The 128,916-nt window shown below is 38.0% G+C and overlaps 9 protein-coding genes, 1 non-coding gene and 1 pseudogene across 27 annotated transcripts; 7 read left to right on the plus strand and 4 right to left on the minus strand.

Moving 5' to 3' along the window:
- The first annotated feature begins 13,758 nt into the window (after window positions 1–13,758).
- Window positions 13,759–16,821, plus strand: LOC143849043 (pollen receptor-like kinase 2; annotated as a pseudogene). Its single transcript, XR_013235524.1, has 2 exons — window positions 13,759–15,157; window positions 16,074–16,821. The product of XR_013235524.1 is annotated as a pollen receptor-like kinase 2 (transcript).
- A 1,574-nt stretch (window positions 16,822–18,395) lies between these two features.
- On the plus strand, window positions 18,396–20,358 carry LOC143848215 (annexin D2-like). The gene is made up of 4 exons (XM_077357099.1): window positions 18,396–18,521; window positions 18,950–19,101; window positions 19,190–19,408; window positions 19,634–20,358. Exons 1-4 carry the CDS (start codon window positions 18,452–18,454, stop codon window positions 20,177–20,179), a joined length of 987 nt encoding a protein of 328 aa, XP_077213214.1. The 5' UTR covers window positions 18,396–18,451; the 3' UTR covers window positions 20,180–20,358.
- A 117-nt stretch (window positions 20,359–20,475) lies between these two features.
- LOC143848214 (Glycosyl hydrolase family protein) lies at window positions 20,476–25,837 on the minus strand. Its single transcript, XM_077357098.1, has 6 exons — window positions 25,335–25,837; window positions 24,700–24,996; window positions 23,821–23,990; window positions 23,432–23,529; window positions 21,948–22,712; window positions 20,476–21,210 (listed from the first exon to the last, which is right to left on the minus strand). Exons 1-6 carry the CDS (start codon window positions 25,737–25,739, stop codon window positions 20,624–20,626), a joined length of 2,322 nt encoding a protein of 773 aa, XP_077213213.1. The 5' UTR covers window positions 25,740–25,837; the 3' UTR covers window positions 20,476–20,623.
- A 3,617-nt stretch (window positions 25,838–29,454) lies between these two features.
- LOC143848323 (phosphopantetheine adenylyltransferase 1-like) lies at window positions 29,455–37,873 on the minus strand. 4 transcript variants are annotated; one of them, XR_013235367.1, is made up of 8 exons: window positions 37,724–37,868; window positions 37,522–37,603; window positions 37,013–37,084; window positions 36,845–36,904; window positions 34,047–34,141; window positions 31,715–31,784; window positions 30,407–31,170; window positions 29,455–29,711 (listed from the first exon to the last, which is right to left on the minus strand). XR_013235367.1 is itself a non-coding variant. In XM_077357236.1 (6 exons), exons 1-6 carry the CDS (start codon window positions 37,600–37,602, stop codon window positions 30,973–30,975), a joined length of 576 nt encoding a protein of 191 aa, XP_077213351.1. In that variant the 5' UTR covers window positions 37,603–37,870; the 3' UTR covers window positions 30,196–30,972. The 4 variants fall into 4 exon arrangements, 1 of the variants encoding a protein (XP_077213351.1); XR_013235366.1 differs by having other exon boundaries at window positions 37,522–37,870; XR_013235368.1 differs by lacking the exon at window positions 37,013–37,084 and having other exon boundaries at window positions 37,522–37,873.
- A 1,752-nt stretch (window positions 37,874–39,625) lies between these two features.
- Window positions 39,626–50,523, plus strand: LOC143848542 (protein ROLLING AND ERECT LEAF 2-like). Its single transcript, XM_077357495.1, has 5 exons — window positions 39,626–41,728; window positions 41,945–42,022; window positions 42,216–42,430; window positions 47,871–48,094; window positions 49,648–50,523. The coding sequence occupies exons 1-5, from the start codon at window positions 40,747–40,749 to the stop codon at window positions 50,300–50,302; spliced, it is 2,154 nt and encodes a 717-aa protein (XP_077213610.1). The 5' UTR covers window positions 39,626–40,746; the 3' UTR covers window positions 50,303–50,523.
- A 2,136-nt stretch (window positions 50,524–52,659) lies between these two features.
- LOC143847823 (elongation factor 1-alpha-like) lies at window positions 52,660–57,891 on the plus strand. The gene is made up of 3 exons (XM_077356601.1): window positions 52,660–52,796; window positions 55,675–56,163; window positions 56,737–57,891. The coding sequence occupies exons 2-3, from the start codon at window positions 55,702–55,704 to the stop codon at window positions 57,616–57,618; spliced, it is 1,344 nt and encodes a 447-aa protein (XP_077212716.1). The 5' UTR covers window positions 52,660–52,796; window positions 55,675–55,701; the 3' UTR covers window positions 57,619–57,891.
- A 5,622-nt stretch (window positions 57,892–63,513) lies between these two features.
- LOC143849030 (Polymerase/histidinol phosphatase-like protein) lies at window positions 63,514–73,123 on the plus strand. The gene is made up of 5 exons (XM_077358083.1): window positions 63,514–63,977; window positions 70,197–70,321; window positions 70,988–71,299; window positions 71,412–71,581; window positions 72,257–73,123. Exons 1-5 carry the CDS (start codon window positions 63,639–63,641, stop codon window positions 72,670–72,672), a joined length of 1,362 nt encoding a protein of 453 aa, XP_077214198.1. The 5' UTR covers window positions 63,514–63,638; the 3' UTR covers window positions 72,673–73,123.
- A 5,726-nt stretch (window positions 73,124–78,849) lies between these two features.
- LOC143848088 (Transducin/WD40 repeat-like superfamily protein) lies at window positions 78,850–90,676 on the plus strand. 3 transcript variants are annotated; one of them, XM_077356889.1, is made up of 10 exons: window positions 78,850–79,039; window positions 80,255–80,405; window positions 80,492–80,659; window positions 82,104–82,190; window positions 88,857–89,024; window positions 89,129–89,239; window positions 89,345–89,436; window positions 89,513–89,618; window positions 89,712–89,798; window positions 89,885–90,676. In XM_077356889.1, exons 2-10 carry the CDS (start codon window positions 80,259–80,261, stop codon window positions 90,296–90,298), a joined length of 1,380 nt encoding a protein of 459 aa, XP_077213004.1. In that variant the 5' UTR covers window positions 78,850–79,039; window positions 80,255–80,258; the 3' UTR covers window positions 90,299–90,676. The 3 variants fall into 3 exon arrangements, with proteins under 3 accessions (XP_077213004.1, XP_077213006.1, XP_077213005.1); XM_077356891.1 differs by having other exon boundaries at window positions 88,857–88,991; XM_077356890.1 differs by having other exon boundaries at window positions 80,258–80,405.
- Window positions 90,677–98,623: 7,947 nt separating this feature from the next.
- On the plus strand, window positions 98,624–100,666 carry LOC143848406 (ethylene-responsive transcription factor ERF060-like). Its single transcript, XM_077357349.1, has one exon. The coding sequence runs from the start codon at window positions 99,223–99,225 to the stop codon at window positions 100,324–100,326; it is 1,104 nt and encodes a 367-aa protein (XP_077213464.1). The 5' UTR covers window positions 98,624–99,222; the 3' UTR covers window positions 100,327–100,666.
- An 8,700-nt stretch (window positions 100,667–109,366) lies between these two features.
- On the minus strand, window positions 109,367–126,793 carry LOC143848111 (uncharacterized). Of its 12 annotated transcripts, XM_077356934.1 has the most exons (11): window positions 126,527–126,782; window positions 124,803–124,876; window positions 124,231–124,314; window positions 123,962–124,042; window positions 118,612–118,692; window positions 115,690–115,782; window positions 112,670–112,849; window positions 112,437–112,504; window positions 112,258–112,302; window positions 111,958–112,012; window positions 111,856–111,872 (listed from the first exon to the last, which is right to left on the minus strand). In XM_077356934.1, the coding sequence occupies exons 1-6, from the start codon at window positions 126,552–126,554 to the stop codon at window positions 115,732–115,734; spliced, it is 399 nt and encodes a 132-aa protein (XP_077213049.1). In that variant the 5' UTR covers window positions 126,555–126,782; the 3' UTR covers window positions 111,856–111,872; window positions 111,958–112,012; window positions 112,258–112,302; window positions 112,437–112,504; window positions 112,670–112,849; window positions 115,690–115,731. The 12 variants fall into 12 exon arrangements, with proteins under 12 accessions (XP_077213043.1, XP_077213039.1, XP_077213048.1 ...); XM_077356935.1 differs by lacking the exon at window positions 111,856–111,872 and having other exon boundaries at window positions 111,988–112,120; window positions 112,258–112,309; window positions 112,437–112,531; window positions 115,725–115,782; window positions 126,527–126,791; XM_077356926.1 differs by lacking the exons at window positions 118,612–118,692; window positions 123,962–124,042; window positions 124,231–124,314; window positions 124,803–124,876; window positions 126,527–126,782 and adding exons at window positions 109,678–109,743; window positions 110,250–110,316; window positions 116,136–118,097 and having other exon boundaries at window positions 111,783–111,872; window positions 112,258–112,309; window positions 115,725–115,782.
- On the minus strand, window positions 116,490–116,576 carry LOC143849227 (small nucleolar RNA snoR114). The gene has a single exon (XR_013235600.1). It is a non-coding gene; the product is annotated as a small nucleolar RNA snoR114 (small nucleolar RNA).
- Window positions 126,794–128,916: the final 2,123 nt, after the last annotated feature.

Here is a 128,916-nt window from a genome sequence, read left to right on the forward strand (position 1 = left end):
GCCCCCCTTATGCAAAATTTCTGGCATCGCCCCTATATGGACTTACGCCCCCAATATAAAATCTCATTAAAAATAATAGATAAATTTGTCCTCTTACAATAGACTTTGTATTCTCCAATAGATTTACCATCATCCATCCCCTTGAATTTTTTTAAGTAGAGAAAAGACTCTTGGAAAGGTGAGGGTTAATAATTTAATGCTTATTTTTTAAGTCGTTTATGGATAAAAATGTTCTACTTTGATATGACTAAATGATTATTAATTATTTAAGGGAAATGATATATCCGCCCCTTTTGATCACCAGGAACACCCCCTGTCAGTGTATCAATGACTAAAGAGGGGTTGTTGTACTTATGTCAGAAGAATTCAATGCCCCCTGATTGCCACAAACACTGACAGTGGGTGTTCCTGGTAATCAAAAGGAGTGGATATATCACTTTCCTTATTTAAAGTTCCCTACGTGTCTAAAGGACTAAATTATCCTTATAAATAAAGGTAAATGTTATCAACACTACTATATTTTGATGATGTCACTCCTTACTTTATAAAAGTACGGTATGGCCCGCACCATAGGATGATCCAAACCGTCCATTAGATGGGCCACAGCCTAAATAGGTTTTGCCCCAAAAATCATTTCTACAGGTTGATCCTAACCCTCTATAGATCGGAGGGTTAGGATCAACCTATGGAAATAATTTTTGGGGCACAACCTATTTATGATGTGGCCCATCTAAAGGACGGTTTGGATCATCCTATGGTGCGGGCCATACTGTACTTTTAATAAAGTGAGGAGTGCCCTCATCAAAATACAGTAGTGCTAATAAGATTTCCCTAAATGAACTATTTTTTCGCTAAAGAACTTTCAATTTTATATTTACCAGGATTTTGCTCTATTTCTTCTTGAAAAACATGTCATGCGTGACGATTGGAGACGTTGATATGGTGGTACAACTTGTGTACACGCAAAAGTGAGATAATCGCCCCCTTTTTTACATGCGACAGCCTCCTCTAGTGTATTTATGACCACTCTCTTACACTAGAGGGGACTGTCCCAAGTAAAAAGAAGGGACGATTATATCATTTCCCATATCTTAATGGACAATTATAGTAATTTGATCATGACTTGTAGATGGATGGCCATCGACATCAAATTAGGAAGAATCCCAAAAGCCCCTTCTGATTTACCCATTAAGGTCACGGGATCACCTCCATTTTAGCGGGCCCACCACACAAAGATGGCCACCTGCCAAATCACTGAACACAATTGTGACACGTATTGATGCCCCAAATAGCCTAGTACCATTTTCCAAATATTAAAACAAAATTGTCTAGTTTAAAGTTCAATTTCTTAAATACAAATCTCTATTATCGTAGAGAACCATTTAATCATTGAAGGTAGGTATGGACCACCAAACTATGTAAAACTCCCGAGAGGAAAACTAGAGTTTAAATTCGCCTGGGCCTACCAGATGCTCGTGGTTTACAGGTGATTGTGCACATTCATAGGGAATAGCCCCACCGTAAAATTTGGGGTCGAGATATGCCATAACACGGAGGCAATCAAGGCTACTTAATATATTTCTACACCCCAGTGGCTTTAGTGAAATTAATAATAATATGGATTTGCTACAGTCCATCGCAAAAGGCATTTCGACTGTTGTCTCCATTCACGAGGTGGCTGGTCTGACATGCAACAGACCAGCCGCGAAATGCCTATGAGATGGATGCTAGCAATTCCCATAATAATAATAAGGGATTTGCTAGCGTCCATAACAGAAGGCATTTCGCAGATGGTCTGTTGCATCTGACAGCAGCCACAGAGGCTCACTTTTCAACAGATTTTGTCGTCATTCATGAGACGCCTACTGTCAGATGCAACAGACCATCCGTGAAATGCCTTCTGCGATGGACGCTAGCAAATCCCTAATAATAATAATAATAATAGGATGATCATAAATTTTAGCAAAATCAAAAATAATATTTACAAATATACATTAGGGTATTATGGCCATTTATAGGGGCAACTTGGTTAACCTATGCCGATAAACTAGATGTAGATATAGCCCGCCCTAGAATTTCATGGGGGACACCATTTGGTGTGGATAACGGCCTGCCGAGGGTCAGATTAGAGAGTGATTGTTCCCCACGTGCGCTTTTTGGAAGTATGTACATATATGGGAAGGTAGTGGAAAGAGAAGGATACGGTTTGGTATATGTGAAATTTGTTAGGTTAGGATCATGGTTAGGTTGGGGTCGGTGGTAACTCATGGCGATCCTTTGAAAGGGAAATCGGGTCGAGTGTGTGTGACTAAACTACCATGTTGGTAGGCACTTCGGGTTGGTAAGCATGTAAACCAAACCCTATGGTTTAAAAATTGGGTGGGAATCACTTCCCCTATATATAATATAGTAGCATTTATTGGCCCGTGCCATTCATGGGTGTAAAATAGTGGGCCCCACTCCATAAAAATACGAGGTGAAATGATATTCTCCCGCTTCCCCTTTTCTTCCCTGGGTCACCCCCTTTCGTGTAAAAAGAGTAGCCATAAATACACTAGAAGGGTGGCCCAGGGAAGAAGAGGGGGTGAATGTGTCAAAACCTAAATATGAGGTGCAAAACAGTGGACCCACCCCAATGCTTGGGTTTGGCTAGAGATTGTTGGACCCATGCATCAACACATGACGTGTGAAAATGGTTGGTCCATACCATAAAAAATGAGGTGCAACATGCCTGAGGCCAACTGGATTTGTCCGGACTCGTTGTTGTCAACCTCATCACCTTCCACCGAGTGGCTTGGACCATGTTCGTCCAAATTATTTTCGATGTTAAGTCTTCCAAACAAACAAAAAAGTTGATATATGTGAAGTGTTTGAATGGAAATATCATAATTTATACCATATTATAGGGAAATGATATATTCACCCCCTTTTCTTCAGAGGCTACGAATCCTTATACTATATATAAAGCGTGAATAAGGGGTATTCTCGGCATGCATGTTGGGCAATAAATGCCCTTAACTTTTTCTTTTACCATTAACCCCTTGCTTTGCTGATATCTAACATCTATCTATATGAGAAATTATTTGAGGATAAAAACGTAATCTACATACAAAAAGTACCAACACATGGTGCATGTCTATGACAATTACGGCAAAAACTACCAAGAAGAAGTAAAGTCATATGACATTGACTAAAGAACTACTTTTTATTACTCATGGAGGTCACCTACAAAATATTGACGGATTCCTGGCACCTGAAGAAGAACAACAATGATGGAAACCTCTATCGATTGGAGGGCTAGGATAAGCCTATATCAATTGGAGGGCTACGATCAACCTATGGAAATGATTTTACGGGCACAACCGATTGATGTTGTGTTCCATCCATGGTTTAAAATTTTAGTTTCGGTAACCGTTTTGGACCCCACCGAAAACCAAAATTTCAGCAAAATCCGAAATTTGGTAATTTGGTTTGAAATTCCGGACCGAATCTTCGAAATTTCGAACCAAACCGAAATTCCGAATTCCGAAATTTTGTAAATCTTTTTTTTAATAAATAATGGCATTTAATCGAAATTTCGGACCGAAATTTAAAACCATGGTTCCATCACATGGACGGTTTGGATAAACCTGTAACCCTCTATAGATCGGAGGGTTCGGATCAACCTATGAAAATTATTTTTGGGGCACAGCCTATGTAAGTAGTGGCCCATCTAATGGACGGTTTGTATCATCCTATGGTACGGGCCATACCGTACATTTGTCTCCGCCTTGCTCAATTTTGCAGGGGTATATTTGTCATCCTGGTCAATTACTTTGCCTCTAGAAAACATCCAAAAGTTATCGCTTTCGTTCCGAACTTTTGCTTAAATTCTTTCTACATCCTATTGTATTTTAGGAAAAGTTCCCTGTGTATCCAATTTCTGATGGCTATTTTTGTCAATTCCAATGCCAATGACCCTTACATGTTCGTCCAAAGACTCCAAACGAAATCCTATTATCTGCCCGTTAGCATTCGCTGGATTCCCCTTCCTGAAAACTCCACTGCTCTCAACCGCCTCCTTCTCACCGCCTCTTCTCTCAAAGTCTCGTTACATGCTTTTGTTTTGCTTCTCTTCTATGCCCTGCTCTGGGTATCGTTTTATCTTTGAACATAAATATATTTTATTTTTATTTTTCATTCATTAATGAAGGAGACTGGTAAGAAATATATATGGATTCTGAACCGGGCTATTCTCCTTCCGGCAAACGAACCAAAGATGAGTTTTCTTGCTTTTTTTTGTTTTCCATTTTTTCCCTTTAAATGGATGGATTTTAATTAGGGATCCTGGTTTTGTTTTGGTTTTTAGGATAACCAAATTTTAGGGGATATCTTCAAAGAGGGATTATTAATTCTTTTTTTATAGGAGGATTTTGATTGTGCGTTTTTCTCTTCTAAAAGAGGATTTCGATTTTTCGGTTCTTTTTGGCTTTTTCCTATCACAAATTTTGGTTCTAGATGTTCTTTTCTTCAGTTTCCCCAAACAAGGTCTTTTATTTAAATAGATCTCTAGAGTCTTTCATCAATTTCTTCATTATGCCCTGCCAGTTACCACCAAGCAAAACCTAAAAAAACATACTACAACCCTTCATCTCCTTCCCAAACCCATTTCAAGGTAATGCGAGTTAGTGTTTTATGAAATCCCTCATCGGATGCCTGTCAGTGTTTTATGAAATCCCTCATTGGAATGTAAACACTTGGACAACGATGATTTCAGGTTATACACAGAATCCACAAGTTGATTTTCACGAAAGCTCATTGTTGGGGCTTTTGGATTATTGGAAATTTTTTGAAAATGAAAAATATTTATAAAAGTTATGACTTCTTTGTATGCACAGAAAATATAACTCGAACTGATCCTAATTTTTAATTAGAAAGAGTTTCAATGTATGATGATTTCCTCTAGATCAACTATAATCATATCATTTTCCTAAAAATTGTGGGAAGAAAAAAGTTCTCAAAAAAAAAAATCCCGTCGACAATGTCTTTCTTGTAATCCAAACAGGGCCAAAATTCTCTAAGATTGACCAACCGCTGAACATTATGCATGCGTGCTGATATGCTTGGCCGAACCGATCATATCCGTGAGACAATGGATTTAATGCTATGTTTTCTTCTCTTATGAAATTCAATATTAATGCGTCTCACATCAAAATTAGTTGAAAGTTTCGATATGAAAATTAAGTGTTTGAACAAAATTTATCATTTTATAGAGTGCTTAAATGATATGTTTATCCTTTTCTTTTATTATACCTTATGCTTTCGTAGTAGCATTTATAAATTAACTTACTGAAAATAATTTTCAATAAGTAAAGGGCGTGTTCGCAACCATAATTTAAATAGCTTAAGCCCATTTTGTAGGTGCTCGAAGGCAACTCAATAAAATCCAAAAAAGGTAATTCTGCAATCTGCAAACTAGACCCGCCAAGCCCATTTCTCCAAACTCTACGTTTAACATGTATAAAGGATGACATTCAAGCTATTTTTTTCCAAAAAAAGATGAGAATCTGAGGCACGACTAGGAGTCACTTCTTCGATTATCATAGATCCATTTCTACCCGATTCTACACACCCAAAATCTTTTTAGCAAAGGTGATTCTTCAAAAAATGGGTGGGAAAAAGACCCCAATACCCTTCTGACATGATGACAGTAACGTCAATCATTATCTTAAAGTTAGATTTATTGCATTTGATCTTAGCTGTCATCGTTTTCGTTCGTTTGAACATATGTTTGAACCCAAACAAGCGTTGGGTTCGTTTTAATCATTGTTGTCTACAATAAGCAGAGACTGTTAGATCCTTGACAAGTGAAAGTATTTTTATGTACTTAAGATTCTGGTGGCGTACTCCAGAATCCGGCGGCATACTCGATATGTTTGGAACACATATTTGAACATAAAAAATCCGACGGTGTACTTGATATTCCGGCGTCGTTCTTGATATTCTGTCGGCTTACTGGATACGTTTGGAACACATGTTTGAACCCAGAACATCCGACAGCGTATTCGATTCTCCGACGGCGTACTCGATACATTTGGAACACATATTTGAACTCAGAAAATTCGACAGCGTACTTGATATTCTGACGGCGTTCTCAGCCAAAAGAGATGTGAGAAATAATAAAATATTCAATAACGTAGCTGTTCACAGCCAAAAGAGATGTGAGAAATAATAAAATATTCAATAACGTCATCGTTGCATAAACTTGTCTTTTTTGTTACTAATTACTCTGTCTATTTCTTTTACAGGATGACTTATTTTTGTTCTTAAAATATTTCATCACCTAAACTTAGCTTACATTTTACTCTCTCTTATTTTTTAAATGCACATATTTTACATGTAGGCTTTAATAGCACTGCCTTATGTTTGTTTTGTTTGTTATCACAGTAATCTTTATTTCACTTATCCGGAAAAGATCAGAGAGGAACGCTAGCGTCAAGCGGAAGCTTCTCTCAAAGGCGTTGTAAGTGCAGTTTTCTCGATGGGCTTATTTCATCAATGACATTGCAAAAATCAGAAGCTTTGACGACAGATAATGATGCTTCATAAGTAGGAAAAACTTGCAATAATGGAAATGGGTGATTCTTAGACCAATTTCAAATCAATATAAAGATTTTGTAATAAATCTTCAATTCTCCTTGAAAAAATTAAATCCTATTAGGGCCCGTTTGGATGCCGAGAAGATTTTGATTTGGATTCTCACATTTGCAGCCCTTTTTGCATTGTAATTTGGCTTTCTCACATTTCTAATTCAGCATCTGATAGTGAAAAAAATCAGATTTGTTTGCAGTGGAAATAAGAAATTGGAAATATATTGTTTTTTAAAAAACACATTGTCCAATAAAATTCAGTGGGTTGCCTTAATAAACTCTTTTTTCACTGAACACCTGAAGCAGTGAGTATATTATTTTTTTAAAAAGCACATTGTCCAATAAAATTCTGACTGTTTTGAAGCGGCTCACAACCAATTGACTTACCATTCCTCAAACTTGATATATTTATACGGAAATGAAATCACTGCTGCAATCTTTTGATATTCCGCAAAAGCTTCTTGTCTTTTAGTATTTACTATTTAAATGGCTGTCAAAAGGTTATTACAGTTCCCAAAAAGCTCTAACAAGCCCTTTAAATACTAAAGGACAATCTAAATGGCTCGCACGTGCGACGCACGTGCATTTTTACTAGTTTATTAAAAATGCGAGTCCACGAGACGCCTCATTTGAGTCCTTGATTCCAAAATGCACAAAAAAGGCCCATTTGGTCGAACTTGTTTCATCTCTTAGAAGGCCTCCAATGTCCGTCGATCCCGGATTACCCAAGTTAGAGCCGATGAAGTTTAACTTTAGCCATTAAGATCCATCTGGTAGCTAAGATCTCCTCACAATCCTTACTCAAGCAAATCTCTTTCCAACAATGTCTAATATCTGACGTTGAATACAACTTGAAGCTAGAAACGATTCTACCCCATGTATGACTCGAGAAATAATCATGGATAATGAAGTAGCATTTCTAACTACATTCTTAAAAGTACAAGTCTCCCTTTCATTCCAGAGGACCCAAACAAAAAGGCCAACAAAACCAGCTTCCATAAAATCATACATTTCCTTGGCTAAGGCATGAAGAACCAACTACGTAAGAGATCGGAGAGATCCGCAAGATTTACCAATTATGTAAGAAATCTCAAATCTATCTAAACTTTTACTAAACGGCTCTATATCTGAATGACTAAACAAATACCAGCTAACGACCTAACCCTCACCAATTACTAAGATTGCTCGGGGTTGGATGATTTGTCAAATGCTTGTTAAGTGTGGAGGATATAGGTTGTTTAAGAAGAGAGAATCGTTGGTTCCTTATAGTGATTTCTCTTTCCTATCGTGACAACTCATGTTCCCCGTGAATATCATTGACGGTAGAGCGAGCTACGCTCCTTTCTGACTCGACGACCGGGGTGCCCAAGCCTATTTAACTATGCCTGTTGGCCCCCTTTTCTCGTGAAATGGACAGATAGTATGGGCCCTTAAAACATCTTTTTCATCGGCTGGACATGTCTATCAATACAAATCTTTTGTTTCAGAGGCAGGTTTCAAATGTGTTCTATCCCGGAGTGAGTCGGTCAATTCGTTACGTTTTGATAAAAAAAAAAAAGGGTTTGGACGGTATCAACACAACACCTTTTGCATCTTTTAAAGGAAAGAAAGTGGCTTGTGTTAAAAAACCGGGATACTCCCCTCGCCTTGGAACCACCTTAGTCTTTTCGGGGATCAAGATCTTTGTGACTCTGCAGAACTTCACTTTTCTTAGAGGATCAGCACAATGAAGGAACATATGGTCTACTGATTTTCCCTCTCCTACACAAAGCGTGCAGTGGTCAATGATAAGCATATGGCAGCAGTGGAGGTGATCAATCGTCCGGATCTTTTTCTGGAAGGAAGTCTATTCGAATGCAGAGACTCTATGTGGGGCCGGAACATTCCAAACACTAGATATTAGTGACGAAGAGGAGCAAGATAGAGGTAGAATGATGTCACAGAGAAGACTCCACAGGAGTTCAATATCCAAACCCTTTTATCTCTACTAGATTTCCTAATGTAGCAGGACTCCAAGAGGTGTCATATTAGCAACCTTGTCCACTTCCAAATCAAAGAAATTCCGCCTGAATTCGATTTTCCAAGACAACTTGTCTCCTTCCCTCACAAAACATTCCTGCGCAAAAGCTTCAATATTCAAAGACGCTCTAAAGAGATCCATGAGGGGCACATCGAAGCACCCCTTGTCCCTCCAAAACTCAACATTGTCACCATTGTATGCTTCGAATCAGATACCTTCTTGAAACTTGTATCTTTGCCTCAAGAGATCCCTCCAAATCCTTAAAGCTCTAAGTCTATATTTATCATCGGAGATCCAATTACCAGAGCATGTGTCATATTTCATTTCAAATAACTTTGTCCATCGATGAGAGCTCTCCTCTCTAGCTCTCCTCTCTAAATCTCCACAACCATTTTGCAAGCAATGCTTTATTAACTTCTCTCAATCCCTCCAGCGTTAATAGGCCTGCATACTTCCATCTAGCTAACTAAATGCATCTTTTTCTTGTCATCCGTGCCTCCTCACAAAAAATACCTTTGGATAGCATGGCTTTAATTAACTTGATTCTTTCCCTAAGCGATACAAGATCTCGCTTCCAAGTTGAGAGTTTTCTGTCTATCCTTCCCATGCCCCCGTTCTTTGGTCATCCAATTCCAAGAGGGAGGCCTAGATACGTGGAAGGGAACTCTTCTACAGAGCAATCCAAAAAGGCCTACCAACCTAACTGACTTTCTCTGCTTCGTCCAAGTGGATACCAAACAATTAATTTTATTTTCTGCAATTAGACCTTTGACATATCACTACTTCCTAACAACACTAGATAGATTTGAGGCTAAGGATTTTATCATCGTCTGACATATTGATTATCAAAGTGTCATTGGTGAGTTGAAGGTGAAAAGCTTCCCAATTCTGATTTTGTATATTGAAGCCTTCAATCAAATCTCTTCTTCCTTTATTTGACATTCTACTCAGTGATTCTACAACAACCATTAGAAAGAAAAATAAAAGAGAAAAGGGGATCGCCCTTCCTCAAGCCCCGAGACGACTTAATAAAGCCTTCAGAAGAGTCATTAACCAAACTAGAGAACCAAGCTAAGGAAACACATCTCATCATCGATCCCCACCTTGTTCCACAACTCATTCTACAAAGCAAATAATCCAAACATTCCCATTTCTGATTTCACTATGTCAAGCCTTTTTCATTTCCAACTTGCAAACCACTCCTTTCCTTCCCAATTTAGCATAGAGGTCAGCACTTCATTAGTTAGCTATGAGAGCGTTATCTAAGATTTGGCAGCCGAAGATAAATTTTAACGGTTTTTCCTTATAATCACTATACAAGGCTCTATGTTTTTCATAAAATGCTAGCTCCTCATGAGTGTTAGAGAGAGAGAGAGAGAGAGAGAGAGAGAGAGAGAGAGGTTCAGGGGGGGTGACTTTGTCCATACGAGAGAACAGCTTTGGCCGGACCAGGGTTATGGTTTTAGGAAGCATAGCCGCTGGATGCAGAATAAGATTCAAGGGGAATTTAACTTTCTTGTAGACAAGTTATCATTTTGCACCATATTATAGAGCCAAAAGACAACGAATATAATTAAGGGAGACATTTGAAAAAGACTAGTGATATTCCCACTACCATGTTTTGATAACAAGATGAACTCACCTTGTTGTTCATTTTTAATGGGCTGCTGAAATCTTTTTTGAAAATGTAATACCCATTGACAGCTGGTTAAATTATGAAAGAAGAGCTCAAATAAGGTTGTCATCCAAACATGGTAGTGCTAATAATAGTTGTTATACAATAATCATGAAAATTTCATAAAGCCAAAAAATTGATCACAAGAAATTTTAATCGCTTTCAATTGAAAAAATCATTCACATTTATTTTTTCATGCCTACGGAAAGTTTATTCAATTGTTCTAGGCGAGTAGAAGAGTGACCTTCTTAATCACTGATCTTTGAAGAGCAGAACTTGAAGAATTTTTGGAGATTTTCACTAATCTTGTATTTCTTGGATGCTTTACAATAGTCTCAAGGTGTGCTTATATAGAGCACTTACACGATAAATATAGAATGGAATTAAGATAATTATAGAAGGAAATAATCCTAATCAAATCTACCTAATCAAATCTACTTTCCTAATCTCTCTTGGTTGCCTCTTCTAATCCACTTGGCTAATTTATCTAGTTGCTTCATTTAGCCAACTTACCCAATCTACCTCTAAGATGATCCAACGGTGAGATCTTAACCCAATCCAACCGTTGGATCTCACACACATATTCTAACATGCCCCCTCAAACGTATATGGATTGAAAATCGATATACGTTTGACAATAATAAAAAAAAACCCAATACAATAGAATTCCTCAAATTACAAATGTAATCAAAATCAACCGATTTGATGCACACTTCCAGAAGTCGATGACGAAGATCCTCTGATAAAGATTGATGTTGCTGCCAATGATGATTGATGATGGTTGCCAAAGAAGATGCCGCTTGACATTTTGTCACGAAGAGGGCTTAAAAGCCATTAGATCATAGCCTCGATGGGGCTAGAGGATACTCAAGCCTTGGTGGGCGAGTAGATATGGGTCACTATGGACCGATGCCAGAATGAGCAAGAAATGGCCACAATGGGCAAGACAACATGGGTCGGTTTTAGAATACCGATCCTCATGGGAATTCGAAACTACTCTGGGGCACGCACCTCAAACCGACGCACCTCAACCGAGTACAGCACTATTTTAGGCACGCACCCCAAGGATCCGAGGCATATACCTTAATGAACTGAAGCACCTCAACTGAAATAGTTAGGAAAAAAAAATGTAAGAAAAAGAACGGCTTTTTTTTATTTTTAGTAAACTATCAGCGCTACTGTCTACTGAGACCACCCTCAAAACAAACAATTTTCGGGTGGTGTAAATATCAAATTTGGGGTGTTATATTTTGCATAAGAGAGGGATTAAAATAGTAGGGGTGTCAATAACAAGTTTTGAGGTAGAATAGTGAGATGCACATAACAAAGAGGAGGAGTGAAAATGAAAAGGGATCACGTTCCATTGACTATCGCAAGTTCGCAACCCACTGAGAAACAACCCCGTTTATAAATTACAATAAGACGAGGAAAGAGGGGTTGTGTGAAGTCAAATTAGTGGGTGTACTAATAAGAACATATGGGTTTTATTTTCACCTTCTTCCTTTTTCACGCACGTTGTTGGGGCGGGTAAGAAACAGACGTTGAATCTACGGCTTCCGGAAGTGACAAAGATGGCGTGATGGAAAATCTGACAGAGAACTTTGCTGGTAGATGCAGAGCAACACCGAAAGAAGAAGAATAGGAAGATGCAGAGACTGTGCGCATCGAAAAATCTGAGAGTTGAGACATGGTGTAGATCGATTGGGCAACAAAACTAAGAAAAGGAAAATTGAAAAAAAAAAAAAAAAACGACAAAGCATTCTTGAGAAAGATGATTGCCGGGCGAACGGCTGCGGAATCGCTGTCCGCCGGATGACGAGCTCCCTAAGGTTGTGCTCAAAGGCTAGGTCCGATCGACCTGCTCTGATACCATGAAGAATTTTTGGAGATTTTCACTAATCTTGTATTTCTTGGATGCTTTACAATAATCTCAAGGTGTGCTTATATAGAGCACTTACATGATAAACATAGAATGAAATTAAGATAATTATAGAAGGAAATAATCCTAATCAAATCTACCTAATCAAATCTACTTTTCTAATCTCTCTTGCTTGCCTCTTCTAATCCACTTGGCTAATTTATCTAGTTGCTTCATTTAGCCAACTTACCCAATCTACCTCTAAGATGATCCAACGGTGAGATCTTAATCCAATCCAACCGTTGGATCTCACACACATATTCTAACAGAACTAAGGGCTTTTTCTCCTTCTTGGGAATTTGAACAGGAAACAAAAGGTATTTGAGAGGCAAGGCCTATCTTAGGATCGATGATCGTATGGATCAGATTAGATCATATATGGCTTCCAACCTGGATCAAAGGTTGTACAGGGCCTGGTCTATCAAATCAGGATTATCACCAGAAAGTGATCAACGAGAGGAGTGCATCCGCGCATTGAATTTTAGAATTTCACTAGTGTTACTTTGGTCTTTTTTATTTTTCTTTGATGTGCTTGATCGGAAAGCCTCGTTCTCTTTATATTCACTCTGATGGCTCTTCTAGTAGTCTAATTATAGTCACAGATCTTCTTTTGGCTCTCTATTGAATTATATTGCAGCAATGCCTATATTTCCTATGAGGAAAATGATTGTGCGCTCGAGCGCATGTAAGCTTATATGCGCTCGAGGGCCCAAACACATGGGTGCCGCATTTTTTGTGGTGATCCAAACCATTCATTTGCAACGCCATTACATAGATAAGGTGTGTACAAAAAATCAGCTCCATGGGATCATCCTAACCCATCCAAAAGTGGAGGGCAAAATGGGCAGATCCTATGGGTTAGGATGATCCCATAGAGCTGATTTTTTGTACACACCCTATCTATGTGAAGGCCTTTCTAATGAATGCTTTGGATCATCCTAACAATGTGGGCCCACATGAGTTTTGTGCCCTCGAGCGCATATAAGCTATATGCGCTTGACCGCACAATCATTTTCCTCATTTCTTGTATCCTTCAATCTGTTTTGATTTCTCCTAATTTACTTTATTGGTACCATATGGGGCCCATCTTGTCCAATGGTTCTGTTTCAATGATATCTTAGACACTTATTTTTAGTTTAAGAACTCTAATCTTCTTTGATTGTCTGATTTGAACTTGGTCGGGCATCTTTGCTGTAGTGCCACAGCCCACCCAAGTGGATATTAACGAATGCATAAACAAAAGACAACCTTTCTTGTCTTCTTTCATTCCATGTCTCCACCCTCCAAGCCCACAAAACCAATGCCAAAATTATTGCCAAAGAAAGAAAGGGACAAAAAAACAACCTATTAGCACAGCTCAAGCCTCTAAATAAATGTACATCTACAGCTTTCTCATTGTATTCTCAATAAGACAAGAAAAACAGTTCAAAAGCTCCTTGTGTCTTTCGTTTTCCCCTATGAAAATGGCAGCTGGAACGAGAACCTTTTTTCTTTAATTTCTTAGAGACGTCTTCCTCTCTAAAGAAACCCATGTAACTTTCATTGCCCTAGAGACATGGAGAGGCCCAAAACCCTAACCTTAGATATCTATCTCCTGATCTTTCTCCTTATATTTTTCCCACAAATAGTGCTCGGTGACTACACGGGACAGGAAAGGGATGCCCTCTATGCTCTAAAATATGCCTTCAATAACCCTTTCCTTAATCGTAAATGGAATGGTCTACAATGCTACATGAACGATTCACGTACTTGGTGGTATGGAATCTCATGCATTAATGGTAGAGTCACCGGAATTTCACTGCCGGATCTGGGTTTGACCGGTCAGGTCAAAGCAAATGCCTTGGTCAACCTTAGTCAACTTACTCTCCTCAACTTCAGGAACAATTACATCTCAGGAAATCTCATGGACTTCTCAGCCAATGGGAGATTGACACATGTTGATCTATCGAATAACATGTTCAGTGGGCCCATCTCGCCTTCGTTACTTGGTCTTGATTCCTTGGAATCATTAGAACTCCATGACAATTCCTTGACGGGTTCGATTCCCTCGTTCAATCAATCGAGCTTGAGAGAGTTTAGTGTTGCCAATAATAATTTATCCGGTGACATTCCGGCAACTCATGTTCTTCAATCCTTTAGCATGTCTTCGTACATCGGCAATCCGGGCTTGTGTGGCCCACCTTCTCGAGCCGTATGTCCGGGCCACCACACAGAATTACAGGTCAATCAACACGAGGAGGAGAAGAAGAAGAAGAAGAAGTTTAAGATGTTTACTGGGTCTTCTTTGGTGGCCATTGTGGTTGTGTTGGATGTTATTGTCCTTGTTTTAGTCTTCTTGCTCGCCTTTGTTTACTATAAGAAGAAGAACTCCATAAAGGGAGAGGAGTTAGTACATGAAGTAGAGAAGAACAAGAATGAGGAGGAGGAGGAATTAGCATATGAAATAGAGAAGAAGAAGAACAAGAATCAGAAGAAGGCGGAGAGAGGGGAGAAGAAAATTGTTAGAGAGGAATTAGTATATGAAATAGAGAAGAACAAGAACAAGAATGAGAAGAAGGCGGAGAGAAGGGAGAAGAAAATTGTTAGAGAGGAAGAGAGAGAGGAGCTTACATTTTTGGGTGACGCGGGGGGTTTCGAGCTTGGTGATCTTTTAAAAGCTTCGGCGGAGGGGTTGGGGGAAGGGAATTTTGGAGCTTGTTATAAGGCAATATTGAATAATGGATTGGCATTAGTTGTTAAGCGGCTAAGTGATCTTATTCCCCTTAGCAGCGGCGAATTCGAAAATCATATGAGGGTGCTCGCGGAACTGAAGCACCCCAATTTGTTGCCATTGCTTGCTTATTATGAGTCCAAAGATGAGAAGTTGTTGGTTTGCGAATATGCAAGGAATGGAAGTCTGTTCAATCGTATCCATGGTTAGTTTACTGTTGCATACTCCTCAACTTTAACCCTAGAATATTGTAAAAGTATGTAATATGCAATGATTTTATGCCTGTCTGCCCATGGTCTAGTATTTTTCAAAAAGTACAGGGGAGGGGGGGGGGGGCACTTCATAGGATGATCCAAACCATTCATTTGTATGGCCACAACATAAATAGGCTGTACCCCGTAATTCATCTTCATGGGATGATCATAATCCTCCGATCTAAATGGTTTTCTATAATGTACTGTCCCCCTGCAGATCAGGGCGATAGGAACATTGCATTGAGATGATTTACATAGAACAGCCTATTTACATTGTGGTCTAAAGTATAAACAAAGCTCAGGATAATCCTATGAAATGGGCCCATTGTACTCTTTGAAAAATTCTAAACTTCACGTGCACATGGGTTTTTAATATCAAGGACTTGCTGAGTTTTGAACCCAGGACCTGCCGTGAGACAATCGCCCCGATACAATGTTAACCATGGCATACCACATGGTAGGTCTGGTTTCAAAACCCACCAACTCCTTAATATATAAAAAAAATCCACATGTACAGTCAACCCAAAAAAGAGGACCCACGTGTGAGGGGAAGTATTGACGTATAAAAATGATTAAATAACACCAACTCTAACATCTTGAGCTTTTAGAGTAATTGGTTGTTCCACAAATACTTGTTCAATGGATTAGTAATGCCCATCCTTGCCATTCATCATGTTTTTACCACTCCCAATCTGTCAATCATTTTTAGATCTTCACAGTATTTTCAAAAATAGCTAATTGCACTAATCCTCAGTTGGAACTATACTAATAAATTAGTATTTTCAACAAAGATGAATATTCTGTTGTTCTCTCTCATCTCAAATCTTCTTTAACCAATCGTCAATTTTTCAATAAACATTGATACAGGGCATAGAGGCTACAATCGAGTTCCTTTCAAATGGAATTCAAGGCTATCAGTGGCCTTAGGTATCGCACGAGCAATGACATTTCTGCATATCCAAAGCAAGACCTCCATTATCCATGGGAACTTAAAGTCCTCAAATGTACTTCTTGGGGAGAATGACAATCCTTTGGTTTCGGATTACGGCTTTTGTTCATTGATCTCTATCTCCGCGGCCCAACTAATAGTCTCATACAAATCACCTGAGTGTCAAAACCGGCGTAGAATTTCAAGGAAATCAGATGTGTGGAGTTATGGTATCCTTATCCTAGAGATCATAACAGGTAGAATGAGTACTCACTCTGCTCCTCAAGGAGTCGACGGCTTGGATCTATGCAATTGGGTTCAAAGAGCTGTTAGAGAAGAATGGACGGACGAGATTTTCGATTTGGAGATCTCTGTGCAGAGTAATGCCTCAGAAGGAATGCTAAAATTGCTACAAATTGCACTCCGTTGTTGCGAGAAGTCGCCGGAGAAGCGGCCGAAGATGATTGAGGTGCTGAGGGATGTAGAAGACATAACAATCAGTGATGCCGAGGACAATTCCTATGACACGTTTGATCGATCCCTCACTGAAGGTTGATGTCAACCAGTGGTTATGGAATAGTAGAAGATGAGAGAAAATCCTAAGCCTTGATTAGTACTAGATCACTTGCATTTAATGATGTTACAGTCCCTAAAATCTGTCATGGGATTGTTCTTAGTCCCAAACGATGTTACCTACTTATATTTACGATTAATGTTTCTAAGACAATTTATGCCATTTTTTTGTCGAGAGACATTGAGCTCAATAAAAAAAATGGAAAATACTTTGAAAACCGAATCCCGCCTATAAAATAAAGACAACAGTGGAAATGACATCTGATTAGATCATTTTCACTGTATTAATTGTGTTTTATGGAGATTCGAGCGCTCTTCAATGCCTTTTTGGTGTAAGTGGCACCAATAATTGATCCCCGTCCTTTTAATCAAAACGGATTCCCATTTTGCTAGCACTTTCCTTTTTGTCTTTTTTTGAATGACAGAGAATATTAAGGAGAAAAGGGGGAGAAACCTGGGCCAACATATCCGCATTACTATTGGTTGATCTCCTAACATGCTGGAAGAGAACCAAAAGGCTCTACACTCGATCCAATTTCTCCTCATTGTTTTTTTTCTCTTTTATCTCTTGATTGTTTGTTAATCACATGCTACATGTAGTTTATTGTTTCTTGAACCTAAAGTGCCATTAAATGCAATAAAATGATTAAAACTCAATAAAAACACGATAATGGTTTAAAAAGGACAAACGCTTTTCATATTTAGCATGGGATGGGGTTCAAAAAGGCCCCACTAATTCAATCAATTTGAACCAGGAATAGGCATTGTCAACCTTATAATTAAACATTTTACCTAAATATTTGATTGAGAACAAGTTGTGTGCCATAACCTTTAGGCCCTGTTCGTTTTAGATTATGTCAACTGATTGCCAGTCCAAAACCAATTATTGGGCTCAAAATTATATGCAATTTTGAGCTCAATAATTGGTTTTAGACTCGCAATCGGTTGCAATAATCTTAAACTTACAGGGCCTAATTATTATGATGAATCTCTGATGATCTTCGTTTGCTACTGTACAGCGACACTTGGTGTCTTGCTGACTTATTAGAATCGTTTGATAGTTGGACTTGACTTATTACTCTAAATCATGTACCTTGTCCAAAAAAAAAAAAAGAGAGCAAACCTCTAAATCATACATGGGAATTGGCATTTTTCAGGATAGTATTCAGAACACCCACTTAATTTTTGTGACCACAACCATAAAGATGGGACCCACTGTTCCAGCCATGTTAAGGGGTGCAAAAAGGACCCTGGATTTGTAGTTGTCACCTTCAGACATAACAAAGCACTGACTTGAGTTAGTGCTCTCCTGCTAGGGAATCACATGTATTAATTGATGCCATATGCTTCTATGCTGTTTCTATCATTCTCAACAGCACTCACATCAAGCTGGTCTCATTTGATGAATTAAGGGTTTATGATTTAGAGTTTTTTTCACCTTACGATTCCATGGGAATGTTGAAGTACTGATGTTGAAATGTGTTGTTTAAGTGCGTAAGTTCGCTTATATTAAATTGAAAAGTTTATTAAGAAAGCGAAATGCATTGAGAAGATTGCTGCTGAAACTGGACTTTGGGATAAGTTCTCATGTAAGACTTTGATGTGATTCTCTCCTTTCTATGATGCTTTTCGAAAAAGTTATATTCCCTGTATTAACGACAGACAGAGCTTTGTATTCTAGTATAAATGTGGGTTTTGAGCCTCTCAAGTGGTACATAAAATTTTCCATTTGCGTGCCTTAGAAATGGATGCTACTGTGCAACTCAATAAGAAATACGCTTTGGATTGCCAGTACCTTCACTTATATTTTTCTGGTAAACCCACATTCTATCTCAATCTTTAAACATTCTTTTTGTATATACAAGTAGTTGGTTAACAAACCCATTAAGGGTGGTTTTTGCTTTAACACAAGCACAACTAATTAAAGAGGAATGATCTTGGTGTGACTACATCAATCTGATATTCAATGTGAGATGAAATCATGACCATCTGATCTTGATTTGGTTATTAATGTCGCTCAGCCAATGTGCCCACGCCTGATCGGATGGTTGTGATCTCTACTCTCACAGTATAATTTCAGTTTGCTTGACTCACACTAGGTAATCGCCTTGTCGATTATAGATATACAAATGTGTACTTTTGTTGGAACTACATGGGTCTACCCCTTTTCTTTTCCATAGCCTTCTAAGTTAATTGGATGATTATAAGAAAAAAATTTAAGTACTGTTTTCCATAAAACCAGGGAATGGTTCAATTAACAACCAAAAGCTTGTGGAGATTCTTGCAAGTAAAAATTTGGAAGAGCTGAAACTTATTCGACACATTTACTCTGCTCTTTACAACCATGACCTTCTTCACCTCCTATTCACTGCTCAAAGGACGAACAAATTCACTGTAAGCCTTTAAATAGATGTTTAAAATTCAAATTCTACTATCTTGGTTTGAATAATATATTTAGCTAGGCTTGATTGAGGACATACAGAGGGTGGCGTATCTTCACATGAGAGAACCACATGAGCGTGATGCGGAGATGCTGCGAGGAGCCCTTTTCGGTTCAAGTGTGGACCCCGACATCCTAACTACAATCGTGTGCACTCGCCTTCCATCGGATCTTCGATCTGTCAAGCAAGCCTACCGTGCTCGATATAATTCCAACATTGAGCAGGATCTCGCCACCAAAACAAAGGGTAATTTGAAAGAGGTAAGCTCTTAAATAATATCATCAAACAATAACCAGGTCATTTGCTACTAGGGTGTTAGATGCAGTGATTAGGTAGTAATGTTAGATTAGGATTTTCATTATCCTTATGTTTATCCTTATAATCGCATGTGCTCTATATAAGAACCATTTAGGATTAATTGTAATCACATTCAAGATTAGTGAAAATCTTAACTTTACACACTTACCCTTTCGTTCTGTACTTAGATATTGCTGGCGATTTTAAACTCAAGTGGTATCAGTGGTGCTAGAGTAGACATGAGTATGGCAATGTGTGACGCAAAGGTGATCTATGAAGCAATGGAGAGCGGAAAATCCATCGATCGGAAGACCATTGTTTCCCTCCTTAGCCTAAGAAGCACTGGACAACTTAAAGCCATTCTTGACTCCTACAAACAACTCTATGGCCATGAATTATTCAAGTCACTTAAACAAGAGAAGTGCGGAGAATTTGGAAAGATACTTCGCATCATAATTCAATCCATTCAGTACCCCGCGAAGCACTTCACCAAGAAACTTCGAGGAGCTTTGAGAAACAACAATGCCCAAGAGGTTCTTATCCAAACCATTGTTACCCGATCGAGTATCGACATAAAAGAGATTAACAATTTATTTAGTGCCAAAACTGGTTGGTCCCTAGAAAGCCTAGTAAGAAATGAATTCAACACTGGCAGCAGTAGCAGCAGTGGCGCGAACACTGATAAAGCTAATGGCTTGGCAGCAGATTTTCTTATAGCACTTCTTAAGCATTGATTGGGGAAGTTTTTTAGTTTAGTATAGCCACTTTCGTCAAGCATGTTTGTGTAAATAGCTAGAACTGGTGATAAATAAAGACTGCCTGTTTGTATAGATGGTAGGGTGGCTCTATCAGAATGTAACCCAAATGGTTTGACCTTTGTTATGAATAAAATATACAAAATAATTACTTTGCACCTGTATTTTGCTTTGGCTCCCTACTTTGAGGTGGGTTTATTCTGTAGAATCCACTCTCTTCAAACAACTCACCAAAAACAAAAGTCAACGAAGTAACAATAAAGATGAAAAAGAAGTACACCCAAATGTTGCTTTTTATTTCAGCTGGTATAAGAGTGTGGATTTTTCACTAAGAAGTCTGACTTTGATAGAGTAAAAAAGGCAATACTATAGGCCATAGATTGCCCAACGTGGCTTTAAATTTGATTTTTCTTCTCTCCTATTTCAAACTACAACAGTAATCTGGTACTCTAAATCTCCCACAACCAAGAAATGAGACCCTCCCTCCATCACCTTGGAACCATTCTCATCAGTTCTACTAAAGTGCTCACAAGGGCTCAAAAAAAATTCAATTTCAGCTCTTTCACCTGCATCCAAATGCACGCTCTGAAATCCAACCAACTGTTTTGTTGGGCTCCCCTGTTGAATCTCAGACCACCGTAAGAAAAGCAGCACTGGGTGCTTTCCGGGCATCTCCCCGTGATTTTTTACTCCAATGACAGCAGAAAAATTCACCCTTTTGCAAAATTCATCACCCATCTTGATTGTGTCATAATTGGGGACAGTAGACTTTTCAGTTGCCTCAAGGTTTATTGATTGGTTTAAAAATATGTGGCTTTTAGTTACTGAGACGAATTCATATGAGTAGGTAGAATAGCTGAGGCCATAACCAAATTTGAATACTTCCCTGCCACGATAAAATCGATAAGTTCGCCCCGGATAGCCAGACGCATGATCAGCTCGCATCCTCATGTCTGTCATGGGTACTTTGGTGAAATCTTGGGGATACCAAGTGATGGGTAATCTCCCCCCTGCATAAGAACATGAAATTGGTGATTAAGTTCATGAATTTCTGTAGTAATAGAAGGGTATTTTTTGTTCTTTTCTCACAAAATGATATACTTGACCAATTAATCTTAAAAAAATGTGTGTCAATCAAGAAGATTTTCTTCTGAATGAAGGGATTTGAGAGAAGAAAGGAAGTATTCTCTAGAAAAGAAATATAACAGTACCAAGACTAATAGAAGGGAGTTTTTTTGTTTTTTTTTCTTCAATTGATATGTTTGGCCAATTAAGCTTAACAAAACATGGGTGTTAATCAAGAGAAGGCTACACAATCAAGATTTTTTGTTTTCCTGAATGAGAGGTTTGAATGAAGTGTGAAACAACCAATTACTCCAAAATCTCAAGATGTTATGATTGGTGTTATCGGATCATTTATACTTCAACACTCCCCCTCACATGTGGCACTTCTTTTTGGGTTGGCCGTACACATGAATTTTTAATATCAAGGACTTATTGGGTTTTGAACCCAGGACCTACTGTGAGGCAATAGCTCTAATACCATGCGAAAGAACCAATTACTCCAAAAGCTTAAGCTGTTAGAGTTGGTGCTATTTGATCATTTATACTTCAACATGAAGAAAAGAATTATTTTCTAGAAAAGCAAATATAAGATAATATCAAGACACCGAGAAAAAAAAAAGATAATATCAAGACTATCTGTATTTCCTTGAAAAGATAGAACCATGTGTAGATGATAATTCACCTGGATTATGGTTTCCAAATATAGTATCTGCAAGTGCAATTCCTCCAGCTTCACCAGGATAACCAGCCCACAAGATGCTTCCAATCTTCGGATTGTATTTCGCAAATGTAATATCGACTGGACCACCACAGAGTAGCACCAACACCACAGGCCTCTTTGCAGCTCTTGAGATGCTAGTGATGAGCCTCTGTTGGTTCCCCGGGAGAACCAAATTAACTCTATCTTGTGATTCTCTTTCTTGTGTTTGATCCAAACCCATGAACAAAATCACATAATCTACTGATCTTGCCACATCCACAGCTTTCTCAATCGAAACTGAACTGCACGCAACAGAATCACACCCAGAGTAATATTGAATGTCCTTTGCATAACTCTTCAATGCTTGAAGAGGTGATATGGATTTACATGGAGGGCCAAAGTAATTTCCTTGGAGTGTTTTTGGGTTGTCTGCATTTGGGCCAATTACAGCTATGGACATGGTTTTTGTTCTTGATAATGGAAGAAGCTTAGCAGAATTCTTTAACAGGACTATGCCTTCGCGAGCGGCTTCTAGAGCTAAATTCTGATGTTCATGTGAGCAGACATGGTTTGCACCAATGTCACCAAAAGGCTGTTGTTTGGGGTCTCCATTGAACAATCCCAACCTCATTCTGATGGAGAAGAGGTTATAAAGGGCTCTGTTTATATCAGACTCTGAGACTTTTCTATTTTGAATTGCTGCTTTTGTGTGATTCAGCAAGTAGGAACCACAGTTGACATCCATACCTGAGAAATTTATTTTAGAAAAGAAAGACCAATTAGACTTTCAGAGTTTCTACCACTTCAAATTCAAATATATTGACATTCTGACGATTTGGTGTAAGGGAGAAGTGTGAAGCTACTTTTGTATTTTTAGCCATCTAAGAAGGGTAAATTTTTTTTAGAAAATTACTTGAGCATGGGGGATGGCATTTTTGTCATTGTGAGGTGCCAGGGAGGAAAAGGACCTTCCTGATTCACCACCTATACAATATTATATTAACCTTTTTATGACAAAAATGCCCCCATTACTTTTATAAAATGACAAATCTACTATTTTGCCTCAAATGGCAACACTAGAGGACTGTGTGGGGGCAAGCCTGACACAAGTGTATATTTATAACATTGACCCAAAAACAGCCAAATAGGGAGGAAAAGGAAAACAACATACAGAGTTACAGACACCCTTATCTCACCAAGAGCCCTTCTAAGTTCTATCATTCCAAACCCTAATAAAGTGGGGATATGTTTGTCATTTTGTCAAAGATGAGGAGACTCTTGTCCTAAAAAAATACACCCTTAAAAAGACGACAGCGGGCAGTCAGGGGCATCCCTAAATCTGAGCCATTCATTCATGATTACACGAGGTAACCCTAACTCCAAGAAATGAATGGCTCGGATCATTGAAAAAAGTAAAACAGAACCAAGTTTCATTTAGTGGGTCCCACTCCTACCGACGTACGTACCAGCTTTTAGGACATCACCGACTGCATCTTCAGGGGTTTTGGCGTAGCCTTGAGCGTCATGAATGATGGAAACTGCATCGCAGTCCGAAGTTATGTATCTGATCATGAAAACCACCAATAGAAATTTAACATAGCTACATGTCCACTTTCAACTTTACCAAAATACCCTCAACTTTCAGATTTTAAAATTAGTATTCCTCTTCTCAAAAAGAAACAATGTCCTAACTTCAAGGGTAAAAGTGATGTAAAAGGCACAGACTGACCAAAAATAAACCCCACTTGAATGATATGATTTTTATAAACGTTCCTCTTACCCAAAAATACCCCCCACTTTAATGATATGAAATGACAGAGCATAGACAAAAGAGGTCACTCATTCAAGTCCTTACCCATAGAAACCCCACTCAGCTCTAGCTGTTTTTGATAAGAGATTGAAATCTGCACAGCTAGGGACTCCATTTACACGATTGTATGAACACATTATTCCACTAGCATGACCTTGTTCAACACAACTCCGGAAAGGAGGCTGATATGTATCTGCCAAGTCCTGCAGAGAGACCTGAAACAAAAACAAAAACAAAATAAAAGAACATCTTAACACAGTGACATAGAAACACTTTGCTCAAAAGAAAAACCCAGTAGAGATTTCTTAGACTGGAAAAAGAAGACCAAACTTCCCACCATTAAAACATCATAGGAAAAAGCACAATGGAGAAAAGGCCAGAATGCATTTCCATGATTGGAAAACAATCCACTTTCCCACCAGTAATACATCTCAACCACAGCTCACTCTTTTTTTTAAATGGGAATTTTTTTTTTGAAATGGAACCACAGCTCACTCTATATTCATAAAAAGGCAGAAAAACCCAGAAAAGCATTCAAAGATTGGAAACAAAAAAACCCACTTTCCAGCTTTAAAACATCTTTGCAAAAGCTCACCCAGGCCAATGTACCAAGATTGAAAACAGAAAACACAGGTTCCAATCATTAAAACTTCTTAGCCACTGCTCATCCATTATTAAAAGAACACAAAGATTGGAAAAGAAAAGCAACTCTATTTCCCACAATCACCAGGACAATAAAACCTAAAACTATTAGACCTCTAAGAATAAGAAATGAAATAGCAACTAATTGTTTCAGGGTCTAATCTCCTTCTTCGAGAATTATAAATTTTAGCCTCGTCCAAACAATCCAATAAACCAAGCTATACTTTGGGGATTGTAAACTTTAGCCTCGGCCAAACAGTCAATAAATCAAACTATACTTACACGAGCATTGAAGACATAACGAGTGGTTCCCTTCCAATTATCCAAATCATAAGCAGTGAAATGCTTGCAACAAGCCGAAGCCCTCAAATGATCTGATCTCCCTCCTTCAAAAGAATCTCCTTGCACTCCTCTCACATAATAAACTGCATACTTGCTAGTCAACATGGGGTCTTCCCCTGGAGTTTCCTGCCCTCTTCCCCATCTGGGGTCTCTAAAAATATTAATATTAGGAGCCCAAAACGTCATTCCATTAGCTTGCCCGTTATTATAAACAGCTCTAGCTTCAATTCCAATAGCCTGCAAATCATAGTTAAAAAAAATCAGATAGTTCTTTTAGGGTACTGATATTGGCACTACCATTTTTTGCTAATCATAATAAACAGATAGTTATAATAAACAGCTCTAGCTTCAACTCCAATAGCCTGAAAATCATAGTAAAAAAAAGCAGATAGTTATCACAATACCGGATACCCACCAAAAAAAATTAACACAATTCCCAAAAAGCTCAGAAGCTAATTAAAAAGGAAAAGACAAGGTGAATTGGTGCAATTATCAAAGCATTGTAGTGCAAATATCAGCATCCTTCTTTTATTATCTGTTTGTTTTGTACTTGTGTTAGATAAACTTATTCTTACCTGTCCAATGCGATACCAAAGACGGGGATTAAATGAAGCTCCGGTGAGAATGACTTGAGGGAAGCTAGTGGCGGATTGAATCGTTCCGGTGAATCGGATCCCGGGGCCTGAGTTGGAGACTCCGTGTAGTGACTCGGACCACCATTGGTAACTCGGTATACCGAGTCTGGGAATGGATGGAGCTGTGTTTACAAGCTGGGGGATTTTCTCGTCTAAGGTGAGACGAGAGATGAGATCTTTGACTCTTTGACTGATGGGTAGAGATGTTTTGCAGAAGGTGTAGGAACGAGTTGATGGGTCTGATGAGTCACAGGCAAATGGAGGCTGAGTCGAAGAACACGAGTTGAGAAATATTATAGGAATGAAGAAGAGAGGGAGAAGAGAATGGGCGAAAAAAAATCTCATTTTTCTTTCCCCTGACTGAGAGATTGAAGAGTGTCATGAAGATATATCATATCTATATATAGATACTCTTTCAAGAAGATAATTGCATGTCTGTCCTTGTTGGATTTGCTTGACAGGAATACCCCCTGTACTGGGATTCAAATTTTAATGGATGGGACTTAGGCACAACATCTAGGTCCGAACCGTGTCCAATGGATTCATATCCTATGGTCTAAAATTATTTTGGATCATGAACTAACTAGGACCAAAAAATCTGATGGAGTGTTAGATTTAATGGGAGATGCCAATGTACAAAATACCCTCCATGTGTTTGTTCATTTAGCCAGAAACAAAATTTTATTTTTTAGCCTTTTGTTTAATTGAGGATTCTCTCTGAATTGGAACTATTAACTAATGAGACATAAGCATTCTTCAAGGTGTTGGCTAGCTGGGATGCATGTTCCGAGATGCTTGTGTACGGAGATTGCCATGCATTGCCTCGGACCACAACTCTCTTGTCTTGAAATCAGACGAATCTTTGAGGCGGCTCCGTTCATATTTGAAAAAGACACTTGGTTTCGTGATCTAAACTCAAAATTTAGGATTCAAGATGAACTCTGAAAGAGACCCAACCTATCAATATAAATGGGTCGAAATTGATTGTGACCAGACATAGTTGGATCGGATCCAAAGTGGATCCATTAATACCCATATCGATGTCGGCGGATTTCATTATTTCTGTGCACTATATTTTGATAATGGCAGTCCTCATTTTTTTTTAAGAAGTTTTAACTATTGATGACTAGAGGTTTGAAAGAATGGGAGGGTTGGAAAAAAGTGTGTAGCAATTAGCAAAGTCACATTTTCCCTTTATTTAATTTGCCTTTTTTCCATGATTTGGTAAGGGTATTTTAGGACATTAGAAGAGAAGCACGGGAGAACTTTGGGGTGCTAAAATTAGTACTTTGAATTATGGGATAATGTACGTGATGGAGAAACACATACGACAGGATGAGTGGGCCACGTTGGTCCCCACCAGTTCACAAATTTGACCTGTCCTTCTATAATTTAGAGAGAGAAAATACTAAAAAGCATTCTCCATGTCGAGGCCATGTGAAGACCCTTAAATGCCGAGGACTATACGAGCAGCCCTTTGTTTTGATATTCACACCCTCTCTTCATTTTACGACCTCTCTAACATTCATTCAAACTAGGGGTGCAAGTTTGGCCCTGTCAGCCCTGACCCGCCCTGAGCCCGAACAGGGTCAGGGCTGGATTTTCCAACCCTGAGGGCGGGTCAGGGTTTATTTTTTTAGACCCTAACTCAAGTCGGGTCGGGTTCTGGGTCAATGCCTCGAGTACCCTGATCCGGCCCGACCCTAAGTTTTTTAGTATAGAATTGAACCATCTGTGCATGTTTCTTTTGCTAATGTTTTCTGTTATCTTGGATTGATGTTTCTTTAGATTATTATTATTATTAATTGTCTCTGTTGCCCGTCATGTTGTTGAATTCATTTTGTCTTATTTTGTTCCCCTTCTCTATTTATTGATCATTTTGTTCTATATGATAAGTGGTTGCTTTAGTTTTGGCACTCTTAACAGGTATTTGCACTAGGGTAAATTAGGGCCGGGCCTGCCCCGCCCTGCCCAATCAGGGCGGGCCCTGAGCCTTGTAGGGCAGGCAATGGGTTGAGGTTTTTCGGCCCTGACTCCCGAGATAATGGGTTTCAGGGTTGGGCTAGGGTTTTGAAAAACCTGACCCAACCCGACCCTGTTGCAGCCGTAATCCAAACCATTTGCTCGTTAGTGTGGGCCATATCTAAAAATCTATTCTGGCCGTTCGATTTGTCGATTTGTAGAGATTTCCTTAATGAATGTGGATCACTGTCTCATTTATTTTCTAATCAACTATTTAGTTGGTGTAAATCAAAGGCTTACAGATCGTTTTATGAGAAGAATTTTGGGTCATAGTTGCCCACAATGAGACCTAGTGGTTTGGATAGTTGCCCACCAGGATACTTCTAGGACCTTTTTTTTCCCACCTATCTCCCAGGGTATTTTTTTCTCCCACATAACTCTTAGGAACAAAAAAAACCTGGCAACCAAACAGAGCTAGGGGTTTGAATATCAAAAAGTGAGTGCAAATATCAATTTCCAGTAGAAGAAAAAGTGATGAACGTGGGAAGGCATAATAGAAAGAAGACTCTTGGTGGCGAAATTAAAGGTGGTAGCTGGTAAGGATTGACTAGAGGTACGAATTAAGGAATAAGGAACTTCATGCAGTTAAAGACAAAATTAAATATTCACTAAAGAAGGAAGTGAAATAATTAGAGCAAGATCTTTACGTGTAGTATGTGACTTTGTAATCCGTACATTCATGATTTCATGTTAGGAGAAAATTAGAACCAAGGTTTAAAATTTCGGTTTCGGTACCCGTTTCGGACCGTGAAATTTCAAATTTTTGGTCGAAATCTGGCACTTGACCCGAAACTAATATTTTATTCAATATTAAATTTTGGTCGAAATCTGGTACTTGACCCGAAACTAATATTTTATTCAATATTAAATTTTGGTCAAAATTTTGGTGAAATATTAAATTAATATTAAAAAAAAATATTTTTTGGGTCAAATTTCGGAAAAACCGAAATTTCGGCCGAAATAAATGACCATTTCGGTTTTGATGCATTTCGGTGTCGGTCTCCACCGAAATTTCGGATTTCGGTCGAAATTTAAAACCTTGCCTAGAACTATGAATCTATATGCACTGATATTGTATATGTAACTGATGAGGGTATAAACGATGTCTTAGGTATAAACTTGGTTCTTTTCAAAATAAATGCTAAATTACCACAACGTCTACACTGTTCAAATTTATTTTTGACTCAACGTTTTACATTCGGAAAAATTGCCAATGGGGGACACCAAAATACAAGAATTGTGAATGGGGGACACAATTTTGAAAATTTGTTAAAGAACCCCCTTTTGAGAGTTTGATAACCCCATTTAGAGGCTTGATAACCCCCTTTAAGAGAGTTGATAACCCCCATTTGGTCCCTCTCTAACAATTTTACAAAAGTGTGGCCCCCGTTCACAATTTCTTGTATTTTGGTGTGCCCCATTGGCAATTTTTCCTCTACATTCTCCCTATATATTTTAGGCAAAAAATCCCTGACTAAACCCTTGCTCCATCTCCTATACAAATCAGAAAACACACCCCTTTTGTTGACTTGGTATATTTTTTTTCCGGCCTGTAATGTGATTGTCTAGGTGCAAGACATGGGTCCAATTGTTTCTAACTTTTCTGCATTGATGTGTAAAAACAAACTTCTTCTAACCCATTTATACAAGCCAGTTCAAACTGACATGAAAGCTTAAGCGGTTCAGCACCAACCAGTTTCAAACTTTTCAATGTAAGCTCTCATATATAGTTTTCACCTCCTTTTTTTGAGCCTCAACCTTTTGCCCCTACGTATTCAGGGATTGAAGTGATAATACGGATTTAAGTAGGATAAGAGGAGATTTTCCATGTGCAACCAGAGGAAATGCAGAGCAAACGAGTAGCAAACCATGAGTCCATGAGAACCTCCTCCTAATTAATCGGGTTTGTATGAAAGTTGTGAACTGGTTATGTGAAAGCTGAGATGAACAAAGCCGAACTCAAACTAAGAAAAAAACCAGTAAATGAAGATGGCAGCATTTTGACAAATTCAAAATAGTAATGTCAGTGGAAACCACGGAATAAAGTTGTTAACTGGTAATGTTAACGTTGCCTCCCATTCCCATTCCAAAATTGAGACTATTTGGAGAATAATTCACATGTCCTGGACTTTCATACCACACATACATAATAGCAAACGATTAAAAGAGAGAGAGAAAGCTGTATTGATCATGTTAGGTAGCACGTTAAAGTTTAAACCCTCTGTAACCTTTCTCCTTCAACCTGAGGACTTTGTTGGAAGTGAGCTTCAAAACCATTATTCCTTTCCTCGCTACCTATCATGTCAACAAGTTACTCATGAACAAAGAGGAGTACGAGCGAGGAGAACACAATAAATTTCCTAAATGAGACTAGAAAATTATTTTAATTTGAAAAAAATAATTCAGCAGAAAACAAATAATACTTATCCAGCCAGAAAAAGTTTTTCATAGATGTTTCTTTTTTCCATGCACTACCGAATTCCGAAAAACGTAAAGATTCTGGAAATCAGGGGTGCAACTTGGGTCGGGTTGGGTTGAGCTTTTGCTAAAAAATGAATAGGAATCAACCCAAACCCGACCCGATTTTAAGGTAAAAGCTCAACCCGAATTCCTAAAAATCGACCCGAGTTGCACCCCTACTGGAAATGCTTTTCTTTCCTGTTTTCCACTATTCTCCGGACAATCAAACAGGCCATGATTTCCAAATCTGGAATACTGAAATAAAAAGAAACTAAAAAAATACACAATCATCACTGACCCACATTATTTGCAAATCGAATACTTGAATAATCCTATGAAAATGCCAACATTTTATTTAGAATGATCCAATTCAATGCTTCAAGTTTGATGATGGCTTACCATCCATGCCTAAATCTAGCTGTTTACAAGCTTAGGAATATGCAGGCATCTGAACAAACTCAAATGTTGAAGATGATAACAACAAGTACAGACTACAGACAAGCACCTTCGTTAAAGGAAAGACCACTTACAACATCATAGACATGGGCCGTGTAGAGCAGCATGCCTTGAGACGCTGCAAGCCAGATCCTGTTCAGCAGGTCAGTAGCAATGACATCTCCAGCCTCGCACCATCAACGTAGAGAGTGGACCCAAGAAATCAGCTCTGAGGAAGCAAGAATGAATTTTGGCTCAATTCGAAGCTCTGCCTCTTTTGTGGCAGAAATGCCTAGTGCAGCAAGAAACTTCAGATTTTTTCACTATTTTCTCAACTCTAAGACAAGCCATAAGCCTTGTGCTATCATGTTGGGAGTACTAGTCGGATCTTTATATCTTCCCCTTTTGTGATCTCACAGCCACCCTACGTCGTGAATTCGACCTTTATTCTCTCAAGTGTGCAGAACTAGGTATCTATTATTCAGGAGCAATGCAAAATAGAATCTACTGATGAAAATAGTGCTGCCCTTTTTCCAATAAATGCCAGCTATGGTGTATGATAAGAAGGAATATGCATCTGGTTTTTAGGCTGAACTTTGTGGTGCCTTGTAAACAGAGTAGTTGCCTGTGGCTGCGGCGGCTGCTTCTCCTCTGTCTCACATTATTTTTCCTCATATGCTTCACTCTGCTGAATTCCATAGGACTCACATGAATGGATACCCATTTGTTTTGTCGCATTTTCTTTGGATTGAACTGTGTTGCATTGCTGCTTGGATTTTTCGGCCTCCAGTCTTCTTAATGCAGTTGAACTCAGCTTTTCCCTATTCATGTCTCCGGGTAAAAGATCAACCACCTCAACCTGCAATAATATCCAGAACAGAAAAAATCAACACCGCAAGCCTCCAAGCCATGATTAAAATAGCACAGAAAAGAAAATCCATATATTTGCAATGGTTTTTTTGTATGCGATTGAAAATATATAGCAACTGATGGAAATGGTCTTCCAAAAAGATATGTTCTTTCTGATTGGGATAAAGCATTAAAGGCCAACAATAGTAAAATATAGAGCAAACTTAATTTTTTTTTTTTTTAAATAGTGGTATTTTATTAATAAGAAGAGCAGCGACCTGCGATAGAGATGGCCAGGGAGACAAGAAACAAAGCATAGAGAAACAAAGAGAGAAACAATAAGGACAGTCAAGGAGGTAAATAATCAAAAACTCATTTGACTTGCCTGAACCGATAAAAAAAACTCACTGCATCGACCCAATTTTTATCTTGGGTGAGTTTTGATCCAGGCACAAGTTTTTAACACTAAGCAAGGGATTATAGTAATAACAAACATTGTACACCGAGATCACCTCCTGCGAAGATAAAAGAAAGAAAAACAAAGCAACTCATACCTTCAACTGTGGCAGGCCTCTTTCAGCTCTCAGCCTATTGATAGACATTCCACCACCCAAAGTTTCTTTGCTGGACACAGATGGGCCATATATTATTAACACAATAATAGTATGAGAGATACAAAATTAGTGCGAAAAAAAAACAACAGACAATAGCACGACTGAACCATTTTCGACCACCAGGATCGGCAACAGATTTCATATCTGTAAAACAAGGTTGACTATCAAGCATAGCATGAAAAGATCTGATGGCAGCTATTGTCAGATGAGATTACATTTCCATCTGCAGAAAACATAGTTTCAGCCATTTGAGAGAATGGATGTTCTGCACCATTCGGAATGGGAAACAAATTCACGCTAGTGCTTCTATGGTATTTTATCCAAAGAATTTTGACAGATTCTACTATACAGTTTTGCAGCGTTTTCCTTCCTTTCAAATCTTCAGTCTGTTCTCCCTTATTAGGAAGATGGCATTTCTTGTAATCGGACGACCAAAATCCAAATTCAGCAAAGTCTAGACATCCTGACCTTCTAAAGGGCATATGACTTTGTGTTTGAGTATTCGTTTTAAGCAATGTATATCTTGTCTTAGATATAATTTTGAGTGCTACAATCTCTGTTGCTATAGCTTTTTTAAGATTACATCATTTCACTTCTCAATAAGTAGACAAAACTTAATGAAGAAAATTAGAGTTCTAATTTATACTCTCAGTTTTTAAGATTCCTTACATCTTTAGAAAGAGTTATTAACATTATAGTGAAGGAATATGATTAGATGATAATGAAGGGTTGAAACTAAAAGCGGATTCTTGAGTTGTTTAGAGAGTAAATATATTAAATTTTGAAGAAATTTTAGCTATTCTATTTGTTATATTTTAAGAATTGAAGAAGTGAGAGCTCTTATTTCTTATTTGTGACCTTTGATTACTACTCTTTCTGTTTTATCTAATTTCCCTGCTTGATTTTTGAATATATCCCCCTTAATTTGCATACTTTGGATCATCTGCACAAGAGGGAGATGTGAGCTGCCTGCCCATTCACTTTTACAATTGGATAAATCATTTCACATCATAATGGCCCGCAAGCAACTACAGGATGTCAGGTTTGTGGTATACAAACAGATTGCTGCCAAATGTTATGAGCGGTGTGACTTTAAGCATCAACAGCTCCTACCACATACAACTCTTAATCATTGGATGCGAGATATCTCACTCGCATTGCCATTAGATGCTTCTTGGGTAACTGATTCGGGTCCCATTCACCATTTATCCAATGTTTCAGGTATCATGTCCTGTCTTGTTCTATACTCTGGCTCTTCACGTATTATTTTGGTAGATGGGCCATCTTTACCCACCACCCATTTTGGCACTACTCCTACCTTCTTCTCTAGGGTCTTTATCGGTTCCTGGCGTGTATGTCGTTCTGAGTCTTCAACCTAGATTGTTGTCCTTTTCTAAGTTCACTTCTCAATTTTCCTATTATTTTGTTTTTACACCATCTTGTGATCATAAAAAGGATCTATTGTTGAGGAAGCTATTCACAAGAGGACTATGCCATAGCGACGGTTTACTTCCTAGCTGATCCAACGGCTAGAGCCTCTTCATTTTCGTCACATGTTGAAGTCATGTCTAAGTCTAAGTCATCCCCATCATTTTATGTATAGCACCATTGTCTTGATCATATAAACAATCAAGTTTTACAGTCATTAACCTCTTAATCCTTCAATAAAATTGAATGTAATAAAGCATCTGAGCACCCTTTCTGATGTGTGAAGCTTTTCGCGTGTCCCCTATTTGGATCTAGATCCTATGTTTACATGGAACTTTTTTATGAAATATAAATCAGATCTTTTTCTCTATTTTCTCTTTCTTCTATGTATATCACTGAACACAACAGCACTCACATCAAATGATCAAGCATCTATGAGGTGATGATGGTGAAGGTGAATATACCTCCCAAACCTTAAGGGAATTCTACCACTCCCTTGGTATATCTTGCAGCACTTCTCACGCCCCCTTACTCCATCTCGTACATCCACTTCTGCCCACTACTTAAAGAAAGATCTTTACTTCAATTCCATGTTCCATACTTTCTGGTAGTGGTTTTTTTTAATGGCATACTTTCTGTTAGTATTATCAATCTTAGACAGGTAATACAGCCTTAATTCAAGGGTAGTAAGATCTGAACCGAGCAACCAAGTAATAGTGCTTTTGTTTCGTTCCATGATATCTAAGTATGATGCCTTCAATGAAAATTGCAAACAGCAAGGAAAAAGAACGTTGTCATAAGAATGCTGCAAAAAATAACAGTAGTGATAAAATTGTAAAAATACCTAACAATAATAGCATCCAAGTTGTCATCAACAATTGATGGTCCATAAGGATCTGTTATGGGTTCCAAGCACACAGTCAAACCTGGATCAATGGACTAACAATCATGTCCAGAAGAAAAACAAAATTGTAAATTAGATACATATCGTAGGCATTTTATATATGCATGTATTTTTTTAAAATGGATTTATATATGTATGCATGTGTATATGAATAATAAAACCATGTTGATATCTAAAGTAATATGCAACAAAATATCATGATTATAGAAATTGCATTCGCCAACAACATGCAAAGAATTAATTTTGTCTCAAGTCAAGACATTGCCGTGCCCATTGTAGACTAAACAATTGAAACATGATTGTGATGCTTGAATACATATGTACTGACCCTATTCATACACATCATTATTTCCCATCATTTGAATCCAAAATGACAAACTCTGCGTGATTTGATACCAACCCAACCCAGATAGAGATATGCAATGATTTTGATGCCATGAAAACTAGGATAGATTAGCCTTAAGTTCTGCATCTTGAGGGGGAATATTGGTAGCTGTGCTAGTATGTCATTGTGTGGGTGTATGTGATTTTCACAGCAGAGTTAAGTTCATTTAAGAATTTGGTAAGTTCTTTATATTCATGTAAACCTCATTTGATACAAAAAACAAGACACTACTACTTTTATATTGGTAAGGCACCATTGAGAGTATTTATGGCCCACAGCCTACATGTACTGTTTGATAATGATGAAAATTATACTATTCATTGTGTATATTTATTAAAAGGGTGGCCCATTGCACGGGGTTCCCGCCACTAATAGGGGTGCAACTCGGGTCGGGTTGGGTCGGGTTGAGGCCAACCCGACCCCGACCCGACCAACCATTTGCTCAACCCGAACCTGACCCGATCCGAGGAACCCTTTTTGCCAAACTGAACCCGACCCAACCCAACCCGAGATTTTAAGCTTTAAAAATTAAACAAAAATTATTAAAAATGTCGGGTTGCCCATGCCCTCAACCCGAACCCGAACCCGAACTCAACCCAACCCGACTTTTTTCTGGGTTGAACCTGTCGGGTTCGGGTTGAGCCCGCCCAAGTTGCACCCCTACCCGCCATTGCGGGTCTGGGGAGGGCTAGATGTACGCAGCCTTACCCCTGCTTTGTATAGAGGCTGTTTTCGTTGTGTATATTTGTTGTGTACATTATCTATGGATATTGGAATTGAACTGGGAGATATATTAAGCCTTCCACAAAATGTCATGAGCATAAGGAGGCACTAAATGAGTTAGGATCAATGACCAAACTCATCAATTAAGTAGAAGTTGTAAATAAATATAGAAAAATCTTTTATTCGCCATCACTCTATCTTAACTTGTTAGAGAAAAAAAAGGTTTCTGCGATCCTTCTGGTTATAAGTTTCATGGTGCAAATTACTTTAACCAGTAACCAGTGTTTAACAACTCGAATGCAAACAATAACTCATCCTAGGTAACTAAGACAAATCGGGTGAGTAAACAATTGACATGGTGAATTTTTTATGGCTCGTGCGAGTCAAAGAGTCAAAGGAGTTTTTTATTGACTCGGTAATGCCAAAATCGAATTGACTTGGATGAGTCAATGATTGGCTAAGGGAGTTTTTATACAATGCCAATAACAAAATAGATATTTCTAATTTCCTTGATGCAAATGAGGCTGAGGCCCAGTTGGTATTTGTGGTGCAAATGAGGCTGAGGCAAAATCCTTGCTTTTCAGCCTTAGGTGGTACAAGTCTCATAATATGGGTCCTTTGATTGTGGAAGGGAATTCCACAAATGTCATCGCTTGGGCTGGGAGCAGATGTGCTGGGCCATGGCGGTTAGCGAATTCTGTGGAAGAGATTAGGGACCTTATTCGAGATATCCGCCCTTCTTTAAGGCATAGGAGACGGACGGCAAATTCTGTGGCGGACATTTTAGCAAAGGAGGGTGCAACTCGTCCGAATATGGAAATATCTTTCAACGAGGCCACGGGGAATATTTAAATCGTATTTGTTCTTGTATATCACAGGGACAGCTTGTCCCATGTGTCAATATGTAAATTTATTCTTACGAAATAGTTACCTTTCAAAACAAAAAAAATTCTAATTTCCTTGACAACCTATGCTCACCTTGACAAAACTCACCAACCAATTCTGTGAATGCAAAACTGAGACTATCCTAATTGTACGAAAACATTATATAATTTCTTTTTTTAGTGTAAGTTAGAGGCTCCAAGATGTATCTAAATGTGATAGAGAGAGAGGGTCTGTCTTCCTTACCTCAAGTCATATGAACGAATTAGTCATTAATAGAGTATGAAGGAGCAGGGCTCCTTCATACATAATTTTTCTCCCGTGATATACCTTTGTATAAAAAAAAATTTCCCTTTATTTTCTCTCTTCCCTTGTACTATCGACCTCCTTGGTCATGGTTTTTCGCTCTGTTAATACATATTTTACCATTTCAAAAGAACCATGGCTCCTCCATAGACAAACCCTCGACTACCAACTCGAGCAATGACTAGCCTTCTAACAAAATTCAAGGCCCGTCCATAAATTGACCTTACAAACTTATGTTACCGGCGGCAAGTATCAGGAGAACTAATCTTTAACCAATATACAGGCCACTAATCTTTAGCCAATATACAGCCCCTCTAATTATCCCACTATAAAACTCAATACTACTGATCAGTGTTCTATGCAATTCACTGCCGTGTGTAACAATTAACATGCCTAATTCAATTCTTACAAGAATGGGCAAGAAGGAATCTTAGAAATTTACCTTGATGTAGTCATTGACGGCTTTCATCCTCTTCTCAATAGGCTCAATCATGTGCGCTAGCTGCAGAAAAATCAGAACCTTTGCTTGCATTATTTTCTTCATCAGATACCAGGAAATATAACTAAAAGCATATGATTAAAAAGGAATTAATTTGGTTTGTTGCTCCACCTCTTTATTTACCAGCAACGGTCCAGAAGAAACACCAACCAAAATTCGATTTTTCGCCAACTCTACTGATGCCTGATCATCAATTGATTAAATTAAACACCGATAAAGAAAATACAAAGGCCCGGTTTGGATTGCAAGAAAAATATTTTGAAAACTTCCTACCTTTAACACATGGAAAAAAAAGAAGATAATTTGAACCAGCCCTATTCAATTTTTATTTAGAGTGACCTTCAATCTATGATGATATCCTTCTAAATTAACCATAATCATATCATTTCCCTTTAAATTGCAAAAACAAAAATTTTCCCAAGAAAACAAATTGGGTCAGAAATGTTTTTTCTTGCAATCCAAACATGGCCTAAATAAGATGGATTAAATTAAACTGAATTGAACCCAGAATGTGGGTTTCTCATTTCAAATTCTACATGAAACGAATCAGGAAAAAAAAATAGAAATTCAACTAAAAAGTTAGAAAAGAGAAGATCAAGAGGAAAAGAGAAAGAGAAAACCTTCAAAAGGCGACGATGGCCTTCGTGCAACCGATCAAAAGTGCCTCCAACTACAACTGAACCGTAGGGTTTCGTAGCCATACTACATCAAAGAAGAGGGATTAGATTTATAGGTAAATATGCCCCCTTGAATTGGGGAGAGAAAGGTTCTACGATTAAATTTACAAAGAAAGAAAGTAAAAAATCTGATACGAAAAATTACTCCTTTTTCTTTTTATATCTTCTCAACCAACAATTCAGTGCCAGCTATGTTGGTGCCGCACATCAATCCACCGAGTCTCACAACTCGGCAGCTTAAGATATAGACCTATGCCTATTGCCCAAGGTTGAAACTTGGGTCGATCTGACCTAAAAATTATCTGGGTTGGGTTTAGACTTTAGAGCGCATGGGTCTTGAGTTGGGTTGGGTTTTAGGCTGAAAAAAACCCGACGCAACCCTTGGGTAAGGGCAAGATTGGAAAAAAAAACTCAAAACCCAAAACCCAACCCGGGGCGGGCTCGTATTCTTAGATATCACTTGAAAAACTTAACAAATCATTTTCCAATATATTGGTATAATTGTTTCATTGAGGTGATCATGCTTGCAATATGAATAAATACTTCCATTTTTTAATTTATACACTCGGTGAAATTAACTTAGAGATTTTAGTGTGAAAATTTGTTGTTTTCTATGGTCGTTGAAGTTTGTCACTATCAAATGTTAAAAAGGAAAAGCTCGACCTGACCCGAGAAACTCTCTCGGGTAGAGTGGAGTGTTAGAAAACCGGACTCACCAGACCTGAGTTGCAATCCTACCTATACCAAGATCCAATCTACAGGACCGAAATCCCACAAGGCACCAGACCTGAGTTGCAATCCTACCCATACCAAGATCCAATCTACAGGACCGAAATCCCACAAGGCAGCAACGACCATCTGGAGGCGAGTCTTGGTCTAGCCACGCTCCGCTCCATCAAGCCCAATGATTTAGGCGTTCACACAACCACATCGAGGGACCATTTGAAAGATTGTCGCATGAGTACACTTTCTTGCTCGGATAGCTGAATCTAACCAAGGAACGAGGCAATGAGTGCACCACATCCAGATCTGCCAAACCTGAAGTCTTGGTCATTCAAGAAGCGAGCAAGCCACATGGACTAAACTGCAAGGCTTGTGCCTTGCTAGGGCGGCTAAAGCTACCCTTCACGAATTTATGAAAAGCCTAGAAATTGCCTTGACCACAAGGCCTACGGCGGTGATTTTCAGCCTCCCAACATGCATTGTCTTTGGCACCCTTTCTCGAGGAATAAAATTGGACCATCCCTTTGAAAAGCTCATAATCCGCACCCTAATGCTCTGTTTGGATGCCGGATTTTTTTTTTTCCTGGGATTTATGTGGGTAAAGGTAGGAGACAAAAGAGGGGATAAGCATTAATTAGAGAAAGATATTATAATGAGTGGAGAGAGAGGGTAGAGAGAGAAAGAGAGAACACCCTTTTCAAGACAAGATTTTGCTGATGTCACTAAGAAAAAGCTGACGTGACCACTAAACCTTTACCCACATAAATCCTGGGAACAAAAAAAACCCAGCAACCAAACAGAGCATAAGAAGAGTGTTAATACCAAAAAAAAGGCTGTAAGTATCATTTTTTCTAGTAATCATTTGAAGAACATGCATACAACTTTTTAATATTTTTTTTAGAGATATGCTAAACTCAAAGGCGCCCTTGCAAAAAATGGAGTGAAAGGGCACCCTCATTGGGTGCATGTCACAATCATGCATTTATTACTTTTTGACTTCCAGCTATTATAAATGCACGATGGTGACATGCAGAATGAGGGCACCCTTGAGTTTACCATATCTTTGCCAGCTTTGGACATCCCATAAGGCATTTCGTGGAACGGCTGTTGCATGAGAAGGCAACACACCTCTGTGAATCAAATGAATAAGACAAAAAGTAAGCCTATGTGGCTGCTCTCTAATGCAAATGCCATTCTGCAAAAGGACTTCTGCATGGTCCTTAGCAAACAGACACTAAAAACCTTAAACCCTAGAAATGGTGAGTACGTCACTCATCTCCACTAAAAGGCTAAAACCCTAAACCCTGTAGTTTTTAGAGTACTACACCCATCTCCACTCCAAACCAGTAAAAATCCCCTCTCAAAATTCAGAGCAATCACAAAAGAGACGCCTCTCACCTGCCGAAATTCATATCATCGAGTCCCAAATCCTAAAATCCTAATACCAGGAAAACTTTTAGCTATGCAGCAAATGACCATTTTGCCCTCGATAACCCTAGCCCTCCGATCTACATAGGAACTGTATATTATGAAAACCTTCATACGTCGGAGGGCTAGGGTCATGATTTTTGGGCTACAACCGATTTTAGATCATGGTCCATGAAATGGACAGTTTGGATCATCCAATGGTGTCAGGCTTACAGTACTTTTTTGAAAAATACGGGACTATAAGAGCTCACACCGTATAAAATCTCTATCAATGGACAAACGGATATCGAGGGATAAACACTTCCCAAGAAAACCTAGGGGTATTTTTGTCTCGTCGATTTTCAATAAAACAAAGTGTTCATCTGACAGGTATCACCCTAGGATTTCCTTGTATTAATGCTTACTTGCAGCCGTTTTGTTATTTGATTGATTCACTCATTGCTCTCTCTCTCTCTCTGTCACACACTACGAGGTTTTCGCTCTCGTTCAGAAACCACTGTAGTAGATTCCTCCTCTTTTTCTTCGCTTTCATCATTTCATTCCGCTCTCTGCCAATCTCTTGTTTCTAACTCCAAAAAGAAGATACCCCGTATAAGGATTAAGGAAACGCTTTCATGGCCCAACTACTACCTTTACAAGCTTTCTCTTTCATGCTTTGTTGAATGTGGCCTCTGCTTCACCTTAAAACCAAGAGTTCGAAAAAGGAACCAAACATTACCCTCTTTTTTTGCCGGGGGTTTTGGTAATCTGAAAAAAAATGGAGGTTTCTTGAACTGGGTTGTTGGGTTTTCTGGAGAATCTCAAAAAGCAAAAGAGATAATACTCCTGTGTGAAATGGGTACTGCCGAAATGTTGAAAATGGTGGCCTTTTGAAGTGGTTTTTTTTTTTCATAGGTGAGAAAAAAGTTAGTATTTTTTAGTGGAGATGCTAGAAAGTAAAATGGGTTCAGATGGAATTTTGAAAATGGAGATATTCTGAAGTGGGTTTTGCAGAAAAGCCGAGATTTTGAGCAGAAAATGGGTTGTTGGAGCTCGAAAGTTGAGAATAGTGAAGCTCTGCGTCTCTGTAAAGAACGAAAGAGATTCATCAAGCAGGCCATTGATTCAAGGTATGCTTTAGCATCGGCCCATCTTTCTTATATTCAATCTCTTCGTAGTATAGGAATTGCTCTTAGGCGATTTGCTGAGGCTGAGGTTTTGATAGAATCATCTTTATCCACATCGGCTACTGAATTGGACAAAACCCCTTCGCATTCCTCACAACATTCCTCTTACCCATCACCATCTCATTCCAAAAATCCCCAAATTCTCGATTCCCCATTGAACAATGAAAGCCCCTTTTCACCTTCTCATTCCACCATGAGTTACATGAGATCTGGTAGAGGTGCTGCTTTGACAGTTAGGCTAGATTCATCTTCTTCAGTGAATTGTTTTGTTGAAGATGAATCTATGGCCTTTCCTCTGCCGCCTCCACCACCGCCCCCGGATTCTTCGTGGGATTTCTTTGATCCCGTTGTTTCAACAGAGAATGGATATAAACAGAATTTTGATAATTTGACAGATTTGAAACAGTTCAGGGAAGATGGATTTGGGCAATTTATAGAAGAAGAAATGCGAAATTGGGAGAAGGTTAGTTTAGAGGACAATGATGAAACCTTCAATGGTATTACCTCAAATAAATTTTCGGATTTAGAACGAGAACAGGTTGGTGAGGATAAAATGGTTGATTCTGAATACATTGCTAATGGGTCTGAAGGAGCTTTGGTTGGAAATGCGGCTTCTGAGCGATGCAGTTCAAAGAGAGAGGAGACAGGGTTGGAGAAAGAAGTACACACAGAAAGGGAAGATCCTTCAGAGTTCATCACCCACAGGGCTAAAAATTTCTTATCAAGTATAAAGGTTATTGAACATCGCTTTTTCAGAGCCTCTGAATCTGGCAAGGAGGTGTCAAGAATGCTCGAGGCGAACAAAATTCAGCTGAGCTTTTCTGAGGGCAAAGGTAATCTACATGGTTTATGTGAAGATTTTGTTGTACAATGTAAAATTCCAGCCTGGCCATTGGTTCTTTTAGTAGCTTATGACCTATTGAGGAGTAATTTTAGTAGTTTTTACTTATCAGATATCTGGGAATCTGTTATTTTTTGTTGGCTTGAACTTTACCTGTGGTTGTGAATCATGTGGTACAAGCTCCTTACTAGATTTCTTGGGTTCACAGGGAGGTCACCTGCATCTTTATTACTTGGTGCCTGCCATCTAGTTTGTTGCGGGAGGGAGATTGAACCTGTTCCTCATGGTAAGTTGATTTCACTAGTCGTTAGCCTTTAATAAGTTGAAGGACAATAATCTTATTATATAAATGGGCAGTGATGGTGTTTTTTTTTTGGTAATTTCAAGAAATACTTAATATAACATTGTGCTTATAAATCATTGGGGGTTATGGGTTTTAGGTCTGCCTCATGATATCTAATCTCTCAATGTCTATGTAGAACCTCCCCAACATGTGACAAAGGTTATCACTTGGAACCGATCAACATCATCGCAGTCATCATCATCGAAGAATCCTCTTGCAGCAGCGTCGAGAGATGACATTGATGACAGTGGTAGCGATTTTGTTGAAGAGTTCTGCATGATTTCGGGGAGTCATTCCTCTACCTTGGACAGACTGTATGCATGGGAAAGAAAACTTTATGATGAAGTGAAGGTATTTGAATTTGAAGAACATTGTTCATTGATCTTGCTGATTCTGTAGTGAACTTATGGGAAACCCTCTGTGAATGCACCTTCCTATTTTATCTCCCTTTAGACTGGAAAACAAATGAATTGGTGTAGACTTGTAGTTCCAAATTTATACTTTTTTTATTGCTTATATTACTTTACATTATTTTCTTGCGACTAGCTAAATTTTTATTCAGTCTATTTTATTTTATTTTGCTCTTTTTTATTCATTCTAACTTTAACAGCACACTCTTATGTGCATTACATTAAGCCCTTCATTTTTGTTTGTCTCACTTACAGTGCATAGTACAGTAAATTAATCTTCTTTTGTATGTGATTATATTCTGTAGAATTTTCCTTTTATCCATTATCGTTTAAGTTTCTTTCCAGTAATGTCCATGCATCAAGTGCTCTTTACAGTATTAATAAATTAAGTCCTCTTTATGCACCAATGCCCTGCCAAACAGCCAAAATGTAATTTCTTTTAAATATAAAAGGAGTTCTTAGATATGAGAGGGCTGATATTAAGTGGGCCTTTTCTGTCCCTATAGGGATAACTGATTCTTATGAGGCGGAGCTAAGGGCGATGCTTCAAGGCATTAGACTTACAGAGGAGAGGGTGTTGCCTTCTTTGGTGGTGGAGGGAGACTCCATAAATGTCATAAGTTGGATGCTTGGGAGTCACCTCACCTTTGGAGATTTGCTCATTTGGCAGATGAGATCCAGGATCGTGTGGGGGACTCTCCTGTTTCCTTCCCGCATGTGAGAAGATCTGCTAATAGTGATGTGGTAGGCTAGCTCGGTCAGGGGGTTGATTGGCCCTGATTAGGGGTTGGTAGGCTAGCTCGGTCCCGTTTCCTTCCCTCACGAGTTTTTAAGCTTCTGTTGTATCTTATTGTTTCTTTTTCTTATGTATTGACCATTTAAGTTGCCCCTTTGATATCCTTAAATGAAATGTTTTGCCATTCAAAAATTTTAAAAAATAAAAGAATTTTATTTGAAACCAGAAAAGATAAAAATTACAGAAGGGGCAGAGATTGCCCATCAAAATACAACTCCCTCCCAAGTCCCCTTTAGCTAATCAACCAGCAACTTTTGTGTGGGGAATGTGGGAGAAGAAAATACAGTACAAGCTACTAATATCCAAGATCTCGCTGATGGGTTCAGCAAGCCTCCAGGGCCTTTCAGAATAAAAAAAGCATATTGGCATAATAATAAAGAAAAAAGAGGAGAGAGGGTTTAGGGGTGGGTAGGGGTGTTCATTATTCGGATATAACCGAAAACCGAACCGAACCGATCTAATTCGGTTATTTCGGTTCTGTTTTTTGGATAATCGGTTTGGTTTCGGTTTTGAATCAACTCGTCATTCGGTTTTCAGTTTCGGTGTCGGTTACCAAATTTTTTTTTTCGGTTTATCCGAAAAACCGATTTGTCTTTAATCCAAAAGATAGTGGCTTTTGGCTTTTGCAAAGATTTCCTCTTTTGTTTGTCCTCGTTAGCCTTTACTCATTTGTTTTTATATTAAATTAATAATGCTTTTGACTTTTGGCAGCTTTTGAGTACTTTTCTTCAAAACCATGGGCTGGTTTTCACATTCTCCAAAAAAATTATAAGACTTATGACAACCCATGTGACTTTTAGAGGAAGGTATGCAGATAACAACGAAAGGGCTAGTTTAACAAAGGGCTGATATAGGAAGGTCTGCATATGAATACCCAAATTTTAGTTCTAGCAAAGTTATTTGGGTGTTTCTTCCAAGTTTTCATTTCTCATTTTTAGAAACCCACTTCGACCATGGCTCCATCAATACCCAATACGGCAATCCCACATTCAACCGCGATTAGGGCTTGGATCCGAAGGAAAAGGAAAGGGAGAAGGAGAAGGGATTAGGCAAACATGTGAATGTATCACTTCATATTAGGTGATTAGTGTCTCTTTATTTTTCATCAAATCTGTGCATTTTTTATTTTGTGTCAAAATCACCATTCGGTTTTTACCTAACTAACCGAAAACCGAACCGTATTTTTCGGTTTCGGTTCATTTTGGTTATCCAGTAAATTGGTTTCGGTCTCGGTTTTAGATTTTAGGTAACCGAAAATTTTTGGTTCGGTTAATTTCGGCTCATTCGGTTCAGTTTTAATCGATTGAACACCCCTAGGGGTGGGGTTGGGGGTTAGTGTGATGTTTTTAAATATAATGTGTGGAACTAGAAAAATCACTTATACTCGAAAATCAATATCTCCATTCATCTTAGTATGTCCTCTTCTGTCACAAGGTCTATTGCAAATTCCCCTTGCTTTCTTGAGTAAACGGATAGTTTTGTGGCGGAGGAACGTATCCAAAATTTAAGCTTCTTATAACATGATGTATCGGCCGACCCCAGCTATTTTGGGAGAAAGGCTTAGTTGAGTTGAGTTGAGTATAACGTGCTGTATCGAAACTTCACATTTGTCATATTGAATATGAAATGTTGTTGAATTGTCTGAATTAATGTCTGCTAAGGTTTCAATGTTCCGTCACATACATGCATTGTTTACTAATGTTGATTGAAAGTGGAACTTATTTTAGCCGAAGTCTTATACATATGTGTATTTACACTTTTCATTGGTACTATTTATAACTCGAGACCATATTAAACCTGTACTTTTCACCTGCCATTTTTTTGGGAAATGTTATCAGCACAACCATATTTTGATATTTGCACAAACCTAGCTGTCTTTTCTTCTTTAATTGGCTAGTGAGAGCTTTTTGGGAAATGTAGGAACCTTTTGACAGCTCTTTAAATACTAAAAGACAAGATGATTTGTGAATGATTTCTGCGCTCCACTGTTTTGATAAACATGCGCTCCACTTGTTTGTCGTGTAGTATTTAAAGGGATCTCAGAGGATATTACGGTTCTCAAAAAGCTCTTAAAACCCTTTAAATACTACACGACAAACAAGTGAGCGCATGTTTATCAAAACATTGGAGCGCTGAAATCATTTATATCAAAATATGGTTGTGCTGATATCATTTCCCTTTTTATTTTTTATCATTCCTATTTATTTAGGTGTTTTATTGGATCTGTTTTTCTGGTCCAAAGCCATATGAAACTTGTACTTCTGGCTCCTCATTCTTTCTTCACCTTGCTTTTGCTAACTATGAGGTCATTGGTTTCATGAATGAAAAAGTTGATGTCTTATTGGTTCTTGCCAAAAATAAGACTAGTATAATGTTAACTGCAGTCGAAGACCTGACTTTTGCAAAAGGGTGCAGCTATTGGGTGGGAGGAATGGCTTATTTACTTTAGTTTTTTTTAAAAAAAAAATAAATTTAGAACTAAATGAGTCAAGTGGAACAATCAACTAACATTTATGTCCAAGACACGGTGCTTATTCCATCATGTTTGATAAAGCATGATGAGTACATCTGAAAATAAAACTTTCAAAAAATAAAATGTTTCTGTACCTTGGTTTAAGGTGGCAGTTGATACGATTAGGATCATAGTGTTAGTTGTTGGGCCATCTAGGAAGTAGGAACTGGTAACAACAAAACTTTTAATGGTTGTAATTTCAATTTACGGAAAATTTTTTGCAGGGCAGTGGTGGCATGTTTTTCCTTTACACATTTGCCAAAGAAGGATAGTGTTTGTCACATATCATACAGTTCATTTGGGGTGTTTAGAAATTGATTAGATATACCATGTCGAAAAGTTCACTAAATATTCTAGTACTCTTTTTTTTTTAATGGCAAATAACTAGTGCTCTTAGTCTTATCACATTTGTTTTGGAATTTGCTTCGGTCAAGTGGATTTGATCTTCATATAATTAAATATGGGCCCTCCACGTTGCTCTCGCTAGCAAATTTATTTGAAATAACTGTTTTAATCATGCACTCTATAGAGATGAATCAGTTATGTGAAGTTTGAAAGGGTCCTTACTGTTTGATTCTTTCACACTAGAATGCTGCCTTCTGCACAGGTGTGTTTGATTGCAAAAAAGCTCGGCAACCGTTGCAATTTGGCTCGGATTTGGAATGTTATTCCGTGTTTGGTTGCCAAAATAGCATTGCACTCCCCTTTGACTCCCAAGGATGTCTCCCATGCAATAATTGCATGTCTAGTGAGGCGGATTTCTTCTCACCTCCTTATGACTTTCAAACTAAATTCTCCCAAAGCAAGGGATTTTTCTTGAATTTTCTAGGGAATGATTCTCTCTCTCTCTCTCTCTCTCTCTCTCTCTCTCTCTCTCTCTCTCTCTCTCTCTCTCTCTCTCTCTCTCTCTCTCTCTCTCTCTCCCTCCCCTATGTATTCTCCTACTCTCTGAGTATATGCTGCGCAACCAAGCACTACTTACACTATTCTCCAAGGTAATTCTAGACAAGTCAAATGCTTGTGTCCTCCCGTTTGATGTCTTATTCCACTACTCTCCGATCCACCCTGCGCGTCCAAACATAGCCTTATGGATTCATTGCAAATCGCCTCCATAACATATTTCCCTCAGTCTCAATTATGATACTTAAAAAAGGTAAATGGGGCTTACTTGGTGAGGAGATGTCAGGAACTTCTGAGGATATGATGAAACTTGTGTCCAAATGAAAAGCATTACATATTAGTCTTTACCGAATTTGGAAGAGTATATGAGTTGCACAATTTGATACATCCCAGAAAACCAGCTTATTCTTTCTTACGCTCATACGGCATTTGCAGACAAATTTGAGTCTTCAAGTCTTGAATGTGCAACAACTCCTTTTAATACATACAAGATTCAACACAGAGCCCTGTTAGACTAACCCTTTATTGGATGCAAAACTTTCAGGCTTGAATTTCCTAAGCACGCTTTAGATCTGATAATGCAAAATTTAAAATGCAGCAAGTTGGAATGAAGTTACTTCTGAATAAATCCTGCTGAGTTTGGAAATTGTCTAGGGAAAATAAATGTTATTTTGTTGTCAAACTTTGTATGGATAATTGGACTAATGACTCAATACCTATGATATTGAGAAGGAATATTTTTATTTTATATACCATTAAAAAATATTTTTATTTTATATTATTTTATATATATTATTTGCGAAATTTGCTAGCGTCCATTGCAGAAGGCATTTCGCCGATGGTCTGTTGCATGCGAGAGCAGCCACGTCAGATGAATAAATGAATGAAGACAAAATCTGTTGAAAAGTGAGCCTGTGTGGCTGCTCTCACCTGCAACAGACCATTCGCGAAATGCCTTCCGCGATGGATGCTAGCAAATCCCATTATTTGCTTTTATGGTTAGTTATTGGATGAGTTTTTGAAGTATTATCTATGGTTAAGGCATTCTCTTCTATTTCTTAAGCCTTTTGCTATCACATAAACCTTTTTTCAAACAATATATGAAATATTCTTTCCTCTTTTGTTTATTTATATAAAACTATTCATACTTGTTCATTTATTCTACTACTGTAGGCTAGTGAGTCCATCGGGAAGGACTATCATCGGAAATGTAATCTGCTCAGGCACCAGTGTGCTAGGGACTTGAAACCCCAAGTGATAGATAAAACTCGAGCGGTTGTGAAGGATCTACATTCACAAATAAAAGTAGCTTTACATGCAGTTGATTCAATATCAAAGCGAATTGAAAGACTGAGAGATGAAGAATTGCAGCCGCAACTTGTAGAGCTGATACAAGGGTACGTTTTAAATTTCTCCTATAGTCCATTTAGAGGACTTCAAACTTGAAAGAGCTCCGTTGATGTGTTTTGGTTTTACCTATATTTCAATTCTAACCTCTCATGGATATATGTAGAAGAAGTATGTGAGATGTATGCACAAGTTATTAAAATTCAATTCCCAATACAAGTTATTAAAATGTGGTATCAGGTATTTGCATATGTAATGTAGATGGTATGGGATATCTTGGCCATTGGAAAGTGACTAATTCTTTAGTTTCTTAGCCGTTACATGGTTTCTTTTCACCCAGACTGTTTGATATTGTTCTAAAAGTATGATTCATTGAGGAACTTTATCATTAAAAGCATGAAATTTCCTCATCTGTTAGGGCCCGTTTGGATGCCGAGAAGATTTTGATTTTGATTTCTCACATTTGCAGCCCTTTTTGTATTGTAATTTGGATCGGATCAAATTCTTGGATTTCTAATTCAGCAGCTGACAGTGAAAAAAACCAGATTTCTAAATTTGCTGTGGAAATAAGAAATTGGAAATCCACAGATCTGGCAGTTTCCTTCACAACCTCTCCCCTCCCCTAGGAAGTACCCCTTCCCTCTCTGTCTCCCTCTACATGAGCTGCTGGATCTATTCAATTTGTATTCAAAACTCAATTCCAAATCCGAATACAAAATGGGAGGTATCCAAACGGGCCCTTATCTACTCACGGTAAATATGTGATTCTGCCATCATGACTTCAGCATTGAATAGCTACTTGTATTTGTACATTGAAGATCAACAACAGAAAGTTAATAACAAAGGAATGAGGCAATATCAGTACCTAAGCCAAGAGGCATTGTCATGCATGGTTTTAAATTTCCATTGAAACCGACACAAAACAACCAAAATGTTTCTGTTTCCATCCCCACCGAAGCTGAAACCGAAATGCATGAACCAAAATTGCTGTAATAGTTGTATACTATATGTTTATGTATTGCATAGTTACATTTATATGAATTGCTTGTGAATGTGGTGCATGTATTTATAAGCTAGCTGTTAAAGTTAGCAGGAACCCTTTTCTCATATATATATATATATATATATATATATATATATATATATATATACATGTGAAATTTGGGATGTACTAAATTATCGGACATGCGCAAAAATACATGTCATTAGGTGTTCCATGTTTTTAAACCATTATGGATGGTTGTCTTGCTTATGCGATGGTTTATAAACGTATTTGTACTTATTCTAGCATTTCTTAAAGTTTCATCTTTAAATTTTATCATTTGTATATGTTTCCAAATGTTTCTGTGATTTTACAGGATTTATACCTTAATTTCCAAACCGAAACAGAAATGTTTCCGTTTCCGTGGTGGCTGAAACCGAAACTGAAATTTAAAACCTTGGTGTTAAGTGAGTTTCTTGTTAGAACATACTTGGGTTGTTAGTGGTAGTCTTGTAGCTACTAGTGCGGCTTAGTCTCAGTACTCGAAATCCATTATCTTCTAGCATATTCAAACACCGAATTATAGCAACTCCATACTTCATGACTTCTGGTACTCTGCAGATTGATTCGGATGTGGAAAGCAATGCTCGAATGCCATCATACACAGTACATCACCATCTCGCTAGCCTACCACACAAGAAGCTCAGCATGCATCCCCCAAAGCGAGTCCCACAGCCAGGTTATTGCCCATCTTCAGAATGAGATGGAGTGTTTTGGCTCTAGCTTTACAAATTGGATTGATGCCCACAACTCCTATGTGAATGCTCTCAACAACTGGCTTCAAAACTGCATCTTAAAACCATCCCAAGAGCACTCTAGGAGAAGAATGGCTTTCTCCCCCCGCCGAGCTCTTGCCCCTCCTATTTTTGTTCTCTGTCGTGATTGGTTGGGTGGACTCAAAGCCTTGCCATCTTTGGAGCTCTCTGATGCCGTCAAAGGATTTTTATCAGACTTGTGTGGTGCATTTGGGCAGCAGGTAGAGGTACAACAAAAGAAACAGACAGCCAATGATTTGGAAAGCAACAGAGAAACAGAGAGTAAAGAGGATGAAAATTGTGAAAAGGTTTCAAACTTGAGCAGTTTACAAGCAAGCTTGACGCTGGCACTTGATAGGCTGACAAAGTTCGCTGTGGCTTCATTGAAAATGTATGAAGATGTTAGACAGACAAGCGAGAAAGCTCGTGCTGATTATACAAACGCTAGAACGAGATTTTGAGGTGGTGTAATTAGATTGGAATTCTAAGAGGGGAGGAGGCCACCTCTTTTGTAAATTATTTTTCCATGGAAGCACTTTCAGAAGAATTTGAGTAAACTCTTGGGTTTTGGCAGGACTGAACTTCCCAAAAGATCAGAGTAGGATTTGCTAGCATCTTCATGTATTATGGGACTGTAAATTTCTTTCTACCAATAATGGCCTCCCTTTACATGGGTTTTATCTTTCTTTTCTTCTTCAGCTTGTATTGCCCGCATAGATAAAATTGGAGTGCATATATCAGAATGTAGCATGACGTAAATGAAATGAAGTGGATTTATCCTATGTACAATCCAGACACAAACTCAAAACCTGAAATTCAGAATAAGACGAGAATGAAAGGCTGACCAATATGGAAGACAAAGGAGTCAACAACCTTACACCAATATGAGCTCCAAATATTGATAATTTCTGTAATAACCACCCAGCCCTTATATTACAATGTTTTACCAACAGCTTTATACACCTTTCCCTTCCAATATTTAAGTTTAACATAATCAGCTCAGGATTAGTTAGAAAAGAACTTTGTATAACATTGAAATTGGATTATACTAATAACCATAAACAGCATGGAACAGGAGCAACATTTAAAATACTGATATCTCTAGTCAAATCTGAAAACTAATCTTGTACTTCCCTAAATCTTCCTAATCTAAAATTCAAGTTCAACAGAACAATTCAAGAACTAAACGACCATATTTCATAAAACTGATAATACTGCTCAATAAAAATAATCTCTTAAATGACCAAAGGAGTAATCATCAAGTAATTGGAAGTTAATAGCATCATTTATTTTCAGTTACATGTGCCAAATAGTTCATCCATTACATGAATAAGAGAGCAATTACCAAACAAGTAACAATTCATAAGATTATTCCATTCCAAGCAAATACCTGAATCAAACTGTCCATGACACCAGCTAGAAAACAATCAACAGACCATGGGAGATTGATTCGATCTCGACTACCAAGATGTATACTTTATTTCATATATTCACACAACCACATCTAAAGTAAAATCCCACAAAATTCCTCAATATGAATCTGAAAAGTTCAGTCTACGACTACAATCAGCAGATTCGACAAAGAAAAGAATATTAAGCTACAAATCCCATATATATAAAACTAGGGAATTGATATATCCGCCCCTTTTGATCACCTGAAACACCCCGTCAGTGTTGAAACACCCCCTGTCAGTGTTTGTGGCAATCAGGGGCATTGAATTCTTCTGAATTAAGTACAACAGCCCCTCTTTAGTCATTGATACACTGACAGGTGGTGTTCCTGGTGATCAAAAGGGGCGGATATATCACTTCCCTAGGCTTCAACTCGACTTGTTTAGTCTCATGCTATTCTTACTAGAGCAATTCCAACCATACGAAATTTCAGATAAATTCTCAAGTCAAATAATGTGAGCAATAGCACTGTTATTCTAAAAAAAAATAAAGAAATCATATCAGTTGTTCATAAAATTTTAAGGATCATCTTGATATCTACATCTTGGATCGACCTCTTTTCAGTGACTTTGAATTTTCTATTCAAATAAAGAAGTTTAGTATTAAAGATACTGAATTCATCATATGTAGATTAAAGAAAAGGATTACTCTTCTTATGATCTGCTAAATTTCTAAAGAAATAAAAGGATTTTTGCACATTAACACTAAACAATGGCAACATCAAAGATCAACACAAAGCTTGAAAATAAAATCTCTCTTTATCTCTTCATTTCAGAAATTTTCACACAGATGTCTTCATTTCAGAATTTTCTTTTGTTCCTAGTAGCTTATAAAGCATAGACAACAGCAGTTTGTGTATAGGTCCATAGTTTGGTGTGCTTGTACTTGAAAAATGTAAATTGAACACCACTTCTTCTTTGGACGATCTTAACCGTTCATTTGTTTGTCCCCTGTAGTAGATAGGTTGTTTACCAAAATATTCTCCATAGTTTTTGCTAATACGGATGGCTCAGAAAGAACTTTATGAATCGAAGGGCCAGGATCATCCTTTGGAGACGATTTTGGGGACGTGACCTATCTACGGCGATGAAAAACAAATGAATGGTTCAGATCTTATCTGCAAGTAAAGGTCAGTTTCGACATTGAATAAGAAACCTCTGTTAGGGTTTCTCAATGAATGAACGGTCCAGATCTCTTTCAACACCAATGTATCAAATTAAAGTATTAATTAATTTACTTTCCAAAAGTATTAATTAACGTAAAATAATAATTTATTAATGCATAATAGGGCATTGATACCTTGGATCGGAGGTTTGGATTTTTAATCCGAAAAGACGAAAATGCCCTTTCTACTCGGGGGAACTATGGGGCTAATTTCGTAATTAAATTGCCGATAAATATAAACCATCATCTAGGGTTTTGCTTCACATCTTTTATTTCTCCCACAGCGGTAGCAAACTAGCAACTACTGTGGAACTTCCTTCAGATCTCTTCCGATTTAAGGTGAATTTCTTCACCAATACCTAATTTTTTCTTGCTATCTCCTCTTTTATGCGTAAAATCGTAGGAAAATCTTGTTTTTTTTTTTTTTTTTTTTGTGATAGAGCTGTTTTCTCTCAAACTTTTGCCGATTCTCTTTGTTTCTCTGGTAGGATTTATTTTTATGGTGATACGATTCATCGTCTGTATCTCTATCCAATTTCTTTTCTTTGATCCAGTGGAATTTGATAAGAGATTTTAGGTTTCATGCTTTCATTTTTGTTTTTGATTGTTCTTTGCTTTAGCTTTCCTTCAAGATCTTCTCTGTTCTATTGTTTATTGCATGTTTTGGTCTTTCAGTTCGTAGTCAAGGTAATTCCTTTTTCTTTCTGATATTATATTTTTTTATTTTGTGTTTTGCATGGTAGATTAATATGAGATTGTGGATCAATAGTTTTAGGGTTTTTGATATTTTTTTGTAGTTGTATAGCTTCTGATGATTTAAGTGTTTGTATTATTTTCTGACGATTGTCTTTCATTTCAAGATCTGCTCTATTCTTTTGTTTATTGCATGTTCTGGTCTTTCATTTCGTAGTCATGGTAATTCCTTCTTCTTTCTTATATTTTTTATTTTATGTTTTGCATGATAGAACCATATGAGATTGTGGATCAGTAGTTTTAGCTTTTCTGATATAATTTTTTAATTGTATAGCTGCTGCTGAGTTCTGTGTTTGTATGATTTTCTGACGAGTTTCTTTATATTCTCTGGTTTAAAGAAAGTATATCATTATTTTTGATGGATATATGTTTAGATCATCTTAGTTTTGAGTAACTATCATGATTCGCAAGTTCGCAAAGTCTCAAATTTTTTTTGCTTGGAGCTCATATAATCCTTTCAGAGTGGATCATGATTCTGTGTTGTTATATTGACGTGATTCCCATTGTTTTTTTTCGATTTGGTTGTCTGATGGTGAATACAAGATTCAGCATCTATTTACTTTCTCAATAGATCAGTTTGAGAAATTATCTCGCTTTTTTATGATTAAAGTTTTATCTTAATTAGACTTAAGTTGTGCCTGTAGCCCTAAGAAGTCAATAACCTCTATGCTGTGACGAGATTTTTTTTTTTTTTTTTTTTTTTAATGATTGATGTAGGCACTTTAGATGGTCATTCTTTCTGATTTCCCCACTATTTTGGAAAGGGAAATGATAAATGCGCCCCTTTTCATCAATTGGGACACCCAGCAGCAGTGTATCAATGACTGCAGAGGGAATGATGTACTTCACGTCAGAAGGATTCAACGGATGTGATCGCCACATACACTGCAGTTGGGTGTCCCATGTGTTGAAAAGGGGCGCATTTATCATTTCCCTTTGTAAAGGGCTATTAGAAATGTTGGAGATGTTCCATTTAGATTTTAAAGTAAGCAAGATTTTGAACGTGGGTTCTACTTTTATGGTACAGACTGTACTCTGTTACAATTCTGTTTGAAGGTGGCTTTTACTTTTATGGTACAGACTGTACTCTGTTTCATGTCTCATCTATGCATTGTTGATTTGGAGTTTTATGATCCTCAAATGCCATGGATTATGAAATTGCGTGCTCTCTAATCTCTTGTTGCTATTCCCTTTACTGCTACCTCCTTTTGTAACTGACTACCATCATGTCTTGAAAAAAGTTTGGAAGTTAGGTCTCCCAAATGGATTGTACTTTGTGTGTGCATTTTGCATTATATGCATGCTTTTGCCTTAGTCTACTTCAGAGGCGTTTTTAATCAACAGTCCTACCCTTGAGTTGCATTGTTATCTTGATTATATTCCTTGGAGTGTGTTTATTCTTTTGTGTGTATATGTTGCATTCTACATGTATGCTTTTATCTTAGTCTACATTGTTGGCATCTTTGGCAACAGTCCCACGCCGACATTTAGAATTTAATCTTTGGAAGCTGAAGTGGATAGCTGATTCCATTGCTGGATTAGCTAATCAATCACTGATTGATTAATTTTGTGCTACAGTGGTTTTTTTCTCTTGTGGGTAGCCGGTTGTTTCTCTTCTTTTGATTTTTGGACTTTGACCATCTCGGTTTCCTCTTTTTAATAAATTCTTTGGATATTATTTAAAAAAATAAAATGCACACTTCATAAAATGAGGGTCAATGTATGTCGGACAAAGATGTTTAGAATATCTTCTCTTTATCATTCATATAAATCATTTTTATTTACTTGGCTTCTTTTTTAATTGACTTGTTTGAAATGATCCACCGTGTAACTTTTGCGGTGGTGAACAGTTTTTGAATAGCTGACTTTACTTACCTTTATGTCCTTTTACCTAAAGTTCCTTACCTGAACCCTTTAGGTTCCACTCATAAGTGCAATAGTCCTCTTTCTCTCAAGTGTTTTATTAATTTCTGCATGTTAATAACTAATTTATACTGGGGCATTTAGTCTGAGTAGTGTGCAGTTTATTTGATGAAATATTGTTTTTGTGATTAGTTCTCATTGTTCATGTTAATTCCATGTAAGAGTTTTTAAATGGTTTTTTTTTTTTTAACATTAATGGTGGTTGTTTTGTTGCAGTTGGCATCTTACTAGTAGAACACTTTTTGGCATTTGTTTATTTGTGTAAGCTTTTAATACATTGAGTAATTAGGGCAGCATTAGAAATTGTGATACACGTTGAAGAATATGCTAGTTAGTGTTGTGAATCTATAAGAACTACATGAGCGCTGAGTGCTTTCAATATTTGTTTGCTAAAATCCTTTAAAGCAGAATACTACCCTCCGCATCGTGGCTAATAATGCTTTTTAATCTTCTGTTGATGTTTACCTCTGGCACCTTTTAGTTTTTATGTATGGATTGGTGTTTCAATCTGATTTTGTTCTATTTTTCTTTTATCCTGTAGCTTTTTTAGTTCTAAAGCAAAACAGTAATGGGTAAGGAGAAGGTTCACATCAACATTGTGGTCATTGGCCATGTCGACTCTGGTAAGTCGACAACTACTGGACATCTCATCTACAAGCTCGGAGGAATTGACAAGCGTGTGATTGAGAGGTTTGAGAAGGAAGCTGCTGAGATGAACAAGAGGTCATTCAAGTACGCATGGGTGCTTGACAAACTAAAGGCCGAGCGTGAGCGTGGTATCACCATTGACATTGCTCTGTGGAAGTTTGAGACCACAAAATACTACTGCACTGTCATTGATGCCCCCGGTCATCGTGATTTCATCAAGAATATGATCACTGGGACATCCCAGGCTGACTGTGCTGTCCTCATCATTGACTCCACCACTGGTGGTTTTGAAGCTGGAATTTCGAAGGATGGCCAGACCCGTGAGCATGCATTGCTTGCGTTTACTCTTGGTGTCAGACAGATGATCTGTTGCTGTAACAAGGTATAATGTTACTCTAGGTATATTGTTTTTCTACAATTAAATGGTGCTAGTAAGCTGGTGGGAGTTGATTTTTCTTTTATTTACTCCTCCAATTTACTTTAAGGTACTAATGAAATAATAGATAGATGGTCTATATTCTGGAAACTGTGGAAGTACTCAGAATTTTGGATGCTTTTTACCCAATCTTACCGCCTTAGATGCTTTTCACTTTTCCAACCTTAAAGATGGATTTAGTTATTACTGATCATATCATGTTTTATCAACTACTTCAGTTTTGTTTCTTTATATTACTGAAAAAGTTTAAATGAAAATTAATTCATTCTAGGCTAGTTACTCTGTCTGATGCACTTCGTTCCATAGTCCACTCCATTGTCTAGTATTGGGGTTTATAGCACAATTTAAGTATTCATGTTTGTTCTCGTACAAATTTATTCCTTGGGGATAGATAAGCATGTCTCTTCATGTTGTCCTTTTTTTAGCTCAGCCATTGATGATAAGTGAATACATTTCTCTTCATTATCTTCCTGCATTAATAGTAACCTGATGTTCTTTCTTTGATTGATCTGTTTATAGATGGATGCTACCACTCCCAAGTACTCAAAGGCAAGGTATGATGAAATCGTGAAGGAGGTCTCTTCCTACCTCAAGAAAGTCGGGTACAACCCGGAAAAGATTGCATTTGTCCCTATCTCCGGTTTTGAGGGTGACAATATGATTGAGAGATCCTCAAATCTCGATTGGTACAAGGGCCCTACACTTCTCGATGCTCTGGACATGATCCTGGAGCCAAAGCGTCCCTCAGACAAGCCACTCCGCCTTCCACTTCAGGATGTCTACAAGATTGGTGGCATTGGAACTGTCCCTGTTGGTCGTGTTGAGACCGGAAGCATCAAACCTGGAATGGTTATCACATTTGGCCCAACTGGTCTCACCACTGAAGTTAAATCTGTGGAAATGCACCACGAGGCTCTCCTAGAGGCCTTCCCTGGTGACAACGTTGGCTTTAACGTTAAGAATGTTGCTGTTAAGGATCTAAAGCGTGGGTTCGTTGCCTCTAACTCCAAGGATGATCCCGCTAAAGAGGCAGCCAACTTCACCTCACAAGTGATTATCATGAACCACCCGGGACAGATTGGAAATGGGTATGCTCCAGTTCTGGATTGCCACACTTCACACATAGCAGTCAAGTTTGCAGAGATTTTGACGAAAATTGATAGGCGGTCGGGGAAGGAGCTGGAGAAGGAACCCAAATTTCTGAAAAATGGGGATTCTGGAATGGTGAAGATGATCCCTACAAAGCCGATGGTGGTGGAGACCTTCTCGGAGTACCCTCCTTTGGGACGTTTTGCTGTGAGGGACATGAGGCAGACAGTTGCTGTGGGTGTCATTAAAAGCGTGGAGAAGAAGGATCCATCTGGTGCTAAGGTCACCAAATCAGCTGCAAAGAAAAAGTGAACCGATAAGAGTTGTGCATCAGCGTGGCTGAGCACTGTTAGGGGTTTCGAGTCAACTAGCGCGGTGTCGAGTGTTTGGATGCAGAACTGGGTGCTTGATCGGCGGTGGCAAAGGTATGTGTGAGGTGCCGCTTTAAGAGACCATTTTGTTTTGTCTGCTGTTTTTTTCTTTTATGGATCTTATGTTTAATTTGAGATTCTAGTTTGTCGTTTTGAAGTATGTTGGGTCTTAGTTTGAATTGAAAGACCTTAAAATAAAATCGTTGTTTCAGTAGTGGGGGGGTTTATTTTATGTTTGAAATTCCTTGGGGGAATGAATGGAGTGACAGATTTATATTATTATACTGTCTTCCACCCACATCTGATGACAATTGGACAGCAATGATCCCATTGATGTCTGTTCTTCATTTATTAGTTGGAACTCACCTAGTCACCTCTTATCTGAACCCATCTTGGTTCTCCCACTGTTTAATTTGGTGACTCTGATTACTTGATCGAGCGCCCATTGTCTAATGGAGAATGCCAGGGGTTTTGCAGAACTTTGGGGGATGGGTTCGACTACCATTGGGCTCAATTTATTTCCATCTTGCTTATCCCAAGGAACATATTTCGAATGATTCATACAGAGGTCACTTGATGTTCCCTCTCGTGTCAAAAGTGATGATATATTTACGTTCTTGAATCAGGAATAGTTTCAGTTTAATTTGCACTGAAATAGTGCCCCTTGCAAGGCTTCTGCTTGCCCCCTGGAGGAGTGATTTCTTCGAACTGGGGTTTATTTATTCTGAATAGTGCCCTTCAAATTGATAGCCATTTTGCCTGTTGTGTGTTCAGTCTTCTTTTTTAATGTGGCCCTCCCTCAAGAACTCAGGGTGGGGGGTCCACCTGTGGATTATTAGGCAAAGTACGTACGTTCATTTCATGGGATGGGGCTCCCAACTTAACATTTTTCATCTGAGATATTATTTCAATACCATCATTCAATAGTAAAGGAGAATTGTCTCGATTGAAGGAGACTCGCAAATGGTTTAGGGTGGGCATCATATGAAGCGAATGGCCCTTGGAAACTAGCAGGGATAATTGCTGAAATTAGCACGGATAATCAATCCTAAGTTTCGGGCATATGTTGTGTTCGGCCAATGATAAGGCAGATTCATTAATAAAGGATGGTGTTGAGATTGAAGAAGTGGAGATTGTGGTGTGTAGTACAGAACTAGAAGGGAAAACAATGTAGAGTTTAGGACTCTGATCTTGTGTCCCATGTAGTTGTAGTTTTGCTTGGGACACCTTGTCCCCATGCTACTGTAGTGTACCTTTCTGTTAGGTTTCAATAAATCGTTATCTCTATTTTTTTAAAAAAAAGGGGAATTGTCTCATCATTTTACACAAAATCCTTGGCTTTATAGTTCATAGTTACCAAGAATCTCCTCCGCCATGCCATATTCAGTGTTGGTCATATGGTGTATATCTTAGATTGAATGAAGGTGTGGCTCTGGAGGTTAATAGCTGAGATAGATCGATCAAAGGTGAGGGCAACTATAGGTTGGATCGATCAAAGGTGAGGGCAACCGGTATTATACTTGATAGATTGAACATAGGCTGAGCCCTTAGATGATCCGTGACTTTGTCGTGTGCTGGGTGAGATTTTATCTCGGCTGCTTATTTTTTGAGCTTCACAGATAAAATATGAAATGTCTGTGGCGTGGAAGAGGGTTTTCTGATAAAATATGAAATGTCAGTAGTGTGTAGACCTGGCAAGAATTGACCCGGACCCGCGGGTCGACCCGGCCCGCCCGTAATTTCTGGGTCCAGGTCAACATTGTGTGGCCTGTAGAAGTGAAACTAAGTAGTTTTTCCGTAATTGTCATATTTCTACACCTCTGCTTTGTAGTTTTTTCCGTAATTGTCATTAACTTTTTCGGTACTCTTTTTCCGTAATTTTCCTCCAAAACTTTAGTACCTAGGATTATTATTACTAGCTTCTTTTGGTACTTATTATTGCCAGCCACCTTTTCATAAATAGTATTTATGTGCAGTTTTCATCACGTCTAATAAGACAAATCTCTCAACACATACAATGACAAATCTCTCAACACATACAATTGAAAGGACGGGCAAGAAGTAGCCTTTGAAGAGGTGGCTGGCAATAATACCTATAAAAAAAACAGAAAAACAAAAATTTACTAAAAATCAAGGGTGGCCCGCTGGTCGACCCGGCCCGTACGGGCTAGGTGCGGGTCCAAGCATAGTGACATGTAAAATTTTCTGGGTCATTTTGACCCGGCCCGTTTGACCCTGACCCGTACGGGCCGGGTCAAACCGGGCCCGGCCCAGCCCACCCGTTTGCCAGGTCTAGTAGTGTGCTCAGTTTGCAGGATTGTTTGGTTAGGGATATTAGTTTGGTGCGATATTTGCAGAATGAGGTCCATTAAAGCAACTGGCAGTAGAATTATCGCTGTGGGTGGAGCCTTTTTTTTCAAGTGGTATTGAAGTCGTTAAAAAAAGCAAAGGAAAAGGGTAAAGCAAGGGCCAAGGGTGTAGTTAATCATGAATCTGAATCTGTCATCGCCTGTATGCTCTCAGTTCATAAATCATGAGTCTGCCATGCTTTGTTGGGTCAAGCAATCTCTGAATATTACTATTCATGTGATCTGCCTACTCTGCTACTATTAATGTGGTCTGAGCGTAGTCTGCATCCCGTGGAAATTGGACAATTATTGGAGGGGAAACCAACGTTTCTGCCCTCTTTTGTTGGGGGGGGGGGGGGGGGGGGGGGGGCGGGTTGGGCTAGCTGCAGCCCAATACGAGATTCCATTCCCTCAATCCTAACCTGACCCAACTTGACCCTTGTGCCCAACAGGGTCAATCCTAACCCAACCGCTTCTAAATCTCTCAACCCTAATCTAACCTATCTAACCCAATTTTTCCAAATTGATTTGGGTTGGGTCGGGTTTGGTCGAACTCTCATCGCAATAAAATTAGAGAATGGGAGTTGGGTTCGGTCAAGTCGGGCTTGCCGAAGACATCAACCCTAACGACCCAAACCGGATATCCGGTTGCTTCTGCCAACCCTAACCTAACCCAACTCATAGTTAGCAAAACACCCCCATTTAGGAAACGTTCAAACACATTTTAAATGTATTAAACCTGTTTTTTGGCTAACTTTCTAACTTTAACCCGCCATATTATTTTTTTTGGGCCTAATCACGTTTTGCCACCTGAGGAGGTAAAAATTCATTTGAAAATTTTCTCATTTTACCCATTCGTTACCAGCTAGGATGAAAGTAATTTTCAGGGATCATAAAAGTGACCTTATGCAAAGTCGTTCTCGTTGTAGATTTTGAGATAAAACTAATTTTCAGGGATAAAGAGTTAGAGACCAGTTGATATAAAAACTTATAAGCAACAACCTATTCTATTTCAGAACACAATGCAACTAAGGCTATAATCTAATAGTTAATAAAAACTATTCCAATGAAAAAGCCACTAAACAATCAAATTAGGAGATTAAATCTGACTATGAGCTTCAATAGAGCCAGCCCAATCCTGCTCCGCTTGTCTTTTACTGAGAGAGAACAAAGACAAGTTATCTGTAACTGTAGAAGGTGACAAGAAGAAAATGAAATGAGATAGAAAGGGGAGGGTGCATTGAATTGAGGGAATTGAAACCTAGGGTTGTGTGCAGAGCAGTGTAGTGGAGAACCAAATCTTCTCTGTTGACTGATGTGGAAGAAAGCATCTAATGCGTAACAAAGAAGCCAAAACCTGTCTTCATATCTTCAAAAGTTGCTTTCTCCGTATCTTCAAAAGTACACCCTTTTCCTCAGCCATATCAAATACATTCCTGTCCACACGTTAAGGATTCAAAACAGTCAATGTAATATTTACAGACTAATTAACAATCACAAAGTCAGGACACAAATTTTTTGTTTTTTGGTTACATTATTCCTTAATGGCGCCTACTGATCAAAGAGAGTTTATTAACAATCACAGAGTTATAACAAAGGTCTAGATAGGGTGACAAAATTGGCCGAACCGAACAGAAACCGAGCCGAAACCGATTCAAATTTCGGTTTGGAGATCAAACCGAACTGAAACCGAATATTTCAATGATTATGAGTAAGGGGTGGCAAAATTGGCTGAACCGAACCGAAACCGCCGAAACCGAACCGAAAATTCGGTTTCAGTTTGGTAAGACCAATCCGATTCAAATTTTGGTTCGGTTCGGTTTGGGGGTCAAACCGAACCGAAACCAAACCATTGCCACCCCTATCTATATCTAAATACATGCCTGTATATCATATAAATGCTTATATTTATTTATACATTGATATCAATTCGATCATGATGTATGGTACTGCATACGGATTGTTTGATGTACACAGTGCTTTGCTTATTAGAGGTGGGTCACCTTTTTTTGGTGAGGTAAGCCTGGATCGAACCTGCAACCTCAAGGCTGAGATACAAAGCCTCAACCATTGAGCTACAGACCCAACCCCGAGGTGGGCCCACTTCATAAAATGATTGAAGTACATCGTTTTGAGCCCACCTAAACTGCGTCTACTACCTTCAGCAATTGGTGGGCCCTCTGTAAATTCTTAAGGCTATGTGGAACCCCCAAAAGCACTTACGTTTCCCTTAAGCAAGCCGGTGGCGCCTATCATAGTAAAAAATAATTCGGTAAGACCTTCTAGATTAAGAAAAGGGAGATGATAACCCACTCTACGGATAAAATACCCCCACCCACCAACGTTATTCTTTAAGTTTTAAAGGCAAAGAAAAATGTTAAAGGAGGTGAATTTATTCTCAAGCAGTAAACCATTCTCACATAAACCGTTCGGGGGTGGGGGTATCATTATGCTTACTTTTATCCTTATGAAAGTTTTTTACTATGGAATATTGGCACATTTCCGTTTTTGTATTTGTAGTGCTTTTATCCTACGCATGGGATGACAATTTGAGATGAGACCAAGCCCAATTGGGTCGATTCCTTATATTCTACAAAATCAACGGTCTTGATTACATATATATGGGCCCCTACCTTACGCAGACGTATCTTTTTTAATGTATTGCTGTTCTTATACTTCATACCAAATGTTGTTTGTACATGTCTACACATGATGTATGTGACAGATATCTGATCTGGATTGTTCATCTTGTGAAAACCGTCTTGGATCGCCCCCATTTCCCAAATATCAGCATCTAGGGGAAAAGGGAAATAATGAAACGAACTCACTTTGTCTTTTCTTTTTAAAGGACTTCTGAGAGCTTTTATGGGAATTGTAATAGGTTTTGACAGCTGGTTAAATAATAAATGAGAAGTTGAGTAGCAGGCATGCAACTTGGGTTGAGGATGGTCAACACTAACCCAACCCGCCTGTAAGTCTCTCAACCCTAACCCAACACGCCTGTAAATCAAGATAAAATTAGAGGACGGAAGTCGGGTTGCCAATGCCTCAACCCAACCCATATGGGGAGGGCTACATACCCCTGCTTTATAGAGAGGCTGTTTCTGTGACTAGAACTCGTGACCACCAGGTCAAAATGGAGTGACCTTACGTCCTTACCATTGCGCTAAGGCTCGCCCTCTTGCCTCAACCCTAACAATACCCGAAATTAAATTGGGTTGGCTTTTCCCAACCCTAATCCACCCGAACCCGAGGAACTGCAACCCAACCTGAGTGAAAATGGGGTTGAACCCGTCGGGTTCGGGTTAAGCCCGACCCAAGTTGCACCTCTAGTGTGTAGTGGGAATATCAGTACCCTAAACCAAAAAAAACAAAAGAAATTTTTTTTCACTTTTCTGAAAGGTTGAGAAATGATATTTCCATCCCCTTCTCATTTCCACCTACTTTTGTTCTTTTTGACTAATAATTTCATCATCTTTCAGGAAAAGACAAACAAAGGATAACGAGGGTGGAAATATCATTTCCCAGAAGATAACGGGAAGAGCTGAAATATATGAGAAACTGAAACAAATCGAGGTGTTGTCGGTCCTTGTTCTGGTCTTGGGATACCCTAATGCCAGACCCATCTCTTCACGTTGAAGGGATCTTTGTAAAAGAAAAAGAAATGATGAAGAATGACAGTTATAGCAACAGTAACGGGAAGACGAAGAAGAAAAACAAGAAGAAAAACAAAAACAAGAAGAAAAAGATGAGCGCTGAACAGTGCCTAGCTTCCAAATCTATCAATCAATGGGTTTTCCTAGAATCCCCATCTCATCCTATTGATGATTTTCAAGTGCCCAAAACCCATCGAATCTTACAACCCGTGGTCTTTGAGCTCCACTCTCATACCATTTGCAGTGATGGGTTTTTATCTCCTTCAGCACTCATTGAGAGAGCCCATAGAAAAGGGGTGAGTCCATGAATTTAGTTTTTTTTTTAATTCTTTTGTTGGTCTTTTTTGTTATTTTTTATGGTTAGGTGTTCAATTGGGTTCTCATATTTGATTTTGCTATTGAAATTCTGAGATGGGTTCTTTTTCAGTTCTGCTGCTGGTAATTGTCTTTGGTTTTTAACTTCGATTCTGTTTTTAATACATGAGATGGTGTTTCTCGAAATTACTTGCTCTGGTTTTGTTATTGGTAGTTCTTGTTGGTTTTGTTTCATTTTTTTGAATGGTTGTTTCGTTTTCCTTTGTGGGTAGGTGATGGGATGGTTGTTTATTTTATTTTGGGATTTTAGTTCGACCGGTATCTTTGATTTATTCTTTTGAGCTGTTGGATTCTAATTATCTTTTGACCGGTATACTTATTCTGCTTCCTGTGTTTGTTTTTTTTTAGTTGGTGGGTATTTGTGGGTAAATGTTGTTTCACTAAGAGAAATGGTTGTATTGATTTTCTACTTCAACTCGATTCAGCAATACATGAGTTTTAATAAAATGAATAAACTGAATGTGCCAACCTCTGCAAATAATTTTTTTACTTTTGCACCTAATTCATATAGTAACAGCTGAAACCTTGGGATTGAGGGATAGGGGAGTGATCGGCTTTGCCAATTACCATTTTGGTTGTAAGCGAATCGTAGATCCTTGATGCATGGTGGCTGTCGGTGGGGAGATCGAGCCAGCAGTAAGTTTAGGGTTTGAACGCATTTGACTGAAGTTTGATATACCAAATGCTTATGACATGTCAGAATTGCGTGCTCTCTCTCTCTCTCTCTCTCTCTCTCTCTCTCTCTCTATATATATATATATATATATATATATATATATATATATATATATATATATATATATATATATATATATATATATATATATATATATATATATATATATATCTCGTGGGCGCGCTCAGATTTTGCTAATTAGAGGCCATTAGTTCTATCTTCCATGCAATTTCAGAGGGCGCTTCTTTGCCATTCTCTATTTTCTCTCGTTTGTTGAAGTGGTGACTGATTAATGCTTTATATGGTCAAGAGTGGTGGACATTTTGTTTTATTGAGTATCATGATGTCACTCCATAATTGCCTGTCATAGTGGTGGTTTTCCAATCTGTTGTTAGGTTGGTTTTTTTGTTTATGAATGAGGTATATTTATTAAGGGCACAGGTCTGTTGTTGATTGCTTGGAAGGGGAGCATTTTCTTTGTTGGGATCATCCCATAGCCAAGCACTTATCAAGCTTGAGAATATATGGGGATCAATTACATTTCTTTATAGTGGTGAAGGTGCTAGGGAGGGGATCCCTTTGGTAGTGTTGTGGGATATTTGCAAGCCCTTGGAGGAGGGTGTGTTGGGCTGCCACTCAATTTCTTTTGTATTTCTTTTTGCGATGGATTTTCTAATTATCTCTAAAAAGTAGAAACATGAAAAAAGAAAAACTAAAAGATTCCAAAAAGGAAACTCCTATAAGAATGATGTTGAATAGCATGTTCTTTCTGGCCCCTCCATTGCATCTCTTTTCAGGTAAAATGTCTCTCCCCATTGCATTTCCTATTGATTGACATAATTTAAAACAGGGGCATAATATTTTAAGATACTTTTTTTTAGTGGTAATATTTTAAGATACTTAACTGGAATATTTGGAGTCTTGGCACCCTGGATAAAAAAGCCCAAGTGAAACAATTGGTCTGCAAGCAGAAACCAAAGATTGTTTGTCTTGAAGAAACTAAAATGAATGAAATGAACATAGCCGTAATCAGAGATCTGGGTTGCAGAGTTAGCTAGGATTTTGCTGCCCTATATGCACAGTGGGATTTTTTTTGGGGTGGGGGTGGGGGAGGAGAGATATCTCTTCATTTGAGACATCTCAGCGTTTCATCTAGTTTATGACCTTAGAGGATCTTTCACAATGACAATGGTTGTTAGAAAGACTGCCAATGTTTCAATCTGGATCTTCACATGTGTGTATGTGCATAATTAGGCGGTAGATCTTGCCCGTTTATGGGAGGAATTGGATGATACCAGGAGCTGATGATCTTTTCCTTGTTGTCTTGGAGGAGATTTTAATGTCACCAGATTTGTAGAAGAGAGGGCTGTCAGGAGTAGTAGCAACCTAGATATGAAGGCGTTTTCCAATTTCATTAACCGGCTAAGATCATTGATCTTTCCTTATGTGGAGCGTATTACACATGGTCTAGAAATCACATTATGAGCAGGATTGATAGATTTTTTTATCTTCCCTGGGTGGATCTCTCATAATCCCGATTTTTACCAGGTTGCTTTGCCCATAACTATTTCGGATCATTCCCTTTTAGTTCTTGGCCACCCTCGTTTTTCTTTGAACTACTGTGGCTGGAGATTTCTAAAATGAAGGAGAGGTTGGCTGACTGGTCGAACGAGACTATGGCTTCAGGCCTAACAGACGTGGTGATTAACAAAAAGCTCCATTATGTAAAAACTAAGATTAAGGAATGTATCAGGGGTACCGATCTCCAAGGTTTAGTGGTTTGAGGCAACAAGTGCTCCCATGAGGTGTTGGGTTCATGATTGGTAGAGAGGGAGAGAGAGGAATGTATCAGGGATAATAGTTGGGCAGTGACCAAAAGGAAAGCTTTGGTGTTATCTCAAATCTAGGAGATTAATCTAGGGGAAGAGGAGGGTTTGGTTGGGGAGGAGGTAATGGAGAATTTGGGAAATCTCAAAGAGGAATATAATCATTTGATAATCCAGGATGAGTTTTACTGGAAGCAAAGGTCCAGAGCCAAATGGTTGAAAGATGGAGACAAGAACACAACCTATTCTCATTTTCAAAAAAAAGAAAAGAAAGAAGAACACAACCTATTTTCATGGCATAGCAAGTGGTAGAAGAAGAGGGAGCCGGATTAGTGCCATACAAATTGATAGAATCAGATTCGAGGATAATCCTCTCTTTGGCCAAGCAAAGAACTATACTTAGCACCTTGCCCACTATTTTAACAGGAACTGCAAGAGCGTGCCCTCTTACCAAATGCCTCCAGAGCTCTGAAAGAAATATTTGGGAGCCCTATTGATAAGAATCGAAAAGGACAAACTCAAGATGTATTCCTTCATCCAACCTCACCATTTCCCCCAAAGCGTATCCTTCCAATGAGATAATCTGCAAACTCCCACCGTATATGATTGCAGGCTTTCTCTATATTGACTTTACACACTGCTCTAGTCTTATCTTACCTTTTTCAGGACTCCAAGCATCCTCTAATGTTGAGCACACCATCCAAGATTTCATTTTCTTCCGCAAAAGCAACCTGTAAAGGGAAGATTATCTCTCCCATTATGTTTAAACAATGATTTTATATAATCTTCAGCAACCTAATCAATCTAATATCTCTAATCTGCTTGGCCTCCTCTTTCTTTGGAACAAGAGTGATGGACGTTGCTTTGATGCTATTATTAATTGTATTCATATCGTAGAATTCCTCCTCCATCCTCATTATATTACCTTTGATACACTCCCGCATGTCTTGTTAGAAAGCCATGGTGAACCCATTAGGATTTGGTGCTTTATCCCTATCCATGGAGAAGACACCTCTTTAGATTTCCTTCGTGAAATCTTGATCCCTCCTTTCATCAAATATTGTTGAGATTTGGTTTGTTCTAGCCATTCAAAAAAGAACGAGAGATATTTGGTTTGTTCCACTCTTTCAAGCTCGAAATATGTGATCTCCCTTTCATCTCAACTCATTTTACATCTCTATTCACTATGTTGAAAACTCTCAAAAAGTTCTAGTTTGGTGTGATCCTAACATACCGCTACAAATCTAACAAAGCCTAGTAGATGTTCGCAGGGGTCAATTGGGTCATAACTCATAAGAGGAGATGTGCCCATGGAAAAATTGCAACTGACATCCTCATCGAGGTTGCCTTTGTTGTGAAGGGAGAGGGGAATCTGCACGCTTACCTTTTCTTTTTTGTAGCAATGGTTTTATTGGTGGTGTGGTAGTAATGCAAGATAGATCCTACTATGAATGCTCTGATACCAATTGATGTAAATCTGATTCTAGTAGGGATGGTCTAATACCAAATAACGGAGGAAAGATCCTGGTATTGATGCTCTGATACCGATTGGTGCAAATATGATTCTAGTATGGATGCTTTGATATCAAATGATGTAAAACAATCCTATACTAATCGAATATAAAGATTTTGATCCAGAACCCTCGAAATTGAGTAACAATAATATCCATAGTTTTTGTATAATTGGAACTGAATTACTGCTGTAATTTTATTTTGTGAGTTTAAGGCTGATTCGTATTTCCATGCACAAATACAATACCGGGACTCCTAAAAATAGAAAGTACTATTTGTCCAATAATTTTCATGTAACAAGTAACTGTACTTTTTGAACAAAACCACAACAGGATTAAATTGCAGAAATATTACAGCTACTAACCTTTGCATAGATAATAGTAAATCCATATGTAGAAATTGATAAACGAAGACTTGTCCTTGGTTAATTAAAGTTGTATGTTAGTTCTCAAAAGCCTTGCAGAGATTAAGTATCAGTTCTTCAATTCTAGAAGCCTCTTCCTCCAAAACACTACAAGAAAACACAAAGCTGAAAAAATACTAAAAAAACCCTCCTTATTCATCTCAAAACTGCCCCAAAAGTTGGCTTACATTGGTACTCATACACTTTTAGCATGACTTCTACTTTAAAGCCCTCAATCCCATGGAAATAAAACTAATTTCCTTTCAATCTTACTTCGAATGAAATTAACTCACTTTAAACTCTTAAAACTCAGTGTACCCCCACCTGCTTGACTTAAAAGAAAATTAAATGGCATGAGCCATATAATTTAAGTTAACTAACTTAACTTAAATTAGATTATATAAAAGAAAGTGGACCCTATCAACCATTCAAAAAAAAAAAGTGGGTCCTATCATGTAACTAAACAACTTAAAATAAAACCCCAAATTAGCACTCCTAGGGAAATAAAGAATGGGCCCCGATTTCGTGGGATGAACTCCCCTCCTGCTCTTATGTTGATAATTCCCCCCCCCCCCCCCCCCCCCCCGGGTTGTATTACATGGTTGGATCTTCAATTCCTTCAAAAGTTTGGAAAGGATGAACTACATCAGATAGCCACAACCACTGCAACTGGTCTTGGATAGAAGACAATAGAAAAGGAGATCGAATGACTTAAATCCACACATACATACATAAAACACGCACATATGTGATATCTGCAGTCCCTTGTATTGCTAATGGCACTAACTTTGTTAAAAACTTTTCTGATTGGCTATTAATATTCTTTTGGGAATTGAAATATCTTTAACGGTAGATAAGAAAAGTTCTAATCAAAGAGAGGAATGCCATTATTAAACAGTAGTGCAGAGGATATTATTTCCCATATATATGTAGCATATATAATGTGAAATAGTATTCTAACTCCTTTGTTTTGATAATGGCACTCGAAACTTTATGTAATAACTAGCAAGAATGAGGAAATGTTGGGTGAGGTTTTTCTTGTTTATCTCATTGACCTGTGTCTGAAATGCTTTATTAGCACTATGCCCTACACTTCACTGTTCTGATTAAAGGTTTTGGCTGTATATATCTCATAATAATTTGAAAAGTTGGATTTTGTTGGTAAACATCTTTTGCATCTCTTTCACCCTTGTGTTTGAAATGCTTTATTAGCAGTATCCATGCCCTACACTTCACTTTTCTGATTAAAGGTTTTGGCTGCATATATCTTATAATAATTTGAAAAGTTGGATTTTGTTGGTAAACATCTCTTGACATCTTGATTTAAGTATTAGATTCTTGTGCTCAAAATCTTCTTCCTTTCATGATTTCATCCTTTTGGTTAAAATATTAAAATGATTTCATGCCCTACACTTCCTTTCATGATTAAGCTTATTAATGTTAAAATAAGCTCAAAATTGGTAAACATCTTTTGACATTTTGATTTAACTATCAGATTCTTGTGCTCAAGATCTTCCTCCTTTCATCTTTTGGATCTTAATATTAAAATAAGCTCAAAATGTCTACATTATTCCTCTATATCATAAAACCTTTTTGTATTAAATTCACTAATTACTGTTTAAAACATCAACTTTACGGCTTCAATGATTCCTTACTTGATTTTCTTGCTTTATTGTTTAATGGATGATGAACAATGATTTTAATTACCGTGTGTTCAGAACAGGTGAAAGTACTTGCTCTGACAGACCATGATACCATGGCTGGCATACCAGAGGCCCTTGAAGCTGCTCGTAAATTTGGCATTAGGATAATTCCTGGTGTTGAAATCAGTACAATATTTTCTCCAAGGTAATCACTACATGGTAATTCTGGGCTAGAACTATAGGTTAGGTTTGTATGCAAATATTTAAATCAATGAATGCCTATTATCTTTAAATGTTCCCTTTGTCTCAAATTCTGCGGCCTGGCTGGTTAATCATATCCAAGGTTTTAAATTTCGGTTTCGGTCATCAGCGGAATGGAAACATTCCGTTTTGGTATGAAATTTCTGTCGAAATCTTATAAAATCATGGAATACGAAATCACGACCGATTTCCACATGAGATTCTTCACCAGTAGTTTTTCTTTTTAATTTTTATCATTTCATAAGAAATATCTTGAAGAATCTCGTTGCTGTTATCTTTTCTGCGAGTGGAGTTGATTTTTGTCGAGGTTTCGACATAAACTTTTCTTTTCTTTTTTAAAAATCTTAAAAGTTGCATGTTCCATATATTTTGACCAAAACATTAACAAAATCCCGAAATTTTGGGCGAAAGCTGGTATTTTTTCTAAATCCAAGTAGATTTTGTTTCATTAGCAGCCGAAATCAAAATATTTCGGCCAAAATTTAAGAACATGATTGTATCAACTTTTCCAGAATAGCATGAACAGAGGAACTATGCTACTCATGTTAGATTCCTTTGTGATTTACGCCTTGTACTTATTGTTGCTATCTGAAATCTGGTTAATTAACAGAGGAGATTCAAATGAGGAGCCTGTTCATATCCTTGCATATTATGGTAGCTGCGGGCCTGTGAGATTTGAGGAACTAGAAAATTGCTTGGCCAATATAAGGGATGGGCGGTATCTGCGTGCCAAAGATATGTTATCAAAGCTAAACAACCTCAAAATGCCTCTTAAATGGGAGCATGTCACCAAGATAGCAGGGAATGGAGTGGCTCCTGGGAGGTTGCATGTGGCTCGTGCCATGGTTGAAGCCGGCCATGTTGAGAATCTGAAGCAAGCTTTCAACAAATATCTGCACGATGGTGGACCCGCCTACGCTACGTAATAATTGGAAGCTTAGAGCTCTTACATGAGATTGATTTATGTTTTTACATACTAAGATAATATCTAAAGCTTTCATTTATTTTAACATAAGTTGTTGTTTTTATGTCAGGGGTAGTGAGCCTTCTGCTGAAGAGGCTGTCCAATTGATTTGCCGAACTGGGGGTGTGGCAGCTTTGGCTCATCCGTGGGCATTAAAAAACCCTGTGGCAGTTATCAAGAGTTTGAAGGCGGCTGGGCTTCATGCTATGGAGGTTTACAGAAGTGATGGAAAATTGGCAGGTATGGTGTTTTGGAAGTGCTTCAATGGACTTTTAGTTTTCAGTTTCTTAGTCAAACTATTTTATTATCCTGGCCAAGTTTTAAATTTTGGTTTCAGTTTCGGCCACTACGGAAATGTTTCGGAAACATTTCGGTTTCAGTGGAAACCCTATAAAATCAAGGAAACATATGCAAATGATAGAATTTAAAGATGAAACTTCAGGAAATGCTAGAGTGAGCACAAATACACACTTGGAAACCATCAGATAAGCGAGACTACCATCCATTATGGTCTAAAAATAGCGAACACCTAGTAAGATGCATTGTCACGCATGTTTGGTAATTTAGTACATACAAAATTTCACATGTAATTCATATAAATATTTGTAAATATTAGTACATAATACATGCACCACATTTTGCACACATTTCATATACATATAATTATGTAATACATCGTAATATAGTATAATACTATTACACTTACGATTTTGGTTTATGCATTTCTGTCATTTCAGTTTCGGTTTTGGTGGGGATGGAAATGGAAACATTTCGGTCATTTCGTGTCAGTTTCGGTGGAAATTTAAAACCATGATCCTGGCATAATGCTCCTCTTTTCTTGATTTTTTTAATGTTCTGCTGTACTTCTCTTGTATGCCAACAAATGTTTATTTTTCTTGTTTCTCTAATTTGCAGGATTCAGTGATTTAGCTGATGCATATGAGCTTTTGAAGCTTGGAGGATCAGATTATCATGGAAGAGGTGGCCACGATGAATCCGATTTGGGAAGTGTCACTCTTCCAGTTTTAGCTGTGCACGAGTTTCTTAAGTTTGCTCGACCCATTTGGTGCAATGCTTTGAAGGATGTACTACTAAGTTTCTCTGAAGACCCATCCGAATCAAACCTAGATAACATTCTGGGGTTCGGGAGAGTAAAAGATCACAAGGGAGACACAACCTTAAGCTGTGGCAAAGACATTGTTGATCTGTGCCTGTCTTCTTGGTTGACTAAGGAGGAAAGACAGGCTCTTGAACTTGAGGCACTAAGGCTGAAGCTTTCACACACTGTTATTAGTAAGGGTGGTTTCGAGATGTCTGTTATTAGTAGATAAGTATCAATTTTATCCAATTTTGTCAATTTTTTCCCTCCCAGCATATCTGGAGCATCCTTTGAGAATCATTGACAATGAAATTTTTGTTGGAACTAAATGTGCTTGGGTATTTGGTGTCAAATTCCTCAACTTAGTTTTGGTTCAGCTTCTCGTTCATCACTACCAGTCTATTATACAGCTGGAGTTGTGTTTTTCCAACTTAAGGTGTGAAAAATGCTTCGGAGTCAACCTTCTCATTTTATTTTGTCTTAGCATTTCCCAAATTTCAGTTTTTTTGTGACTCAAAATTTCCATTACCGTTGCCTTCAGTGGTACCTGTATAATGGACCATTCATTTCAGGTAAAACAATTGTGAGCAGATCCATTCTTATTCATTGAGTCTTTTTCTTCCAGTAATGTGTCTGTGAATTTCATTATATTCAATATTATTGATGTGTGATTGCTGTTATTATCATGGTTTTACATTTTTCCCGAAAATGACACGAAACGACCGAAAAGGTTTCTATTTTTTCATCTCCACCAAAGCTCATATTGAAACTGAAACACATACCAAAATCAAACTGTAGTGTACCATTGGTATACTATAATAAGATGTGTTATATACTTACATTTATATGAATTGCATATAAACTGTGGTGTATGCATTATCGGTAAATATTCATATGAATTACATGTGACATGTGTGGTATGTACTGACTTATCAGATATGTGCAACAACAGTCACTTGGTGTTTGTTGTTAAACTATTACTGAAGATGAGGAATGATAGATTGAAGTGCGCCCTTGCAAAATACCGGTTACAAGGGTGCTCCTATTGGTATGTGACAACAAACTGCATTTATTGTTCTTGTAATTTTAAAGTTGTCAACATCATTTCCATATTTTTTGTGCCCTTATAAATGCATTGTCTTGAGATGGACCAATGGGGGAGCCCTTGTAACCGGTTTGTGCAAGGCCGCTCTTCAGTCAATCATTCCTCATTGATGATTGTCTTGCTTATGTGATGATTGCAAATTTGTATTTGTGCTTATTCTAGCATTTCTTGAAGTTTGTTCTTAAATTTTTATCATTTGCTTGTATTTCCATACGTTTCCGTGCTTTTACAAGATTTTCATCAAAATTTCCAATCAAAACTTAAATGTTTTAATTTCCGTGGTGCCTAAACCAAAACCGAAGCTGAAATTTAAAGACTTGATTATTATCTTTAGATCTTGTCGCCAATTGATTCTTCCTCTACAACTTAACTGCTATTTGCCTTCTATGCACCTAATAACCAATTGGAAGTTCAAGATTTTTTTAAAATTACACACAGATTATTGATGAAAAAATAAATTAGAATTTGATGAACTCCAATCCGGACTAAGTTTCTGAACAGTGAGGATTCTAAAGTGTTTTCAGGAGTCATTCTCTTTTCTTACAAAAAGCAAGTTGTACTTAGGCAATGTAAGCAGGCCTTTGGCGGTCATGTCTGATCCTCATTCTGTGCAAATGTAAGGCAGTGCAATTATGCAATGAATTAAATCTTGTCCATACAATTATACAAATAATAACTAAAGATGACTGCTCAATCTTTTCCATATTAGCTTGCATTCAACTGGGTTACTGGGCTTCATCTTGAGTGGTGGAGCATTACCTTCATATGCTTTCAACTAATTATTAGCAGAGGTATGAATGATTCTATTCTCAGTAGCCTACTGCAGGTACATTAGGACACCATATAAATAGGCTACTGAATACCGATATCCACACGACCATGTTTTAATAAGTCACAAATTGCAAAATAGGCATACCATGTTGCAATCAAGTGCCCCCTTGTTTTGTTTTTTTTTTAATAGGTAATAAGCTGGGTGGCAGGACCTCTGCCAGTATTAATGAAAGATAAATAAATTTACATACTGATCCTGAGATAATATAACCCTTGTTTCTTACAAGAACGTCCACATTTTTTTATTTATCTTTTGTAAGATTAGATGGCGACCATCGTCCGTCGATGTTTCCAAGACGAAGAGAAAGAGAGGGTTGTTCATATAAAGAAGGGGTGTCCATTTCAATCCGAAAAGAAAAAAGAACAAACTAATGTATCACCAAAAATGACACAGTTGGTGTCATATTCTGTCCCAAGTGTAAAATTTCTATTGTTTAGGATTCCATGAAATATCTTGAATTTGATTCCATATTTTCTCCTGTTGAACATTCAAATCAGATTTTTGTTGATATTTTCATTTTTATACATCCGTCTCCATGAACGTTCACATTTTTACTTGGGAAAAATACACTTAGACCCCTGTGGTTTCTGACACATTCAACTTAACCCCTAATGTTTAAGAAGTTACAAGTAGACCCCCTCAGTTGACGGTTCGTTCACATATTGAAGGGTTAGGATGATCCTATGAAGCTGTTTTTTTGGGCACACCTTATCTATATCATGGCCCATCAAATGAACGCTTTGGATCATCCAAACAAGGTGGGCCCACTGTGTTTTTGGTAGTGTTTGGATTCGAGTATGGGTTTTGGAGGGGTGTATGGGGTCTTCATTAGCATTGATAGTGCTTCAAAAGAGGGGGCCTACCTTATACAAATTTAAACCACAGGGGGTCTACTTGTAACTTTTTAAACATTAGGGGTTAAGTTGATTGTGTCAGAAACGACAGGGGGTCTAAGTGTATTTTTCCCTTTTTATTTTTCCAATTTAACAAAAGGTTATTGTCGAAGATTTTTTTGGCAAACTGAGATATTTTTTGGGGAGTGATAAATCGACCCCCTATGTGTCTATCTCTCTCCTCTTTCTCTCTCTAACCCAGAGGAGAGAGATAGACACATAGGTAGTCGATTTGAGATATTTGGGGGTCGATTTATCACTGCGCCTAATTTTTTTGTCTCATCTATTTTCAAACTGAGATGTACTGATAATCCAAACCTCCTATCCTTATCCTTGCCGAAAAATGAATGATGGAAAGAAGAGAAAGGTTTATCTGTTAATTATGATAATCCTGCTTAAGCCTTGTAAATATCTATAATTTTTTTTTATAATTGATGATGATGAGTGCACCCTTGAACTCTATCTTAAAGTAAATGGCTATTATTTTAATCTAATATCTAAAAAAATACCTTTCAATGAGAGTTTTCATATTCACTTTCAAGTGACATCAATAAGATTGTATTCTACAATATCTCAATCATCAATGAGACTTTAGACCTTTATCTCATCTCCTATTTTCCTATTCTCATTGCTTTCACAAGGACAATGTATTAAGATTTTGATCTCTATCTTTTGAAATGATTATGAAAAAAGAAGATAATGTTTATGGGGTGTGGATAGTAAGTCGCAACCCATCATCATCATAGTTCCTTTGGGAATATTTTCTAATAGGCTACAAGACAAAAGATGTAAATGTTTGAGGTTCTTTCCTTGAACTTTGTTTGATAAAATGTAAACTTTAAGGCAAGAACAGGATAATGATTCAACGGCTGAAAGCCTGAAATCTCAATCTTCTGCTTCTTCCTTCTTTATTTATTGCTTCTTTTCTTTTGCTTTTTCAAGCCCTTGTGAGGTGTGCCAAGGAATGAAAGATGGTCCAATTAAAAGAGAGGGTGGAAAGGACCCCAGAACAAGTCGGTGGCAATACCATTTCTCTTTCAAGATATGATGCCTTTTTTCCGACCTATCTTCTTTTTTTTAATGTTGGGACTCATATCTTGATGTTTCTTTTCCATCCTATCAGTTTTTATATTGGGACTCCTATCTCGACATACCTGTTTTTTTTATATGGCACCGGAGTTTTTATAGTCAGACTCCTATCTTGACAAAATCTTATAAAGAATAAAGATATGGTGTCGGAGTTGGGGACCGAGAGTGGAACCGAACAAATAGCCTCTTAGTATATAGCCTCTTCACACATTAGCAATCTTGTTCCTTTTTCTTGGCTTTTTTTCCTTAAAATGAAAAAATTACCTCTTTCATGCCATGTGGCATATGGGGATTTGTTTGGTTCCACTCTTGTGCTCTCCAATGCAGCACTCTCTCATATAAATTGCAAAGCGCCCCTTCAACATTTACTGGGAGTACTGTATTTTGTCCTTTTTTTTTTACTCTCCTTCTTTCACCCCACCTGTGGAACTACCAATTACTCCAAAAGCTTAAGCTATTAGAGTTCTGTTATTTAATCAGTCATACTTGCAACACTCGCCTTCACGTGTGGTCCCTCCCTCTTTTTTCTGGGCTGGCCATACACGTGGATTTTTGGAAATGATAAATGCGCCCCTTTTCTTTACATGAGACATCCAACTGCAGTGTACGTGGCAATCAGGTCTTTTGAATCCTTCCCACTGGAAGTAAATAAGCTCCTCTGCAGTCGTAGATACACTGCAGCTGGTTGTCCCAAGTAAAAAAGGGAGGAGGATATATCACTTCCAGGATTTTTAATATTAAAGAGTTGTTGGGTTTGACCCCAGGACCCACCGTGATGCAACAGCTCTGATACCATGCGGAACAACCAATTTCACCAAAAGCTTAAGCCGCAAGAGTTGGTGTTATTTAATCATTTATACTTCAACACGCCTGCTTTGGAACAGAGGACACTGTCGTGTATAGGGTCTGATGATTTTGGTTATTGTGCATTGATGGTGAGTGAAGGTGGCTGCTCTCACATGCAAACAGACCATGATAATTTAAGAAAATTGTAGAAGGGAGAATAGAGGTCATAAGTTAGAGTTGCAGAAAATGGGAGAGAAGGGAGTGCAAGTATCAAAATAAAAATGATAATTAGAATCCATCATTTCCATTTATTCTTTATTGGTTGATACACTGGTCATTTCATCGAACCGTTCCTATTCGAGTCTGTGGGGTAGGTGGTCACATAAGTGCTAAGTCATTTCAGAATGCGGAATCTAACTGCAGCAAAGAAGGGGCCCAAGTTTACGGAAAGTCGGTGGTTAACCGCCAGTTTTTTAACGGAGTCTTACCACGTGTTAGCGAACGGCGACGTTGACGGTCGCATTTAGCTAAAAGAAAACGGCCGTTAACCAACGGGGAAGTTGACGGACGCCGTTAGCCAAGGCTGGGACCGACTTCTGTAGCCAACCACGTGGCCTTTATAAACACGCGAAGCTTCTGGTCTTGTATCGACACGTGGCGCATTGGTGGGAAGACTCGAGGAGGTGTAGTAGGGTTTTGCTTTATTTGTATAAATATAGACTCATCACTCATCACATTTGATTGAATACTGAAGACCATGAATTTGTGAACAAAAATAGCCATGAAAATTTTTTGACATTACAGATACTAAATTATCCTTCTACAGGAAAAGACAAGGGTTATCTTTTAAAAGACCAAAATACCCATGACAATGAATGAGGAGTTTTGAATCAAAGGATGTGGGAATATCATTTCTGTATATGCTAGCATTCTTATCTGGGTGTAAGAAAATGGGTCTACCCCATCAAAACAAAACATGACGTGTTGGTTTTGAATTTCATCAGAAATCTGAAATTTCGGCTGGGAACGAAACCAAAATTTCGCAAAATCCAAAATTTTCGGAAATTGTTTTCAAATAAAAGTAGTATTATTCCAAAATTTCGGAATGATTAAAATAAGACTTTTTTAAAATTTTGGTTTCGGTGAGGGCTGAAAAGCATACCGAAACCGAAATTTGAAACCTTGATCAAAACATAAGGCAAAATGGTGGACCCGATCGGATGCATAGGTTTGAATTGAGTTGGTGGGGCCCACCCTAATGAAAGCATATCAGTGAGAATTGGTGAATTACGGGTATTAGGTCTTTTACAAAATTAAAATCTGTCATTTCACCTCTGAGGACATTTTTCGTCTTTCACGAGTCAAAAAATAATCTACCATGGGTATTTTTGGCAAGACACGATTTGCAAAATTCACTCAAATGTAATGACTCCAATCCGTTAGCAAGTTGTCAAACTAGAAGACTCTGGTTTTTGCAAATAAAGGAAACTCGAGGACATCTTTGGCAAAATCCCCTTCAAAAATTACGAAACAACCGTAACCTCTTTTAGTATTTCCACCCTCTTATAAGTAACGGAACTTCTATAAGCGGTGACGGTAATAGCGGGCCCGACATCTAAGATTCCGCTTTTCGTCCGGTGCGGCTCCCACGCCCTCCCGCCACTCCCTCTCCTTCGTCTATATAAGTCCGACTCGGGGCGGCACCCTACGTGACTATTTTAAGCAGACACGAGTCAGAATCTTATTCGCTTTCCGTTCCCAAAATTGCCTTGTTTCTAGGTTATTCCAAACACAGACAAAATCAAGCCATTTTCCTGTTTTTCTTCATCATTTCTTGAACGAATCTGACCTTATCGTCTCTGCAAAATCGTTTGCTGGAGCTAATTTTCTACAGGTATTAGCAGTTCTTGATTCGAGTTTTTTCTATTTTTTTTCGTTTCTTGTAGATTTTTCCAGTTTCCTCTTGTTACTTTACATTTTTTTCGAAGATTTGTGTACTTCTGTACTAGATCGAAGTTTTTTAATTTGTTTTGAGTGTTTTTCTTAGGTTTCTTCGATTTCTGTTCTGTTTTTTGGTTTAGTTTTGCTTCTTTGTGGTGAGATTTGTATGAGCTTGTGTGGAGCTTCTCTGTTTGTACTTCATGCTTCATTTTTGTTCGATTTCTTGTTCTAGTTCTTGTTCTTAGTTTGTTTGTTGTCGTTATGGTTAGATCTGTCATTTTTCGAGTTTATTCCAAACAGAGAGGAAATCGATTTTCCTTTTTTCTTCATCATCTGTTGAAGTGATCTGATCTTCTCGTCTCTGCAAATTCGTTTGCTGGAGCTAATTTTCAGCAGGTATTAGAAGTTTAAATTCTAGATTTCAGCTTTTGTTTTCTCTTTTTATCCATTCCTTTGTTTATGCATTGTGATTTCTTGAGTTTCTTGTAGATTTTTCCAGTTCCTTGTTGTTACTTTACATTTTATTCGAAGATTTGTGTATGTCTGTAGTCTGTATCAGATAGAAGTTTTTTTAATTTGTTTGAGTTACATCGTGTGCTTTGGTTTCTTTGTTTTTTTTGTTTGATTTGTGTTTTTTTGTGGGGAGATTTGTGCGAGTTTCTGTGGAGCTTCTCTATTTGTACTTCATGCTCCATTTTCTTCGCTTTCTTGTTCGAGTTCTTGTTTTTTTTACTGTTCTTAGTTTGTTTGCTGTGGTTCTGGTTAGATCTGCCATTTTGCTTTACGGAGATCTTGGTCTGATGCTTCTTTACTTGAAATTCTTTAAAAACCTTTCTTTATTTCTTGTCTTTTTTGTCTAATTTTGTCATATTTGTTCATATTTCGTGCTTCCGCCCTGATATGTTGTTCTTCCATGAAGATGTTTGTTGTTTTGCGTTTTTCAATTCTCTGATCTTTCCAATTTACTTTCTTTTTTGTCACTGGTTCATTTTTTTTGCTTTTATGCCCTGAGGTTTCTTTTGGTTGCCTCTGTATTTAAGAAATACCATTAAAGTAGCTACTTGTATCTAGTTTTGTAGCATTTTAGCATCCTCTGTTTGATTTGATTCTAATGGAGCTCAGATCAGGGACTATATTTTGTTAACCTATCTTCCTCTTGCTGGCTTAGAAGAATGGCGTATTATCAAAATGACGAGTTGGAATATGTGGTCGATGATTACTATGGCATGGCCGATTTCGAAGATGATCCTTTTGAAGAACAGAACCGTCAGCAGAGGAACGGTGATGATTCGAATGGTGAATACGATGATGCGGACATGGTAATTTGAAGTGACTAGCAACCCATTGAGAAGATAAACCATTCGTGTGATGGCTAGAGTGACGATTTTGGTTTCGGTGTTTTCAGAACAAGCAGAAGGCGGATACTTCGGCGCCGGAAGCCCGGAATGGGAAAGATATTCAGGGGATCCCATGGGAGAGGTTGAATTTTACGAGGGATAAGTACCGTGAGATGAGGCTGCAGCAGTATAAGAACTACGAGAACCTCTCGCGCCCCCGTGCGGGGCTCGAAAAGGTTAGCAATCTCAGTCCTGAATTGGGTGGCTAGTTTAATTTATCGATGGAATTATGACGAATTGTTTTCAACTTTGACCGTTCATGTTTCCTCATCTATCGTGGTTTGTCTGAGTTCGATTATTTTATAATTAATTATGTGCCAAAAGATCATGAGTTGTTTGATCATCAGCGGTTCTCTTATCTGGTTTGATTATTATTTTCCTGAAAGTTGGTTGGTAGTTTTATCTGCGGCCTGTACATATCGTCTTAGTGTTTTTGCTATATTTTTCATTTACATTCATATTGTGGGATCTAGGTAGTGTAATCTCTCTGGACTTCTAAATCTATGGTGTAGGTTTTCCCTTTGCTTATCTTCTATGTATCAGTTTTATGTTTGTGGAAGTAAGGACTCCGGTGTTTCTCGTGGAGTGTCGGGAAGGTTATGAGGTCTTAATTTATCTATTTTGATTAGTTTTCTCGTTTTCTGTTTTTTCCGTTGTATGAATGGAGGATATAAGAACCTTCTTTGTGTCTTCTGTTTGTTTTTTTTTAAGTTTTCTCCTCACAGTTTTCTGGTTTTCTCTTCATGGTTTTTTGTTTTTCTCTAGTATGAATGGAGGATATAAGAGCCTTCTTTGTGTCTTCTGTTTGTTTTTTTTAAGTTTTCTCCTCACAGTTTTCTGGTTTTCCCTTCATGGTTTTTTGTTTTTTCTCTAGTATGAATGGAGGATATTAGAACCTTCTTTATCTCCTTTTTTTCCATTTGGTCTTGGATATTTCAGTTACTCTTTTAATCAGCCGGTGGCTTCCTTTTGGGTTAGCTGCTGGTGTGCTGGTCGTGGTCGGCAGTTCCTTATCTGCTCGACCATGAGACAACATATAGTCCCTTTACCTGATCTGTGAGATGATGGGAAATAGCCAGTTCTGCAAACCTCTAATTCTTGACAAGTTCTATTTTTTCCCATAGAGACAATGGATGAAGGGTAAGAAAACTTTTTTTTGTCTTCTGATTTATCATTTGATAATGGATTCTTGGGTACTCTTTTAATCAGCCAACAGCTGTTCTTTTTTGGGTTATCCTGCTGATGTCACGGTGTTGAACGGCAGTTCTTGATCTGCTCGGCTATGGGATACAGCTAGTCCTGACATGATCTGCTAGATCATGGGGAAATAGCTAGTTCCATGAGTCTCTAATTTTCTTTTACAAGTTCATTCTTCTTTATTTTTCACCCCCTGATCTGCAAGACTATGAAACAGCTATTCCCAATGAACCTCTGTATTGTTCGAACTTCCATCTATATGGGCGAAAAAATTGACATGGTCTCCGGCTATATTCCAATTTCTACTTTATGGAGTTGCAGTACAATTCTCCATGAGTCACCATCTTCATAAAATTTCCTGTGTTGTCTCATTTAAACTATATCAGATTGCTCTTTGCCTTGATGAATGTATTCTCTATGCAGGAATGCAAGCAGGTAGAAAAAGGGAGCATTTTTTATGATTTCCAGTTCAACACAAGGCTTGTGAAATCGACAATTGTGCATTTCCAGGTAGAGATCCTCTTGATTAGGAACCCTATTCATCTTTTCATTTGTAAATGTTCTTCAACAAAATGATCAGTAATTGTTTACTAGGTCTATGTGTCAGCCGCATCACTTAATGCTGTTAATGGGTTGTTAAATTTTTCGTACTTGACGCTAGCACTCCTATTTCATAACTGAACAAGTGGTTCCTTCCCTATCTGCATTTGCGTTTAGAAACTTCTTCCATGATTTAAACATTGTATTTGCTTTCATCTTCTTCACAGCTAAGTGACATCATTTTCCCCCCAGTTTGATATGTGACAATGTTTTTGAACTACATCATTCAGTCATGATTTTCAAATTTCTTCAAATTTTAGTTGCAGCCCTCTCACAGATGACACCATCGGCCACTAAGTAATACTTTAGTTATTTAAAGATAAAGCATCAAGATGCATTGAAAATAAGAAAAAAGAGACTTTCAGTATTTGCTTGCATTTATGGTATATTGGTATGAAAGAATTTAAGAAGATTGCAAGGGGTGGACTATTAAAGGTACATCCTTGTCTCTATTAGGATTAAAATCAAGAATATGTATTTACTACTGTAGATCTTATAGTTGTTCAGTATTGGAATTTTCAGACTAGAAATGACTTGTGTCTTGTGAGTTGGTTATGCCAGATGTATGCTGTGTTTCATTAGTTTGTAGTTTTGCAGGTCCTCCGTAGTTAATTTGTTAAAATCAAATGGATAATTAGACATCGCCTGTTGGCCTGTGCCCTTAATGAAGTATCTATATCTTCATGCATCATTTTCCTTTAGGGAAGGTAAGGGATGATTTATGTTTGCATTCTTCCTGTATGTCTTAAAGTAGATGAATTAATTAGTTCAGGGTGATGATTTTATTAGCTTACCTACTATTAACTGGAGTTTGCAAAGTGTTTCAGATATGCCTATGGTCCAATGAGGCCATGCACTAAAAATCCTACTTGGTTAGACCTTGTCCAGTTAGTAGTTATAGCTACTGGCAGTTAGTAGCATAGTTCCCACTGGCTAACAGCTATATGCGTGAAGTAAATTGAAACTCCGTGGGAATCATTATGTGCTGATGAGTTCATGGCCATTCCTCTCCATGTTACATAGCGTAATTGCTCATTGTGTTGTAGCTATTGATGATTAAATTGCACGTTTTGTCAGGATTGTAGTTTTATCTGTTATACAAACAGCCAGACTGTACATTTTCCCTGTTTCTATCGAATCAATCTTTATCTTGTTATCATTGCTTGTAATTGATAAGTTGCATGGGCATGCTAGAATTACTTCAGATGAATTTCTTCACTATTGTAGCATTTAGTGCAAGTGGTTTGTGGGATCATTGTTTCTTCCTATGCATCCTATCGCATTTATCAAATTTAAGGAGATTCTATGGATCTGAGAATGATAGTATTGTGTCTGCTCTACTGATGTTTTTCTTTTCAGAGTTGGACTTCGTGAGAGGATTAAAATAAACTTTCCTCTCCAAATCGAGGTGAATGTAGAAAACCTTAAACCTGTGATCATAAATACTCTTTTTAACCACGTATCTTATTGGAGTTCTCTGGGTTCTCCAATTTGGAATATCCGGAATTTACAGTACGTTCCGGTACAGTTTCTGTTTTAATTTCCTTAGCGGAATGGAACGTTGTGGAGATTGACTGAAATGTAATGGAATTGACAACTGAGGATCATCCTTTATCCATGTGTTGCAGAGGTGCCAATATGTTCTTACCTGTAAATAATCAGTTAAAGTTACAGTTTTTAGAATACTAATGTATGTAATGTTGCAGAGGATCATGTCGTTTATAGCTCTGCATCCTTTAGTTTATTATTGCAATCCTCCCATATAGTTCATTTTCATTTTATGTGATTCTCTTGGGGGTCTGACTGTTATGTTAGTCTTCCGTTCCAATGCAGACGAATAAGTGTTGGACTAGCATCTTTTTCTATTCTTTTATTTCTTTTACTGTTATGCTTTGATCGTGGAGGCTGTGTTAGTTTAAAATTTCGATATCTTAGAATGGTAGATGTTGTGTTTTGCATGGGAATTTTCTTTCTATTGCTTCACATTTTTGGAGGTAATTGAAATTTTGGACTTTTATGCCTCTGGAGAATCTTGGCGGTGGTTTGTAATGACTATCTCGTCTGACAGAGCAAGTAATAATTTATAGATGTCAGTCTGAGTTGAGAGATTTTGATGTGCTTTAATTGCAAATTTTAACCATTTGATGTGCTTTTTAACCCCTCCTCTGTGACCACTTTAATCTATCCTGACAGCATTAAAAGCAGGAGGAACTTCTTTCTTGAGCAGCTGGCGGGATAAGGCTACCTATACATATGGTATGCTAGGAAACTGTTTATGCATTTAGAGGCCTCTGTGAAAATCATGTTCCCAAAATTTGTTGGTATGCCTGGGACATGGAGGGGCTAAGCTAACATTATCTTAACATTGGGTGCAGTGTGCCTTCTGAGGAATCTGAGGCATCCTAAACCTGTGTAGTCTTAGTTTGCTAATGATATAATTGTTTATATGATTGTACTGGATTATTCTACTCCACGATTGTGTTTGCTGAGATGTGCATTGGGTGAAGCTCTTTTAGCCACATACTTTTATCATTAACTGCTGGTTGAACCTATTAACTGCTTTATTTATACCAAATATTTATGATAATGTGAAACTTAAGATGATTTGTTTACGATGAAATATCTTGGTTAGTTCTTAACTAGGAATGATCTACTTTGTTTGCTGCATGTTGAATATTTTTCTTCCATGAATACCTACTTTTCCTGTTGTCGTGTTACATAAATAGAAATACATACCAAAGGATTGAGCTATGTTTTTTTTTTCTGGGTGTGTAACTGTAAGTACATTTGATGGAGTGCAAGAGTAACTTGTTTAGTGGTGAATGATGGGTTCTGTCTAAGTTGTTCATTGCTAGTTTTGAGAATAAATGTGAAGGGTCTAAACAGAATTTTGTGTGAGAATATGACAGCCAAGGATATGCTGAGTGAATGTTTATCAGGGTTGGGATTTTCATCTAGGTTGGGATTTTCATCTCCTTGGCACTGTCACCGCCTGATCTTTTTTAATGCATTGTTGTGTCCGAGTATACTCAACTTAACTCAACTCAACTAAGCCTGTGTCCGAGTATAAGCTTGTTTATATTTTAAAATGTCATATCACAGATTTGTTTGGGTTCTGTCTTAGTATGTTTGTTCGTGTCACACTGCTCTAACATAATGAACACCGTGACATTTACTTCATTACAAGTGTACAGATTACAGACATATGATTATTTTTTACTTCTTAAGAACTTTAGGTATATATATATATCTCTTGGAATAGTAAATGTTTGGACACAACATGCAAAATGTGGCGAAGACAGATTGATCCACTATGGATCTCTATAGAAACTTGAAATTCACCTAGTCCGATTTATAATTATAAATAATTTTTCAATCTCGGCAACCAATATCTGGTGAAGATTGAGACTAGGTCTGATATGGATATGCACAGAAACATGCTAATCACTAACCCACAGCAATAGTTGTTTGGGTTCTGTCTTGGTATGTTTGTTCGTGTCACACTGCTCTAACATAATGAACACCGTGACATTTACTTCATTACAAGTGTACAGATTACAGACATGATTATTTTTTACTTCTTAAGAACTTTAGGTATATATATATCTCTTGGAATAGTAAATGTTTGGACACAACATGCTAAATGTGGCGAAGACAGATTGGTCCACTATGGATCTCTATAGAAACTTGAAATTCACCTAGTCCGATTTATAATTATAAATAATTTTTCAATCTCGGCAACCAATATCTGGTGAAGATTGAGACTAGGTCTGATATGGATATGCACAGAAACATGCTAATCACTAACCCACAGCAATAGTTGTTTGGGTTCTGTCTTGGTATGTTTGTTCGTGTCACACTGCTCTAACATAATGAACACCGTGACATTTACTTCATTACAAGTGTACAGATTACAGACATGATTATTTTTTACTTCTTAAGAACTTTAGGTATATATATATCTCTTGGAATAGTAAATGTTTGGGCACAACATGCTAAATGTGGCGAAGACAGATTGGTCCACTATGGATCTCTATAGAAACTTGAAATTCACCTAGTCCGATTTATAATTATAAGTAATTTTTCAATCTCGGCAATCAATATCTGGTGAAGATTGAGACTAGGTCTGATATGGATATGCACAGAAACTTGCTAATCACTAACCCACAGCAATAGTTTCGCCTGATCTGATTCCGATCTATTACTGAGTTTTTTTTGTTCATGCATTACTACGTGTATATACAAGTGTCTTGTTTATCTGCACTAATGGGTGTAATTGTGAACTTTAGATGAAATTAGTGGAATGTTTGTCAGTCTGCATTGATATGGTCTTATCTCTGAGAAGGTTGTCAGTCTTTGGAATGAGTGCATCTGAAAATTTTAATTCACATTTTTTTTTGAGAAGTTAACAAATTTTATTCAATAACCCAAAAAGGCCATAGGGACAAGTTGTCCCCATTACATATACATATGAGACAGAGAGATCAAGAAACCAAAGCGTTATTTAGATCGAGATTTCCCATTGCATCCGCGTCACCAATAGCAATGGACAAACGGTCAACACCCGCCTTTGCCAATTCATTTGCCAAGCTGTTTGCCGATCTTCTCATATGCATGATCCGCAGGCGAATGACCCTCACCAAATCCCGGATCTCGTCAATTTTGCTAGCTAGTCGCCAAGGACCACAATTCTTGCTGTTAGCCCCAAGGTTGCCAGAGCGGGAATCGAAGGCGGGAATTGAAGAATCCTGCTCAAGGTTGCCAGAGCGGGAATCGAAGGCTCCCAGGGAAGAATCCTACTTCCTTGGTTAGCCCATGCAATTGTATTAGCCGAGTCACCTTCCACAATGGTCCAAGATTATGTTTCTCAAACTACCTCAGACCGAAGAGCAGGGCAGTGACCTCTGCCTCATTGGCATCGCATACACCGACCAGTCCAGAATATGTCATCACAATCCTCCCGCTGTGATCTCGTATGGCCCCACCAATGCCTGCCCGGCCAGGATTCCCCCGTGAACTTCCATCGAAATTAAGTTTGAGGCACACTGGAGCTGGAGACCAATGAGGTGAGACTTGACTAGAGACCTTCTCCGATATCACAGTCTGCCAGCATCTTAAGATTGCCCCCACAGAATACGGTATTCCTCCCTTGACATGGGACCACGTTATTATCGATAATTTTATATCAAGGGCAGTGTTTTGCCACCGCCGTTCAATCGCATTGAAGATTCGGTTATTGCGTTCCTTCCATATGTGCCATGCAATCGCTTATGGGATAGAATTCCACAAGGGTTGTCCAAGACAGTCGAAGAACGCACCACACCAATTCAAAATAACCTTCAAAATTCTGTTTTGAAAGACCCATGGCATACCAAAGAATATCATAATGTCCATCCAGACCATATAAGAAAATGGGTAGAGTAAGGGTAAGTGATCCAGGGACTCATCTGCATTTTTACAGAGGACACACCGGCTCGCCAGATGAAACCCCCGCCGTTTCAAATGGTCGCACCTATTAATTCACATTATTTTGCCAATAGTAAATTACTATGATTTAATTAGTCTTTATCAAACATTTTTTTCTGATCACGCACTAACATAATTTCTTGTCATACTTGTTTTAACAGATGTTGTAGAGTACATTCTTGTATATGGTTTTTTCTATTGTTTTTTTATATATACAGTTATTATATTTTTGGTTTGCAAAGCCTGCCGCTTGTCATTTTTTCACTCATTTCACCTACACATAAAAGAAACAGGTCTAATATATTGCAGGGTATCGGATCTCATTCTAAGTTTCTAAACATATATAGGGTGTTACACCTTTGCTTGCTTCTCTTCTATTTCTATTGGAACGTCCATTGTTCATGCAATTGACATTTCTATTGAACTATTCTCATTGGAGCATACACAAGATTTCCACATTCCTTTCCTGGTTTCCAGTGATTAATCCGATGATAGCTTTGATGGCAGAAACCAATAATTGGCTAGATGCTTAAATTTGAAAATTGAGTATCAAATTAAGGAACCATCATAAAAGTTATAGGCAGAAATCTCCATACTAGCATACACAAGATTTCCACATTCCTTTCCTGGTTTCCAGTGATTAATCCGATGATAGTTTTGATATCAGAAACCAACAGTTGACTAGATGCTTAAATTTGAAAATTGAGTATCAAATTACGGAATCATCGTAAAAGTTATAGGCAGAAATCTCCACACTAGCAGTATCTGCTGTTTAGTAATACGTTGAATTATTTTAATGGTGGTATATGTCATTCGACTGGTAGATGATTAAAATTAGGAACAAGTAAAACACATTGCATCCTAGCTTTTTTGTGACAGACAATTATGACACTGCTGTGTAGGAAATGAGTCAACTTTTTCTTTTCATATATGGGGCATGGTGCAAACATGGACTAGTTTTTGAAGTAATTATGTTGAAATTTATACTTGAACTTTATGGTCCAAGTTTTCAAATTTGCTCCTCTTTAACTGAGACACACCGTGGATATATATTGGTGCTAGCCTTGAAATCATTAATGACGATTCAATCAACTGTTATTTTTTTCGCAGCTGAGAAATTTACTATGGGCAACTTCGAAGCACGATGTTTACCTGATGCAGAACTATTCTGTTATGCATTGGTCATCCCTACTCCGAAAAGGCAAAGAAGTGCTCAATGTAGCCGGACCAATCACACCCACCCAGGCAAGGGATCTCCTCCCGATTTTTTGTGACTTGGTATTTGTTTTCACAAAATTTCTTTTGCAGTTGTCATTACTTTTTTATTGAACAAAGTCGATGGGGATTATCTGACTCGAATCTTCTTTGCATGCTATATGCAGAAACACCGCGGATCCTTGGCTCAACCGCTCTTAAGAGTGCAGATAAGTACTATGGCTGTGAAAGACAATTTAATGGTAGCAGGTGGTTTCCAAGGGGAGCTTGTCTGTAAGGTATTGATAAAGGGATTTCTGAATTATTCCAAGGCCAAGAATGTGATTGGCCTTCTGAGAGTGCCATCGGTTCATTATTTTTAATTTGGTTTCTGCCTTTGCCAGAATTTGAATAGCCCTGGAGTAACTTTCTGTTCAAAAATAACCAATGAAGAGAATGCCATCACAAATGCGGTGGACTTATTCCAGAGTTCAAAGTAAGAACTGACTTTTGCTGCATGCTAATAGTAATTACCATTACTCAAGAATGCTATCTGACTAATCTTCTTGTAGTGGCTCAACCCAATTGATGACTGCCAATAACGACACTCATGTGAGGGTTTTTGACACCCAGAATTTTGCTCTGCTTAGTCGTTTTACCTTCCCTTGGTCGGTTAATGTGAGTATACTATCCTTGTAGCATCCTTCATGCTTCTTTAGGGCAATCCATCGTCGAGAGTTCTTGAAAATCTGATTCCCGTCTTACTTGCAGAACACCTCGGTGAGCCCGGATGGTAAGCTTGTTGCCATTCTTGGGGACAGTGCAGATTGCCTTATTGCCGATGCTCAATCTGGAAAAGTAAGTTCCATCATTTTACCAGGTCTCGTATTTAATTGTGTTGATTACGCTATAAACATTTCAATTCTGGATTTTGGACTCTGCAGGCAATTGGAAACCTGAAAGGTCACTTGGACTATTCCTTTTCATCAGCATGGCATCCGGATGGCCGGATTCTGGCTACTGGAAATCAAGACACCACATGCCGACTCTGGGACGTGAGGAATCTCTCAACATCCTTGGGTGTGCTCAAGGGGAGAATGGGAGCCATACGTGCCATCAAATTCAGTTCAGATGGGCGGTTCATGGCTATGGCAGAGCCCGCAGACTTTGTTCATATCTACGACACACAATCTGATTACTGCAACGTCCAGGAGATAGATCTATTTGGGGAGATTGCCGGAATATCCTTCAGCCCAGACACAGAAGCTCTGTTTGTTGGGGTGGCAGATCGCACCTACGGGAGCCTATTGGAGTTCGACAGAAGGAGATGCAATTGGTATTTGGATTGCCTCATGTGATGAGAAGAGGCTGAAATGATGGTGAAATGTGTCTATAAGGAGGATGTGAGTGACATAGACAATGCTGGTTTTGGTGATTAATGTGATTATTACATATCTAACAGCAGATTTGTACATTTTGGGTGTACAAATCATAGTTTGAGGATTCGCCAAATTATTTTGAAGTCTATGCAGGCGAAGAGGAGCGTGGGCATGTAAAGAGGTTGATTGTGGGTTGTTAAGGTTTTCCCGTTTTTTGCGTGGGTTCTTTTCTATTTATTTGTTACATGGTTATAGTGAAAAGCAGAATAGGAGCTCTTTTGAACTCTTTGTTGAAACAAACTTATTACATATTTATAGTGCTAATGTATTTCAAAGGAAACAATTACTTGTGCCCGATCTGTTTCTTTTCATAATAACCAAGTTTTCTGGAGATAAAATATTAGCCTTTGATTTTTCTAGGCCATTCCTATCTTTCAGCATGAGATTTAGCTATAAAGCCTGGTGGAGGGCATTGGATTTCTTTGGCGTGGCAGAGAGAAATACAAAGTGAAAGGATGAAACGAGGCAGTAGCGGAATGAATACATACTCCTCAACATGAAACCATGTATCATTAATTGGGCTCGTGTGTGAAAGGTGCTATGGGTCTGGGTGTTGGTCCAAGATCTATGTCACAATTGGAAGATTATGTTGAATTTAATAGACTATTTAGGAAGAGAGTGGTTGCAAAGTGAACAGGTTTGCTATTTGAGCTGAAGTTTGACTGAGTTACCTTCAAAAGCAGGGATTGTACACCTTTTAAGGGGTGATAAAAGCAAGTTTAATTAATGTATTCTCTGAAGACATTAATATGAAGATTCAATGAAGTAGAGGTGAGGGCGTTGAGGTGTAGACTTGGTCTGCTTCCGTGTCCATCTTTGGATGGAAGGTGATTTTTCAAATTCCATTGCTCGTGCTTCTATATGAAACATCTGTCCTTGGAGGTTAGCCAATGCCATTCATGTAATTGACATGGTCATCGACTATGTCGGTGTATGTTCGATGAAAAATTGTCAACATGTTTGAGACATTTAATAAATCAGTAAAATTTAAAACCTAGGAAGGTGTAAAATTTTCGTTCCATTCCATGTTTGGTTGCTAAACATGGTTGCCTTTTAGCAGTAGAATTTTTTTAATCCCTCTCTTGTAATGATTGCTTATGAGTATGACATGGACTCCGTGTTCCCTCTTTTTCTTTCCTAGGGAATGATGTCCTCTTTCTCTTTTTTGCCTCTCTCTCCTCCTTTCGCATATTTGGTAATGACACCTCTAAATTTTGGAGGGAATTTTAGGAATTGTAGGGAAAAAAAAAACCTAGCAAATCCCGTTGACTTCACTGTTGGGATTAAAAAGCTCATAGGATAAAAAATTTACTGGCAACCAAACGGAGCAAAAGATCAAGCACATACCCACTTCATAAGATGATCCAAACCATTCATTTGCTAGGCCACAAGGTAAATAGATTGAACCCTCCAAATCCCATTGAGAAACCTTAATTGGACCATTCCATGCCCTTGATTAATCAAACCTTGTTATTCCAAGCCCTTGATCAATCAAGCCTTCTTTGGGGTTCCTCCAAGAAAAGCTAATTAAACTATTGATTTTTTTAGGATGTTAGGCCCTGTTTGGATTCACGAATTTTATCGAAAAGTTTGGAAAGTAAAAATATTTCTAAGGAAAAATGATTAGAAAAATGCACTTTCTAGCTAAAATTGTCAGAAGGGGGGGGGGGGGAGGGAGGATTTCTAAATTCTCAAAAAAGGTTGGAGAGAGAAAACTTAGCCAATTTTCAAACCACAATACCCTTACATACCTCATTTTGATTTTTTTCACCTTTTACTTTTCTTTTTTACCTTCTTCCCCTTCCCACTGCAAACCCCAACCCCAACCTGTCCTCTCTTCGTGCAAACCCCAACCCCAACCCGTCCTCTTACTTCCACCACGTTTTGTAGGAGAAATCGAACCCTACTGGCGGTGAAGTGAAACCTATCGTCACCGGCGCCCTACTCCATCTTCAACGGTAAGAACAGAAACCCTAACCCATTTTAATCGTATGTAGGGTTATGTAGGGTTTCTTTTATTAGGGTTTCATGGGTGGAAGGTTTTTTGTGCTTGAAGAAGACCTTTATTGATGGATTCTACGGGTTTAGAACCACTATAGATGCCCTGAAGATGGTTCAATGGTGGTTCAATGGCCTCTATAGACGTAATAGTGTTTCAATAGTGGTTCTGTAGTTGTTGAATGCCCTCTGTAGTTGTAATAATGGTTCAATATTTGTTCAATGGTGGTTCAGTAGTGGTTCATGGCCTCTATAGAGGTTGAGTAGTAGTTCAATAGTTGTTCAATGGCCTCTATAGTGGTTCAATTGTGGCTTAGTAGTGGTTCGATGGCCTCTATAGTAGTTGTAAGGTTGAGTAGTGGTTCAATAGTTGTTCAATGGGTTCTATGGTGGTTCAATGGGCTCTATGGTGGTTCAATGGTGGTTCAGTAGTGGTTCAATGGCCTCTATAGTAGTTGTAATATTGGTTGAGTAGTGTTTCAATAGTTGTTCAATGGCCTCTATAGTGGTTCAATGGTGGTTCAATGGCCTCTATAGTAGTAATATAGGTTCAGTACTGGTTCAATAGTTGTTCAATGCCCTCTAGTGTTGTAATAGTGGTTCAATAGTGTTTCAATTCCCTCTATAGTGGTTCAATGGCCTCTATAGTTTAATAGTAGTTCAATAGTTGGATTCCATCTACCTTACCAGTGGATTGGATTCATTAGAATGGATTCCATCTACCTTACCATTGGATTGGATTCTATCTACCTTACAGGTGGATTGGATTCATTGGATTGGATTCCATCTACCTTTCCAGTTGATTGGTTTTTTAATTTTTGTGTTTGATACTCTGTTATTGAATCTTGACGTCCATAATTTGACATATTTAAGTATTTTACAATGGTTTTTTTGCAAATTACTTCTACGGACCTTGTAGCATCTCCTGACATAATGGTTGGCTAAAAGCATTGTTATTCCGTCAATTTGATTCCATCAATTTGATTCCATCAATTTCGAGTTGTAGTGTTTATGCTTTTATGATATTGTGTTTTTCTGCAGGCAAAATATATTACATCTAGATGTTGTCATTCGAAGTTTCATGAGTGCAGACAGTCGTTGAACCTTAGAGATGAAAATTTTTCACGAGTCCTTCTTTTCATGTGTTTGAGAAGAGAATAGGTTGAAGAAGAAGGTTTCGTTGGCTAGTAATCATGAAATAAGGTGAAAATGTGCCTTTGGAAGACGTGAAAAAAGAATGATTGGATGGGTTAACTTCATGAGGTATGTAAGGGTATTGTGGTCCCAAAATATGCTAAGTTTTCTCCCTCTAACCTTTTTTGAGAATTTAGAAATCACCCCCACAATTTTTGCTAAAAGTACATTTTTCTGATTATTTTCCCTATTTCTAAAAGGAGAAATTATATGATGCCCGACCGTCAAAATATAAAGGGCAGGAGGAGACAAAAACTGCTGCCTTGGTTTTTGAACCAAGGTAATTCCTCTTCTAAAAGCTCCTAATTCTTTTTTCATAGGGAGAAAAGATAAATTGAACCAACGCTACTCAATTTTTATTTGGAGGGACGCCGTACCCGTGAAACAAAGGCTTAAAAGGCAGGAAAGCCAACAAGGTGCAACAAAAAGAAGCCTATAAGAGGCCAAAAGGCACACAAAAGCAACAAATACAACTATAAACCCGTGTAAAAGTGCCCAAAAAAAAACAAATTTGTTAACGTAATGACCCATGTCACATGTGTACAGTGTTGAAGTAATAAATGATTTAATGGCTCCAACTCTAAGAGCTTAAGTTCTTGGAGTATTGGCATCACAAGCTTAGCATATCGCTTTTGATCCCACTCTAATTGGATGATTCTAAACCTTGGAATAAACAGTGAAAACTTCCTTAAAAATGTCTTCAAGCCATTGATTTTTGCATATCTCAATCATTCAAATGACGTCTTCATTCGCTATCAAGCCTAACCCACACTAGGATGGCCCGTTAGATAAATGGCCCTTATCACACACATGTCACATGTCACATGTCAATAGATCGATGCTCTTTTACATTCATCAAGGGAAACAATCACCACATACCTGTACCGTGTCCAAATGGGCTTCTACTAGGATGGAGTTAACTGTCCATTCAGTAATCCTTCTCCAAATTTGAATGTTTGATTTTTATTTTTATTTTTGTTTTGTTTGCAGATTAGATCACTTTACAACAATTTGATCTAAACCTACGCGTGAGGGGTGAGAAGTGGCTAAAAAACAGGAAAAAGTTGATCATATTTTGAGTAGAGTTTTTTGTTTCCTGATTTTTAACCACTTCTCACCACTTGAAGAGACTAGTTTCATGGTTCTTGTATCTTGATTTTTTACCATTTCACGCACCCTACCCCTCTCTCACCAATCGAAGGCACTAGTTTATCTGAAAAAAAAAAAATATTCATGCTGCCAAACGTGCCCTGATGTCAAAGGACTACAAAAATTCATGATTTAGAATTTCTTGATGAAACCTCACCACTTGAAGAGACTAGTTTCATGGTTATTGCATCCTAATTTTTTACCATTTCACCAACCCTACCCCTCTCACCCCTTGAAGGCACTACTAGTTTATCATGAAAAAAAAAAAAATCATAGTTGCCAAACGCGCCCTAATGTCAAAAGGACTACAAAAATCCATGATTTAGCTTTTCTTGATGAAACCCTGGACGAGGCTTAATAGATGAAGGGCTCAGGATTATCCAATCAAGGTGTTCTATTCAACAGATCTGATTAGAAACATGTTAATGGATAGGATTTGAGCACAACAATCGGATCAAATCCATGTCCATTGGATCTATATCTCAAGGTTGATGGATCGTCCAAGATCCAAATGGAGGTTGCCAATGGAATTTCACCTTTTTGTTCATGTGCTTGTTGTATTCATGAGATATTTTCATAACATTTAAGAGACATACTCAAAATGATAAATAACATTTTCTAAGTGCATCAGTTGAAACTTGATACCTATTTACAACCATGAGTCGTTGGGTATAAATGAAACATTAAAAGCCCGGACGGGTGTGGCTCTTCGGCATAAGTCTCGGGTTTGTTCCCTTGAGACGGGTGTGATCGAATCCCACCCAGGCTTACCCGATGCGCGTGGTTTACCGGCTATTGTGCGCATCCGGGGGGGGGAGATAGTCCTACTTCCAAAGGGGGTGGGGACACCCTAAGTCACCAAAAAGAAAAGAAAAAAAACATTAAAAAAACAGGGAGGTGATATGTTTACCTCCTTTTCTTTCCTGCGCCACCCCTTCTACTGGATTTATTCCCACTATTTTTAAACTGCATGCCTGCGTGGAATGGGAAAGAAAAGGGGGCGAATAAATCTTAGAATCTTAGATATTAAGAAAGTGAGGTAGTGAGTGGGACCCATCACTTTCTGTGGGCTGCACAAAACCCAACCTTCCGCTAAGTTTGACTCCCCAAACTCTGTTCAGCTAAGATCTTAACCATAGTTGGGTCCCCAACCTGACCAGATTCGTTTCACCTTCTTAACCATGGTTAACCCTTTCTAACATTATAAATATATCATTGATAACCATTAAAAAGAAGCCAAAAAGCTCTCTTTTCTTTTTTATAAAGCCAAAAATTCCCTCCCGCCGCAATCGACGCACCTTGTCTCTATCTAGCCCAAACGCGCGCCTCCATTCCTGGGAATCATCTATCAATTTTTAACTAACCTCGGGTTAATTTTCTAACCATGGTTTAGTTAAAGGTCTAACACAACCACCACATTAATTCGCCAGCACATCCCCTTCTAATTAATTTAAGATTACTTAATTAAGCTAAACTAAAAGGCATCATTTAGGATAAAGTTTTGGTGGTTAATGAGCCTCCACTTTTCAAATCCAAAGCCTTAATTAAATTATCTTCATACCTTAATTAAAAACGTATTAATAAAACCTTAATTAAATTATCCTTAACATGGAATTTGGATGTAGTGTTTCCTTTCCTTTACTTTGAAGTTGAACCACCATCATTCAAAATGAAAGCATCCGAGGTCCGGACAAAACTATGAACGGCCCAATAGAATTTATGGTTGGAACTGCTGTTTATCACATTAAATATGTCGCTAAAATGTATGACTATACACTGAAGTTGAGTGTATCATCTATTATTTTTGGCCTATTCATTCATACATACTGCTCTTGCCTCTCATCTGATGATTATAAAATTCTAACAGGCAAGCTTATTTGATTAATCGATCAAATACAATTTAATTAGCCACCTTATCTTGTGTTTAGGCTACGCTAAACCTTCCATTATCAATTAAAATCTTCAAGATGCATCAATTACTCAATTAGATGGTGTTTCTTTGTAGGGCTCTTACATGATGAGCGCTCATATTTTTCCGAGGAAAAACATTTGTGGGCGAAGTACGAGCAGGGCCGACTAGTTCAATGATCCAAACCATCTACTCCCTAGTTCTTATTATGTGTAACTGGGAGAAAAATCAGACGATTCTAACACCTAATTTGTCGCCACTAAATAGACAGTGAAAGAATAGAAGTACAATAGTATGTATTCATCGAGAAGGCTACTAGAAAATCCGATGGTTAAAATAACCAAATGGAGTTGAATATCGCTCCATGGCCTATCTATAGCAAAGCCTAGGAAGTAAATGGTTTGGATCATTGATCAAGTGGCTCCCATTTTTTACTTTTGCCTCCTCATATTCTTCCATCAATCATATAAGAAGCCTTATATGATTTAGTTCAAAGTTATAAAAGAAATTGGGCAATGATAAATCGAGGGAAATGATAAATGCGACCCTTTTCATCACCAGGTACACCCAGCAGCAATGTGTGTGGCAATCAAATCCACCGAATCCTTCTGACATGGAGTACATCAGCCCTTATGCAGTCCTCGATACAATGCTGATGGGCGTCCCTAGTGATGAGCAGGGGCGCATTTATCATTCCCTAAATCAACCCTATATATCTTACATCGACCCCACATGGGGCGGTGCAGAGAGAAAGAGAGAGAGAGGTGGGTTCGGTTTATCACTGCCCAAGAAATATCACTAAACAAATGGCGTAACTTGTGACTGATTCCACCATGGCATGGCACATGATTTGTTTGACTTTAGCCAAACAAGCCCCACAAGCAATGCCACAATGTTTTTGAACGATGTGGCACGACTCATAGTCACAACCTTTTGCCGTATCCTACAAATATGTGATGCTGTTTTAAAACTCCTCGAGTCAGTCATGAACCTGCCTGAGTCAACTCAATTTTACTTTTGCTGAGTTTTCGTTCCAGGTTGAGTTTTGCCTAATTGAGTTAGTCAAAAACTCTTTGACTTGATTGAGTTTGTCATTGATTTACTCGAGTCAACTCCATTTTACTTTAACTTTGTTCAAGAGCTTGCGTTTAAGGCCCGTTCATTTAAGATTATGACAACCGATTGTGAACACCAAACTGATTATTGGACTCAAAATTTCGTTTTGGGCCTCAAACCGATTATTGGACCAACATTAAACATAATTTTGTGCTAGTAAACAGTTTGGGGCCTCACCGTCGGTTGTCACAATCTGAAACGAACAGGGCCTACGTTTGAGATTGTGAGCCTTCCAACCAATTATTGGACGAAAAATTAATTTAATTTTGGGTCGCATAATCGGTTATCATAATCTCAAACGAACATGGCCTAAGTAAGTTGTCACAACCTGAAACAAACGGGGCCTAAGCATTACATCCCATAATTGATCATGCAATGGGACTGATCATGTGGTACCATTCCTAAGTTTATTATAATTTTAGAGAATTCTAAGGTAATCTTAATTTAACACAATTTAGAGAAGGGAAATGTTACATATACAAATTTTCGGTGTATACTGTATAGTGTATACACTGAATAATCACATATAATACTTGTAAAAAGCACCTTCCTCTTTAGTCTATAGCTGAATTGAACCCATCAAAGCCCATAAAAATAAAAATAAAAAATAGTCAACACGCAAATGACGACATGACACGTGCCATTCCCGCCACGCGCCAGTTATCACCGGCAGGTGCCAGTCACTCAAAGAGATAGGCATATAGGTGTCAACATTTGATTGGTCCAGTAGAGTTTAAGGATGCATCATGGGAAGTTGACTAGAATAGAAAAGGGTTAGCGTAGTGATTAAGAAAAAGATTAGTGGTTAATTACGTGGGTAATTAAGAGCTTAAGAGAGAGAAGATCATTGCCAAGGCGTTTATATAAAGAGAGGAGTATAACGGTTCAGTGTAGAGTTAAAACGAAGAACACAAGCATTTGAAAAACAAATTTCCTCCTCTCTTCAGTCTCTGTAAATCATTTTCTTCTGCTTCTTTTTCCCCTCCTCCCTCCCCTCTCTAAAATCCCGCTTCTCTGAATCCCTTTCTGTAATCATCTGTCTTCTAAAAGAGCTGTTTTCAGGTTTTTGGGTTTGTTTTTTTGGGATAGAATTTAAAAAGAAAAAGCAAACTTAGAACGGTATTTTTGAAGCCAGGTGTTTCAGATAGAGATCCAGTTTTTCTTTTATTTTACTGGATTTTTTGCAACTTTTTTTCTGCTTTTTTTTCTCATTTTTGTAGTTTAATCAACCTAAAGGGGGTTGTTTTATCCGTCCCTCAGGTTGGGTTTATTTGATAGAAAAGAGGTTTTTTCCTCACTTTTTTTTGGGTTACTCCTGTTTTCTGATTTTGATAAGAAACAGGTTGGCTTTTGAATTTTTCTTAATTTTTTCTGGGGTTTTTAAATCTCTCTTTTCTTTTTCAGTCTCTCTCTTTCTCTCTCTTTTTCTCTCTTTTAAAGTTATTGTCTTGAAGATCTATTACTTGAAAGTAAAGGCATGGCAGCAGCTATTGATATGTATAATAGCAGACCTGTTTTCTCAGATCCCTTTAGAGAGGAGCTTATGAAAGCACTGGAACCTTTTATCAAAGGTGCTTCAGACTCCCCCACAGCCCCTCAAATCTCTCCTTCTTATTCTACTACTCCTTCACCTTCTCTTTCTTCATCCCTCTCTCCTTCTCCTTTCCCTTTCTCTCCCTCACTTTCTTCCCAAACAAACCTTTACTCAGATTGTTGTTCAACATCAACTACCCATATGAATTTCCAAGGGTTCTTGAACCAAGATCAACATCTGGGTCTTAACCAAACATGCCCAATTGGTCTTAACCACCTCAACCCACTTCAGATTCAACAAATCCAAGCCCAAATCCAATTCCTCCAACAACAGCAACACATGGCTCAAATTTCTACTGCCCCTTCTATTGAAAACCATCATCTCAATCAATGGAAAAATCAACAACAGAGCCTCAAATTCCTAGCCCCAAGAACTCAACCCATGAAGCATGTGGGCTCACAATCAAAACCCGCTAAGCTCTATCGTGGGGTGAGACAGAGGCATTGGGGAAAATGGGTTGCAGAGATCAGATTGCCCAAAAATCGAACCCGCCTTTGGCTTGGCACCTTTGATACTGCTGAAGAGGCTGCTTTAGCTTATGATAAGGCGGCGTATAAGCTTCGTGGAGATTTTGCGAGGCTGAATTTCCCTCATATCAAGCATCAGAGTGTTGATCTTGGGGGGAATTATAGGCCTCTTCATTCTTCTGTTGATGCGAAGCTCCACGCGATTTGTCAAAGCTTGGCAGCTAATTCACAGAAACAGGGGAGCTCTGTTTCTGAAACAGAGGAGCCTACTGTTAATGGTGGAATGCAATTGGGCAGGATGGGTTTTGCCAATGGTGAATTGGGTTTCTTGGGTTTGGATGATTGTAAGGTGGAGAGCTCGAATTCTCATTCTTTTGAGAGTGATGAGTCTGCAGGGTCTTCGCCGGATTCTGTTTTCAAGTTCCCTGATTTCAATGAGCCTCCATGGGATGAGTCTGAGAGCTTTCTGTTGCAGAAATTTCCTTCTTTTGAGATTGATTGGGAAGCAATTCTATCATAGATGATGTGTAATTTGTAATGTCTCTATGGGTTTTTTTTTTTTGGTTCTTTTATAGATGGGGATGTCCAGTGGCTGTTGCAATGGGTTTTTAAGCATTTGCAAAGCTGCTCTGGAGAGTCAGTCTAGTGGGAATTTAGGGTTTTTAGTGTTTGTAAGAGTATATTTCCTGGTTTGCTGGTTTTTACATGCAATACCATGGGAAGGTCTGTTTTACTCTGCTTTGTTTTTGTTTATGTTTGATCCTGGTGCCCTTTTGTCCACCTGGTTCAAATAAGAACAGTGTAGTGTTTCTAGCAGTGTAATTAATTAATGTTAATGTATTTTGTTTACTGGTGGTGTATATGGTTGCTTTTTGTGCCTACAGTTATCTCTACCAGTCAAATTTATGTGAATGGCTGTTGATGCATCGATTCTTGTGTTTCTTCCTAGTAATAAACAGGATATTTCAATCATGATTTCAACATTAATTACGATCAGTAATTGCTAACACATGGGATCCCATTTCTTTGAGTTGGCTATGGGCTACCATTTTCTTAAGCTTGTAGTGTTGCAATCATTCAATAAGGTGAACAAGGAGGGTTGCTGGCTGACTTTGGTGTTTGATACATCGTTGGCAGTTATTTTTGGTTTAATCTAGAGTCCAAATCTGGATTTTTTGCTGTAATTGAATTGATAGCTTCAGCAAATATGTGTGGGCACTTGGCGGTGATTTGCAGTAATTTCTTACAGGGAAGGCATGTAGCTCCTAGAGATTTCTGGTCTAAAAAAAATGGAGAATGTGCATAGCAACGTTGAGGAAGTTGCCTTTTTTTTCCAAAGTTGAAGGTAAAAAAGTAAAGTTTATTTTTTTAGGTTTTTGGAAAACCAAAGGCAAAGGTACATGTTAAGGCTGTCACGCTCCCAGCCCCACTATGTAAATACCGGTTCTGGGCCTTCTACCCTCGGTTTTGTAATGTACTACATGAGGTACGGCTCTCATACCATTTGGTCACTCTCCAATCCTAGTGTGTGGGTATTGTCCAGGGCCTTCTATCCTTCCCGATTTTGTTTCCCGGCAGCACTAATCGTGCACGACCCACTCTGCGGGGGGGGGGGGGGGGGGCGCCCCTTGAAGGCGCTGAAAACATGTCTGCAGAGGAAGAAGGAGAGAGTTAAACATATATAGCTCAGGAACTTCCTCTCCCTTTTCCATGGGGGATCTTACAGAGAGTTCCACGCAAAAGCAAAGATCCCACATGTGAAAAGTATTTGGATGTCGATGGGCTTATAAGGACTTGGACACCCTCCCCTTAGAAGCTAGCTTTTAAGAAAATTCCCGAGGGAAGATCTCAGTAACCCCGTTGTGCTTCCAAGAATGGAAAAATCTCTCACGGAAGGTCTCGTAGTTCCCACTGGAGGGGCGAGATTGTCCACATTGCTTCCGGGTAGAGGGGGGAGACTGTTGGGGGTTCCATGCAAACGCAAATATCCCACATCAAAATAGTGATTGGATGTGGATGGGCTTAGAAGGACTTGGGCACCCTCCCTTTAACGGCTAGCTTTTAAGGGTGAGCTACACGGGTCCCAACAATATAAATAGACAAGAGAGGCATTTTTCTCTTGGCGGAGAGGCTTTTTGTGTGGCGGCTACAAAGACGAGGCAAGAGAGAGAAAGAACTGAAAGGAGAGTGAAAGGAAGAATAGGGTTGCAACTCAGGCGGGGTTGGATCAGGTTGAGGCCAAACCTAACCCAACCCAACCTGAGCGTCGGGTTGACGATGGTCAACCCTAACGCAACTTGCCTCTGAATCTCTCAACCCTAACCCAACCCATCTAACCCGAAATTGGGTCGGGTTGGTTTGGGTTCACATTGAGGCAAACTGAAAGATACAAAAGCCCAAAGAAAGTCAAGATAAAATTAGAAGACAGAGGTCAGGGTTGGCTCAGGCTGGGTTGCCAAGCCCTCAACCCTAACCCAACCCGAAATTAAATATGGTTGGGTTTTCCCAACCCGAGCCAAAATGAGGTCAAACCTGTCGGGTTCGAGTTGAGCCCGACCCAAGTTACACCCATAAGAAGAGAGTTTCTTCTCGAAGGTTTCTTGGGTTTCTTTTGTGTATGATCTTGGTTGAGAGGATAAGGAAAGGGATGAATGTATATGGGTTTTGTGTTAACCCGTTGTAATCTTTGTATATTGTTTTTCTTTTAGTGGAAGATCATGTTCTCGCCTGTTGATGTATGCATCTTGGCCAAATCATGTAAAATCTTGGTGTTCATCTTGTTGAGAAAATCCACCGGGCAAATCCGATCGATCGTGCACATATAAACCGAAAAAAGTGAAGGTAAATGGATGTGGTTGGGCTTATAAGGACTTGGGCACCCTCCCCTTAACGGCTAGTTCTAAAGGGAGAGTTCTACTCGGGTCCCAACAAGTGGTATTAGAGCTAGGGCGTGGTAACTCTTGTGAGCCCTCGAGGATGGAGAAAATTCCTCTAAGAAGATCTCGGAAACCCCGGTGTGCCCTTGAGGATGAAGAAAAATTCTTCTCGGGGAAGATCATGTAGTCCACACATTTCCGCCATATGGAGGGGGAGACTGTCCATGTTGCTTTGCATGGAGAAGAAGATTGTTGGGGGTTCCACGCAAAAACAAAGATCCCACATCAGAAAAGTGAATGGATGTTGATGGGCTTACAAGGACTTGTGCACCCTCCCCTTAGCTGCTAGCTTGTAAGGGCAAGTCCTATTTGGGTCCCAACGGAACGAATTACGTAACAAAAACAAAAAAGCAAAGGTGTGGCCATTAGCGGAACAAATGGTTTGATCCAATCACACGAATTTGCATTGTGGGTTTTGCGCACAGGCATTAAGAAATAGTTGGTATCATGTGGTTAGGCTCTGATGCACAATGGCAACAACCATAGAAGTCTAAAAGAGACAAGGAGATCTCTTGGGTTTTTCTTTCGGTTTATCTCTCCGGGTTTCTCTGATTTTTCTTGTTTATGGTACTAATTGAGAATAAAGTAAATGGTTGCATTTTGTGGGTTTTCGGGCCACGTAAAATCTCAGTGTGCATCTCTTGGCTTATTTTTAGAGAAGTGATATATCCGCCCCATTTGTTTACTTGAGACAGTCACCTCTGGTGTATCTATGACCGCAGAGGGGCTGATCTACTTCACGTGAGAAGGATTCAAGGGGCTTGATTGCATCGTACACTGGTGTTGGCTGTCTATGTAATTAAAAGGGGCGAATTTATCATTTTCCCTATTTTTTATTTTTATGTTTCTTTTATTTGCGCACGGTGCGATGGTGGTGCGATGGTGATCGTATTTGCCCAACGGATTTTCTCAACAACTTTTATATAGAAGACCCAGTTGGGTTCGAGTGTTTGTTAGTTCACTTCTATTTACTAGTTTGTTATACTCCTGCATTGCCCGTTGGATTTATAAAAAATATTCAACTGTTTCACCTATCCTAAATTGAAAGAATGTGAGAAGTTGCTACTCAAAAGTAAAAGATGAAATTTTTTCCTAAGAAGTAAAACCATAGTAGGAAGTTAAAATTACACATGTAATTGGATATCTTACACATCTAATCGGATGTCTTTCATGTCTTGCAAGTTGTGGCATATTAAAGTAAACTCTATTAATTCCATTATACTACTAATATTTCCTGTTCCTTTTTTTCATGCTAGCACTTGAATGTAGCGAAAAAGTCTCCTTTTCTTGCCGATGGATTGAGATGCTGCCAAGAAAAAGTGTTCATTTCTTATTTTTATATTTGTCCCCAGCGAAAGGAGCTCCTTTGTTTTACTGTATCTAGTGACTATGATGATGAAAGGTTTTCACTTTTTCTCAAAGGTTAAAATTAGGATCCGCCATCATCAAGTTTGGGGTTGAAAGCGTAAGATTGAGTCATTAGTTTAAAAAACAGACGGGTCTAGGTTGGGTCAGTACAGTGGGGTCCACCCACGTGGAGCCGAATCAGCAAACAATCAGCAGGGTCCACCAGCGTGCAACCATATCTTTCCATCTATTGTAGAACTATGAAAAGGTAAGAAGAAGAGTCTGGAATCTCCTCTTTTGGGGGTTAGCTCAGTCTGAAAAGGAGCCAATGACATGTGGGAACACACAAGCCATGTCCCTCCTCCCTTTGCTTACTTTCTTATCTCCCAAGATAAGAAATTTTGGAATGTGCTTGAAAAAAATCCACCCATCTCTTTATTCTTTTGTTCTTTTCCCTCAAATTGCAAAATTCCCACAAAGCTAGCTAAGGTTCACTTATTTCATCAGTTTAAAATTCCATTTCTTTACTCATTTATTGAAGTCTCTAGCTATATAGGCTCCATAAGTTTCACTTAAAACATCCAATCAGAAAAACCAAAGTTAAAGTTAGGTGACTTGAAGGGAAGTCCTTTACTTGTAAGCAAGGGAAAGGAATAATCTTGCTTTTATTAGAAGAAAAGGCAAGGGTGCAAGTTGGGTTCTCTTGCTTTACACGTCACAAACAGTATATTCACCCGTGGGAGTGATGTGGAATTGTGAGGACCTTGGTTCACTCTGATGAGTTGGGAATCTAGACTTTTCTTATTTCAAGAGGTCTAGGGAGAAGATATGGTGCAATTTGAGACGAAGGAATCTCGACTTTTCTTGAGAAGAACTTGTTCTCGAGGATGGAGGGATTTCATCATTTGAGAGAGAGAGAGAGATATATATATTCCATGGAATATTAGTGGGCCAGTTGTGACTTGTGAGAGATGGGTTGAGAGCAAGGTTTGAAATTTCGGTGGAAATTTCAGTCACGGTACAAATTTGGGTGTAAATCATATATATAACTTCGGATGAAATTTAAAAGATTTCGGTTTCGGTTTTAAATTTCGGTCCCAGCCGAACGGCCTAAATTTAAAACCGTGGCTGAGAGAGAGAGAGAGAGAGAGAGAGAGAGAGTTAGACTCAGAGTAAGAGGAGTATGAAAACACCTAAAACTAGGAGGAAAAAAATCTAATTTGAAGTAGCGTAATTTTTTACTGCTTTTTGGGATATCTTGGGCTCTTCCCGTTCCCTCTCCACCCATGCCCTTTTTAATGGTGTTGATATCTATTTGGATTGTTGTTCGGTCTAAAATGCTGCTTTGGCGCACTTGATCTGTGCAGCTGTGTGTTCGCGTGTGGAGCGGGTGAAGTGTGTGTGCGGGGAAACGACCCTCGACAGACTGTCCGACCCAGGCTAAACGACGAAACAGATACAAACGAAACACTAGTGAGAGGGATAAATGAATTAAAGAGACAGACTCACCTGAGAAGATGAATTCATTGCTTTCTTAATCCGAGTACAGCTACATATACAAAAAGTAAAAAGGTGCAAGTGTTGAAAAGTAAAAGATAAAATGCTAAAACATGTTTGAATTTGGTTCCAGGACCTCTTCCTTGGAGAGAGACGCCTCCTTATATAGCTTTATTCAGGTAACCACTCTTCTTTACCCCATATTCTTTTTGGAGGGAAACTTATTGGTAACTACCCACAATGGGTTCCCTTATTCTCACGTCCTCCATTGTCTAGATGGTTATCCTCCACCTTCCCATGATTGACACAGTTGTGCCACATCCTTGAGTTAGCCCAAACTAAATGGTGTCTTAATAAGTTGGTCCCACTTGACCAATTGGCTCCTTAGAGATAAGCATGCTCTCGATAAGATATTTAATAATTGTCCGCCCTTATAGATTCCGGTATATGCATGTTGCTCCACACGTCCATCAAGTGCCAACTTGGCATTTGACATTTTGACTCAGTCCAAATGGACTATTACTTGATAATTCGGTCATTTATGACTGATTAAACCCCAAATGGGTGCAAACAATTGTGTAACCATCTTCAACAAAGGTGAAATAAAGAGATTAGTGCCATTATTCACACAAGGAATGCGGATATCATTCTCCTTTCGAGAAATCTGCTGGGCAAAATCTAATTCGCTCGTGCACAAATTAACGGAATAGTAGAAATAGACAAACCACGAGATGCACATGCCAAAATTTTATGTAATTCGCCAAGATGCATTTGTCCACATGCAAGAACAAGTATTACAAAGGATTAACAAGCATTAGAGAGGATTAACACAAAAGCCGCAAACTACAACCCTTCATTTTATTCTCAAACAAGACTACTCAGAAGAGCACCCAAGAGAAAATCCAAGAAGAACCTCTCTCTCTCTCTCTTGATTTCCTCTCTCAACTTCACCACGGATAAAAACCCTTACTAGCCTCTTTCTTGCATGTGCCACACACATTCATGTGCACGCTCACACACAAGAAAAGCTCCCCTCTCCTCTTAGTCATAGGTGCAAGAGAGTTTGCTATTTTATAGGTTTTCAAAAAGCCTAAAATAACCACCTTTCATTTTGGCTCCCCACCATAACCACAATCCTACTTATATTAGGAAAATGTAGTGGTAAGAGACAAAGCAACTCCTAACAATCTCTATCCTAGCTTGTTTCCCAACCACTTGAAATTTTTTTATTTTGTCGACATGAGTCTACTATCACTGCAAACCATCATTGGCCTTCTGAAATACTAACTTCACCTCGAATCATCCTTGTTCTAACCTCACTTGACTCTAATAACACGGCCACTACACATGTGTAGTTGCCAAACAGTTGACCCATCCAGTCACCTATAGAGATGGATCCCAATCCGTCATCTCCATGAATCCATCTCAAGAATTGTTACTGATGTCTGTGGAAAGAAACCTGCTCAAGAGAGCAGCCAAGCACGATCACTTTTTACCAGATTTTGTCTTATTCATTGAATTCATCTCCATCAAGTGAGTTGTAAAATGGCATTCTGCAGAAGGGCAATGATATTTTCACCACCCCCCCCCCCCCCGCATTACCCATGGCCCCCCACCCCTTATGACTTGATTTGACCTCAAAGTCACGTTATAACGGGAGCGTGCGCGTAATGCATGAGGAGTGGAAATATCTCCCTTGGCAAAATTGCCTAGAAATTCTAGTATTAAGTAATAGGGATAATTACATTTACACCCCCTCTAGTTTCTGACACATCCACTTCAACCCCTATAGTTTAAAAAGTGACTAAGACATCCCCTCTAGTTTCGTTTTGTTTAAGGTTTGCCCCCTCAGCTGAAGGTTCGTCCATAGATTGAAGGGTTAGGATGATCCGATGGAGCTGATTTTTTGGGCACACCCTATCTATGTCATGACCCATCAAATGAACGCTTTGGATCATCCCAATAATGTGGGCCCATACCCGAATCCAAAGCGTTTGGTAGTGTTTGGATTCGGGTATGGACCCATATTATTTGGATGATCCAAAGCGTTCATTTGATGGGTCCTGACATAGATAGGGTGTGCCCAAAAAATCAGCTCCATCGGATCATCCTAACTCTTCAATCTATGGACGAACCTTAAATAAAACGAAACTAGAGGGGGTGTAAATGTAATTATCCCTAAGTAATAATAACATAGAGATTATTAACTGAACGGTTCAAACAATCTTGCCACATGCTGCTACGCTAATCAATACCGATATTTTGGAGTCTGGAATTCACCCTCAATTAGGCGATAGATGAATCATTTTTCATTTTCGGTGAAACCCCATTTTTGTCTTTTTCTTCTTCTTTTACAAAATAACAGTATAATTGACCAGGAATTTCCATAAATGGTTTAGATCATGTGATCTAACTATCAACAATTGGACCTGTATTTTCAAGCAGCGTGATAGAACACCGTTCTATCAAACCATAGTTAGCAAAACTCCGTTTTCCATTAAAAAAAGAAAAAAAAAAAAACGCATTTTATTGGTGTGCCGTTTAAAACTTTTACAACGAATAAAACTAAACACGTTTAAAATGCATTTTATAAGTTTTAAACATGTTTTTTTGGCCAACTTTCGAATTTTAACCCCACCATGTTTTGTAAATGACAAAATTCTAAACTCATTTTCTTGTGTTTGCGTTTTTTTTATTATGTTTTTTTTTTAACCAATACCGTATTAAACTCAAATTTTTGCCGTCCCGTTTTTTTTTTTGCCGGATCACGTTTTGCTAACTATGATCAAAACAGAAAATAGAGAAGAATATGATAAAGAAAGAGGAAAACAGTGAGTTAATTCGAGGAAACTCAAGCGTCCAACGAGTTGATTCAAGAAAAGTCGACCTCCAATGTGCTAACTGCACTCAACTCAACTAAGCCTTCATCCTACACTAGTTGGGGTCGGCTAATGTGCTACCTGGGTGTGTTTGGCGTACCGTTTGAAATAGCGTTTGAAACGCCGTTTTGCAAAATGGTGTTCTGGTTCAAAACAGCGTTTTGCCAAACGGCATTTTCATGTTTGGTTGGCCAGATCAAAACCGCATTTTAAATGGCAAACAGAGGTATTGTGTGTTTGGTTGCAAATGCCCCAAAATAGAGTTTTAGTGGTAAAATGACCAAAAAGGGCATTGTTTGGTTGGCCTCAATGTAACTCAACTACTCTCTCATTAGGCCCAATATTAAAAGGTCATTAGGATCTCATTCAAACATAATTAAAATTAAACAGCATAAAAAATAAATTTAAAAAGTGGCACAATGAGTAACTTAAAAAGCACATAATTCATCACGAATGCGGTCCCGAACCGAACCCATGAAAGCATCATCATGTAAAAATGGGTTTTGGTGAGGGCAAACACGTAAAAACGCACAACCCAAAAACTCCATTCAAAATGGTGTTTTGCAAAAGGCCCTCCCCACCTCCGTTTGCAAAACGTCGTTTTGAGGGTTCAAAACGGTGTTTCAAACGGCGTTTCAAACGGTGGCTGCGCACCCAAACACTCCCAAACGGCCGTTTGGCCCCAAAACGGTGTTTCAAACGCCAAACGGTACGCCAAACATGCACTAAATGTGATAATTCATTGCTGAATTGCCATATGGCATCTACATTATATAGAAATTGAGGAATGTAAAATAGGAAACATAAATCAATAAAATAGGAAAAGGAAGTTAAGGAAACATACTAGAATATGGAAATAACATAAATAAGGACAAACATACTAAAAAAGGAAAAGCATATCTAACACAACAACAGAATTCCCTTTGGATTTCTAATAGATATTGATATTGATGTTTGATAACAGATTACAATAACTGAAAACTATGAAAGAGGCAGATTAACAAAAAGAAAAAGTAAATTCAATTGCTTAACCTTATTTCATCAGTAGTGAAGATGAAGCCACCAACCCTTGCAGAAAGCCACTCTTAAACCAATTCCATTTTGTCCGTCCAATCTCCACCAATGCTTCTGCAGATAGCCATTCAACTGGCAACTAGAAGAGAGCCATGCATACAAAGTTGCCCATCAGCCAAATTTTGCCGACTTCCATCTTCTTCTTGATCGCCCTTTGGCCATGGTATATGAACGAATCTAGTATTCCAGAAACTGTAAAAACACCTGAAATCCTCCTAAACTTTTTTAGAAACGGCTAGTGTACGTGTTTAGTACATAATGAAATTACATAAATTTGAATTGAAAGGGTTTGATGTGACCCAACTTTTCAAGAAATTACTAGTACAAGGCAGAAAGGAATCAGAACATTTAGATTGAAGCAAACAGAAAAAATAAGAAATGTGCCGAGATAAGTATGTCACAAATGTCATTCTCGGATATATTATTTTTTATTAATTTTTTCTGGTTTATATCGGGAAATAAACGGTAAAATTAAAATTATTTAAAAAATATTAAATTTAAGAAAAAAAATAAAAAATAAAAATATTGTAAAAAAATCGGGATAATATCACGATATTATCGGGATATTTTATGATAAAATGAAAATATCGCTGTGTTTTTTAAATCTCGGGATTAATTCGGGATTTTGTCGTTTTATCAAAATCTCGAGATAAAAACGCTATATTTTGAAAATATCTGCGATATTTGTGACATAGCGAGATAATACTTACCTCCAACTATAGCACACACATTTGTCAAGAAGTGTAAGAATGAAACATGTTCCTCCGTAAAAGTCACCTGTACACACATTCCTATAGGATGTAAGGAGTCCACTGAAGTCAACGAAAGATAATCAGGATCATTTGTTAAATATTTCATTTCCTGATATTGAGTTGTAACTTGTGACAATAATATGAAGCGCTTTATAATCACTTTATCAGTTCAGAAAGGTATGGATAGAATAACTGACAGAATAGGCAGAGCTAAAGAGTTGTGAATGACGCAAACCGTAAAACTTGGAGAGGGATGCATCTGGTTACATTACATTATTGAATAAACTTAGAATAATCATAAATAACAACAGTGATACAACTTTACAACTAATCATAAAGTGGCAATACAGTCATCAGTAACACCTGTAAACCATGATTTTTTTAAAATAGTGTGAAATGACACCTGTAAACCATGATTGTGATTACGATAACGAAAATATAGCCACAATGATGCAATTGTCTTTTCAAGAACTCTTTCTAGGTGCCGATTTCTGTTTTATGTAAATGCTGTGAACAATTCCTTCAGAAAGAAGAATAAACTATTGTCATTGACAGAAAACATATTTCATTGGGAAACACACAAGACCATCATCTGTCAAGTAGTAGAGTATGTAAATGCATGGTCATGGGAGTTTCTGTTTTTTTTTTATTATTATTATTATTTGAAACTACATGGGAGTTTCGGTTACCTATTAAACTTGACAGATTATTCAATAAATCTGTACACCATGCATGTTGGGAGGGGATAAAAAATTTGCTAACTACCACATCAACCACAGAAGAGAAAATGACAATGGCAGAAAGTAAATCCCAAAATATGTGCAAAGAAAGGAAAGGGTGCACGGCAAAGCTCAGGAGTTCAATAATGATGAGCTTCAAGCATGGTTTTAAATTTCGAACGAAATCCGAAATTTCAGGTTTTCGGTGGAGACAGAAAGCGAAATCCGTAATACACGGAACTTTACATTATTTCAATTGAAATTTCGTTTCCCTGAAATTTCGGTCTGAAATTTAAGGAATATCACCAAAAAATCTGGATTTTATTCAATATTTAATATTTTCCCGAAATTTTCTACGAGATAAAATATTACATTATTCAACTCTGTTAGATTTCATCTGAAATTTCGAAATTTCGGTTTCGGTGAGGACCGAAACGCATTCTGAAACCGAAATTTGAAACCATGGCTTCAAGTCATTGCATGCTCTACTCAAATGAATAATTGCATCCACAAGGACATCGATACATCTCATTTTCCATCTCCGACACACTTCTTTGTATAAAATGGAGGCTCTACTGAAAAAAATATGAAAAATACAGAAAAGAAGGAAGAAAAGCATAAACTAAAATGCCCCAAAAGGCCAAAACTACATGGGCATATAAAACTCAACAGAGACAAGTAAATAACATTGCATTCACCAACTGAAGAGCAGTACAAGCAGAAATTGATGACCAGGATTCAAACATTGTGGGTTAGAATGAGACTTCCGCACCTTAATTGGAGAAAGGTCGTAAAAAAAAAGACTCCGGGAAGAGACCGAAAATGACCAAGTTCAGCACCCCTAAAATGCTGTTACAGAGAACTGGACAATACAGCACTAATCCATATTAAGAGCTAATCATGAAATAATAGGGTACAGAATAGCAACATAGATGTGTTAGTTGTACCTGGTTTAACTGGATGGTGTGCCCACTTATGTCCTGTGTATACAGTAGGAACTACCTGGACGACAGCAAAACCAAATAAAAGCTGATTTCCATCTTTGATCCTTTGATTAGTGCATGGCTAAATAGATGGACTGAAAAGGGAAAATGACCCAACTTGCAAGGACTGTAAGAAAGTAAGATCATATTCTGAGCATTTTGGAATGATTATGTAAGAAAATGAAGAATTAGTAAATAAAATGCCTTGGATTCAAGGGGGTATAAAAATTAGAACAAAATGGAGACAGCATTGTGAAGACTAACCTTAATGAAGTATTGATACATTGCAGATGTTGTTCGTTGCACCCACTGCACCCTAAAAAAATTCAGCAATCAAATGCATAGAATATCAATTTGACCACAATTGATCAAGAAAGAGGATATTCAAATAATGATTTCAAATTTCAAATAATTGAATGGTTCACAAGGAAGAGAGACATTACCCATCAAGTGGATTGACAACACCTGGGAAATATTCTCCAAAAGCTAATCTATTAATTTTGTGGCTAATCTGGAATTATAAAGTGATTGATAAATGCTGTTAATAAGAAATAAGAGTAAATTGATGGGCAACAATGTAATGAAAATTTTCATCCTTGCTAAAGTGAAAATCTCAATGAAATTGTTAAGCCTTTTCTTTTACACAAGAAATTTTACATTTGAAGATCAAACTTACATTAAAACTATCCTTTTGAAATGCCAAGAAATCATGCACGTGAATATTTGACTGTTGGAAGCTTTTCCTGGGGGCAAAATGAAAATTTCCAGCCACTTTATTAACTTCTAAGAATCCATAGATGCTGCATGCTTCGCCTTCTTCATCTTTAATACTTTGGAGGAAGCCCTCTCTTTTGCACTAAAACATTACGTGTGAAGTTAGAATCACATCCACAATATTCTTACAAATTCATGATTATAGAAGAACATTATAGACGCACACCCATATTATGCTCAGAAATTTAAAATGCTACATCAACAAAATAAGACAATGCATACCACATTATTTCCCATGGTACCACACATTGAAGCCTAAGAGCTACTCCCATGGAATGAAATATATGTTTAGTTTAATACTTTCACAAGCTCCGTAGAATGATGTCAGAATCATGTCTACCATGTTATGCCTTTGTGGGTTCCACAAGGCCAAGTGTCGTTGACATTTCGTCCAGCTATTTACTGCATGGCCTACAGGCCATGGCATGTGCTTCAATGGTGTATGGTTGGCACGGAGGATCATAGTTCTCACATGACTTGCACAAAAACATATGAAGAATTATAAGGAACTGGAGGCAACCCTTCCATGTCAATCAAAGCTTTATTTATAATATACCAGTTACAATGCATGTAGAAGTTATTGGTTAACGGAGGGATTCAAATGGGAAGGACGGGGCCTTGTTCAACATGAGCCATCTCAACCCATCTTCAAAGATTGCACAAAGTTTGAATGCCCCAATGTCTCCCACCTGATGGGGAAAATGTCATGAAGATGAGATCCTCAAGATCGCATCACAATTGAAAATTTTCTAGTGGGATGAGGACGTTATAGAAAAGCTTGTTCAGAGTAAGAAAACAGCGAGTTGTCTGAGTCCAACTCTTCTGAGTACTTGGTTTTCACCCTTTTAACTTTTTGATTCATTTTTCTTTTTCATTGAACATCTTTCTCTTAAATCGATGCCCCAAGGTTCTTTGTTTGTTGAGATCTCTGATATGAAGGAGATAAAAGAAAGAAGAAAAACAAAGATTTTGAGAATTCGAAAAAACAAACCGGCCACTGTAAACAAAATCGATCCCATTTTTGCCAAGATCAGATGGTGATTTGAAATCTGTTGAGAATTCTAAGATTCACAAACAGAATTTCCAAATATTGCTGGAATTTTCTGTTGGAAGCAATATCTCTGTGAGGTTTGTCTGTTGGACTGGAGAGTAGATCTGAAATTGAAATTTGATGCAATCTCTATCATTGAAATCTGCAAGGTGTGAGAACTGAAATGCAACGCAACAGAGGAATAGAAAGAATTTTAGAAAGAACAAAGCTTCATGAAGAGAAAACTGAATCGGAATGAGAGAGAGGTAAGAAGAGATTTTGCCAAGGGCAAAGAGGAAAAAATGGTGAGAATGCCCTCAAAGGCTCTGCACTTCCTCTTCTATACGACAGAGGCTATGGAACTTGATGTTGACACAAAATCCACTGGCTTTGGGAGAATTTTGGCAACGAGTTAATGTATCTTGATCTTTAAGGTGCTGGAATAGATCTTGATCTTAAAGGTGCTGGATAGACCGATTCAACTTAGACTTGGTCCAATCCTTTGAAAACCTGTGACCTTCTGTGTAGAAGATTGCAGAGCCATACATGACGGAGTGGCCGATCTGATGATAATGGATGAGAAAGTGATCAGTGACGTGATGGTTGTGGAAGGAAATATTAAAAAAAAACTATTTAAAAAATATATCGTTCTTTGTCATTAAGTGTGTTAGTGGTATATTATATGAGCATGTGTCACATAATTATGTTTATATGAATTGCATGTTACATGTTGTGATTATGTTTATAGGTGTTCGATGTAGTTAAACTATTATGGGTGATTTTCTTGCCTGTGTGATGGTTTGTGAGTGGATTTGTATTGATTCTGGTATTTTTTTTGACGTTTCATTTTAAATGCCCATCATTTGTATATGTTTTCGTAAATTTTCGTGACTTTCAAAGGATTTCTATTAAAATTTCCATCCGAAACCTACATGTTTCTATTTTCATCGCAACCGAAAGGCAAACCAAAATCGAAACATGAAACCTTGTTCAAGAGGCCTATGCAGCTTGAAGCATCAAGAAATTTTGATATTGCCTAACACACACCAAAAACCTAGGGTAGCTTATCAGCCCAAAATGATCACTTTTCCACTAGGACGTGCACTATGTGAGACCCTCCATGAGTGGACATAAATATGGAAAGGTAAATACCCCTAAAAGAATTCTTTCCAACCCATCACCTCTTGATTTGAGGTTGAGGATTGGATCTTTTATACAGTACATGGATAAACTGGTCTTTTAATGAATTGGCTTGTCACTCAAAGAAATAAAGTCACTTTCCTCCATCTTTTTTTTTAACAGTTGCAGTTTCTCATTAAAACAACGAGAGATGGACAGACCGAGATGGTCTGACCATGCAGTACAAGAGAATTACTTTCCTCCATCTTCTTCCTCCACTTCCTGTGTATATGATTTTTTTTTTGTAGTGTTCCTTTGCCCAGGGTTCTTTCCAACATCTAGCGGAACAACTACTCCGCTTGCAATAAACACCAAACATATGCTGCCTCTGAAAGATCATATCGAGTCAAAATATGTTTAAAATTTAAATAACTTGTTGAAATACACAGACTTCTATTTTGCTGGCAGCAGATATGATGTCCAAGAAGAGACTCCATTTTCCCAGTCTACAGACATTCAGATCTCAACATGAAAACAATCCGAAACTAAAATTAATTTTGAAACAATTCACCATTCATGTAAAGATAAATTCCCTGCCTCAAATGAAAACCTTGACGTGGAACATATTTAGAAATCAAAACAAAGGCATACATGAAGTGCCTACAATAATGTGAAATCAGATTAGTGCAGTAAAAAGTCGCTAATCATCATATATTGGGTGATTTATGAACTAAATATAAAGCAAGAACAATGGGTTTCATCCAGAAAAAAACCTGGTCAATCAGATCAGGATTCAACATCCCCCAACCTTTCTTTCAATATGCTTCACGAACTTCTTCGCAAGAGTTACAAGAATCTTCATCAGACTGCAAAAGGAACTCAGAGATAATATTTAGCAATAAGTTATTGTTTTCCTCTTTAAGAGATGAAAGCTAAAAATCAGAGGTAGATTTTAAAGCCACAATCAGAATAAATAATATACGAAATAACAGGCAACTACTACCAAACTTAGAAGCGAGGAAGCCTTTTACATGCACAAGGTGTAAATCGTAGGCCAGCATCACAAAACATATGTAATTAAGGGTAGTAGGAGTTAAGGAGTATTTTGAGGTTGATATAAGAAACATCATTATCATTATTATTGGGAAATAAATTTTGTTTTAAGCACTTCTGCTGTATTTTGTTATGTTATACATGTCCATTTCGTCATAGTTGTCACCTTTTATGGCTTTGATCTGATTTGTTTTGGCATGGATTATCAATTTTCTCTAATGATCTTTCGAAGCCCCCTGCATCACAAGACATCCACCAAACCTGAGAAGCCAACCCTCCCCACCTAGGGTTCACCAAGCCATCTGCAACCCAATTCGCTTCCTTTGCACATGAGGGATTTACATACATTGAAGTCCAGCAGTGGTCACAAAAAAAAAGAATAGGATTACAAGGAGGAACATTCTACTAGACCATCTCATGACATTAAGAAGATCATTGTTCCTACCAAGAAAAAACAAAACTTGAAATGTGTCTAGCATAGACTCGCTTTTTTTAAATGGAAAAGAAATAATTAAAAGTAGAGCTCGGATGCGCCAAAATCGTCCTTCCAAATCACACGGATGTGACGAAACCCCGAGTCAACTGGCGCAAGACATCTTCACTGCTCATCTAGCATAGGAACATTACGACCATAACTCAGAAATACTTAATGAGCAAATGTGAGTGAGAATAGAAAAAATGAAGAGAGAACCTCAAAAAGATAGAGGGAGAGGTGCACAAAGATTGGGTCAATTGTTTTCTAAAAAAACCCCATAGTTTTGAGGACAGAGAAAATGCAATAGATTAATGATAGAAAATCTAAATTTTGCAACTGTGGGGTTTTCAAGCCAGGCCTTCCCAAAAGCAAGACTTCATTTGGTTTTCCTGAACAATTTCTCACTCGATGAGCCTTGAGAAAACTGTTTACCAATAATGGATTTGTAATAGTAGATAAGTTTTAAATAGTTAAACTGGCAATTCCATCCAAATACTGACCGAGAACAAACAAAAAATATGAACAAGCACGGCATGCACAGGATCAGAAACCGGAAGCCATGGAAAAGTCAAAGAACAACTTTAGAATTAAACATCATTTTTTTTTCACATCGTTTTTTTTCCCAGATACACCCCCTCAACTATGGCCAAATTCCACTTCTAACCTCGTGGTATCGAAGGTACCAAAGACACCCCCTCAACTTTCTGACATTTTTAAGTAGACCCCCTCCATTGACGGTCCGTTAGTTTAACCTGACGGAATGACTAAAACTAACCATCGTTAATATTTTGAGGACAGAAATACCCTCGTCACTGGTTTTAAGCCATTTGCAGAGGGATTAGGGTTATGCCATTTCCCACAGCCGCAGTCGCCATCTCCGGCCACCGCCGTCACCTCCACCACAGACAATATAACCCCACTCCATGGCTACATCAAACCCACATTTCAAGAGAAAAAAAACACTGATAAAAACAAAACAAAAAAGATCTAAAATATTAGGGTTTCTGTGCAAAGCATGATAATGATGTGAATGAAGACAAATAAAAGCCCTACATCGATGGTTTGTACTGATCAATAAACAAGGGTTTGAATCAAACCCTAATTTTCAGTTTTCAGGTAGAAAACCCTAATTTTTATTTGGGGAAGAGGAGGGCATTATAGTCATTTTCCTCCTCTCCGTCCACTCCGTCACGTTAAAAAAACCCACGGATAGTATAGGGGGTGTCTTTGGTAACTTCGAAACCACAGGGTTAGAAGTGGAATTTGGCCATAGTTGAGGGGGTGTACCTGTATTTTTCCCTTAAATTTATTAAAAAGAAAACCAGCTAGGGAAAGTTTTTAGAAACAGCCAATGTATCAGGATCAGAACCTAATTTTAGCAAGCTTGTCAGCCATGGCGTATACCAATCGGCAAACGAGAGAGAACATACTATCCAATGAATTGCTGAGACCACGAATACGAGAAGTCATGTCTGCAAATATCCATGGACCTGTGGACTCATTAGAAGCCCAGGAAATGGCACTAGGCGAATCACTGTTCGCCCAAATCAGATTACCATGAATATTTTCAAAGAACACCAGACCTTCAAGGAGGGTCTTTGATCACCTCCCTCCTGTCATTTCTGATCACTCCACTTATCTTTCCATACCTGGGTTTCCTTTAGAGCTGGTGTCAAAATCAAATTTAATAGAGTTAAGCAGTGGCAGAGGCCATCCGGAGATGGCTTGCATGGACATTAACCATGATGTTTTTAGTATAGAATATAGATACTACCAAAGAAAAGTTGTACAGAGCTAAGTCAAGCTTACTATAGAGAGGAACCTACTTACTAGTCGCTTTCGTAGTTTAATATTTTGGTCGAAATCAGAAATTTCGACCAAAATATTTCGGTTTCAGTCCAAACCCAAACCGAAAGTACATTGAATCGGATTTTTACATGATTGCCCCGAAATTTCGTTTTTCACTGTTATTTACAAAATTTTTGCCTAAACATTAAAGATTTCCACTGAAATTTTATGCATTTTGGTGGAAATTTTTGTCAAATTTTTAAATGATTTCGGCCGAATTTTTACATGGTTTCAGTGGTGACCGAAACCGACATTTAAAAACTTGGTTGCTTTTTACTACATTAACACAGGTTATCAAGCAGCACAGCAAAAAACTTACCGTTTCCGCGCCATAGCAAGAACCACAGTACATCTCATTGTGTTCAAGCCTTCCACCATGTCTCTGTAAAGGTTTTTCAATCTGTGCAAAACAAAAAGATGATGAATTAGCAAATGCAATAAAACAAGACAACAACAAGTATAGTTTTGCATTTAATACAGAATCTCATAAACAAGGTATTTTAGCATACATCAACTACAGTCTACAGCAGAATGTAAGACATGATAAATCAAGCTAGAAATAATTCTGTTAACTTAAAAATAATAACTGAAAAAAGGTTTGCTCTCTCCATTGAACGTCAAATTTTTTTCCTAGTACTCCATATATTAATATTATTGAAGGAGAGGAGCAGAGAGGATGAGAGAAGAGAGAAGAGTGAGCTAGGGATCTCTCCCCCCTCACTTACATATTTATACAAAAGAGACGACTAAAAAGACTAAAGTGCCCTTAGGCACACATATACACCTACTAACACCTCCCCTCAAGCTGGAATGTATATATCAAACATTCCTAGCTTGTTACAAATGTCACTCAACTTAGCTTTGCTTAATGGCTTGGTCAACATATCAGCCAATTGATCCACTGATCTAATAAACATTGTGCATATCTCGCTCTTCTGGATTCTCTAACGGATGAAGTGGCAGTCTACCTCAATGTGCTTAGTCCTCTCATGGAAGATAGGATTTGTAGCAATATGGATTACAGCCTTATTGTCACAATACAACTTAGAAGGAGAGGAAGGGGGGAAGGGGAGTTTTGGCTGACGCCAGAGGTGGCGGGGATGCAGGGCAGGGTCGGCGGGAGTTGGGAGTGCAGGGCAGGGGTAGCAGGAGTCGATAGGTCGTCGGACAGGGGTTTGGGCAGCGAGGAAGAGAGGGAGAGAAAAAAAAAGGAAGAGAAGAGAGAGAGAGAGAGAGAGAGAGAGAGAGAGAGAGAGAGAGAGAGAGAAGGGGGGGGTTCCAATGAGGGTCCCTAGGGTGCCACAACCCTAGGGCTCTGATACCATGTTGAAGGAGAGGAGAGGAGAGGATGAGAGAAGGGAAAAGCGATTGAGAGAGAGAGAGAGGAGAGTGATTTAGGGATCTCTCTCCCTCACTTATGTATCTATATAAAAGAGAAGAGTACAAGGACTAAAGTGCCCTTAGGCACACATATACACCTGCTAACAAATATTATCATATCTGAGAAAAGGTCAGGAATTTCTTAGTATTGTATAACCAATAACTAGAGAAAGAGGTCAACTACTAAGTTGGGCAAGAGCTCCCAACTGAAACTGGCCTCTCATTAGCTAAATCAGTACCAAACAATTGTCAACCACGAAAACTTGACATACAAAAATGATTAAAAACAATAAATTTAGTGGGGATTGGATTTGATTCAAATAAGATCTCTGTCCAAATAAGGGCATGAAATGCAAGATAAAATATTCTCCTCAGAGACAAACCGTAGAACGATAGACAGACATGTCAAGATTTCCTGAAGAGCATGGTTACCAAGTTCGTATCTAACGTTTGGAAATTTGAGAAAAGTTTAGAAAAAATAGATTTAAATATATTACATATATTAATAAGATTTTCCGGTAATATAACAAACTAAAGGGAAATATTGCATGGTGGTTAAGTTCATATTTTCACTTTATAAAGGTTGTGGGTTCAATTCACATTAAATTGGTTTTTCATAGTTAGAATCTTTTTGCGAGGTACTCGAAAAATGTGAGAATGTATTGTGAATTATTTGATAAACTCACAAATTATTCATAAAATTCAGGTTTTATTCAATAACTTGCAATTTTTCATAAAAAGCAGTTCTCATAAAAAATTCACGAATAGTTAAAAATGGCTGGACTTGGTAAACATGAAGAATCGGGTGCCTTCACCTTTCAAATCATTTTATTAAATTACATTAACTATGTTTTTGAAATTTGCAAGAGCTGAAAATTCAGTTTATGTTTTATTATTTAATCACATGATGCTAATATGTTGGAGATATATATAATATACAGAAGTGTCCTTCAGCATCCACAATTGCTTAAGTTTCCCCAAGAAGCAATTAAGTAAAGTTTTTTACCATTTTGACTATCATCATTAATAAATTGTCCGTTCCCAAATTACTATCAAAATAGTTTTCTGAATACTTCTGATTTAATTTGCATGAACCAAAACTAGTTTTCAAAATTAACCTTTACCTACAGTAGATCTTCTGGCATTGAGATTCTAAACAGAGAAGTCTTCATTCACTGCGTGCCAGTCTTCATTCACTAGTTTGCAACTCAGATTGAAGAGAAAAAGACCGAATTAGGTTATATCAAGAGGCAGCTATCCATGCCTGTGAACTCCTATGTTTGTGAACACAGCTGAATGACCTTAACATGGTGGCTCCAAAGATCGTGAAGCATTGCTATGAACTCAGAAAACACTCTGAATCACCCCATGTTGCAATAGAAGAGTCAATGAGTCCTTTTTAAAAGGAAAAATAGGCAAGTATAGTTAAAAATAGCAGGGAATGAGTTGAGGATTGCTTATGCGAGTCCTAAGTGGACGGACAACCAAGCCAAGCAGGGGCACACTTTCACCCACCCCCTCCATCTCAATCCAAAACCCATAACACCCATCATATAGCCCAACACCGGCCAATCTATCTGTCATAAGCTTTCTCCATATAATCTCTTCTACTATATAGTGTGTATATATATATAGGGGACATTGTTCTTGAGCTTGAGCTCGTATAAGCTTATATGAGCTCGAGTTCCCAAACACATGGGTCCCACATTTTTTGTGGCGATCCTAACCATTCATTTGCAAGGCCCCATCATAGATAGGGTGTGTACCAAAAATCAGGTCCATTGGATCATCCTAACCCCTCCAAAAGTGGAGGACAAAAATGGGCAGATTTGTCCACATACAGTGTCTGTCCATTTTTCCCTCCACTTTTGGGTGGGTTAGGATGATCCTATGGACCTGATTTTTGGTACACACCCTATCAATGTAAAGGCCTTCCAAATGAATGCTTTGGATCACCATGTGTTTGCGGCACTCGAGCTCATATAAGCTATATGAGCTCGAGCTCACAAACAGTTTTCCCCATATATATATATATATATATATATATATATATATATATATATATATATATATATATATATATATATGAGAAAACGGTTGCTACACACTACTGTAGGTAAGTTATCTACACACTACCTTAAAATACAGTGGGGGCCCACATTGTTTTGGTGATCCAAACCATTCATTTGGTGGGCCTTCACATAGATAGGGTGTGCCCAAAAAATCAGCTTCATAGGATCATCCTAACCCTTCGAACCGTGGAGGCAAAAAATGGACAGATTTGTGAAAGTTTATACACGTCCATTTTACCTCCACAAATCGTAGGGTTGGGATGATCCTATGGAGCTGATTTTTTGTGGACACCCTATCTATGTGAGGGCTAATCAAATGAATGGTTTGAATCACCAAAACAATATGCAGTCCACTGTATTTTCAGGTAGTGTGTAGAAACCGTTCTCTCTCTCTCTCTCTCTCTCTCTCTCTCTCTCTCTCTCTCTCTCTCTCTCTCTCTATATATATATATATATATATATATATATATATATATATATATATATATATATATATACTATAGGAGAAGAGAAAAGGAAAGGATCTTTTTAATTATTTGAAAATTCTATGAGAATTACATATCACTTTTTTTGACTTTTTTTAACAAGGGCACCCATTCAACCCACATATTTTCAACCCTACCCCCTCCTTTATACTTTTTAAAAAAGGCACCCATTAAAGCCCCATAATTTCAATCTTACCCCCCTCCTATATGCTTTTTTAATAAAAAATCTATAGGGTGATCTTAACCATCCAATTTAATAGGAACAACATATTATGGAAACCTCTATAGATTGGAGGGCTAGGATCAGCCTATGGAAATGATTTTTGAGGCACAACCTATTTATGTTGTGTTCCATCACATGGACGGTTTGGATCAACCTATGATGTGGTCCGTACAGTTCTTTGTCAACCCGTGCATCGCACGGGGGGTTTTTTACTAGTGTGTGTGTGTGTGTGTGTCATTTTCTTTAATAAAAATTACCGAATCCATGAATCCTACTTTTTGAGGTTTACCAAATCCGACACCTCGAATCCGTGTCGGATCCCGACACCTGAATCCGAATCCATGCAACATAGGATCTTATAAACGTTCCCTATCAAAATAATGGGCATGATATCACGAAGGGACACAACCCCATCCTTCTAGGAAATAAGAGTTACAAAGGATGCCCCGATACCTCTATCCAAAGGGTTCCTAGCATTGAACTCGAGGAGAGCCGTCATCAAATCCACAAAAAAGACCCCCCAATACTCCTTAAGAAAGTCATGCAGAACCCATCAGGCTTGGGGAGCCTATCTCTACTCGTGGAGACTAACGCCCTCTACGCCTTTCAACCCAATTGCACTCCATGTTTCTGTAGAGTCAAATTAAAGCCCATTCAGCCTAGAATGATAATCGTTATCCATCGAGTACAAGTCTTTGGAAACGTTTCAAGTCTCACAATCGAGCCTGAGATAACTTTGGTGTCCTCACAATCGAGCCTGAGATAACTTTGGTGTCCTCACATCAAACTCTCTCTACGAAGGTTTTAAACTTCCCTGAAGTTTCCCCGAAATGACCGAAATGTTTCTGTTTCCATCCCCACCGAAACGAAGTCTCAATGAATTCCTTCCACGTCATTATTTCTGTCAAAAATCCACAAAATTTCAACCGAAATTCAACAAATTCATTTGAAATGGTCAAAATGACAAAAAAAATGGAAAGATGTTATGATTTGCATTTCATTTCAGTTCATTTCAATAATATAGATAACAATATTTGGTAGGCAACATTATTGAACTGCACAACAAATAACCGTATCTTATGCATGGGATGTCAGATTGGCATGGGACCAATGCATGGCACTAGGTGTTCGATGTGATTAAGCCATTATTGATGGCTTGCTTGCTTATATGATGGTTTCTAAGTATGTATTTGTGCTTATTCTAGCATTTCCCAAAGTTTTATCTTAAAATTTTATCATTTGCACATGTTTCCATACGTTTATGTGATTTTACAAGATTTCTACCGAAAATTTCATCTTGGAAATTACTGTTTGTCCTCCTTATTTTCTTGAGGATGGTCCTCCATCAATGTCTTCTTAATAACTACTATTATTGCTCAAAAAAATACAGCAACAAAGATGGATGCAAAAATTAGGACAAAAGAAACAGAAGCACTTGGATACTAACCATGTTCAGAAATTTTCGACAGTATGAACTAGGAAAGCAACAAGAGGTAGCGACCTACTAACCTTAGGAGAACCGATTCCATCTGGCCTAGCCTCAATTTCATTGCCATGGGCATCTATTCTTTTCTTGATTATATCATGCCTCTGTGTAAGGTGAAAATTAGTATATAAAGCAATCACCAACAGAAAACTGCAGCACAGTTGAAGCAGATCAATTTGGAAAAGAGTGTAGGCCATAAGCAAATAATTAAGAAGGGAATGGATTAAGAATCTCAGCCATTGTAAGGACAAAACATAAAATTACAAGATGCCACTCTCTTTGTGATACGTACTACATCTAGATGTTGCTCTCCGCTGATATCCATAGCATCAAGACTGACTATGGAACATGGAAGGGCGGGAAAGGTGACATCGAACTGCAGTTCAAAGATAAAGGACACAAATCAATTCGTTACTACCATTAAAAAATAGCGAAACTCAGAGTTTATCAACTATCAAATTACATCTACCAAAGCTACAAAGGAGGCAAATGTTTGAAAATTAGCATGGGTTAATACCCCAAATAGCCTAATAAACATTCAACAAGGGCTCATGAAAAGTAGTGATTCTTGACACCCACCTAGGACGATAAGGCATCGTCCATCAGTAATCATTCAGTAGAAATGGAGAAAATCAGGATATGAAAGTTAATCAAATTTCAAAATCAGGATTCTATAGAAACTATTTTAAAAAGATATTTAGAAAGCTTCCAGTAGAATCTTAAAAACTCCTAATCATACAGAATACTTAGTTGTAACGAATCAGAATGTCTAATTATCTATAACCCTCAAAACAGCATTGAAGAAACCAGAATACATAATGGAGTTCTTAAAAGGTGAATATCTACACTAAGATGTAATAATACATTGATACGAAGAGTTTCTCCTATTGAAGTATCTACAATGAGCTTCGTTTCTGTAATTGCGTGAAGATATAGTCCTGCATAGAATGAAAAAAAAAAGTCAATAGATGAAACAAATGGAAATTAAAGAAGTGAATCCAAAGTAAGTGCATTCACTAATGGGATGTGGAAAAAAAATCTATTAGACAAATAAACTAGAATTATAAAGTGAACGCAAAGACTTCAAACAAACTTAAGATCTTTCAAAAATATCTACAAAAAATATTGGGTTTGAATAGAAGAGGACAACAACTCCACCAATAAAGATACATTTAGACAAGTAGATCCTGCTACAAGAGAGTTCCTATTGGTGCAACACTGGACTTGCAGATACCAGTTCCTTGTCAACCGATTTTTAGAAATTTGCTTGGAAGACACGTTCACAATGACAACATGGCCATTTGGACAAGATCCTCTACCTTCTTTCTTGTTTTTGTTTACTATATGCACAATTTATATAGCTTTAATATCTTTAGTCTTTACACATTACACATGTATGACTTTATTTAGTACTTGATAATCCAAATATAGACATGTTAGCATGTGAAGATTTTTGGGTTCAACATGTCTATCAACTAGAGTCTGTATCTGGCACCCAAGGTTTTAAATTTCAGTTTCGGTTTTGATTTTGGTCACTATGGAAATGGAGATGTTTCATTTTCTGTTAGAAATTTCAGTAGAAATCCTGTAAAATAATGGAAATGTATGGACACTCTGCAAATGATAGAATTTTAAGATGAAACTTCAGGAAATGATAGAATAAGCATAAATACACACATAAAAGCCATTAAATTAGCAATACAATCATCCATAATGGTTTAACTATACCAAAAATCTAGTGACATGTGTTGTTGTACATATCTAATGATTCATTACATACCACATCTCAAATGCAATTTATATAAATATTTATAAATAATGCATAAACCAGTTTACATGTAATTCATATAAATACAATTAGGTAATACATGCCACTAGGACAAGGCAGACATAGGAAAGGACTTGGGGCATACTTGAGAGTTGGCATTTAGCATGAGATGATCGTTTTGCAATCGTGGGCTTTCTTAGCCTGTTTTACCTTCTTGTTTTTCTGCATTCCCGGATTCTTGTATTGCTTTATGTTACTAATATATTATCTGTTCTAGGAAAAAAAAAAACTACCCCGGAGAAAACCAAACCAAGATGGGTCTCTCTATAAATTTCAGCCTGGACTTGCTGAAATTTGCAGGGTCCAATTCATTAACCATGGTGGTTGATTAGTACATAAGCTCAAACCATTTTTCCAACCCAAAATTCAAGAACGCTAGACATAGCAACGTACATAAGCTCAAGCAATCTTTGAAACATCGAGGTATGCACCAATAACACGATTAGCAATAGTACTACTAATTATCTAGTCTGTCCCAATTAAGAAGATGGTAATTGTTAATAGAACCCTGCAATCTCATTAATAAATTTCTTCTAATAATGACCCATGTTTACCCAATACGGAATCGGAGATATGGGTCATATAGATTTCCTCCAAAAACGTCAACTTCCGATCCGGATATTTTTTTTAAAAAAAACATTATTGAAAGTGCCACGGACAGAAAACATAACCTAAATCGGCTAAAAAACGAAGACCCAGATCATGAATCGCATCAATCTCTGCAACAAGAAAAAAAGAATGGGGAAGGAATAGGAGTTACTGAGCTCGGAGATGAAGAGTAAGAGCATGAAGATTGAAGAAGCAACGGTGATGACACCTCTGATTTTTGGATAGGCATCCAGGTTTGAAAACACTGTCCGTGACACCTCTGATTTGGGTTATTGATTACAGATTAACAACGCGTTAATCTGAGTTAATTTGATGCTTAGAGGGGCAATGGGGTGCATTTTGGAAAGAGTTGGGCGCTCTTCTCTCTTTTCGTCTTGGTCTCTAACGTTGTGTGTACGAGACACTTTTGTACGGTGATCAAGACAGCTGATCTAGTGGGGGCCATAGACAGAACATAAAAACAGAGGGAGGTGATATACTTTCTCCCATTTTTTTACTTGGGACAGCCCCATCTGGTGTATTTAATTTAGGGGTGCAAATTTTGGCACGGGTTGGGTTGGCATTTCCTTGAGTTGGGTTGGGTTAGGTTGGGAAAAGCCAACCAGATTTATTTCTGGGTTGGATTAGGGTTGAGGCCTTGCCAACCCGACCTCCGTCCTCTAGTTTTATAATGATTTTCTTCGGATTATTGTATTTTTTTGTTTGGCCCTGGGTAAATCCGAACCCAACCCGATTTTGGGTTAGATGGGTTGGGTTAGGGTTGATCATCCTCAACCCAAGCCTCGGGTTGGGTTGGGTTAGGGTTGAGGGAATGCTATCTTGGATTGGGTTAGGGCTGGCCTCAACCCGATTCGACCTGATTGCACCCCTATTATTTATGACTACTCTTTTACACTAGAGGGGACTGTCACAGGTAAAAAAGGGGAGTGAATATTGCATTTCCCACAAACAAAACAGTAAATGGAGGTGGGTCAAATTGATCCTAACCCTTCAAATGATGTGAATGTTGCTCCTTGAATGCGGATCATTACTGATTTTTGTGTTCAATAGAAGCCGTCTAGTTGTAAGCCATCAATTTGATAGTTAAGATTATCAAATTCTCGTGAAATTTTGACCTGTTTGTTTTGGATTTTGAGAATTGATTTTGAGTCCAAAACTTGATAATGGACTCAAATTTACGTCTAGGCCCTGTTCGTATTGGATATTTAGTCCAAAGCTGTTTATTTGATTAAATTTATGAATGAAATTAGTTCTGTGATTAACAATAGTTTCATTTATTTTGTTTATATCTCTGGAAGTGCCAACAGATCGGTTGGCTAAATTTGGGGCATAGAGGGACTCGGTTTACTTCGAGTCCTCTCTCCCTATTGATGTGAATCTGTAATCAATTATGCCCTGAATATAGTATCTTTCTTCCAAAAAAGCTGTTTATTACAATCAAAATTTGCATTTAATTTTGAGTCAAATAATAAGTTTTAGAGCCTTAATTTTGAGTACAATATTCAGTTTTGAGACAAAAATCGAAAATAAAGAGGGCCTCAGACTATGTATACAATGGAGACTACAACGTATGAGTTGAAGTACGAGCATTGTTAGATTGTCAATATTTTGGATTTTGAGAACCGATTGTGAGTCCAACCATCCATTAGTGGGGATTTGAATAGATGGGAGGATTTTGAAAGACAGGCCAATGACAATGCAAAGTGCCCAACTCATGAATGGCCCAGATCAGTAATGGGATGCATATATCTGAGACTTTGGCTGGGCCAACCCAAAAGTTGTGAGCCACCTTGAGCTGTTGTTCAGGCTAAATTTAAGCTTACTCAAATTGGGCTCAAGCCTATTACTCAAGCACATCCTAAAAATCGAATGAAATTCTTAGTATTTTTTTATGATGATTAGAGAAGCCTGGTCGGCTCATATAAAGGGTTATATATTTTAAATTTAATATCTTCATATTTACATATACATAGTAATGATAATATTTATACCATATATAAAGGAAAATGATATCACCGATGATCGCACTCCTCACTTTATTATAAAGATTTCATGTAATCTTGCCGTAAGAGTGTGGCCTTTTGCATGAAAGTGTTTTTTGTTGAGAGAGGAGATATTGCCATAAGACATGTGTCCTTTCCCTTCCAAGGGTCTCTCAGAACGACCAAAAGGAGATCCAGTCATAAGCCACCGAACCATATAATGCCGTGACAAGTGTAAAAAAAATGGGTCACCGCCTTGGAAGGTAGGCCTTTTCCAACTGCCCTCTTTCTCTAAGCCACAAGAATAGGCAACCATATGAAGTTGGAATACATGTCACCGAAAGCATGCTTCTTTTCCATGGAGTAGTGATGTGGATTGAAAAGGAGGGTCATGTGATAGTTAGATATCTCTCCAACCTTTTTCTGTTCAAAGGGTTAGCAAAAAGATTCATGATAATGGTATAGAAAAGAAAAGATTCATGATGAGATTACATGGGAGAGAAGGTTATTATCAGGATTTTAACTTGGAGTTGTCTTTTTTTAGGATCATCATCTATCA

The sequence above is a fragment of the Tasmannia lanceolata genome, unplaced genomic scaffold (genome assembly GCF_043159265.1).
Source record: "Tasmannia lanceolata isolate RefF3 unplaced genomic scaffold, GAP_Taslan_0.1 ptg000016l, whole genome shotgun sequence".
Taxonomy (NCBI): Eukaryota; Viridiplantae; Streptophyta; class Magnoliopsida; order Canellales; family Winteraceae; genus Tasmannia; species Tasmannia lanceolata.

What these genes read in the sequence shown, in the direction of transcription:
- LOC143848088 (XM_077356889.1), top strand. Translation starts at nt 80,259, where the DNA reads ATGGCGTATTATCAAAATGACGAGTTGGAATATGTGGTCGATGATTAC. An exon ending in AATACGATGATGCGGACATG is followed by an intron (nt 80,406 to 80,491) that starts GTAATTTGAAGT and finishes CGGTGTTTTCAG; the next exon opens with AACAAGCAGAAGGCGGATAC. An exon ending in CCTTCCCTTGGTCGGTTAAT is followed by an intron (nt 89,619 to 89,711) that starts GTGAGTATACTA and finishes TCTTACTTGCAG; the next exon opens with AACACCTCGGTGAGCCCGGA.
- LOC143848406 (XM_077357349.1), top strand. Translation starts at nt 99,223, where the DNA reads ATGGCAGCAGCTATTGATATGTATAATAGCAGACCTGTTTTCTCAGAT.
- LOC143848215 (XM_077357099.1), top strand. Translation starts at nt 18,452, where the DNA reads ATGGATGCTACTGTGCAACTCAATAAGAAATACGCTTTGGATTGCCAG. An exon ending in CCTTCACTTATATTTTTCTG is followed by an intron (nt 18,522 to 18,949) that starts GTAAACCCACAT and finishes CCATAAAACCAG; the next exon opens with GGAATGGTTCAATTAACAAC. An exon ending in CAAAGGGTAATTTGAAAGAG is followed by an intron (nt 19,409 to 19,633) that starts GTAAGCTCTTAA and finishes TTCTGTACTTAG; the next exon opens with ATATTGCTGGCGATTTTAAA.
- LOC143847823 (XM_077356601.1), top strand. Translation starts at nt 55,702, where the DNA reads ATGGGTAAGGAGAAGGTTCACATCAACATTGTGGTCATTGGCCATGTC. An exon ending in TGATCTGTTGCTGTAACAAG is followed by an intron (nt 56,164 to 56,736) that starts GTATAATGTTAC and finishes ATCTGTTTATAG; the next exon opens with ATGGATGCTACCACTCCCAA.
- LOC143848542 (XM_077357495.1), top strand. Translation starts at nt 40,747, where the DNA reads ATGGGTTGTTGGAGCTCGAAAGTTGAGAATAGTGAAGCTCTGCGTCTC. An exon ending in GATTGAACCTGTTCCTCATG is followed by an intron (nt 42,023 to 42,215) that starts GTAAGTTGATTT and finishes ATGTCTATGTAG; the next exon opens with AACCTCCCCAACATGTGACA. An exon ending in CTTGTAGAGCTGATACAAGG is followed by an intron (nt 48,095 to 49,647) that starts GTACGTTTTAAA and finishes GGTACTCTGCAG; the next exon opens with ATTGATTCGGATGTGGAAAG.
- LOC143848214 (XM_077357098.1), bottom strand. Translation starts at nt 25,739, where the DNA reads ATGAGATTTTTTTTCGCCCATTCTCTTCTCCCTCTCTTCTTCATTCCT. An exon ending in TTTGGTATCGCATTGGACAG is followed by an intron (nt 24,997 to 25,334) that starts GTAAGAATAAGT and finishes TATGATTTGCAG; the next exon opens with GCTATTGGAATTGAAGCTAG. An exon ending in GTTATGTCTTCAATGCTCGT is followed by an intron (nt 23,991 to 24,699) that starts GTAAGTATAGTT and finishes TTTTTGTTTCAG; the next exon opens with GTCTCTCTGCAGGACTTGGC.
- LOC143848323 (XM_077357236.1), bottom strand. Translation starts at nt 37,602, where the DNA reads ATGGCTACGAAACCCTACGGTTCAGTTGTAGTTGGAGGCACTTTTGAT. An exon ending in CCGTCAATGACTACATCAAG is followed by an intron (nt 34,142 to 36,844) that starts GTAAATTTCTAA and finishes CATGATTGTTAG; the next exon opens with TCCATTGATCCAGGTTTGAC. An exon ending in GAGGCCTGCCACAGTTGAAG is followed by an intron (nt 31,171 to 31,714) that starts GTATGAGTTGCT and finishes ATATTATTGCAG; the next exon opens with GTTGAGGTGGTTGATCTTTT.
- LOC143849030 (XM_077358083.1), top strand. Translation starts at nt 63,639, where the DNA reads ATGCCAGACCCATCTCTTCACGTTGAAGGGATCTTTGTAAAAGAAAAA. An exon ending in AGAGAGCCCATAGAAAAGGG is followed by an intron (nt 63,978 to 70,196) that starts GTGAGTCCATGA and finishes TGTTCAGAACAG; the next exon opens with GTGAAAGTACTTGCTCTGAC. An exon ending in AGTACAATATTTTCTCCAAG is followed by an intron (nt 70,322 to 70,987) that starts GTAATCACTACA and finishes GTTAATTAACAG; the next exon opens with AGGAGATTCAAATGAGGAGC.
- LOC143848111 (XM_077356928.1), bottom strand. Translation starts at nt 116,317, where the DNA reads ATGTATGTAAATCCCTCATGTGCAAAGGAAGCGAATTGGGTTGCAGAT. An exon ending in TCAGATCAAAGCCATAAAAG is followed by an intron (nt 115,783 to 116,135) that starts GTGACAACTATG and finishes TTCCTTTTGCAG; the next exon opens with TCTGATGAAGATTCTTGTAA. An exon ending in TTCAAAAGGATAGTTTTAAT is followed by an intron (nt 112,505 to 112,669) that starts GTAAGTTTGATC and finishes TTATAATTCCAG; the next exon opens with ATTAGCCACAAAATTAATAG.